Source organism: Liolophura sinensis, chromosome 13 (genome assembly GCF_032854445.1).
Source record: "Liolophura sinensis isolate JHLJ2023 chromosome 13, CUHK_Ljap_v2, whole genome shotgun sequence".
NCBI classification, from domain to species: Eukaryota; Metazoa; Mollusca; class Polyplacophora; order Chitonida; family Chitonidae; genus Liolophura; species Liolophura sinensis.
In genome coordinates, this window is record NC_088307.1 from 28,986,685 (window position 1) to 29,128,020 (window position 141,336).

General features: G+C 42.9%; 2 protein-coding genes and 1 pseudogene across 2 annotated transcripts; 1 reads left to right on the forward strand and 2 right to left on the reverse strand.

The window, feature by feature from the left end:
• The first annotated feature begins 706 nt into the window (after nt 1–706).
• LOC135481047 (deleted in malignant brain tumors 1 protein-like) lies at nt 707–70,863 on the forward strand (annotated as a pseudogene).
• Nucleotides 70,864–74,753: 3,890 nt separating this feature from the next.
• LOC135481048 (deleted in malignant brain tumors 1 protein-like) lies at nt 74,754–135,115 on the reverse strand. Its single transcript, XM_064760978.1, has 50 exons — nt 134,920–135,115; nt 132,432–132,594; nt 131,517–131,686; nt 130,073–130,229; nt 129,256–129,428; nt 128,420–128,576; nt 127,511–127,677; nt 126,556–126,712; nt 125,516–125,685; nt 124,455–124,614; nt 123,199–123,368; nt 122,161–122,323; nt 121,358–121,530; nt 120,976–121,126; nt 120,200–120,384; nt 119,219–119,363; nt 114,334–114,506; nt 112,599–112,758; nt 111,442–111,614; nt 109,190–109,346; nt 108,728–108,900; nt 106,819–106,978; nt 105,724–105,962; nt 104,277–104,433; nt 103,968–104,140; nt 103,017–103,179; nt 102,518–102,687; nt 100,963–101,116; nt 99,784–99,956; nt 98,958–99,129; nt 96,712–96,887; nt 96,220–96,367; nt 94,625–94,797; nt 93,571–93,784; nt 92,530–92,702; nt 91,867–92,103; nt 90,071–90,239; nt 88,776–88,903; nt 88,320–88,479; nt 86,422–86,531; nt 85,529–85,657; nt 85,104–85,298; nt 84,381–84,623; nt 83,449–83,643; nt 80,963–81,148; nt 80,211–80,393; nt 79,569–79,754; nt 78,977–79,162; nt 77,381–77,582; nt 74,754–75,288 (listed from the first exon to the last, which is right to left on the reverse strand). Exons 1-50 carry the CDS (start codon nt 134,981–134,983, stop codon nt 75,183–75,185), a joined length of 8,421 nt encoding a protein of 2,806 aa, XP_064617048.1. The 5' UTR covers nt 134,984–135,115; the 3' UTR covers nt 74,754–75,182.
• Nucleotides 135,116–138,224: 3,109 nt separating this feature from the next.
• Nucleotides 138,225–138,878, reverse strand: LOC135481049 (uncharacterized). The gene has a single exon (XM_064760979.1). The coding sequence runs from the start codon at nt 138,876–138,878 to the stop codon at nt 138,225–138,227; it is 654 nt and encodes a 217-aa protein (XP_064617049.1).
• Between the last annotated feature and the right edge of the window lie 2,458 nt (nt 138,879–141,336).

Consider the following 141,336-nt stretch of genomic DNA (forward strand, 5'->3'; position numbering starts at 1 on the left):
AAGATATGTACAATTTCAGTGAGGCCATACAACAAATTTCAAGTCTGTGATCAACTGTTAAAAAAATAAAAAAATAAAAAGTTCCCTCAAAACCAGTGTGACAGACTGAACGACTGTTTGCAAACCGGGTACTGGTACAATTCAGAAATAACTTAAACAGAACAGGCGTAAACGTCGCAAAAAAGCTCCCCGCTCCCACCAATCAAAAAGAAAAGATCGATGTTATATGCTCGTGCTCCGAGGTTGGTGGTTAAGTAAATAACTAATTAATGATGCTTTAACGTTTAGTTATTAATGTAAATAACTAATTAATGATGCTTGGATTTTTGGAATTACAAAGATCAGATGAAGCGGTAAGTGGGCGGGGACCAGTCATCAGTCATCATTTACTTTTTTTAAGTTTTTACATAAAAATTGTCATTGATGGCGGGAGGAAACTCAAACTGCCAACATGGTAACCCGCAGCGATCTGACATGTACGATGTACAGTGTCCATGACGAACCTTCCCACGGGTAATGCACGCCAAGATTTTCACCGACGCAGTGCGAGTTGAGTAAATAGCTGATCATATACTGCTGAAACTGAAGTGATTCCTAACAAACTTCACGTAAGACCACGTAAACAATGACACGAGCCCACTGGAATTGCCTTTGTTTCATGTACATACGTGTCATCTAACTCTATACGTACATGTACTCTAGTAGTATGGTGGCTGATGGCGGCCATTTTTACCGCGCCTTCCTCCCCCCGTTTTATGAAAACCGCGACCTCCGCGCCCTCCGCGTGTTCCGCGACCTCGGCGAACTTGGCGCCTCCGCGGAAAACGCGGAGGGCATGGTTTTAACAAAAACGAGTTTTAACATTCCGCCAGTTCCGCGGGGGCGACAAGGTCGCGGTAGTCGCGGTTTTAATAAAATCGCGCCCTGCGCGACCCCGCGGACGACGCGGAAGGCACGTTTGGGGCATTCCGCGACCTCCGCGCGGTCAAAAATGGACGCTATCAGCCACCATACAGTAGGCCTATACCTGCGCACATATGCACCATACATGCAGCCACTCACAAAATGTATATTGTAATATTTTTTTGCATGTGGGTTCTCTCGTCTGAACTTCTTTCTTTAATCTAATCAGGGAACTTGTTGACAGGTATGAATTTTATCTGATAATGCCCACCTTAAGTTGATACAGCCGTACCGTCTGTAGGTCCGTGTATGTCGGTGACATGACCACTGTAAGAAACACAGCGTCAAGATCCGCCTGTCACTCTCATCGTTATCGCTTTGCGTGTTGGTAGAGGGCGCTCCGTCCAACGCAAAATAATCTCTGCACTCATGGCGTATGGATATCTTCAAAGAAGAGGGAAAGCAGTGCCCAGTTTTCCCTCGAAAGGAGTAATTTCACACCTGCATCCATGCAATCCTTGAAATAGTAAATCCTCCAAAGATCATTTTCGCTTACAGATTATATACCTCGATGCATGCAGGTATTTGAAGCCTCTTGGAAAAAAATTTAAATGAATTTCTGACAAAATAAAATAGTCCGTTAATTGAACGACACAATCTCATCTAAGCAGTGAGGTGAAAGCTCCACTCTATAGAGATCCGAGTTGATCTCTGTCAGGCATAGATTGGTTATAGATTTGAATCAAAATTTAATGCGGAGAGGAGCACAGGTTATTGCACAAAAGTTTGTGCAACATTTCCTTCTGTTATGGTTTTGGTAAAAAAAGCGTACTTCTAAATCAAGAACTTTTAATGCGTCTTGGAGAACTGATTTCTGTTAACATGAACAGTTTTCTTACTGCGTTTGCTCTGTTGAGCATATATGGAATATATACAGGTAAGATCCATTTAGTTATGTTTTTTGTAATGTCCCAGCACCGGCCAACCCACCCTCCTTCCCCGTATATTTAGCTTCTTTTTTTTGGGGAAAAACGATCACTGCTTCTCTTTTGTTTTCCATAATATCGTTGTTAAAACTTTCTGGTTTGGTCTCAGATTTATGCCGTGGGTGTCATACCGTAGAAGGTGACCTTGGATGGGATAGTTAACTGCCCGTGTATGGTGTATGCCAACCGTTCCTCTGTTTGGCTTCACGCTTACTCATGACATTGTTACAGCTGTACAGCTTTTTGGATTGGTCTCACATTTGTTTGTATATCTAACTTTGATAATAATGTTGGGCATCGCATTAAAATGAATTTTGAAGGGATTTGTGGCAGGTGAATTTTCGGTGCATTCGCCAAAAGCCCTTTTATCGCCGCCATGTACAGATAAAATCTAATCTTCCACCTTATACACAGACATTTAACTATCGATACACATTTCATTAGCTCGAAATTTCTGGCATAGACACCGAAAGTTTCTTTAAAGTGGTTCATTTCTCAGACTTTGTATAGATCTTCCAAGATCTTCCAAGTAGGAAGGTCTTCCAGCAGCCTGTGCATTGTCGCGGGTTCCCCCAGGGCTCTGCCCGGTTTTGTTCCACCATAATGCTGACCGCGGTCGCATAAGTGAAATACTCTTGAGTACTGCGTAAAACACCAATCATAAATAAATAAATAAATAAATAAATAAATAAATAAATAAATAAATAAATAAATAAATAAATAAATAAATCATAAGGCAACAGCCCCATTTTGAACTGGATGTCACGACTAGAATGTTATTATTCCTTGTGATACTGAAAACCATGAATGTTTCTATCTTACATGTTACAGGCTTTATTTACTATATATACATTATTTCTTAATTCAAAACGGAATCGGCATTTCAGGACTCCCGGGGTATTGGCAAATTAATGTAAGTAATATTGTGATTTTACGGTAGTTCGGCATAACACTCATAAACCTGCGTGAACTTCCGAAGCTCCTTAAATGCAGACGGCTTATTCACTTTGAAGCTAGTACTTTAGGTTAACTTGGAATGAATGAATGGGTCTCAACATTATCGTCTTGGATCAGCCGTCCTTCCTTGACGAGTGGTATAGGAATGTCCAACTTGAGGATTGCATTCCATACGATTTTCGTTTGGTTGCAGACTGCGCGTTGCCAGTGCGCCTGCGTGACGGACACGGGCCGCACGAAGGTCGAGTGGAGATTTTCTACAGGAATACCTGGGGCACGATCTGCGACGACGGGTGGATACTGAACGACGCTAAAGTTATCTGTCGAAGCCTGGGATATTCCGGGTAGGGTAAATCATTCATTTACTTTCATAAATAAATAAATAATGAAAGAAAGAAAGACCGAAAACAAATTGTAAACACCTAAAATTATACTTTTGTGTAAAAGAGGCAGATAATGCTAGAAAAACGCCAGACCTGTTTAGGCGCATAGACCTTCACAGATCTGGCGAGTTGTCATGCACACATGCACAGAAATCTGTAGATAATGTAGCGGTTCGTATATACCTTATATAGCAGTTCTGCATGCACACATAAGTGTCTAAGGTGTTTACTATGGCTGTAGACATTGAGGATTACACGGTTATAACATGACATTTTCGAGGTAATTAGGCCAGGTCCGATAGCTCAGTTGGTAGAGCGTCCGCTTCGGGGGCGGCAGTCCGAGGGTCAATCATGGATCGCGTCACCCTTAAGACCTTAAAAATGAAAGTTGTATTTTCCTCGCTGGGCGCTTAGCATTAAGGGGGTAGTGCAACGACAGGTTGAAACGTATCATTATAATGCCTCGCGTGGGCGGCTTACACGCCCTCGGTAAAGTTGTATGAGTGAAGAAACACAAGACAAAAGAGCCATGGAAATCCGTCCTGCAACGAGAAGGCACATTACATGCACTCTGAGGACTCCTTCGTAGTCATGTAACTACGACGTTTAACCCCGAGCACTCACTCGAAGTAATTTTTTGGTCTCATAATGAGCAAAACGGGTTCCGAGAAATTGATCTTGTGTGTAAGCGAGAGATTGTTGCAGTGGGAAAAGAGTCTCCCTGTGGGTAAACAGGCCTTCATGTATATTCTGAAATGGTCTTTGTCTGGGTAAATGTTTTTCTTATTCTCTTGTTTTGAGTAATGTTTCTTAATGTGAAACCATGTTTTAAGGAATAGCGTTTAAGTGAAAACTGAAAATAAGTTATTTCACAAGCCCTTAACACTTTTCGTGGGATACATCGATTGTTTTGTTTAAAATGGTCTCTTACCAGCTTACCACTGTTTTTTGACACTGGGATGTTACGGAATATTAAATCATATGCAATTTCCGAAAATTTGACTGAGTCCGATTGCGCAACATTTCATATCCTCAGCGACTCCTTAAAGTTAGTTCGTCTATCATGAAAATGTCATGTCCACAATGGCGAGGTGTGTACAAGGCGGTTTATAAAGTTGCTTTTCATGAATGCTTTGAATTAAGTCCAAGGTGAGGCCTAACTCCAAGGTGTGGTCTAACTTGTTTATGCGGAGGTTAACCCCGACGTTTAATTACATGTTGCGACCTCAGTGATTCAAAGCCAGCATATAAACTTGATTGCAAATTTCATCAGGTTTATTAGGCAAATCACTCAATCCCTAAATTAGAATCTATTGCATTTAGTTATTTTTGAAAATTGTTAGGTACGATGTATTTATATATTTATCTATGTATTTATTTATTCAATACACTACTCTCGCCCTTTTTACTTACAGTGGCGCAGTGTCTAGGCCAAACCACCGATCGTGCACGGTACGAGCCTAGTCGCTGGGCATCCTGAAGAATTCGTGTGTTTTACAGATAAACGTTGACCATAGTAGAGTAAGGCTTATGCCTTTTTGTTGGAATGTCTTGTGTTTCAGTAATAATGTCCAGTACTTCAGAGGGGGGACATTCAGATCGGGCACGGGAAACATCTGGTTGGATGATGTTTATTGCACCGGGCAAGAAGTCGCCATAGAAGATTGTAGTCACAGACCACTCGGTGAAAATAACTGTCATCACAGTGAAGATGCTGGTGTCAGCTGTCAGTCAAGTGAGCGACCTTACTTGATCTTGTTTTTTTCTTCACACGAAAACACGATGAAATAATCAGAATTCAGTTTGACCTTATTCTCAAAATAAAATTATGATGGTTCTCCGAGAATTGCTTTTGAATTTCACTTTTACTGAATTCAGTCAAGTTCCTGCCGCACATGGCACTTGAAATTTTCTAAACAAAATTGTTGAGTACACACATGTCTGTAATAAGACGACTAATAGAATACGACGCTTTATGCGCCGGCTTGATAGGTCTGTCCGACCATGACCTATGAGGCCGCGTGTTCAAATCCAGCCCTCGCTGCTTAAGCGTATTAAGCCAGAAAGATTTGCAAGTTACCGAAGGTTTATACTATTATTCATGCAGGGGAAAAATTCTCGAGTAAGGTGTTAAAATACCGTGCAAATTAAAGAACAAAAACGAACAATCAATCACATGAAATATGATAAAAAACATGAATTAAAAATGGCTTGTTGCTGTACTTTTGAACACGCAGTGGCCTCTTCAGTCCGACTGGTGGGCGGAAACACGACAGCCTCGGGCAGGGTGGAGGTATATGTGAACCGGACCGCCACCTGGGGGACCGTCTGTGATGACGCCTGGGACGTGAGAGAGGCGGGCGTAGTTTGTAGTCAGCTCGGTTTTAGGAGGTAAGAGGAGGTCTTCATGTCCGTCTGTTCCTTGACCATTAAGGTCACTGGTTCGAAACCAGTTCACTCTGACTTAGCCGTGACGTGGAAGAAGTGGGCGTCGTCTTCACTCACCGCGGCTGACGGCGGTAAGAGCCGTCTTAATGTTCATCTGGCCCCTGTTAAGTAAGGTCGCTGGTTCGAATCCAGTCCTCAGTAGCTTATACTTGTGACGTGATTCCTGGTACATGAAACATGCGAGCATCGGCTATGCTCAGCTCGGCTTAAGGAGTTTACAGTCATCTTAATATTCGTGTTGACAAGTATGGTCAGTGGTTCGAATCCAGCTGTCGCTGGCCATTCTACGAGTTTCTGTTGGGCAAGGAGCGCTGGTTTACTGCAGGTACCCCTATTCTTTCCACCATTAAGCCTAACTGCTCTAATAAGTAACTGTTGAGAAGCTAGTCAAATACTAAGCAAATCTAACAAATTATATCGACTGTCATTCCATGATTGTATTATCAGATGAACAACACATTGTGGAAAACTTTCATTCCGATAAAAGTAGTTAGCTTAATATCAGAAGATTAAGGAATTAATAAAAGGCGTAAAGCATAGACAGTAAAACCAGAGCGGCGACGAAAGTATGATAAATGGCAAATACGGCTTCATTTCAGTTTATCTCAGGCTTTCACTTTAGTGCTTAAATAGTGGCAAATTCCACGCCTCTTGAAGAATCGAATTGTTTATTTTATGTGGTTTTTTATTTGATGTCAGAACCCCAGCTGTCGCTGTCCCTGGGGCGTTTTTTGGCCAGGGTACCGGACCTATAGTGTATGACGACACAATGTGTGTCGGAACTGAGTCAAGTCTGAATCTCTGTCACTCAGTGAGGTTAACATCCGACTGTGATCATATGGAAGATGCTGGTGTCATCTGCTTAACAGGTGAGAGAGAGTTAACGTGGGTCAAGATACAGGTGTTAGATGTCATTCAATTGATGGAGGGGGGGGGGGGGGGGGCGGAGAGGGACATCTGACTGTGTTTACAGAGAAGATGCTGGTGTCATCTGCTTAACAGATGAGAGGGAGTTAAGGTGGGTCAAGACGCCGGTGTCACATGCCATTCAGTGAGGGGAACATCCAACTTGGGCACATAGAAGATGCCGGTGTTATCTGTGTAACAGGGTAGAGAGTAAAGGTGGGTCAAGATACAGGTGTCAACTGCCACTAAGTGAGGGAAACATTCGACTTTGGTTCCAGAGAAGATGCTGGTGTCATCTGCTTAACAGGTGAGAGGGAGTTAAGGTGAGTCAAGATACAGGGGTTAGCCGTCACTCAGTGACGGGAACATCAACCTGTGCTTACAGAAAAAAGAGGTGTTAAGAACATTCGAGTCTGGTTACAGAGAAGATACTGGTGTCACCTGCTTAACATGTGAGAGGGAGTTAAGGTGGGTCAAGTTACAGGTGTCGCCTGTCTCTCAGTGAGGGGAACATCCGACTATGGTCACATAGAAGATGCTGGTGTCATCTGCTTAAAAGGTGAGAGGGAGTTAAAATGGGTCAAGTTACAGGTGTCACCTGTAACTCAGTGAGCGGGAAATCCGACTGTGGTTACAGAGAAGATGCCGGTGTAATCTGTGTAACAGGGTAGAGAGTAAAGGTGGGTCAAAATACAGGTGTTAGCCGTCACTCAATGAGGAGAACATCCGACTGTGGTAACACAATATGCTAGTGTCATCTGCTTAAAAGGTGAAAGGGAGTTAAGGTGGGTCAAGTTACAGGTGTCACTTGTCACTCAGTGAGCGGAAAATCCGACTGTGGTTACAGAAAAGATGCCGGTGTAATCTGTGTAACAGGGTAGAGAGTTAAGGTGAGTCAAGATACAGGTGTTAGCCGTCACTCAGTGAGGAGAACATCAACCTGTGCTAACAGAAAAAACAGGTGTTATGGTGGAGTAGGTACAGTTGTTGATTAGAGTCAGGATCGAAGCCTAAGGCAGTGGACTCTGTAACTTTAAATAACCGTAAAACTTTGAGGATAAAATTATGCCCTTTGATCAGTTTTCGCCGTTTTGATTTTTTTAGAAAACGCAACCTTGTCTTTGGAGGATATTAGGCTGGAGGGTGGGGTTAGTGAGTATGAAGGTCGTTTGGAGGTCAAAGTTGCCGACTACTGGGGTACGGTGTGCGACAGAGGGTTCACGACAAACGCAGCTCACGTAGCCTGCAGGATGATGGGTTGGAGGTATGTCTACAAAGATTAGTGCCACCGCAAACTTCATGAGTATCGCATCCCGGTACACATACACAAAGATTAGTGCCACCCGCAAACTTCATGAGTATCACATCCCGTTACACATACACAAAGATTAGTGCCACCCACAAACTTCATGAGTATCGCATCCCGGTACACATACACAAAGATTAGTGCCACCCACAAACTTCATGAGTATCGCATCCCGGTACACATACACAAAGATTAGTGCCAGCCGCAAACTTCATGAGTATCGCATCCCGGTACAAATACACAAAGATTAGTGCCACCCGCAAACTTCATGAGTATCGCATCCCGGTACACATACACAAAGATTAATGCCAGCCGCAAACTTCATGAGTATCGCATCCCGGTACACATACACAAAAGATTAGTGCCACCCACAAACTTCATGAGTATCGCATCCCGGTACAAAAACACTTAAAACTAACAACTTTTGTGGAGGTGTAATTATTATATGTCAGTTAATGTTGAACACCCTGTAAAGCGTGAGCATATGGCCCAAATTTTCACTAGGTAGCCCATTTAGAATGATTCCTGGTTTGGGTATTTCGGTGAAGATTTAATTTCGTCAAACCTGCATTTCAGTTGTCGGCCATCCTCGATTTCCTGGCCGCCACACAAGGAATGTGATAATTTACAAATGGTGGCACGTAACTGATGACATTCACTCACGTGTCAATTTGCTCCACTTAGTGTTTTATTCCAGCTTTTCTCGTAAAGGCTCACAAAAGTAGTAACTTACATGCTGTCTGAATATGCATATACCTGAAGAAATTCTATACCTTCAAATCTGTTTGATTTTACAGCGGAGGACAATTCCTGCGGAGAAATATGGGGAAAACAAACGGACCAATATGGCTATCAGATGTGAGGTGTTCAGGCTCTGAGAAGTCTCTCATGGACTGTGCACACCGGGACCTGGGGACATCCTCCTGTTCTCACTCACAAGACGTCCTTATTTCCTGTACCTCAGGTGAGTTAGTCTGTCATGGACTGTGGACACATGGACCTGGGGACATCCTCCTGTTCTCACTCACAAAATGTCCTTATTCCCTGTACCAAAGGTGAGTTAGTCTGTCATGGACTGTGGATACAAGGGCCTGGGGACAGTCACCTGTTCTCACTCACAAGACGTCCTTATTTCCTGTACCCCAGGTGAGTTAGTCTGCCATGGTCTGTGGATACAAGGACCTGGGGACATCCTCCTGTTCTCACTCACAAGACGTCCTTATTTCCTGTACCGCAGGTGAGTTAGTCTGTCATGGACTGTGGACACAAGGACCTGGGGACATCCTCCTGTTCTCACTCAAAAGACGTCCTTATTTACTGTACCCCAGGTGAGTTAGTCTGTCATGGACTGTGGACACATGGACCTGGGGACATCCTCCTGTTCTCACTCACAAGACGTCCTTACTTACTGTACCCCAGGTGAGTTAGTCTGTCATGGACTGTGGACACAGGGACCTGGGGACATCCTCCTGTTCTCACTCACAAGATGTCCTTATTTCCTGTACCCCAGGTGAGTTAGTCTGTCATGGTCTGTGGATACAAGGACCTGAGGACATCCTCCTGTTCTCACTCACAAGACGTCCTTATTTCCTGTACCCCAGGTGAGTTAGTCTGTCATGGACTGTGGACACATGGACCTGGGGACATCCTCCTGTTCTCACTCACAAGACGTCCTTACTTACTATACCCCAGGTGAGTTAGTCTGTCATGGACTGTGGACACAGGGACCTGGGGACATCCTCCTGTTCTCACTCACAAGATGTCCTTATTTCCTGTACCCCAGGTGAGTTAGTCTGTCATGGTCTGTGGATACAAGGACCTGAGGACATCCTCCTGTTCTCACTCACAAGACGTCCTTATTTCCTGTACCCCAGGTGAGTTAGTCTGTCATGGACTGTGGACACAAGGACCTGGGAACATCCTCCTGTTCTCACTCACAAGATGTCCTTATTTCCTGTACCCCAGGTGAGTTAGTCTGTCATGGACTGTGGACACAAGGGCCTGGGGACATCCTCCTGTTCTCACTCACAAGACGTCCTTATTTCCTGTACCCCAGGTGAGTTAGTCTGTCATGGACTGTGGACACAAGGACCTGAGGACATCCTCCTGTTCTCACTCACAAGATGTCCTTATTTGCTGTACCCCAGGTGAGTTAGTCTCTCACGGACAGTAGAAACCGGGACCTGGGGACATCCTCTTGTTCTCACTCACAAGACGTCCTTATTTCCTGTACCCCAGGTGAGTTAGCCTGTCATGGACTGTGGACACAAGGACCTGGGGACAGTCACCTGTTCTCACTCACAAGATGTCCTTATTTCCTGCACCCCAGGTGAGTTAGTCTCTCTCGGACTGTAGACACAGGGACCTGGGGACATCCTCCTGTTCTCACTCACAAGACGTCCTTATTTCCTGTAACCAAGGTGAGTTAGCCAGTCATGGACTGTGGACACAAGGACCTTGGGACAGTCACCTGTTCTGACTCACAAGACGTCCTTATTTCCTGTACCCCAGGTGAGTTAGTCTGTCATGGTCTGTGGATACAAGGACCTGGGGACATCCTCCTGTTCTCACTCACAAGACGTCCTTATTTCCTGTACCCCAGGTGAGTTAGTCTGTCATGGACTGTGGACACAAGGACCTGGGAACATCCTCCTGTTCTGACTCACAAGATGTCCTTATTTCCTGTACCCCAGGTGAGTTAGTCTGTCATGGACTGTGGACACAAGGGCCTGGGGACATCCTACTGTTCTCACTCACAAGACGTCCTTATTTCCTGTACCCCAGGTGAGTTAGTCTGTCATGGACTGTGGACACAAGGACCTGAGGACATCCTCCTGTTCTCACTCACAAGATGTCCTTATTTGCTGTACCCCAGGTGAGTTAGTCTCTCACGGACAGTAGAAACCGGGACCTGGGGACATCCTCTTGTTCTCACTCACAAGACGTCCTTATTTCCTGTACCCCAGGTGAGTTAGCCTGTCATGGACTGTGGACACAAGGACCTTGGGACAGTCACCTGTTCTCACTCACAAGATGTCCTTATTTCCTGCACCCCAGGTGAGTTAGTCTCTCTCGGACTGTAGACACAGGGACCTGGGGACATCCTCCTGTTCTCACTCACAAGACGTCCTTATTTCCTGTAACCAAGGTGAGTTAGCCAGTCATGGACTGTGGACACAAGGACCTTGGGACAGTCACCTGTTCTGACTCACAAGACGTCCTTAATTCTTGTACCCCAGATGAGTTATATCTATGCTGTAACGGCTCGTGGGCACGAAGACGTGGGCCATCAAGATTCTCAGCTAGTCATATGACTGTGTTTTATAGTCTACCTATACCCACAGTGCCATACCTTCAGCATGTAACCTATTCCTGGGTAAAAACTACCTACCCCTCAATAACAACGGCATACTCCCATTAAATCGCCCAAACCATCTGAAATTCCTGGCAGGAATAAAGACAAATAGCCATGGGATCGACCCTGTCGGGCTTATCTTCCGTCAATCCGAAGCGACATTGTTCATGTCGTGTGAAATGTGCGACTTCTATGCATTCCATGGATAAATGGATTGATGAAATATAGTTGTGAAACTGTGAAATGAAATTTGTAAAAGCTAAGTCTTCAGGTTTTAAAATGAATGGGAATGTTGCCACCTACAGCATCGATTTAAAGATTCAGATATTAACCTCGCAGCCTGAAATGTGGGATTAAGAAAGTTTAGCTTAGACCTTTCGGCTGCGATACCCAACTCGACATGTCTTTAATGGCTGGTCGGTGTTAGGGTAAATTTTGAGAAATGGCCTTTGAATTGGCTGAGATTAAGACAACATGGAAATTTAGAAAACTGGCACAGCTATTGTGAATTTGCACAGGTTTCTTGTTATATATAAAAAAACTAAAAACCATCCCATGAACCAATCAAGTCCTTGAAATGACTGTAAAACAGGCACTGCCCAGTACATTTGCATGTGTACTAATTATGAGTGTTTCCTTGGTTGAGGTGGTTAGCGAAGCGCAATGACCCAGGAGCCTCTCATGAATTCGGTCGTTGTGGGTTCAAGTCCAGCTCTTGTCAGTTTCCTCTTCAGCCGTATGTGGGAAGGTCTGGCAGTCCGGTCTCCTCCCGTAATGCTGACCGCCGTCGAATAAGTGAAATATTCCAGTATATGTTCAAATCCAGTGTAGAACACCAATCAAATGTAGGCCTACGGTGAACCTGTCACACCAGCGTGTTCTCATGTAGGTCAACGCAGAATCGTTCACACCATTGTGTTTTCATGTAGATTGCGGAGTTTCTGTCACACCAGCCTGTTCTCATGTAGGCCTACAGAGAATGGTTCACACCATCGTGTTCTCATGTAGGCCTAAGCAGAATCTGTCACACCATCGTGTTCTCATGTAGGCCTACGGAGAATATGTCACACCATCGTGTTCTCATGTAGGCCTACAGAGAATGGTTCGCACCATCGTGTTCTCATGTAGGTCAACGCAGAATCTGTCACACCATCGTGTTCTCATGTAGGCCTACAGAGAATGGTTCACACCATCGTGTTCTCATGTAGGCCTAAGCAGAATCTGTCACACCATCGTGTTCTCATGTAGGCCTACGGAGAATATGTCACACCATCGTGTTCTCATGTAGGCCTACAGAGAATGGTTCACACCATCGTGTTCTCATGTAGGCCTAAGCAGAATCTGTCACACCATCGTGTTCTCATGTAGGCCTACGGAGAATATGTCACACCATCGTGTTCTCATGTAGGCCTACAGAGAATGGTTCGCACCATCGTGTTCTCATGTAGGTCAACGCAGAATCTGTCACACCATCGTGTTCTCATGTAGGCCTACGGAGAATATGTCACACCATCGTGTTCTCATGTAGGCCTACAGAGAATGGTTCACACCATCGTGTTCTCATGTAGGCCTAAGCAGAATCTGTCACACCATCGTGTTCTCATGTAGGCCTACGGAGAATATGTCACACCATCGTGTTCTCATGTAGGCCTACGGAGAATATGTCACACCATCGCGTTCTCATGTAGGCCTACGGAGAATATGTCACACCAGCGTGTTCTCATGTAGGCCTACGGAGAATATGTCACACCATCGTGTTCTCATGTAGGCCTAACCAGAATCTGTCACACCATCGTGTTCTCATGTAGGCCTACGCAGAATCTGTCACACCATCGTGTTCTCATGTAGGCCTACGCAGAATCTGTGACACCATCGTGTTCTCATGTAGGCCTACAGAGAACGGTTCACACCATCGTGTTCTCATGTAGGCCTAAGCAGAATCTGTCACACCATCGTGTTCTCATGTAGGCCTACGGAGAATATGTCACACCATCGTGTTCTCATGTAGGCCTACGCAGAATCTGTCACACCATCGTGTTCTCATGCAGGCCTTCGTTACAGGTTCTCACGCTAGTTCAGATTGGACTATTCTAATCAACTATCATCTCTGACCAGTGAGACCATGTGATCGAATCCAGCGTTCGGTTATACGGCATCTGCTGAAGGTCGACGGTTTACTCCGGACATTTCAGCTTCATACGCCCATAAACCTGACCTCATGATAAATCAATAAATCAGTCAATCAATGATGTTTATTACAGCTACTTCCCAAGATCTACCTATTCGCCTGGTTGGAGGTTCGACCGCGTACGAGGGTCGTGTGGAGGTGTCTCACCAGGGAACCTGGGGGACAGTCTGTGACGACTCGTGGGACGCCAGGGACGCAGCCGTTGTCTGCCAGATGCTAAACTATTCCAGGTCAGATTTGTAGCCATCGGGTCAGATTGTGGTCATTTTCTCAGGCACTAAATCAGATTTCTAGTCAGATTTTCTGGTCTCCAATTATAGTAAGTAAGTCGGGTTTGTAGTCGCCTGGTCAGATTTGTAGTCATCAATGTATAGTTGTAATCAGTAAATCAGATTTGTAGTCACTAAATCTGATTTATTGTCACTTAATCAGATTTGTCGCCACTGGGTCATATTTGTAGTCATCAGGGCAATTTTGTTGTCACATGGTTGGATTTATAGTCACCAAGTCAAAATTGCAATCATGAGGTCAGATTTGTAGTCACTATTTTAGATTTGTAGTTACTAGGTCAGAATTGTAGTCAGTAGATCAGATTTGTAGTCACTATGTCAGATTTGTAGTCAGTAGGTCAGATTTGTAGTCAGTAGGTCAGATTTGTAGTCACTAAGTTAGATTTATAGTCACTTTGTCAGATTTGTGGTCACCCGATCAGATTTCCCGTCACAATTTAAACAGATATATAAATTATGAATTACTTTGTGCTATAATCATCTGTGATTTAGTGCAAACTCATTTATAAGCTTTGGTACATGTTACAATGATTGCCCTAGCCTAAGCAGTGTATAAACAATGAGTGCCGTAGTATAAGCATTAATTGTCGTAGTGTAAGCAATGATTTCCGCAGTGTTTTATTCGTTCATTTCATTGGTGTTTTACTCCGTACTCAAAAATTTTTCACTTATACGAAGGCGACCAGCAATATGGTGGGAGGAAACCCGGGGAAATTCAAGACTATCCGCAGGTTGGTGAACGACCTTCCCACGTACCCCCGGAGGGGAAGCCATCATGAGCTGGGCCTCCCATTCGCATTGGTGAGAGACTCAAGTGTCATTATGCTAGGACACTAACCACCTCGGGGACCAAGGTCCTTCGATTGCCGTACTGTAAGCATTGCCTGTCGTACTGTAAGCTGTGATTGCGCTACCATATAGGGCAACTGTCGTAGTGTAAGCACTTATTTTCGTAGAGTAGTCATTGATTGCCGCAGTGTAAGCAGTGATTGCCGTCATGTAACCATTGATTGAAGTAGTTTAAGCAGTGATTGCCATATTGTGATGATTCATTGCCCTATTGTAAGCATTCATTGCCGTAGTGTAAACAATGAATGTCGTTGTGTAAGTATTGATTGATTGGCACAGTGTAAGCAGTGTTTGCCGTAGTATAAGCAGTGATTGGCGTAGTGTAAGCAGTGTTTGCCGTAACCTAAGCAGTGTTTGCCGTGGTGTAATTACTGATTGTCGTAGTATAAGCAGTGATTGGCATAGTGTAAGCAGTGATTGCAGCAGCGTACTTTGTTCTCAGTGACGGAGCGGTGGCTGTATCTAAGCACGGGTTTGGGATGGGACAGGGGCCGATCCTCTTGGATGACGTGGAATGTGAAGGCAGCGAGAGCAGCCTGACCCTGTGTAACATCGACGGACGGTGGAATATAACCAATTGTGACCACTCTGAGGACGCAGGTGTCATTTGTCATCCAGGTAACGGATTACAGGTCACTTCCATGTTGACAAAACAAATATGGGAATTACATGGGGCTGTTTAGTTCCATTGTCACTGTCATCTGGGTTCTGGCCGGTATCCTATCCCATACTGCTGGCCACCGTCGTATAAGTGAAATATTCTTGAGTACAGCGTAAAACACCAACCAAATAAATAAATAAATAAAAATAAATAAATAAATCGATACCCGCCTAAAATAGCACTTTCTGGAAACACAGCATCGACGCATGGGTAAACCAATATTTTAAATGAATAGAAAATATTCACTGGGATTTATTCTCCCTGTGCAACTTTACTCCTAGGTTGCTTGGCTGTTTGGCATCTGATATTATGTTGAATAAAGAAAGACACTGACTGTGTAAAACTCCCAGAACCCTCTGGGTAGCTTGTTGATACAGTGGTAGAATAACACGACCGTTATCAAGGATTATTTTCATACACAGGAATGATTAATTCTCTTTTAAAGTTGTTTGATTGATTGGAGCTTGAAGCCGTGCTCAAGAATGTTTCACTTGAATGACGGGGTCAGGTTTATTGGGGAAGGAAACCGGAGTGCCGGGAGGAAACCGTTGACAAGCCTCTTGACTTATAGCGAGTGTCAATACAGCGACAGCTAGATTCGAGTAGACGACTTCATTGTTCAAGGGCCTGATGATCCCAGTGAACCAGCCATTCAATGACGTGAGCCATCGAGGTCACCCCTTGATTTGAATTTGATTTCTTCTTGATTTGAAGTAAAAAGCTCGGATGTAAGGTTCTTATGTTGTTAAACTCCTTGTAAACCTGTCACCAATGCGGTCACTGTGAGTTCAAGTCCAGCTCATGCTGGCTTCCACTCCAGCCGTACGTGGGGAGGTCTGTCAGCAGCCTACAGTTGGTCGTGGTTTCCCCCGGTCACTGGCCGGTTTCCACTCACCACAATGCTGGCCGTCGTCGTATATGTGAAATATTCTTGAGCACGGCGTAAAACACCAATCAAATAAATCAGTTCACTTTTCACGGTATACTTGTTGATACACAGCAAAACGTACAGGACTAGCCCCTAATTATAAAAATGCAAATATTTAGGAGTAGAAGACCATAAACTTGTTTTGTGTGTCGTTGTAGCGGGCACCGTGTTAACGAATGTCTCAGTCCGACTGGTGGGAGGTCCGGACCCACACACAGGGAGACTTGAGGTGTTTCACAACAACCAGTGGGGTACAGTCTGTGACGACGGCTTCGATCTAAATGCTGCCAAAGTTGTCTGCCGGATGCTTGGATACCTAACGTAAGCTCATATTCATCCACATTTACCTCCTCGTATTCATCCATATTTAACTCCTCATATTCAATCCACATATACTTCCTCATTCATCCACATTGACCTCCTCATATCCATCCATATTTAACTCCTCATATTCATCCACATTTAACTCCTCATATTCATCCACATATACTTCCTCATTCATCCACATTTACCTCATCATATTCATCCACATATACTTCCTCATTCATCCACATTTACCTCCTCATATACATCCATATTTACCTCATCATATTCATCCACATTTAACTCTTCATATTCAATCCACATATATTTCCTCATTCATCCACATTGACCTCATCATATTAATCCACATACATCATTCATCCACATTTACATCCTCATATTCATCCACATTTAAACTCCTCGTGTTCATCTACATTTTAATACTCATACATTATTTCCAAACCTAAGATCAAAATAATTTATTTATTTATTTGATTGGTGTTTTACGCCGTGCTCAAGAATATTTTTCACGTATACGACGGTGGCCAGCATTATGGTGGGTGGAAACCGGGCACAGCCCGGGGAAACCCACGACGATCCGCAGGTTGCTGGGTGTCATTTGAATTGCAATATCCAAACATAACCCACGACGATCCGCAGGTGGCTGGTAGACCTTCTCGCGTACGGCCGGAGAGAAAGCCAGCGTGAGCTGTACTTGAACTCACAGCGACCGCATTGGTGAGACGGTCCTGAGTCATTACGCGGCGCTAGCGCGCTAACCACGGAGGCCTTAACATCAAAATAATAACGATAAGACTACAATGCACTAACAACGGTTCCGTTATCATCCAAATATACAATGCGGATTACCCAGTCTGTTTTATTTTTGTCCAGGTTTAACATGACTGTGTTACGACAGGCTCATTTTGGGGCAGGAACTGGGCCAATTCTCCTGGACGATGTGGTGTGTCAAGGCTCAGAATCCAGCCTAGCCTTGTGCGGCAGCCGGGGTTGGGGGCGGTCAAACTGTGGTCACGCGGAGGATGTGTCCATGTCGTGCGCAGGTAAGGTTGGGGGCGGTCAAACTGTGGTCACGCGGAGGATGTGTCCATGTCGTGCGCAGGTAAGGATGGGGGCGGTCAAACTGTGGTCACGCGGAGGATGTGTCCATGTCGTGCGCAGGTGAGGATGGGGTGGTCAAACTGTGGTCACGCGGAGGATGTGTCCATGTCGTGCGCAGGTAATGATGGGGGCGGTCAAACTGTGTCCACGTCGTGCGCAGGTAAAGGTGGGGGCGTGCGCAGGTGGGAAATGAGGGTGGTCAAACTGTGGACACGCAGAGAATGTGTCCATGTCGTGGCTGGTCGGGGGGTGGGGGGGGGGGGAGGGTGGTCAAACTGCGGGCACGCGGAGGATGTTTCCATGTCGTGTGCTGGTGGGGGCTGGGGAAGGTCAAACTGTGGACACGCGGAGGATGTTCCCATGTCGTGTGCCGGTAGGGGGGTGACGGTGGTCAAACTGTTGACACGAGGAAGATGTGTCCACGTCCTGTGCTCCTGTGCAGGAGGGAGGGGGGTGAGGGTGGTAGGGGGAGGTCAAGCTGTGGACACGCGGAGGATGTGTCCATGTAGATAGGGGAGGGGCGTTAATAATAGGAATATGAATCTGAAATGATGCATAAAGACATTTACAGGCGTCAAGTACAGACGATTTAATACTCAAGTGGAAAAGACCTGTGAGAATTGCGCCGAAAAATCCGTCTAATAAATTGGCCTGATCAGCCGTGTGAACAGATCAGCTTGAAAGTGCACGTCTAAGATTTTATTTTCATACCGGTGCTATTAACTAGCATGAATGTTAGACGTAAATCGGTTGTTCAGTCATTTTCTCAATATATTTGTCTTAATCGTTATTAAGAAAGACACTTTCTGAATAATGATAACATTGTTACAAAAAACCCACTTTCTCCATGACATATCGTCGCCATATGACTGAAAATTGTTAAGTACGACGATGAAACCCTAAGCACTCACACTAAAACGAGATAAAGTATTTCATTTATTTATTTTACTTGTACTTATCGCTGCACTCGAGGATTTTTCACGTCTTTGGAAGTGTTCAATTTTATGGTTGGATGAAACCGGAGTGCCGTTTGCCAGTACAACCTTTAGGATTTGAGTCGCTGCCGAAACAACATGAGCTGACTTCAAAAATGCCAGCTCATTGTTCAAGGGCCTAAAACAGCGAGAACTTATTTCAGAAAGGCGAGTTCATTGTGTAAGGGGTGTAAAGCAGCGGGAGGTGATTTTAGAAACACGAGTTCATGGTGTAAGGAGTGTCAAGCAGCGGGAGCTGGGTTTAGAAACGCGAGCTCAATGTGTAAGGGGCATGAAGCAGCGGGAGCTCGTTTTAGAAACGCGAGCTCATTGTGTAACGGGCATGAAGCAGCGGGAGCTGGTTTTAGGAACGCGAGCTCATTGTGTAAGAGGCATGAAAAGTGAGCGTTGGATTGATATACGCGAAATCGTAGGTCAAAGGGCTAAAACAGCGAGAGCTGAATTGGAAGACGAGTTCATTTTCAAAGCAGCCAATACAGGGAAAACTTTGTTTCAAACACGCGAGCTCATTGATTAAGGGGCTAAATCAACGAGAACTGGTGATCTGGTTTCAAACACGCGAGCTCATTGATTAAGGGGCTAAATCAACGAGAACTGGTGATCTGGTTTCAAATACCCGAGCTCATAAGGCAAGGGGATGGTCGTCTTTTAATTTGTATCCATCATTATTAGCACTGTTATCTCTTTGAAAAACAAATTTTTTATACGAAGGTGTAAAAATTATTGAGATGATCTTTCCATCACTTAAAAAGTAAAATAATGCTTCATCGGGTGATCTGCATATTTAATTATAGGTGGTCCTGCAAGTGTCAATGTCTCAGTACGGCTTGTGGGAGGACAGAGCTCTCATGAGGGGCGAGTGGAGGTATCACTTGGTGACAGTGGAGAATGGGGTACCGTGTGTGACGCCCACTGGGATGCTAACACAGCTGCGGTTGTGTGTCGTATGCTCGGTCTGCCTAGGTAAGTGTCACAACGAACATAGGTATTGTGTCACAACCAACACAGGTATTGTGTCACAACCAACGCAGGTAGTATATGATTTAAAGGCCATCATGTGATTAAAACATTTGAACGTTTCCAGTTAATGTGACCTCAGTCAACTTTACAGTGACGACGGACGGTTCCTAGCCCAGAGGTTGGAGTTTCTTTGAACAGGGGTGAGTTGTATATTCATTGTGACCCCAGTCGATATTACAGTGACGATCGACGGTTTCCAGCCCAGAAATTGGAGTTTCTTTGAACCAGGTGAGGTGCATAACCAGTGTGACCTCAGTTTCTTTTGACGGTGCTCATCCCAGGGACTGGAGTTTCCTCGGGCTGGGATGATGCGCACATTTAATGTTAGCTCAGTTTGTTATCCAGTGACGGTGCTCATCCCAGGAATCGGAGTTTCCTCGGACTGGGATGATGCCCACATTTAATGTTAGCTCAGTTTGTTATCCAGTGACGGTGCTCATCCCAGGAATCGGAGTTTCCTCGGGCTGGGATGATGTCCACATTTAATGTTAGCTCAGTTTGTTATCCAGTGACGGTGCTCAGCCCAGGAATTGGCGTTTCCTCGGGATGGGACATGCCAATATTTAATGTGACCTCACTTTGTTTCGCAGTGACGGTGCTCAGCCCAGGACTGGTAGTTTCTTTGGGCCGGGCTCGGGTCGCGTCGCCTTGGGGATGTGCGGTGTACAGGACAGGAGGGGTCACTGGAGCAGTGTAATCATTCGCCCTGGTGGTCTTCCAGGTGTCACCACAGTCATGACGCAGGAGTCATATGTGGGGGAGGTCAGTGTACAAGGTGTTTCTCGTCTGTCGATGTGTTCCAGAGGATATGTCACGTCACATATATTGCAAAAAATTTGTCTCAAATGACACAGAAGGCAATTTGTAAGAAGGAATCGTCGAACATTGGTTTTTTATTCTGCACTGTGGAGGATTTCACAGGAGGGAAACTGGACAGAGTCTGTAGAATCCCCTCCCCACCCATGCACACCTGGACAAATATCTGGCTGTAAAGGGTGGATGAAATTAGGCAGTGCGTCTGTATAATGGGTGAAGGAAACCAGATAGAACATCAGGTTTATGGGATGGAAGAAACCAGATAGAGCAACATGTTTATGCGGTGGAGGAAACTAGATAAAGGGTCAGGTTTATAGTCTCAGGAAACCAGATGGTCAGGTTCATGGGTGGATGAAACTAGAGAGAGAATGTCAGGTTTATGGGTGGAGGAAAACATAGAGAGAGAGAGACCATCAGGTTCATGGGTGGAGGAAACCAGAGAGAGAACATCAGGTTCATGGGTGGATGAAACCAGAGAGAGAACGTTAGACTCATGGGTGGAGGAAACCAGAGAGAGAACGTCAGACTCATGGGTGGAGAAAAACAGACAGAGGACGTCAGGTTTCTGGGTGGAGAAAACCAGACACAAACTGGAGGAAACCACTGCGCCTCTCCAGATCCATACACTAGACATGTGAAAGCATAGAGAGTACCAGAGCAGAGACGACAGTGTGAAAATTGGAAAATGGCCATACATAACTGTAACATAATTTACGGCAGTTAGGGCCTTAATATAACCGTTTATGGAAATGCATGAATATTAGCAAATTATACGCCCCCTAGCACCATATCTTAAACAGAATTAAGTAAACAAAAATGCCGTGATGTAAATTGCATTTTATTAGATATCATTCATCTAGTCTCAATGTACCTTTGCCTGACTGTACTGAGCCTTGTTTTCTGTTTTCCTTTGCAGTCCCGCGGGTACCCATCCGTCTGGTTGGGGGCGCTGACACATCCCTAGGGCGTGTACAGATCTACCTGAACCACACCTGGGGAACCGTCTGTGATGACGGATTTGGTCAGCCAGAGGCTACCGTCATGTGTAGGACGCTCGGCTTCATCACGTAAGTATTTTAGTTGTGAGCCTACAGCCATGTGTAGGATGCTCGGCTTTGTCATGTAAGTCTGTTAGTTGTGAGGCTCTCGTCGTCTGTAGGATGCCTGGATGTGTAACGTAAGTCTATTAGTTGTGAGGCTACTGTCTCTGCAGGATGCCCGGCATTGTCACATAAGCCTGTTAGTTGTCAGGCTATCATCATCTCAAGTATGCTTGACTTTGCCACGTAAGTCTGTTAGCTGTGAGGCCACCGTCAAATGCAGGATGCTCGGCTTCGTCACGTAAGTCTGTTAGCTGTGAGGCCATCGTCATCTGCAGGATGCTCGGCTTCGTCACGTAAGTCTGTTAGCTGTGAGGCCATCGTCATCTGCAGGATGCTCGGCTTCGTCACGTAAGTCTGTTAGCTGTGAGGCCACCGTCAACTGCAGGATGCTCGGCTTCGTCACGTAAGTCTGGTGAGAGCTGGTTATTAAAATTAAGAATCGAGCAGTTTGCCTTTAAGGTCACAATATTACCCGACAATAAAACAAAGTGAAGTGACGACACTTACAAACAAAAATACATTTACAAAACATAAATGAATCCATTTGATTTGTCATGTTCAACTCAGTTTTCTCAAGAGAGGCAGCTTTGTATTCTTTGTAAACAGCGCAGATAATTTCTGAGTTTCTCCCGGCCCTTAACGTCATTTATCTGTTCTCAAGGTCTTTTCTCTATCTTAAGTCATAAAGGCTATTTCACTCCATGAGGCACTGCAAAGTGGGCAATACTCTTTCTTTAGTTTTTTTAACGTCTGTGAGATCACAGCTTTCAGTTCAGCTCTAGCTGTTTCCACAGGGTTTTGTCACAAGTTCAGAGGTACAAATGTACCTGACCAAGAACGGTAACTCCGTCTGGGCTCTCCGGTTTCCTCACACATAAACCGACATATACTTGAAAACGTGTTCTTGACATTTTCTACAGAGTTATACTACAATCAATGAAATAAATATATAAATGTTGAATAATCGCACAGGAAATTGTTTGATCAGTTTTTTTGTAGAACATTGTCACTTAATGTTTTCGTACGTGTTATGTGTCCCTCCACAGGCCCGGTGGGACACCTGTGCCGGCCTCAAGGTTTGGTCGCGGCTCTGGTCCTATCCACCTTGATGACCTCTCCTGTCTGGGGTCAGAGGTCAACATCCTCCAGTGTGCTGCCAAAGGCATTGGTCAGAATAACTGTGATCACGGAGAAGACGTCGGTGTGATCTGTAATCAAGGTACGAGTCAGTGTGATATGTAATCAAGGACGGAGTCCGCGTCATATGTGGTCAAGGTACGAGTACCTTAGTGTGACTTTCTGGCACCAAACGTATGACGAGCTGAATTTCCAAAAGCTGTGTGAGAGCATATTGTGGCTGATGAAAATGATTCGGTTTTCAGCCACTTGCAGTACGGCCTGTTGCTTCCAAAGTGTATCGAGGAAGTGTAACAAGCTTGTCAAAACATGCATCATATAGCCCGTTATGCATGTGAATAACGTGTGTGAAGCAGTTGCATCGAGGAGATGTGTCAAAGAGCTGTGTTACACAAGTGTGTCAAAGAAGGGTGTCAAAGAGATATGTGGATCAAGCGAAAATCATACATTTAACTTTGTGACATAGAAACTTCCATCTATATTTAGAGAAATGTATCAAGTACATGTAAATGTACAATAAAAGGTAACATCTACACAGACGTTATTTTATACACCTGTTATTTTTATACACCTGTTATTTTATGCACCTGTTATTTTATACACCTGTTATTAAAAATATTCATAGCCTCATCATTTTTCTGTAAAATAACACATGTGAAAACTTTATCATATCAATGTTTTGCAGAGGTAGTTCGCTGGAGATTGGCAAATGGTAATTCTACAAGTGGAAGGCTGGAGGTCTTAATAACAAACCAGTGGGGAACAGTTTGTGACGATTCGTTCGACAGCCGTTCTGCCGTCGTAGCCTGTAGAACACTCGGACTGCCAACGTAAGCAAAAAACTCAGAAGATTTCCGCATTCTTCAATTCTATGCTGTTACAGCATAGTGCAGAATAGAGAACTGCTCACTGGACTAATGGGAACTCAGTCTCAGAATAATGGGAACTCAGTCTCAGAATAATGGGAACTCAGTCTCAGAATAATGGGAACTCCGTCTCAGGATAATGGAGGCTCAATCAAGGTGTTATTGCGATCTCATCACAGAATAACGAGGGCAGAATAATTGTGGCTGCATCACAGAATAATGAAAACTGCATCACAGAATAATGACAACAGGATAATCAGAACTCGATCATAAAGAACTCTATTACAGAATATTGAGAACTCTGTCGTAAAGCAAAGTTAACCCCATAACAGAATAACATAATTAGGGGAACTCTATTGAGCGGTAATGTGAACTCCATGTCAGTATATTAGGAACGCTGTCACAGAATATTGGGACCTCCATAACAAAATAATGGGAACTATATTATAAAGTAATGGGAACTCTTTCAAAGGACAATACGAACAATATGATGGAACTGATATCACCGAATAATAGGAACAGAATTGTGGGAATTCCAGAAGAGAATAAATTGAAAAATATACAATATGAACTGATGGGGACAGAAACATGAGACGTCACTATATATGTATATTAATGGGAAACTCAGGGGGAAACCCACGACCATCCACATGTTGCTGTTAGGCTTTCCCACATGCGATCAGAGAAGAAGCCAGAATGAGCTGGACTTGAACCTACAGCGATTTATGGGAAATCTGGGCCCATCGGTGATTCGGTCTCTAACATAATAGCCGAAAGAATGCTAATGTTAACGTAATTTCATGTTATATTCAAGCGCTGAACATTGATAGTTTAAAACCAAGTTCGACTCTGTTTTGGGGTAAAATTCTGTCATATTAAAATGCTGGAATATTTTGCCTATATCTACGGCAAAACGTGGCCCATTAGCCTGAAGCACTCATCACATAAAAAAATAAATAAACAAATAAATAGAAGTGAAGTTTTGGAATTTACCAAATTCTTGGTGCGTGTTCAGCGGAAATAGCAATCTGTTCGTTTACATGATGTCACTTACGTTGGCTAGTTTGACAACTGATTGTGTTAAAAGCTATTCTGTATTTAATATGCATGGATGATTACAGCCTCAACGCCCACACGGTGCCCACCAGTCAGTTTGGACCAGGGACCGGCACCATCGCGTTGGACGACGTACGGTGTGTGGGTGATGAGAGAAACTTGCTTGACTGTCGACACCGGGGTCTCTTCAGCAGTAACTGTCACCACTCAGAGGATGTGGGCATCGTATGTGGTACAGGTGAGTCATTGTCAACACCTGATGATCAAAACCTAACTGTCGTCACCGGGGTCAGGTCAGCAGTAATTGTCACCACTCAGAGGAAGTGGACATCGTATGTGGTACAGATGAGTCATTGTCAACACCTGATAATCAAAACCTAACTGTCGTCACCGTGGTCAAGTCAGCAGTAATTGTCACCATTCAGAGGATGTGGGCATCGTATGAGGTACGGGTGAGTCATTGTTAACACCTGATGATCAAAACCTAACTGTCGTCTCCGGGGTCAGGTCAGCAGTAATTGTCACCATTCAGAGGATGTGGGCATCGTATGAGGCACGGGTGAGTCATTGTCAACACCTGATGATCAAAACCTAACTGTCGTCTCCGGGGTCAGGTCAGCAGTAACTGTCACCACTCAGAGGATGTGGGCATCGTATGAGGTACGGGTGAGTCATTGTTAACACCTGATGATCAAAACCTAACTGTCGTCTCCGGGATCAGGTCAGCAGTAACTGTCACCATTCAGAGGATGTGGGCATCGTATGTGGTACGGGTGAGTCATTGTCAACAGCTGATGATCAAAACCTAACTGTCGTCACCGGGGTCAGGTCAGCAGTAATTGTCACCATTCAGAGGATGTGAGCATCGTATGTGGTACAGGTGAGTCATTGTCAGCACCTGATGATCAAAACCTAACTGTCGTCATCGGGGTCTCTTCAGCAGTATGTGGGCATCGTAGGAGGCACGGGTGAGTCATTGTCAACAGCTGATGATCAAAACCTAACTGTCGTCTCCGGGGTCAGGTCAGCAGTAATTGTCACCATTCAGAGGATGTGGGCATCGTATGTGGTATGGGTGAGTCATTGTCAACACCTGATGATCAAAACCTAACTGTCGTCTCCGGGGTCAGGTCAGCAGTAACTGTCACCACTCAGAGGATGTGGGCATCGTATGAGGTACGGGTGAGTCATTGTTAACACCTGATGATCAAAACCTAACTGTCGTCTCCGGGATCAGGTCAGCAGTAACTGTCACCATTCAGAGGATGTGGGCATCGTATGTGGTACGGGTGAGTCATTGTCAACAGCTGATGATCAAAACCTAACTGTCGTCACCGGGGTCAGGTCAGCAGTAATTGTCACCATTCAGAGGATGTGAGCATCGTATGTGGTACAGGTGAGTCATTGTCAGCACCTGATGATCAAAACCTAACTGTCGTCATCGGGGTCTCTTCAGCAGTATGTGGGCATCGTAGGAGGCACGGGTGAGTCATTGTCAACAGCTGATGATCAAAACCTAACTGTCGTCTCCGGGGTCAGGTCAGCAGTAATTGTCACCATTCAGAGGATGTGGGCATCGTATGTGGTATGGGTGAATCATTGTCAACAGCTGATGATCAAAACCTAACTGTCGTCATCGTGGTCAAGTCAGCAGTATGTGGGCATCGTATGAGGCACGGGTGAGTCATTGTCAACAGCTGATGATCAAAACCTAACTGTCGTCACCGGGGTCAGGTATGCAGTAACTGTCACCACTCAGAGGATGTGGGCATCGTATGTGGTATGGATGAGTCATTGTGAACACCTGATGATCAAAACCTAACTGTCGTCATCGGGGTGTCTTCAGCAGTATGTGGGCATCGTATGTGGTATGGGTGAGTCATTGTCAACAGCTGATGATCAAAACCTAACTGTCGTCACCGGGGTCAGGTCAGCAGTAATTGTCACCACTCAGAGGAAGTGGGCATCGTATGTGGTACAGATGAGTCATTGTCAACACCTGATGATCAAAACCTAACTGTCGTCACCGGGGTCAGGTCAGCAGTAATTGTCACCACTCAGAGGAAGTGGGCATCGTATGTGGTACAGATGAGTCATTGTCAACACCTGATAATCAAAACCTAACTGTCGTCACCGTGGTCAAGTCAGCAGTAATTGTCACCACTCAGAGGAAGTGGGCATCGTATGTGGTACAGATGAGTCATTGTCAACACCTGATGATCAAAACCTAACTGTCGTCACCGTGGTCAAGTCAGCAGTAATTGTCACCATTCAGAGGATGTGGGCATCGTATGTGGTACAGGTGAGTCATTGTCAACACCTGATGATCAAAACCTAACTGTCGTCATCGTGGTCAAGTCAGCAGTAATTGTCACCATTCAGAGGATGTGAGCATCGTATGTGGTACAGGTGAGTCATTGTCAACACCTGATGATCAAAACCTAACTGTCGTCATCGGGGTGTCTTCAGCAGTATGTGGGCATCGTATGAGGTACGGGTGAGTCATTGTCAACACCTGATGATCAAAACCTAACTGTCGTCATCGGGGTCTCTTCAGCAGTATGTGGGCATCGTATGAGGCACGGGTGAGTCATTGTCAACAGCTGATGATCAAAACCTAACTGTCGTCAACCTGTGTGTGGTCACCGGGATCAGTTCAGAAGTTTCAATTGCCACTGAGAGATTGAATTTTTTTTGACGACCAGGCGGTTTTCTTTCAATTTTGTCGTGAAAATTTTCAACATAATAAAGATTCGGATTTGAATTTAGGTTTGATCAGTATTGTGTTGTTATACATTTTTCTGTCTGAGAAATGGTTTATTTTCTGCTGACTTCATTTGGTCTTGGGATACATTTCAGTACCACAGGAGAACAGCACGACCGTGCGGCTGGTGAACGGTACAACAGCGACGGAGGGTAGGGTAGAGGTGTTATACAATGGCCACTGGGGTAGCGTGTGTGATGACGGCTTTGCTATACAGGCGGCACAGGTCGTCTGCAAATGGCTGGGTGTGGAATTGTGAGTACATTGACTCGTATAGCATTGGTTTATTTGGTTATTTCACTTAGACGACAGCAGCCACCATTATTCTGTGAGTTGCACGTATAATTGAAATTAAGTGTGACTAATATTGAATTAATTTATAATCCAATTTGAGATCTCAACACATGACGGCCATAGAGTTTAAGGTCATGCATAACCTGTCTAACTATTAATCAGTCATTTAACCAAAATTATTAGCATTAACATATATTTGTTCTAAGGTTATGTTTATTTTAAAAAACAAACTCCTAAGTCTTAAATTATATTTCCAGAACCTGATATAAAGTGAGATTATGTAATCGTAATTAAAAAAAAACGACTATGGGCGATTTAATATTTAAACGACAAATGAAAAAGCACTTGTACTTTAAAAGATATTTCATAAAAAAAGAGAAAAAATGAAACTTATTTTATAATTCTTACTAGCCCCTCTATGCTATGCATATTTTCCCTCAATGTCGGAAATATTCGGAAATGACGTCATCGATGAACATTCTGGTAACACGAGGCCAGCGTAGCACACCCGATTCGACCTCTCACCCCAACAAAGTTGTTTTGACAGCTCTCACCGTTGACGTCACTACAGCAGGCTACTTAATTTACGGACTGACCGATGGGGCCTTAGTAAAACTGTTGTGTGGGGCCCTTTTTACGCCCTCACCCCCCCCCCCCCCGCTGAAAAGCTGTTGTATACTTTTATCTGTTATGCCACATTCTAAACTCGATATTAACCTATATAAACGAAGCGTTTCACGTACAGGTACAGGTATACTTGAAGGATTTTTTCATTTTGTCTTTCATGAAGATATTGACCTATTCACATTTTATTTAACCTGTATAAAGCTTGTTGTTGTTGTAGTGTTAAGGCCGTTGTTCAGCCCAGCAGAACCTACGCCCTTGGGACGGGGACGGTCATGCTTGACGACGTGATTTGTGTTGGGAACGAGAGCTCGTTATTTGACTGTCGTCACCGCTCGGTGGGCACGAGCGACTGTGATCACAGGGAAGACGTTGGGGTGAAGTGCCTCACAGGTACGGGTTTTCACTCCGGGTGGGGGCGGGTGGGAAGAGGGATGTGGTTGAGTTCTCACTCGCGTGACGTCAGAATTATTCAAAAGCTAGTGGCTACTCTGACCATTTACTGTAGGAACAGAATAACCTCAGCTGATTTGTGTGGTGAACGCGACCGGCACTCATTCTGGTAGTGTAGTCAAATAGAATTGTAATAGTCTGCTCCAGGTGAGCTTGTAGCGAGCCAGTAGTAGACAATTGAATTATAGGCTACTGTTTAGTGTTTTGTCAGCGGCCCCGACCCAGTCAAAGGTTCGTCTGGTTAACGAGTCTAGCCCTCACTCTGGTCGTGTAGTCAAGTGGAATGGTAATAGTCTACTTCAGGTGAGCTTGTAGCGAGCCAGTAGTAGAATTGTAGTCAAAGATTCACTTTGTGAACGAACCAGCACTCATTCTTGTCCTGTAGAAAAGAAGAATGCTAAAAGTCTGCTATAAGTGTGCTTGAAGTAAACTTATAGTGGGCTACTGAATTGTACTCTGTCTGTGTGTTTTGTCAGCGGCTCAGCTCCAGTCAAAGATTCGTCTGGTGAACGGCTCTAGCCCTCACTCTGGCCGAGTAGAAGTGTACCACGAAGGAAGCTGGGGGACGATCTGTGATGACAGCTGGGGACTTCACGAAGCGGCGGTGGTCTGTAGACAACTCGGCTTCCAGCAGTAGGTCACTTCTGTGCACAAGCTTGAATTATTCTCTTGATTTTGTTAGTCCACATGCAAGCTCAGACATTGTCAAATGAACCCACAGTTAATTCTCTGAAGGGTGCTCCAATGTTAGAATTTCAGTCTGAAATACTCTGGAAAACTTTCCAGGCTTTATGTCAAATCTGTGTTAGAAATGGCGATTAATCAGTTTGTCAGTCAATAAATAGAAATAATAATTTAGAAAATCAAACACCCTAAGCCATCTGTTTACATGCCAAAACTGGGCCTTCCTGTTTTGTTTGCTTGTTTCAATTCATTTTAACTTCGATGATGCCGGACCGGCCCAGATAGCACAGTTGCTGGAGCGTCCATCTCGGGAGTGGTAGATCCAGGATAAACCCTGGATCGAGTCACACTAAGACTTTAAAAGTTTTAACTTCCTCGCTTGGCATTCAGCATGCAGGGAATAGTGCAACGACTGGTTGACCTGTAATGGCTCAGGCAAGGCAGCTTACTTGCCTTCTGTAAGTGGAGCTGAGATAAAAAGAGCGGTGGAAATCCGTCCTACAACAAGGAGGCACATTACACACCCCCTAAAGGATTCCTTTATCGTCATATGACTGAAAAATTGTTGAGCACGAGGTCAAACCTCAAGCACTCATTCACTCGATGCCGGCCAGGTTTATGGGCGACAGTAACCATAGTAACAAGGGTATATCACTTACCTATGCCAGATAGGTTTCAAAACTCCTGACTTAAAGTCGCGGCGAAAACAGCCATAGCTGGATTAGAACATGCGACCTCAATAGGCGAGAGCCTGCTGATAACAGCGAACCAGGCCCCCAGTGTGATATCTTACACTTGAATACAACAAACTGATTATTAACTTCAATACAATGTGCTAAAACTTACAGATTTTTTTTTTTTTTTAAATAGAGATGTCTTAAATTGTCCTACATTGCCCTGACAAAACTGAAAATTGGCGTTTTAAATTCTAATCTAAGTTCAGTGATAATATATCACGTGACGACGAAGCGTGGCCTAAGTCATATGCATCTTTGTGCTCCTGTAGGTCCAGCACACAAACCATTCGAGTTTGGGTATTATGTCTGGAGATAACTTATCATTCAGTCAATCAACCAGCCCGTCACCAACGAGGTGTGTCTGTCTCTCCTTAGCACCACAGGTATTCCCGTCCCCGAGGCGTACTTCGGCCAGGGCACTGAGACTATCCTGCTGGATGAGATGACATGTCGGGGGACGGAGGGACAAATCAGCTATTGTGGTCACGACCCCTGGGGACGTAACGACTGTGACCACAGCGAGGACGCCGGCGTCATCTGTCTCACAGGTACTTATGAGTAGTAATTGTACCTCTTCTAAGGTTGCGAATATTAATGAGGATATGAATATTAATATACTGGGGTGTAAAGTGTCCTCCCACTTCTGATTGAATGCAAACCAAATCACCTGCCGGCAACGACATGACATTCCTCTTGATGTATGTTTACAGGAGAAAACAGGTATAATTGAACTCCTGTTGTCCATTAAACGTTGGACTTCATCTTACAGTTCGGAATTACCATTATACCGTGGACTTGCCATTATACCGTGGACTTAACTTTATACCCTGGACTTACCATTATACCCCGCGCTTAACATTGTACCGTGGAGTTATCATTATACCGTGGACTTATCATTGTACCATGGACTTAACATTGTACCATGGAGTTATCATTATACCGTGGAGTTATCATTATACTGTGGACTTAACATTATACAGACGTCTTATCATTATACCGTGGACTTATCATTATACCCTGGACTTACCATTATACCGTGGGTTTACCATTATACCCTGCACTTAACATTATACCGTGGACTTATCATTATACCGTGGACTTAACATTATACCGTGGACTTATCATTATACCCTGGACTTACCGTTATACCGTGGATTTACCATTATACCCTGCGCTTAACATTATACCGTGGACTTATCGTTATACCGTGGACTTACCATTATGCCGTGGACTTATCATTATACCGTGGACTTAACATTATACCGAGGATTTACCATTATACCCCGCGCTTAACTTTGTACCGTGGGGTTATCATTATACCGTGGACTTATCATTATACTGTGAACTTAACATTATACCGTGGACTTAACATTATACCGAGGACTTACCATTATACCGTGGGCTTACCATTATACCGTGGGCTTACCATTATGCCGTGGTCTTATCATTATACCGTGGACTTAACATTATATCGAGGACTTACCATTATACCGTGGGCTTACCATTATACCCTACGCTTAACATTATACCGAGGACTTATCATTATACCGTGGACTTACCATTATGCCGTGGACTTACCATTATACTGTGGATTTACAATTATACCTTCGATTTACCATCAAACCATGGACTTGCCACTGTGTCTTGGATTTTGCATTATACAGTTGACCTAGCCATTACACCTCAAACTTACAATTATACCTTGAACTTACCACTGTACATTGGACTTACCAATTTACGTTGGACTTACCATTATACGTTGGAATTACCATTATACGTTGGACTTACCATTATACGTTGGATTTACCATTGCACTTTGGACTTAACATTACACTTTGCACTTACCATTATACCTTAGGCTTTTTATATACCATTATACCTTACATTTACCATTATACCTTATGCCTTTATACTTTGGACTTCCCATCATACTGTTGAGATACTATTGTACCTTGGATCTACCAGTATACCGTTGACGTAGGGAAATACCTTGGAAGACCTCGGAGACCGACCGAATCCGGAGACATCACGTGTTAGCTTCATTTTCTGACTTGGTCAGTGAGGAATTCTGGGTAATACGAAGACAAAGTGTTAAATACTGTACATAGATTGTATAAATAAAGTATACAAAGGCGATTCTAAACCTGAAATTTTCTGATATGAAAGGAAAAACATTGGCCATCACATGGGCACATTTTAAGGGCAGGCCATCAAATAAGCTAATGTTCCAGACAACCGTCTCAGGTGAGTCCAATAAACATGAATTGTGCATGATTTTTAGATATACATCACCATTCGGTACATGCTTGATTGGTTGGGCCGCGTCTTTTGTGAGTTTATTGTATATTAAACACGAATAGCGCATGATTTGCAGGTATACCTAACCCTACGGTGCGTGTTCGTTTGGTGGGCGGGCTCTCTGTGAGCCAAGGTCGTGTAGAGGTCATGTACAATGGCATGTGGGGCACGGTCTGTGATGACGACTTCGACAACCATGACGCGGCAGTCATCTGCAGGATGACTGGATACCCCAGGTTTGCCGTCAACGCTTTTGTACAAACTGCTTAAAACCATGTTTGCATGGTGAGATTTATATTTAAATTAAAATACTATTCGGAAAAAAGGCCTTTACTGACCTGTTTGAATTATTATTGTTCAGTAATACTTAGCCTCGCCCTTAGTTTTTAATCAGGCGGTTTGTCAGGTACGTGGAAAAAATCATCGGTTTTCTCCACTAAATATGAACCTGTCCGACATTATACACGTATTCGTACACGTACACATACATGAATTAAAGTAAAAAACCCCACTTAGATCGTGGCGTTAAAGCCTAATGAAATCAATAAAATAGTACGTGTAGAAAAATGTACATGTATGTCCGCAATGTTTCTTGCAAACCATTGAGCTTGAAATAAATGTCTGAAATTTTTGGCACAAAAACACGAATCGGGTCAAAAAAGGAAGCAGAAATGCCAACTGTGACTGGAACATTCTACTTTTCGTGTAGGGGTGGTCGCGTTTTGCGGCAGTCTGTGGTGGGAAGTGGGAGTGGGCCGATCTGGCTGGATGAGCTGGCTTGTTCAGGAAGTGAGGAATCCGTGGCTAACTGTACCAGTGAGGGGTGGGGTGAGAGTGACTGTGATCATAGTGAGGATGCTGGTGTGTTCTGTTATTCTGGTAAGCTATGATGCATGTATATAAATCTATAAACGTGTGGGTGGGAACAGCTAACCCTTCACTCTGATATTCTGATCAGATATTACTGCGTAAGGAGACTCATGCGATATAGTGCACGTACTTCTTTGCCTTTATTTTTATTGATTGGTGTTTTACGCCGTTCTCAAGAATATTTCACTTATACGACAGCGGCCAGCATTACGGTGGGAGAAAACCGGGCAGAGCCCTGGGAAACCCACGACCATCCGCAGGTTGCTGGCAGACGCTCCCACGTACGGCCGAAAAGGAATCCAACACGAGGTGGACTTGAACTCACAGCCACCGTATTGGTGAAAGGCTCCTGGGTCACTACGCTGCGCTAGCGCGCTAACCAATTGAGCCACGGTGTTTGCCTTTAAGACGGACGGCTCAGGTTTTCAGAGACACCACCCTATGCCCAAGTCTAGATGACACCACTCTAGACCTGTGTCTAGCTGACACCTCTGTATACCTGTGTCTAGCTGACACCACTCTAGACCAGTGTCTAGCGGACACCACTCGACCTGTCCCTAGTTGAGACCTGTGTCTGGCTGACACCACTATAGACCAGTGTCTAGCTGACACCACTCTAGACCAGTGTCTAGCGGACACCACTCGACCTGTCCCTAGTTGAGACCTATGTCTAGCTGACATCACTCTAGACCTGTGTCTAGCTGATACCACTCTAGACCTATGTCTAGCTGACACCACTCTAGACCAGTGTCTAGCGGACACCACTCGACCTGTCCCTAGTTGAGACCTGTGTCTAGCTCACACCTCTGTATACCGGTGTCTAGCGGACACTACTCGACCTGTCCCTAGTTCAGACCTGTGTCTGGCTGATAACACTCTAGACCAGTGTCTAACGGACACCACTCGACCTGTTCCTAGTTCAGACCTATGTCTGGCTGACACTACTCTAGACCTGAGTCTAGCTGGCAACACTCTAGGTCTGTGTCACGCTGACACCAATCTAGACCTTTGTCTAGCTGACGCCACTCTAGACCTGTATCTTACTGACACTACTCTTAATCTCTGTCTGGCTTACACCAATCTATACCTGTGTCTGTCTGACACCACTATAGACCTGTGTATAGCTGACACCACCCTAGACTTAAGCCTAGCTGACACAGCTTTAGACCCGTGACTAGCTGCCATCACTTTAGACCTGTGAGTAGCTGGCATTACTTTAGACCTATGACCAGCTGACCCCATTTTAGGCCTGTGACTAGCTGACATATTTATTTATTTTATTTATTTGATTGGTGTTTTACGCCGTACTCAAGAATATTTCACTTATACGACGGCGGCCAGCATTATGGTGGGTGGAAACCGGGCAGAGCCCGGGCGAAACCCACGACCATCCGCAGGTTGTTGACAGACCTTCCCACTTACGGCCGGAGAGGAAGCCAGCATGAGCTGGACTTGAACTCACAGCAACCGCATTGGTGAGAGGCTCCTGGGTCATTACGCTGCGCTAGCGCGCTAACCGACTGAGCCACGGAGGCCCCGACTAGCTGACACCAGTTTAGGCCTGTGTATACCTGACACCAATTTAGGCCTGTGACTAGCTGACACTACTTTAGGCTTGTGACTAGCTGACACCACTTTAAGCCGGAGCCTAGCTGACACCACTTTATGTCTGTCACTAGTTGACATCACTCTAGACCTATACCTGAACATCCTGATCGAACATTTACCTCAGCCATTGTCTAGTTTAGTTTCATAATAGCTTTTTACTCATAACAAATTGAATGTTGGCAGATTGTACATGAAAATCCTAAAGATAATGGGTTTGTATGTATTAATAAAGTAAACAAGTCAGGTGAACAATAAGGACGTCTATTAGTGTCACGGGAAAAAAATGGGCGAAAAATCTCCGGAGTACGAGCAAAATATCTATGCATTGTTGCGATATAGATGTCAAATGTGGCGTTTGCAGAAGGTACAGGAAATCTTGCACTACACTTGGAGATGGGTATGGTACACGAAATTTCTGACGTGGAACAACTTAGTCGGCGATTGACAGTTAGCAGTTGTCTGTTCAAAGGATACCAGTCATTTATTTGTAATAAAAATCTAATGGGCTATATCTTCATTAATACCATAGCTACAGTCCTCATACCTGGTACATTAAAGACCTTAGTTAAATTATTTATGTATTTATTTATTTATTTGATTGGTGTTTTACGCCGTATTCAAGAATATTTCAGTTACATGATAGCGGCAGATAACGTTTTACTACTGCATTTCTGTAATACGTTTTCAGATGTGAGTTTTAACTACACGGCTCGCCTGGTGAACGGCCCTACACCCATGGAAGGAAGGGTGGAGGTTTACTATAGCAACGCCTGGCACTCTGTCTGTGACGATGACTGGTCAGCGGCCGATGCAGCTGTCGTCTGCCGTATGCTTAATTTTGGAAGGTAAGTCGGTAGGAAAGACCTGGCACAGGATCCACAAGGATTCTTGACTTCAGACAGAGTCGGAGGGGGAGAGGGGGGGGGGGGGGGAGATCCACAGCCATTCTTGACTTCAGACAGAGTCGGAGGGGGAGAGGGGGGGGGGGAGATCCACAGCCATTTTGCTGACAGACTCTTCCCACATACGGCCGGAGAAGAAGCCAGCATGACCTCCTGGGTCATTTCGCAGCGCTGGGACACTAACTATCTCATGACGCATAGCTTTTCATACTGGAAATTTAAATTTTGAGGCATTTGTGAAAGATAAACGATTATGGGGTGATATTTATTTCTGGACCCCAAAAGAAGTTCAAAAGTCGTGTTTCAAATTTGACTAATCAAAGATTGCTTTCTTGAATCGGCCCCAGTTGTTTGTCGTCTGTCATACGCTCATTCTCAGAGGGTAAGTCGGTAAAACCAGTCTGTTGTGTGACGGTTCCCCTATGTTTAATCTGGGTAATCGAATGGTCTGTGGTGTGTCGTCTGTCGCAACTTAAATCGGTAAAACAGGACTTTTGTGTGTCGTCTGTCGCATTCTCAGTTTGGGGAGGTAAATCGCTAAAACAGGACTTTTTTGACCATCTGTCGCATTCTGAATTTGGAAAGGTAAATTGCTAAAACACGACTTTTGTTTGCCGTCTGTCGAATTCTCAGTTTGGAAAGGTAAATCGGTAAAACAGGACTTTTTTGTGTCGTCTGTCGCATTCCCACTTTGGGGAAGTAAATTTATAAGACAAGGCTGTGGCCTGTTGTCTGTCGTATGCTCTTTGTTAAGGTAAATCGGTAAAATAGATCTGTGTTGTGCGGCTGTCGCATTCTCAATTTGGAAATGTGTCGGTCAAACATGCATGTGGTGTGTCGTCGGTTGTATATGCTCAATATGGGAGGATAAATCCGTAAAACATGTCTGTGGTGTGTCTTCTGTCGTATGTTTAATTTGGAAAGAGAAGCCTGTAAAACAGGCCCATGGTGGTTTGTCCTGTCGCATTCTCAATTTGGGAAGTTAAAAAGGTAAAATAGGACATAAGTGTGTCGTCTGTCGCATTCTCAATTTGGGATGGTAAATCGGTAAAACAGGACTTAAGTGTGTCGTCTGTCGCATTCTCAGTTTGGGAAGGTAAATGGGTAAAACAGGACATAAGTGTGTCGTCTCTTACATTCTCAATATGGGAAGGTAAATCGGTAAAACAGGACATAAGTGTGCCGTTTGTCGCATTCTCAATTTGGGGGAGGTAAATCGGTAAAACAGGACATAAGTGTGTCGTCTGTCGCATTCTCAGTTTGGGAAGGTAAATAGGTAAAACAGGACATAAGTGTGTCGTCTCTTACATTCTCAATATGGGAAGGTAAATCGGTAAAACAGGACATAAGTGTGCCGTTTGTCGCATTCTCAATTTGGGGGAGGTAAATCGGTAAAACAGGACATAAGTGTGTCGTCTGTCGCATTCTCAGTTTGGGAAGGTAAATAGGTAAAACAGGACATAAGTGTGTCGTCTCTTACATTCTCAATATGGGAAGGTAAATCGGTAAAACAGGACATAAGTGTGCCGTTTGTCGCATTCTCAATTTGGGGGAGGTAAATCGGTAAAACAGGACATAAGTGTGTCGTCTGTCGCATTCTCAGTTTGGGAAGGTTAGTCTAGAAAACAGACCTGTGATGTGTTGTAGGCCACATGCCCTTTGTTAAGGTAAATCGGAAGGTTAATCCGTATAGCAGGCCCATGGTGTGTCGTCTGTGGTATGCTCAGTGTAGGAAGGGAAACCCGTAAAACGGGCCTGTGGTCGTCTTCTCAGTTCGGGATGGTAAATCCATAAATCAGGCATGTGGTGTGTTGTCTGTCGTTTGGGAAAGTTTGTCGGTAAAGCAGGTCGGTGATTTGCCGTCTATCACATGCTCATTTTGGGGAGGTAAATCCGTATGACAGGCCTGTGGTGTGTCGTTTGTCGCTTACTTTATTTTGGAATGTGCAGGTAAGTCGATAAATCAGGCCTGTCGACAATGTAGCCTACATTAAACTTGCTGTAGAACAAAAGCTTTTGTAATGTAACTTTTCAAGTTGTAGTTATGGTTTATAGATTTGCTTGTCTTAAATAGAGACCGTGGCTCTTGATTGTAGTGACGGGGCAGTGGCGGTAGGAAGGGCAGCTTACGGCCAAGGAACGGGAAGCATTCTTCTGGACGACGTGTCGTGCCGCGGGACAGAGTCTAATCTGGCACAGTGCCAGGCTGCTGAGCTCGGTATAAACAACTGCGATCACTCTGAGGATGCTGGCGTAAAGTGCAGTACAGGTGAGGTTTCGTGTGGTATCACAGCTAGACACGAAATACTGCGCCATTCTGGAGATATTTTCTGAGTGGCAGGTCATTAGTTGGCCACTAATTCGCCACTAGTTCACCACTAATTCACCACTAGTTCACCACAGCTTTATCAACAGCTGACCACTCCAACACCATTAAATTACTGCTTGCCCATCACAAGAACACCGCTAGCTCACCGCAAGTTTACGACCAGCCTACCAATAGCCCGCCACAAGTTCGCTTCTAGCTGACCACTAGCTCACCACAAGTTTACCACTGGCTGACAACAATCTGACCACTAACACACACGTAGAAGGCTTCTGGCATTCCACTAGTTATAGTCTCCTTATTGTGCTGACGCTATAATTTCATTCTATGTACTTAAAGGAGAAAGAAATTTAAATATCAAACAAATACCATTGAAAAGAGTATGCATATTCTCGCAGATGCATGCCCTAAAAATTCTAATATGTACCTCAAGGTGATAAATTATAAATAAAGTCAGTGCCAAAATCCGCTGTGGGCGACTCCATTTTGCCTAAGAACTAGTCCTGAAGTCTTCTGTGTTAGGAGAAGAATTGTCGCCGGAAACAAAGTGCAAGCCGTCAGTTTTAACGACTCTCACTAGCGAGGCAACCCCCAGCATAAATGACAGGGTGTTAAAGATGGAGGACGCGATGAACTCAGCGATTTATGCCAGCTTTGCCGTATTCAGACGTATTCTGAAAAATCGCAAAATTATGCAGCAGGCACCACCAGATAGAAAAAAAATGTGCTCTTTTCAGCCTATAGTGTCACTGTTTTAAGTTTTCTTCTCCTTTAAAATAGAGTAAGCAAAGTATGTGATTTTACTACTTGGTGCGATCTGTACATATTGTGACCATTCAACTACAACATATTTTCAGTGTTCCACAACCATTCCAGAAACACACTACACGCAAACTACTAGCTCACTGCATACAGTTAGGTACATGAAAAAAATGCCGTTGTAGTTATTACCTTGCTATGATAGTTATATAAAGGTACCTACAGAAACGTTACACGCGGTTTAATTTATGAAAAGATGCTAAATACCCGTTACTTGTATAATTACATCGTGTGTGAATCAATGGTTGTCTGTTTTTGTAGCAGGTCAGGTGGTATCTGGGGTCAAAGTCCGCTTGGTGAACGGACCGAACTCGAGGTCGGGCAGAGTGGAGGTGTTCTATAACAACGTATGGGGGACGATATGTGATGACTATTGGGACAACAATGACGCAGCAGTGATCTGCCGAATGCTTAACTTTCCGGCGTGAGTATTTACAGCTGAGCATTGGATATACGTAAACCTCGTGCCCTTGTTACCCGAGGCTTTGGGCAGAGCTCTATACCATGAAGACGCATTGCAGTTTGAAAGAAAACGCAACGAGTGATATAGTCTGATATATTTTGGAAGAGGGATAAAAACAGATGTAAACGATCAATGACTTTTGTCAAAGCAGAGTTCGGGTCATTTTAGTGGAAACAGCTACGTCCATTTAGTTACAGAAATAACTCTCGCCTGATCGGATTAAACTGGTAAAATTTCGGCTTTCGCCATTTGAATGTCTCAGTGTGCGCGATTTTGCTTACTTTGAACCGCGATATCTCGGTTGTGCAACATCACAAAAGGCTTTTTAAACATCCGATGGAAGACCTTATCAATGCATATATATATATATATATATATATATTTCGTCTAGCCTTGTCTTCTCTTTCAAGAAAGCATTTTTCCTTACACGTTACACGATGGGTTACACGTTAAAGTCTTTCCTTGCTCTGACACACGAGATGATGTTCAATCTCAGACAGCGTCGACCATTTGCGGAACCCTTATGACAATAACCAGTCTACCGCTCTCTTAATGTCGTTAAAGTTGTCCTTTATGAAGTTTGTCGATTACATCTTGCCTACCACCAGAATATTAAGCTTACTCTGTGGATAAACATTTTTGCTTCACATGGAAGAAGGTTTGCTATTTTTTTGCCAGAAGCGGGCGGTTTTCTCCAGGTACGCCGGTATTCCCCACTCCCAAAATTAACAACTATTATGTATGTGGAATCTTCCTAGGTGCTTCTTTAATCAATCAATCAGCAATCAATCAATGAATCTATCAATCAGATATCAGGTGTGTTTGTACTGTGAGCTGAATTAGGTTTGGTTTCCCCAGTTTTAATATGTTACATTATCATATTGAAAAACTTCGATAAAAATGAATGCATTTCCTTCATCTACACTCTAAACGTGTTCACAATAATACGCCAGGGAAATATGCCTGAGTGTAGTGAAAAATCCTGCTACAATAAATTAATAAATAAACTCAAACTTGAAGACAGTAACACACGTGAAAGCTTGTTAAAGTTGGTATTGATTTATATTCCAAAGCTTTAATGAAACGTTGTTATACTTACTCATAAGAGGATAACTCTAAACCCTCTGATAATGTTTTTCAGCGAGGGCGCTCTAGCACGTAAATCTGCCTTCTTCAGGCCGGGGACGGGGACAATACAACTGGATGATGTGGCCTGTCTGGGCAACGAGACTAGTCTGACGCGCTGCAGACATAGGCCCTGGGGGGTCTCCAACTGTCAGCACCACGAGGATGCTGGGGTCATTTGTCAAGGTCAATCAGGCCACAGTAGCCCTAACTCAGTCTGTTGCTGTTTATAGAGTGTATAGACCTCCGGTACAGACTAAAGACAGATCACACTATAAATGAAGTACGCATCACTGAAACGACATTTCATGCTGATTCCAGATAAGGGTTTCATGATTAGTTTTTGATCTCTTTACAGTGCAAGATACAAGTGATGATTACAGTTCTACGGTGAACTTTTTTGACCATATAGAGCAAGTTATAGCCCGGTGGGGTGCCCGTTAATTGTTTAAATTTTAAGTACCTATTCGGTATGGCCCAAATGGTTCACCCTAGAAACCGCATGGTTTTTATTCTCTGGAAAAATGTGAAATAGTCATGAAATCAACATGTGTAATCTTCATGAAATGTCTTATGTGTGCTTTATTTACAGGTGGTCTTTTGTTTTCAGCAGATCGCGGTTCAATCCCCTTTCTCTTCAAGGTAAAAAAATTCCAAAACTGATAATTTTGCTACCTCCATCTAGAACAAATTTATTCTCTTTAACGGTGAAATTTGACCAGTGGTAAATTTGGGTTTAATTGTCTGTCTTGTCAAATTAAAGGTTTTTCTGATTCAAATACTACTGAACCATACCGAACCGCCCTCATGTAAGTGAGAAATTCTTCAATACGGTGTTAAACACCAATCAATCAATCATTCAATCGGTGCATCAATCAATCAATCTTCTGCAGGTGACCCTCACCATACCTCCGTCCGCCTTGTGGGAGGTCTCCTCCCAAACCAGGGTCGCGTGGAAGTCCTGTTTAACGGAACCTGGGGAACAGTCTGTGATGACTTGTTCGGGGTAGAAGAGGCCAAGGTCATCTGCCGCTCCCTGGGCTATCCCGCGTAAGTATCGAGCTCTAATGTGAAAAGCTACAGAACAGTAGACAAAACCAAAGCGGTGACCACAGAGTGATAGTGGGCATATGGTGTTAAGATATATATTTAAGAAGCCTTGAATAGTTAAATTTGATGGGTGTAGTGTTTTTCTCAAAGTTTGTACTAACCGAGTAGGCGGCAGGATTCAAGTCAATAGCCTTAAAGTACAATCTTTTACGTGTTCAAATCCGGCAATGGGCAGAGTATGTGTTTGTAGATTCAGTCTCTCACACTGCTTGTGGGGCCTTGGTGACAAATAAGAGGTCGACATTCGTATCACAGCTTGCACAGTCCAACGCTCGTTGAAAACAACTTGTCTTCCACCATTATGGTGTATATATCTGTACGCCGCATGTTGAAAAGTTTGTCACACACTTGCCAAAGGTCGGCGGTTTACCCCGGGTACTCCGGGTTTCTTCACCCATAAGACTGTCAGACTTTCGTAAAGTTAACAATTCTTTAACATTACGCTAAGCGACAACAAAGAAATAAATACATTTTACATTCAGCTCTCATTAGCCCTGTGGCTACCGGAAAACAATGGTATCGGTGTCTCATTCAACCACAAAAAAGATTGCTGTTAAATTGTTTTGATTTTCAGTTGTACGCTAATAGAGCAGTTTTACTGTTCCTCGCCCAGAATTGCGATAGGTGATTTGTCGAATTGTCGAAATGGCCTGTTCATCCGTCTGTTGTACACACTCTTATATCCTGAGCGATATTAGCCAAGGGGCCACTTTCACAAAACTTCGTAAGTCACATTTCTCGTAACTTTTTTCGTAAAAGACCTTGTCTAGGTTATAGTGCCATGAGGAAAGGTCATTTTCGAGAAAAGTAACGAAAAATTGATTTACATTTCTTTTTGTGAAAGAGGTCCGAGGTTTACCAAACTTTTAGCACACATACAATTCGACATTGGAAAGAACTTTATGTTTTTTCCATGACCGTGACCTTGTTTTTTCCTTGACATTGGCCATTTGTTAAGGTCGCCGGGTCCATGCCTCCATTACCTTGTAAACACTTCTTTCTTTCGAGCACACGTAGCTTGGTTTAACAATTTACATCTACATGCAAGCTTTTCAAGTTTGATGACACAACACAGTGTCCTTTAAAATATTTCCTCTATCAGCTTGAGGTACGTGTATTTATCGCATTACACAGTAGACCTTTTATAAAGTGTGCTATGGATACGATGTAATCCAATTTGATAGTTGACATCATGTCCTTAAAATAACTTCAATTTATTAATTTTTTGTTTATTTTGTTGGTGTTTCATGTCATGTAAAAGTGGTGAAATGTACTGGTAGTAGGCACTAGAATGCGCAGAGTAATTCCCCGCCCCCCAACACCCCCTTCCCAACCAAAAACCTGTGATGAAAATCTTGTTAATCTTAAATGTTGCTATATTTTGTAAAGTAAAGTTTGACTGCGATGTTCACCTAAATAAAACCGGCCAGTAACACCAAAGAGCATAATCGATAATGAGTTGATATTAATTTGTTACACACGTCCTTATTGTAGAGAAGGGGCACAGTACTTCCCGCAGGCCCATTTCGGTCAAGGCTCCGGCACCATTGTTTACGATGACCTGCGCTGTCGTGGCACTGAGATGACCCTTGACCTCTGCTCTCACAGACAACCAGGCGCCAGCGACTGTTCTCACCGCGAGGACGCAGGCGTACTCTGCCCAGCAGGTACTGTGCACGAAGGATCACTTTCTGGGGCTATTGAAGTGAAACATTGTAGCATATTGGATCGGTACATGTAGATGGTATTTGGAAAATGAGTTTAGTTACAATCTTAATATCTCTACCGAGCAGGTTTTTAGTTTGTTTGTGTGTCTTTTCGTCAATAACTTTATGGAAGAAAAAACCATCATAACTTTTACCCATAATGCCCTAAATACAATTAAACGTATGATTGCATTTGCCTCAGTAAAGCAAAATCTGGAAAAATAATATTATAACATTTTCAAATACAGTCTTCGGTGATCTTTTCTCTGATAGTCACTTTATTTATACTGTTTTTCCCTTTAAATGGTCCTTAATCTGTCTCCACTGAAGTTATATATGTTTCATTTTGAACCACGGACATTCAGCGAATCTACTTCGAACTGTTCTCCATGTGTACAATTGTCCATAAGGCTGTAATGGCTATTCTTTTGCCTGTTCACAGCATCCCTGCCACCAACCCCAATTCGTCTGGTTCACGGCCCTACACCGAGTCAGGGTCGGGTGGAGATACAGATTAACGGGACTTGGGGGACGGTTTGCGACGACCTCTTCTCCAGTAAAGCTGCCAGTGTTGTGTGCGGCATGTTGGGCTTCCAACGGTAGGCCCAATGGTTACACATGACCATTTCGTACAGCTTGGTGCAAGATTTGCCTCAGAATTGAAGAGTGGCGGGGCACTGATTGAATAACACTGCCACAAAGAAATATTAGGCTGACACTATAAATTTCTGCTCTGTTATTTTGTAACGGTTCCTGTGAAAAATACATGTATATGAGAATGTTGTCCGTTTTGGATAGAACTGAAATATGTTGCCCCGTGTTATCCACCCAACTAGAGGTTACCACGGTGACATAATACCACGACTTCCCACCCAACGAGAGGTTACCACGGTGACATAATACCACGACTTCCCACCCAACTAGAGGTTATCACGGTGACATAATACCACGACTACCCACCCAACTAGAAGTTACCACGGTGACATAATACCACGACTTCCCACCCAACTAGAGCTTACCACGGTGACATAATACCACGACTTCCCACCCAACTAGAGCTTACCACGGTGACATAATACCACGACTACCCACCCAACTAGGGGTTACCACGGTGACATAATACCACAACTTCCCACCCAACTAGAAGTTACCACGGTGACATAATACCACGACTTCCCAACCAACTAGGGGTTACCACGGTGACATAATACCACGACTTCCCAACCAACTAGAGGTTACCACGGTGACATAATACCACGACTTCCCACCCAACTAGAAGTTACCACGGTGACATAATACCACGACTTCCCACCCAACTAAAAGTTACCACGGTGACATAATACCACGACTTCCCACCCAACTAGAAGTTACCACGGTGACATAATACCACGACTACCCACCCAACTAGAGGTTACCACGGTGACATAATACCACGACTACTCACCCAACTAGAGCTTACCACGGTGACATAATACCACGACTACCCACCCAACTAGAGGTTACCACGGTGACATAATACCACGACTTCCCACCCAACTAGAGGTTACCACGGTGACATAATACCACGACTTCCCAACCAACTAGGGGTTACCACGGTGACATAATACCACGACTTCCCAACCAACTAGAGGTTACCACGGTGACATAATACCACGACTTCCCACCCAACTAGAAGTTACCACGGTGACATAATACCACGACTTCCCACCCAACTAAAAGTTACCACGGTGACATAATACCACGACTTCCCACCCAACTAGAAGTTACCACGGTGACATAATACCACGACTACCCACCCAACTAGAGGTTACCACGGTGACATAATACCACGACTACTCACCCAACTAGAGCTTACCACGGTGACATAATACCACGACTACCCACCCAACTAGAGGTTACCACGGTGACATAATACCACGACTTCCCACCCAACTAGAGGTTACCACGGTGACATAATACCACGACTTCCCAACCAACTAGAGCTTACCACGGTGACATAATACCACGACTACCCACCCAACTAGGGGTTACCACGGTGACATAATACCACGACTTCCCACCCAACTAGGGGTTACCACGGTGACATAATACCACGACTTCCCACCCAACTAGAAGTTACCACGGTGACATAATACCACGACTACCCACCCAACTAGAGGTTACCACGGTGACATAATACCACGACTACCCACCCAACTAGAGGTTACCACGGTGACATAATACCACGACTACCCACCCAACTAGAGGTTACCACGGTGACATAATACCACGACTACCCACCCAACTAGAGGTTACCACGGTGACATAATACCACGACTACCCACCCAACCAAAGGTTACCACGGTGACATAATACCACGACTACCCACCCAACTAGAGGTTACCACGGTGACATAATACCACGACTACCCACCCAACTAGAGGTTACCACGGTGACATAATACCAGGACTTCCCACCCAACGAGAGGTTACCACGGTGACATAATACCACGACTACCCACCCAACTAGAAGTTACCACGGTGACATAATACCACGACTACCCACCCAACTAGAAGTTACCACGGTGACATAATACCACGACTTCCCACCCAACCAAAGGTTACCACGGTGACATAATACCACGACTTCCCACCCAACTAGAGGTTACCACGGTGACATAATACCACGACTACCCACCCAACTAGAAGTTACCACGGTGACATAATACCACGACTACCCACCCAACTAGAGGTTACCACGGCGACATAATACCACGACTTCCCAACCAACTAGAGCTTACCACGGTGACATAATACCACGACTACCCACCCAACTAGAGGTTACCACGGTGACATAATACCACGACTTCCCACCCAACTAGAAGTTACCACGGTGACATAATACCACGACTTTCCACCCAACCAAAGGTTACCACGGTGACATAATACCACGACTTCCCACCCAACTAGAGGTTACCACGGTGACATAATACCACGACTACCCCCCCAACTAGAAGTTACCACGGTGACATAATACCACGACTACCCACCCAACTATAAGTTACCACGGTGACATAATACCACGACTACCCACCCAACTAGAAGTTACCACGGTGACATAATACCACGACTACCCACCCAACCAAAGGTTACCACGGTGACAATACCACGACTTCCCACCCAACTAGAGGTTACCACGGTGACATAATACCACGACTTCCCATTCATCTAGAGGTTACCACGGTGACATAATACCACGACTACCAACCCAACTAGAGGTTACCACGATGACATAATACCACGACTACCTACCCAACTAGAGGTTACCACGGTGACATAATACCACGACTTCCCACCCAACTAGAGGTTACCACGGTGACATAATACCACAACTTCCCACCCAACAAACTGACGGTCATGCTAGGTTGTAGAGAAAAGTGCAAGCTGCACATGATGGTATGACATGCTACGAAGCTAATGTTACTGTATATTTTTGAGAGATGAAATCGACCAATTTCCTGTCTGAATAGGAAGATTACTGCGCTCATGCAACTATCTCATACATATTATATAAATATAATACATAGAAAGTATAATAAAATATTCTAGCGGCGTCTTGCGCGTGTAGTTGGCAGGGCAATCAGACGAACAGAAAAGAGTCGTTATTTGAAAGGCTCGGGTTTAATCCTAAACTGGTTTCACACCACTAGGAACGATTATAAAGCATATGGTCCATAAAGCGCGCTGTAAAATGACAGAATTTGAGACGAATAGAAAGAATTCTAAAAGACGAGTCTTTCTGTTGACTTCCTTCGCTAAAAGGATGGCCTGGTTACCTCCACCGGTAAACCCAATCACCGTTATATAAGTGAAAAAATCTTGAGCGCTGCGTTAACAAACAAAGTAAAGAAAAAAAAAACTGCCGTTTCTCACCACAGAGCGGGCGCCACGGTCAAATCCCGCGGCTACTTTGGTCGCGGCTCCGGTTCCATTTACCTTGATGACGTGGTGTGTAACGGCGATGAGGCCAGCATTATGGAGTGTAGAGCCAAGCCGATTGGTCAAGAGAATTGTGGTCACGGAGAGGACGTTGGGGTCATTTGTGTCACAGGTGAGTTGTTAGACCAAGCTTTTTGATAATATAATTTTCCTCAAACCATTGTGAACACTGCGTATGATTGCCATGGTCAATCAGATAGAGGGGCCTCCGAGGCTTAGATGGTTAGCGCGCCAGCGCAGCGTAATGACCCAGGAGCCTCTCACCAATGCGGTCGTTGTGAGTTTAAGTCCAGCAAATGCCTCTCCGGCCGTACTTGGGAAGGTCTGACAGCAACCTGCGGATGGTCCTGGGTTTCCCCGCGCTCTGCCCGGTTTCCTCCCACCATAATGCTGGCCGCCGTCGTATAAGTGGCATATTCTTGGGTACGGCGTAAAACACCAATCAAATAAAAAAATAAAAAAATAAACAATTAGATAGAATTAGCTCAGTCTGTCGCTTAGGCGTGACCGATTCCAATGGTTATTGACCCTTTTGTCTCCCTTGTTTTTGGCTGTCATTGCCATTTTTTTTTCTACACACAAAGGTAATTCTCTTCGTAACGCTGTATACGCTGTCAATTTTCAAATTTCTATACACACAAAATTATTTCCCCAGCGGTAGACATTTATTTATATGTTTGATTTAAAGTTTACGCCGTGCTCATGTATATTTCACTTATACGACGTCGTCGATCATTTTGGTGTGAGAAAACCTGGAAGACCCCTGGGGAATCCTACGACCGTCCACAGGTCGCTGAAGACCTTCCCAAGTACGACCGAGGAGGAAGCCACATGGGCTGGAATTAAACTCATACCGGTAGCGTAGGTGAGAGGCTCCTGGATCATGGAGGTCCACCTTGGTCAATGATTCTCGCTGTACAATTTACGATCACTACTTCAGGTATTGGGATTTCACAATATACGACCCCTAAATTTAGCCACAGGTGAGGTTCGCAATGCATGGCCGGTAAACGCAACTACAGGTGGCATAGAAGAGATTCGACGATGTAATACCTCTAAATGTGATATCAGGTACAGGTAGCCTGTATAACAGGCATTTGACAATGCACGGACACTAAATGTAATTACAGGTAGCCTGACACGGGGTTCACAGTGTACGGCCACTAAGTGTAATAACAGGTAGCCTGACACGGGGTTCACAGTGTACGGCCACTAAATGTAATTACAGGTAGCCTGACACGGGGTTTACAGTGTGCGGCCACAAAGAGTAGTTACAGGTACAGGCAGACTAACACGGGGCTTACAGTGTACGGTCACTAAGTGTAGTTACAGGTAGACTAACAGAGATCTGGCACTGCCACTAATTTTAGCCACGGGTAGCTGCGGATTTCACATACGGCCAGAATAGAAAGTTTGCCTACGAGTAGTTCATCCTGATTTCAGACCCTGTCAGTGTGCGGTTAGTGGGGGGTGCCTCAAGATACGACGGGAGATTGGAGATCAGTATCAACGGCACCTGGGGCACAGTCTGCGATGATTCGTTTGGGACTCCTGACGCCATTGTCGCTTGTCGTATGATGGGAATGCCAACGTGAGTTTGCTAATTACGGGTGTTACGCATGTAGGCCTATAACGTTGTTTGGTGGAAAATCAGGGTTTGTCTCAGTGTTTTTAATGAAGATTTATCGACTGATGTTCAAGCTTCCTGTTGTTGACCTACATCCCTCTTGATACCGTCTATCAGTTAAAAGCTGTTTTTTTTACATGATGACTTCACTCCTGACGATACGTGTAGTTTAAATAAAACCAATGAAAATGTACGCTGAAGACAACCGGAAGGTTTAACGGGAGCAGCTGTCCAGCACATCTACCTACATGTGTGCTTACTCTTGCAATGAGAATTTCTCTTTTAGGTCATTTGGCAGTGTCCTGAATGTATGAAGAAGAGATTTTGGCTGAAAACTTGGCGTAAAGCATTGAGTACATTCTTGAAACGTTATCGATTATAATCAGGTCGTTTAGGAATGATTTTGAAACTAGATAGGCCTACAGGATGGTTAATATCCCGGATTAGTGTGTAGTGGAAACACAACCTGGGATCCTACTGTATTCATCAAAACATTCAGTCAAAATACCAGTCTTTCAATGTTTGGAGGTAAATATAACACGTCGCTTACTCCGACATGTGTTATTGCACAGCTAATGCTTTCGTCTTCATATTTAGCACGAGTTGTGTAGATCGGCCAAAGGGAGACAATTAGACCTCGGTATTTGTAATGCTAGGTAGGGGAGATAATCTTTGTCTACTTCTGACAATGGTATATGTTTTTCTCCCGACGGTATATGGAAGAGTGTTTATTTTGTAAATCTGCCCTTAAAAATGATTTACGTACAAGGTGGTAATTCTGACAAGACTAGCTTTGTGCATACAGAACTGGTGCTCGGGTTAGCCGGGTCAGGAGGACTGGCACGGGCCAGATCTGGCTGGACGATCTCGGGTGTACAGGAAGGGAGACTACTCTGCTTCAGTGCCGGCACAGGTCTCCGCTAGGGAGCAACAACTGCGGGCACGGAGAGGACGTTTCTATCACATGCTCTGCCGGTAGGTCTACCTCTGTCACAACGTCTGGTCTGGAATAAATCTCTGTCTTTTTTTCAAAGTTCCTTTCCATTTTGTATCTTTCTGAGGACACTGGTTGATGGCATTTTACTGGTGTGTTTATTTATTTATTTATTTGATTGGTGTTTTACACCGTACTCAAGAATATTTCACTTATACGACGGCGGCCATCATTATTTTTGAAGGAAACCTGGCAGAGCCCCGGTGGGAAACCAATCTCCATCCCCAGCTTGCTGGCAGACCTTCCCACGTACATGAGCTGGACTTGAACTTACAAAGATTTCCGGTAAGCAAATCTCACAATTCGGTGTACTGAAAGATGCTCAAATGTTTTTTTAAAACCTTGTCATAAACACTTTCAATCAGCTGGCTCAGGGGTAAGGGTTAGACAAGACACAGGAGGTGTGGGTTCTATCCGGGATCTAGCGCTGCGGGCAAGTTGTAGATTCCCGGATTCTTATTATTCGTGAAGCCTTGGTGATAATATGTCATCGAATGGCATTTTGTACAGTCTTATCTTCATCAATGAGCATGTGTTTTCTACAAATACGGTGGATATGCATGAAAGTGAAAAATATTGCCACTTTTTGCCCACCAATATGATGAATATTCATGTAAATAAAAAAATGAACAAAATACCCCATAATCCTGAAGCATGGTGTTGGCATCAATTTATCAGGACTTAACCACGGGTCGATAAGTGCTATATTATATGTCATGAATATTCATTTAACCTTTTTAAGCATTCACCCCGACAACAATGTTCACCACACAACGTCCAATACCACACCTGGCCACTCACGATCCTACAGGCGTGTTTGTCCGTCTGTCTGGTGGGACGACTGCCTATGATGGCCGTGTGGAAGTGTACCACGCCAACAAGTACGGGACAATCTGTGCAAATGATTGGACTGTGAACAACTCACAGGTGATCTGTGGCATGCTGGGATACAGCAGGTGAGTCAGTCATTCATCTCGCTAATAATCCCTTTTTGTAGTCAAAACAACAAAAGAAAAGAAAAAAAAAAGAAAAAAAAGAGAAAAATTGCAAGTAAGAACTTCTTAACTTTTTTCTTCTTAAAATGTCATCGAATGTCATTATGAGGCAAATTGAAAACAGGTGATATGGTTACGTGTAACCATTTACCAACTATCACACTGTCAGCCTGGCTTTGCTCTCTGCATACATGCTGCAGTCTTTACTGTGTACATGTATGCTTTAGTCTTTACGCTCCACATGTATGCTGTAGTCTTTACTCTGTACATGTATGCTTTAGTCTTTACGCTCCACATGTATGCTGTAGTCTTTACTCTCTACATGTATCATGTAGTCTTTACTCTGTACATGCATGATGTAGTCTTTACTCTCTATATGTATGATGTAATTTTTACTCTGTACATGTATGATGTAGTCTTTACTCTCTACATGTGTGCTGTATTCTTTACTCTCTACATGTTTGCTGTACTGTTTACTCTCTACATGTATGCTATAATCTTTACTCTCTAGGTGCACGCTGTACTCTTTACCCTCTACATGTATGCTGGAGTCTTTGTTCTCTACATGTATGTTGTAGTCTTTACTCTCTACATGTATGATGTAAGTTTTGCTTGCTATGTGTATGCTGTAGTCTTTACTCTGTACATGTATGCTGTAATCTTTACTCTCCACGTGTACGCTTTACTCTGTACTTGTGTGTTGTAACCTTTACTCTCATGTGTGATGTAGCCTTTACTCTCATGTGTGATGTAGTCTTTACTCTGTACATTTGCGCTGTAGTCTTATATCATATATTCATTTCGTCGTCATATTCATTCATTCATGCATATGTTTTTTTTTCTTTGGGTTTATTCAACGCATAACAGTTTGTCCTTGCATTGTTATTTTGGAAGTCTCCAATGTTAGGAGGTTGAAAAAGTGAGATATCCTGAATTCGCCTGTGATTATTGTCAATAGTCCAATTAACTCCGATGGTTTATGGTAACATTCCTTTCACCACTAGAACGAAAACTGTCTTTAATTTACAATTTTTCCAATATTTGAAACCTAAATCTATGTCAAACATTACAGCATCACAGGTCCTAAACCAGTAACAGATTTAAAACCCCATAGCTAAAATGAACAGCGTGACAGAGGTACATTTAGTGCCTGGTATGCTGTACAGTCCAGGCCTTTAAACATGTTCCTGTTTTCACAAAAACTGTTGAAATTTTCATGACAGGTGTAAAAAAGATTTGTTATGTATTAAATACCACCAAGTATCCTTTGAATGACTGCTTATTTAAGAGCTTATTGGTTTTTCTGACCCACCTGGTACATAAAGATGAACTTAGGTCGATGGGTGAAGCCAGAACTAGCTCAGGTCAAGATGCACTGGTTGTCTTTGGGCTTCATGTGTCCAGTTTCCTGTTCTGATCGGGGTAATAAATGCTAAATATTCTAAAATTGGGGTTTAAATTTCATTAAACCTTAATCAGATAAGAAATAAGCTGATGGTTAACATAACAACCTAAATGTAGACGTCATACCTGTAGATATGCCTTGAAATACAGCTCCTGAAATTTAGAATGCGTGTTTGATCAAGTTATTAGAATGTTAAGATTTTCGGATGTCCTTGGCAGCACAGAGGACACTTGGTTTTTGGCAGCACAGAGGACACTTGGTTTTTGGCAGCACAGAGGACACTTGGTTTTTGGCAGCACAGAGGACACTTGGTTTTTGGCAGCACAGAGGACACTTGATTTTTGGCAGCACAGAGGACACTTGGTTTTTGGCAGCACAGAGGACACTTGGTTTTTGGCAGCACAGAGGACACTCGGTTTTTGGCAGCACAGAGGACACTTGGTTTTTGGATTGGATTTTGATGTGCGGGTTTATGTTACTGTTAAAGCCATGCTTGTTTATTTATTCATTTATTTATTTATTTATTTGCTTGGTATTTTAGGCCGTACTCAACAATATTTCACTTACACGACGGCGCCCGGCATTTTGGCGAGAGAAAGCCGGGCAGAGCCCGGAGGAGACCCACGACCATCCGCATTGTGACACACAGTCTGCTGATGAGGTTGTGTAACATATGTCACACTAACTCCCTAGTGTCACGCTGTCTGTATCTTTACAGGTCCAATGCCGTGACAAAGCTGGGTGTGTACCTGGACCGCGCGCCTACTCTCATCTGGTTAGATTACGTGAACTGCCGTGGATCAGAAAACAACATTGCCCAGTGCCCCAGTTCGCCTTGGGGCGTCAGTTCATGTACCCCTACTCTGGATGTGGGTGTCGTCTGTTCCTCAGGTGTACTATCAATGAATGTATGAATGATTATGTCTTAACGCCACATCAGCAATCTTTCAGCACATCCTGGCTACTCCAGCGATACAACATGCGCCTCACAGAAATAGCAGGCGTAATGTAAATGAATTAAGACGTTGGTGCTAGTTTTTGTGGCTTATTGGCTAGAGCATCTGCCTCGTGTGCAGTAGATCCGGGATTCAAGCGCGGGTAAGACTTTAAAGTCAGTCACCAGAGTCCTGCCTGGCTTGACCTCCGTGGAAGAGGAATAGGCCAAGTAGTGGTCGGTCCGCTGACCTTATAGTGAGACAGCACTAAGGATTTGGATATGTTGTCATTAGGTTCGGCCTTCTACAAGGTCGTGCGCTTGTGATTTAAACGAAAGTAATGATGAAAGCTACGTTAAACCATACCCAAACACATGGACGAACAAGAAATTGCTGTTTTCACAGTTGTTACGAATTTTGATTGGCTGATATCGTCTGATCTTGCTTCTCCTTCGAGTTTTGATTGGCTGAACTCCTCTGACCTTAATCTTCCTCCGATTTTTCATTGGCTGAATTCCTCTGACTTAGCTTCTTCTCCGAGTTTTCATTAGCTGAACTCTTCTGACCTTGCTTCTCTTCTGGGTTTTCATTGGCTGAACTCCTCTGACCTTGCTCCTCTGAACTGCCCATGGCTGCTCCTCTGACCTTGCTCCTCCTCCGAGTTTTCATTGGTTGAACTCCTCTGATCCTGCTCCTCCTCCTTTTCTGCTGTAGATGTAAGGCCAGACAAGTTCTTGTTGTTGGCTGGCAGTAACGGGATCAACCGAATGGACACGCGGAGCTACAGCTATGTCCCCTTGCCACAGGCTCACCACGCCACAGGAACCATCAATCCCGTTGCTATTGACTACGACCCCATAGAAAGCCGAATCTACTGGACAGATGTCAGCAAGAAGCAGATTTTGACTTCCAATCTGGACGGTTCAAATTCGAGAATATTCGTTCAACGAAACTCAAGTGAGTATTGTAGAGGAGTCATTGCGAGATTGTTTTGTCATTTAATGGTATTGACCTTGCGTGAGAAGGCTTTCCAACGTGGGATGATCGTTGGTTTCCACCGGGCTCTGCCCTGATTCATTCCACCATAACATTGGTCGCCGTCTTATAAGTGAAATATCCTTGAGTTCGGCGTAAAATACAAATCGAATAAATGAATAAAATGAAGGCATTGAGAGAGCATCAAAAGACAAAATTGATATTTTTTCGTTGAAAATCTTGGCTAAGACTGTTTACATCACTTTTCAAACGTATCACAAAATCTGTTTTTCAACAGAGAACAAAATCGATAGAGTCAAATGACGTGTCCTGGAGAGAGTAGATTTAGTGGCAGGATGCCACACAGTTGGACATGCATTGTGGGACAATGGCAGTGAGGGCTTCACCGGCATATCAGTTTACATCACATCTCACAACGTTTATATATTCTTCCTGTTTCAGAAGCGGTATTAGACGGTGTAGCCATTGATCCCACCTCCAGGGTTCTATATTTCACGGACAAGGGCAACCAAGAGATCAGTGTTATTACGCTTGATGGATTTGCCGAGAGAACGATCATCGACAATAACCTTCAAAACCCTCGGGCGATCGCACTACACCCTGCTCGTGGGTAAGTCGGACGAGGCGATAAACTGATACAACTTAAACAAACTACTCCTGAGGCAAGGCTCTATGTTATTCACGTTGGCCTGTTGTTCTTGTTGTTGTTGCATAAAACAAATTTTCAAAAATTGGTTTATGCTTGGTTAAGTTGTTATTGTGCTGGGGCTAAAATACAAGTTTCACTGAATTATCTTCTCATTTATGTTCATTCTTGTATCCATGGTAATTTTTAATTTTGAAATGAATTAGCCCATATCTGAGTAGGTGTTATTTATTTTGTTCATATTTGAGTTTAATTAGAATATATCTGTGCTCACCTACCCATATTTGGCTACCCATTTCATCTACAGGATAATGTTTTGGACGGACTGGGGAGACACGGCTAAAATTGAGAGAAGTCAAATGGACGGGATGGACAGGCGGACGATCGTGACAACAGGTTTGAAGTGGCCCAATGGACTGGCTATTGATTATAGAGGTACCACTCTGTTTAGTCTGCAGATTTAGTATTGTATAGTCTTATTTACTCATCACTAAACACTGCTTGGCTGGGTATGAGTGTGACTGGATGTGGTGTCATGTATGGTATCTGTATAGTGTGACTGGATGTGTTGTCATGTCTGGTGTCTGTATAGTGTGACTGGATGTGGTGTCATGTATGGTGTCTGTATAGTGTGACTGGATGTGGTGTCATATCTGGTGTCTGTGTAATGTGATTGAATGGGCGTCACATGTCAGGTGTCAGTATATTCTGGTTGGATGTGGTGTCATACCTCATATCAGTATATTCTGACTGAATTAGGCATCACATGACTAGTGTTAATACACTGTGATTGGAGGCTGCGGCATGTCTGGTGTCAGTACACAGTGATTTGATGTCTGTTGTCTGTATGCTGTTACTGGGTAGGACGTCATAACCACGTATTTATTACGGCGTAAAACACCAGTAGAATACATACGTAAAGTACAACAGTTGCTCTGTAAAGCCTGGTTTCAATGACTGTTGTAAAGTAAACCCCAGGTGTCAAAAAAGACAAAACAAAACATCTGTCAAGTGAAAATTAAATATTAAACTGATGGTTTATATCTTCTAAGTGGGACCGAATCGTGGAAGCGCCTGTGTGCAAAGTTTAAAGTCTGTTGAAGATTGCCTGTCTTCCGCCAATGTGATTTGCATATCGCTACGTCACATGTGGGAATGCTGGTCAGTAGTTTGCTGGAGGTCGGTGGTTTACGCCCAACACTGGAGTTTTCTGTATCCATAAACCTGACCGCTATTGTGTAGGCAACAAACGCTTGAGCATGGTGTTAAACGACAATCAAATGAATGAATGAATGGAACTTGTAGGCAGCCACTTGTATTGGTGTGACGGAGGTACGATGAAGATAGAGTCCACAGATTTTGCGGGCCAAAGTCGGAGAACGATTCTACAGGACCATCATTCTCAGCCATTTGACATCGTCGTAGCCGATTCCTATCTCTACTTCACTGACTGGCAGGCAAAGTGAGTTCAAACCTGAGGCACGCCAGTTATGTGTTTTGTATTCGTACATATGTATGGTTTTTATATGGTTTTTGTATCCTATATGGTTTAATGTGTATTGAAAATATGATACAAAATTGCCGTAATACCTGGAGTGATCACTTGGTTTGCACTGATATGGAAGGTGTTGGTGCGGGGGGAAGGCAATATTTACATCTGGAAATGGAGATGTTCATATACCTGCCAGACGCTGATGCTTTACTTCGCATTAAAGTGGTGTCTTAGAATTGAAATATTCTGGAATACAACGTTAATTAAACCGAAAAATCGTGTCTGTATAAAGTACTTTTTTGGAGTAATTTAATGCCGAGCTGTTTGTATATGTAAATCATATACCTGTTTTGAGATGATTTCAGCGGTATGAAGCACGTCTGAAACGAACAAAACTACTGTACAGCTGCATGGAACGGCTCCGAGATGCAATGTCTAAAGGCATAATCTTTCATTCAGTCGTTCCACCAGTCAATAAAGCTACATTCACCCTAAAACCAGTTAATGTTTTGTCCTAATCACACATACAGCTCTGTAATGAAGGTGAGGACAACCGGTGGAGGTGATCAACCCAAGGTTGCGGTGGGGTCACCCACGTTTGGCAGACTTAACGGACTGGCCTACTACAGAAAAGGTGCAGGAATTAGTGGTAAGTCCTCACTCCAGTGGCCACACGACGGTAGGTTTTTATAGGCCTTAAACATGATAAACTGTTCACATGAAACTTGTTTTATAGGAGCTCATATTTAATTTTCGTGGATGAAATTCTCATCTCTGATCACAAGCGTAAAAAAATAAAAATTGTAAAAAATTCAAAAAAGTTTTTTTTACGAATTCATGTGCAATCATTCTGGTCACTGACAGGTTACATTTGTGTAAAAATATCCAAATGACTTCTGAACCAGACGTTATATTTGACAGATATTCTTCTGAAAATTAAATGTAAATACACGTACTCCATGATGACATCCAAGTTGATATGTTAGGTGTTATATCGTCGTGTAATTGCTGGCATTTTTGCACTAATCATTTGCACTAAAACATTCAGTAACCAGTCAAGAAGACAGTACATGTAAGTTGTATGTTTCTTTTAAATAATCGCGAGTACCCATAGATCGTTTCCAAACAAGTTTAATTGTCTACCTTCAGGTACAACAGGCTGTTCCAACGGCCGAGGTGTCTGTAGTCACCTTTGTATCCCTGGTCCTCGCAGAACAAAGGTGTGTCTGTGTCCAGATAACCTAACACTCCAGCCTGATGGACTCACGTGTGGTACAGGTAAGGCGTTGATCACAATATCAGTTTTGATGATGATGTTTGCTTGTTTGGATGATGTTGGTGTATATTTTCATATATGGTGGCGCAAACAATGTTTGATTAAATAATTGTGCTTAATGTGATGTAGGATATGAATATGTTTGCTTTCAAGATAATGATGAAGATTTTGATAATGAAGTGGTTGTGTTCCAGCTTGTGCCTGGTTGTGTCACAAGTGGTGCCTGGTTGTGTGACAGCTTTTGCCTGGTTGTGTCACAGCCGGTACCTGGTTGTGTGACAGTTGGTGCCTGGTTGTGCCACAGGTGGTGCCTGGTTGTGTAACAGGTGGTGCCTGGTTGTGCCACAGGTGGTGCCTGGTTGTGTCACAACTGGTGCCTGGTTGTGTGACAGCTTTTGCCTGGTTGTGTCACAGCCGGTGCCTGGTTGTGTTGCAGCTGATGCCTGATTGTGTGACAGCTAGTGCCTGGCTGTGTCACAGGTGGTGCCTGGTTGTGTCACAGCTAGTGCCTGGTTGTGTGACAGCTAGTGTCTGGTTGTGCCACAGGTGGTGCCTGGTTGTGTCACAACTGGTGCCTGGTTGTGTGACAGCTTTTGCCTGGTTGTGTCACAGCCTGTGCCTGGTTGTATGACAGCTGGTGCCTGGTTGTGTGACAGCTGGTGCCTGGTTGTGTGACAGCTGGTGCCTGGTTGTGTGACAGCTGGTGCCTGGTTGTGTCACAGGTGGTGCCTGGTTGTGTCACAGGTGGTGCCTGGTTGTGTCACAGGTGGTGCCTGGTTGTGTGACAGCTGGTGCCTGGTTGTGTCACAGGTGGTGCCTGGTTGTGTCACAGGTGGTGCCTGGTTGTGTGACAGCTGGTGCCTGGTTGTGTCACAGGTGGTGCCTGGTTGTGTCACAGGTGGTGCCTTTGCTACTCACACAGCACTGTAAATACCTACGCATTGGAATTCTACACCAACTGGAAACACGATTTTCATATGGCACAAACAGTGCTGACCATGATAGTACACTTTAGAAAGACATTTTAGCCAAATGAATAATGAAATTGTTTGTTTTCTTTCCCTCGTAGATGTACCCTGTCCGCCATTGGAACCCCCTGTTATGGGGGAGTACAACCCAGAAAACTGTACAACGGAAAACTCCACCTCCGGGACGGTTTGTCAAGTGACCTGTAGAGCAGGCTTTTCTCTGACTGGACCTTCGCAGGTCACGTGTCTGGGCAGCGGGCAGTGGAGTCACTTTGGAAGCTCAGTGGTTTGCACAGGTGAACTAGCTCTTGTGGTTTGTCTGTTTTTGAGCGATGACATCATTAACAAGTGACAGACAATTCAGTAAAGCGCCATGGCCTCCCAGACAGATCACAGTTATAGGGTCCTGGGTAGGGTGAGGTCGGAGATAAATATTTTTGATTATCGACAACTTACATACCAGCATGGGACACGATTTGAATACTGATTTCACCCAGTCGCCTAGAACATATTTACAGCATCATTGAAATCTTAACTTCTTCTCTTTGCATGATTCCGTCGTAATTTCGTATTTCATATACTCTTTTTTAGCTCGTTTATGGTTTGTATATAACCTTTTTTTGGGAATTGATCTGGCGATTATTGACCTCGAACGTCCATTTTGGCTGACAGCTGACATACGAACTTCTGTTTCGATGCATAGAGGAGGTTCCAGATTCAGAATCAGATATGGCTGGGTCTGCTGTGGCTCGAAGGGCATGAAGTCTGCCAACTGACTGTCCAAGGGCGGTGGTTTACTCCGACCACTATGGTTTTCACTAACTCTGGCCACTATGGTTTTTATTACTCATAATAATCAAAGACGTACACAACAGAGAGTAAAACCAAAGCAGAGACGACAATCTGTTGTCATACAGATAGTCATACGTAATCAGTGAAATGTGGTCTCTTGTCAGTTTACCTAAGTCACGGTTTTGTTCTAGTTATTCATGTAAACGTCTAAATAGTAGCAAATCACATATCCCTTAGTGCCATGACTGCCCTAGCTTAGGTTAAACTAGAAATACAGTATATATTTACTTTATATATTCTCATGTTTAAGACACTCAGCCTCCAGTGTTAAAGTGTCCAGCAGACATCACGGCTGCAGCGGATAAAGGATCGACCAGCGCAAGAGTGAAATGGACGATCCCCACGGTAAAAGAGAACGGGGACGGTGGGGTACAGATCACACAGAGCATGCACTCTCCCACCAGCCTGACGGAGGGGCGTTACACAGTGTTCGTAACAGCAACGGATGGGCGGGGTTTGTCCGCCTCTTGTACCTTCCGCATCATTGTCACCGGTAAAATGAACTTTCTTGTTCCTCATCGATCATTGTTGTCCTTCAATCATCGTTGTTTTCCTTCAACCATCGTTGTCCTTCAACCATCGTTGTCCTTCAGCCATCATTGTTGTTCTTCAACCATCATTGTTGTCCTTCAACCATCACTGTTGTCCTTCAACCATCATTGTTGTCCTTCAACCATCACTGTTGTCCTTCAACCATCATTGTTGTCCTTCAACCATCATTGTTGTCCTTCAACCATCATTGTTGCTCTTTTACCATCATTGTTGTCCTTCAACCATCACTGTTGTCCTTCAATCATCATTGTAGTCCTTCAACCATCATTGTTGTCCTTCAACCATCACTGTTGTCCTTCAACCATCACTGTTGTCCTTCAACCATCATTGTTGTTCTTCAACCATTATTGTTGTCCTTCAACCATCACTGTTGTCCTTCAACCATCATTGTTCCTCGCTTGGCGTTCAGCATGAAGGGGATAATGCAACGACTGGTTGACCCGTATCAGTATAATGGCTCGGGCGGGGCGGCTTACTTGCCTTCGGTAAGTCGTCTCAGTGATGCAGCACTAAATAAAAGAGCGGTGGAAATCCGTCCTGCAACAAGGAGGCACATTACACGTGCATGCACCCTAATGATTCCTTCGTCGTCATATGACTGAAAAATTGTTGAGTACGACGTTAAACCCCAAGCACTCACTCACTCACTCACTCAACCATCATTGTTGTCCTTCAACCATCACTGTTGTCCTTCAACCATCACTGTTGTCCTTCAACCATCATTGTTGTTCTTCAACCATCATTGTTGTCCTTCAACCATCATTGTTGTTCGTAAACCATCATTGTTGTTCGTAAACCATCATTGTTGTCCTTCAACCATCATTGTTGCCTTCAACCATCACTGTTGTCCTTCAACCATCATTGTTGCCTTCAACCATCACTGTTGTCCTTCAACCATCATTGTTGCTCTTCTACCACCAGTGTTGCCCTTCAACCATCATTGTTGTCCTTCAACCATCATTGTTGTTCTTCAACCATCATTGTTGTTCTTCAACCATCATTGTTGCCCTTCAACCATCATTGTTGCCTTCAACCATCATTGTTGTCCTTCAACCATCACTGTTGTCCTTTAACCATCATTGTTGTCCTTCTACCACCATTGTTGTTCGTCAACCATCATTTTTGTCCTTCAACCATCATTGTTGTCCTTCAAGCATCATTGTTGCCCTTCAACCATCATTGTTGTCCTTCAACCATCACTGTTGTCCTTCAACCATCACTGTTGTCCTTCAACCATCACTGTTGTCCTTCAACCATCACTGTTGTCCTTCAACCATCATTGTTTTCCTTCAACCATCATTGTTGTCCTCCTACCATCATTGTTGTTCGTCAACCATCATTGTTGTCCTTCAACCATCATTGTTGTTCTTCAACCATCACTGTTATCCTTCAACCATCACTGTTGTTCTTCAATCATCATTGTTGTCCTTCAATCATCATTGTTTTTCTTCAACCATCATTGTTGTCCTTCAACCATCATTGTTGCCCTTCAACCATCACTGTTGTCCTTCAACCATCATTGTTGTCCTTCAACCATCACTGTTGCCCTTCAACCATCATTGTTGCTCTTCCACCATCACTGTTGTCCTTTAACCATCACTGTTGTCCTTCAACCCTCTCTGTTTCCCTTCAACCATCACTGTTGCTCTTTTACTATCATTGTTGTCTTTCAAGCATCATTGTTGTCCTTCAACCATCACTGTTATCACAATACAGCTCAAGCAAGTGATTGTTACAAGAAGCTCGGCCAATCTACTTTCTTCGGATAGCCCCCTAGTGGTCTTAGATACCAGCCTCTAACTCCCGGATGATTGCAGGTGTGGAGTCTACAAGCCTTTTTTGTTCAACTCAGCGAGAATGGGATTTCCCCCATTCATATACCCCTAAATAACGTGACATGTTCACTACTGCAACGCCGCCTGGTGGTATTTCGCTACGGAAAGTGGCGTGCCTAATTTACTTCAAAACACATGTATATAAATTATTGTAGTATAATGGAAATAAACCTGACTGACAAGTCACTCACTTATGCTTAATCTTTCGGGATTTCCTTTCAGTAAAACGTTGCCCTCCACTCGCTCTACCAGACAGTGCTAATCTGGCCACACCCATCTGCCCGCTGTATTACGGGTCTACATGCTCTGTCCAGTGTCGCCAAGGTTACAAGCCCGGCGATCAGAAACAACAACAGGTCGTTTGTGACGAATCAGAAGGAGGAGTCATGGGATGGACAACCAATCAGATCTCGTGTACACGTGAGTGACAGATCATAACAGTTGCTTCGTCTATTTTGGGTGAAAGTTTTTTGTGCGCTTCCAAAACGTTAAAAAGTGGGCTTTTAGGTGCAAAAAATCTAGTGACCACAATATGTAGTGACCACAACATCTAGTGACCACAACATCTAGTGACCACAGTAGCTAGTCACCACAACATCTAGTGACCACAGCAATTAGTCACCACAGCAGCTAATCACCACAACAGCTAGTCACCACAACACCTAGTTACCAGAACATCTGGTGACCACAACATCTGGTAAACGCAACAGCTAGTCACCACAGCATCTAGTCACCACAACATCCAGTTACCACAACATCTAGTTACCACAACATCTAGTTACCACAACATCTAGTTACCACAACACCTAGTCACCACAACATCCAGTTACCACAACATCTAGTTACCACAACATCTAGTGACCACAACAGATAGTCACTACACCATCTAATGACCACAACATCTGGTGACCACAGCAGTTAGTCACCACAACATCTAGTGACCACAGCAGATAGACACCACAACATTTAGTGACTACAACATCTGGTGACCGCAACAGCTAATGACCACAACATCTAGTGACTACAACATCTAGCAACCGCAATAGCTAGTCACCACTACATCTATATATCACAACATCTAGTGACCACAGCAGCTAGTCACCACAACATCTAGTTATCACAACATCTGGTTACCACAACACCTAGTGACCACAACAGATAGTCACTACACCATCTAATGACCACAACATCTGGTGACCACAGCAGCTGGTGACCACAACATCTAGTGAACACAAAATCTGGTAACCGCAACAGCTAATGAACACAACATCTAGTGACTACAACATCTAGCAACCGCAACAGCTAGTCACCACAACATCTAGTTATCACAACATCTAGTGACCACAGCAGCTAGTCACCACAACATCTAGTGACTACAGCAGCTGGTGACCACAACATCTAGTGAACACAAAATCTGGTAACCGCAACAGCTAATGAACACAACATCTAGTGACTACAACATCTAGCAACCGCAACAGCTAGTCACCACAACATCTAGTTATCACAACATCTTGTGACCACAGCAGCTAGTCACCACAACATCTGGTGACTACAGCAGCAAGTCATCACAGCAGCTAGTCACCACAACATCTAGTGACTACAGCAGCTAGTGACCACAACATCTAGTGACCACAACATCTGATAATCGCAACAGCTAGTCACCACAACATCTAGTTATCACAACATCTAGTGACCACCGCAGCTAGCCACCACAACATCTAGTGACTACAGCAGCAAGTCACCACAGCAGCTAGTCACCACAACATCTAGTGACTACAACAGCTGGAGACCAGAACATCTAGTGACCACAACATCTGGTAACTGCAACAGCTAATGACCACAACATCTAGTGACTACAACATCTAGCAACCGCAACAGCTAATGACCACAACATCTAGATACCACAACATCTATTGACCTCAGCAGCTAGTCACTACAACATCTAGTCACCACAACATCTAGTGACTACAGCAGCTAATGACCACAACATCTGGTGACCACAGCATCTAGTGACTACAACATCTGGTGACCACAACATTTGGTGATCACAACATCCAGTAACCACAGCAGCTGGTGACTACAACATCTAGTGACCACAACACCTAGTGACCACAACATCTAGTGACCACAGCAGCTAGTGACCACAACATCCATTGACCACAACATCTGGTGACCACAGCATTTAGTGACTACAACATCTAGTGACCACAACATCTAGTGGCCACAGCATCTAGTGACTACAACATCTAGTGACCACAACACCTAATGACCACAACATCTAGTGACCACAGCAGCTAGTGACCACAACATCCATTGACCACAACATCTAATGACCACAATATCTAGTGACCACAACATCTAGTGACCACAGCAGCTAGTGACTACAAAATCTAGTGACTATTACATCTAGTGACCACCACATCTGGTGACCACCAAATCTGGTTACCACTACATCTAGTGGCCACAACATCTAGTGACCACAGCATCTAGTGACCACAACATCTAGTGACCACAACATCTGGTGACTACAACATTTTGTGACCACCGGAGCTAGTGACCACAACATTTAGTGACCACAACATCTAGTGACCACAGCAGCTAGTGACCACAACATCTAGTGACCACAGCAGCTAGTGACTACAAAATCTAGTGACTATTACATCTAGTGACCACCACATCTGGTGACCACCAAATCTGGTTACCACTACATCTAGTGGCCACAACATCTAGTGACCACAGCATCTAGTGACCACAACATCTAGTGACCACAACATCTGGTGACTACAACATTTTGTGACCACCGGAGCTAGTGACCACAACATTTAGTGACCACAACATCTAGTGACCACAGCAGCTAGTGACCACAACATCTAGTGACCACAGCAGCTAGTGACCACAACATCTAGTGACCACAGCAGCTTGTCACCGCAACATCTAGTTTCCACAACAGAAGGCCAGCCTCAGACTGCGAACACCGCATGACTTTCATCAGTAGACAAGCTTCATCTGTGGAGCCCGTAATAAACACGTAGACTTGTTTAGGCTCAGTCTCACTACGTGGTTTTGATTAAAATCATGTACCTAATCTAGATAAAGAGAATGTATGTGTTTAAAGTATTATTAGGGTCAAAAGTCAAGACGGATTGGTTGTGTTTTCCTACATCACTTCCTGCCTCTTCACCGTGACTTCAATGATCTCGGCGTTGTTAAAGATTTTTGTATAAAATTTGCTGTTGGTCAGACCAGTATAGGTATAGACCAACCTTTTTCTGAGGATTAGTCTTTTTTTTTGTTTATTGGTGACGGATGCATAGATTGACTGACCGATGACAGATCGCATATATGGCACATTTGCACCTTATTAGCAAGGCAAACCACAGGCAAACTACAAACCTACCCCAGTCACACCTCTGGCAAACTACAGGTGCATCGCACATCCCTTGCAAACAGCAGGGAAAACACAAGCACACAACAGGCACAGCACAGACACACCACAGGCAAACCAAAAGCACGCCACAGACAAACTAACAGGCAAACAGCAAACACTCCACAGGCATACAACAGGTACACTACAGGCAAACCAGAAACACATCACAGGCAAGCAACGGGCAAAAAACAAGCAAGCCACAGGCAAACCACAGGAAAACCATTGACTTGTGCCACACAGGCAAATAACAGGCTCACCACAGACAAACAACAAGCAAACCACGAGCACATCGCAGGAAAACCACGAGCATGCCACTGGCAAACCTCTAGCACACAACAGACATATCTCTGATTGGATTCCGCTATAGAGCCATAAGCATGATATATTCTAAATAATATGTTACAGCTTAATTAACTTGGATCCACTAGTAAATTCACAGCTGTACGTTTGTGAAACAAAGTCTTCAGTATGATCGTTACATCCATTCAAAACAAGTGACACAAGGAAAATGTCATTACTTTATTGTAATCAGTATTGTTAAGTTACTGAAACACATGCTTCACGTTTCGTGTGACTAATATCAAACTGAAACACTTTAATTAGAATAGAGTTCGATTCTGATTGTGATTGTATCCACTTACAGCGGTTGTTTGCCCTGCGCTGAAAGCCTCTCAGAATGCAGCAGTGACAGGATGTGGCTCACTGCTCATGACAGGAACCGCGTGTATGCAGCAGTGTAACCATGGTTACCGTCAGACAGGCGGGACCGCCTCCCGCATGTGCACCGCGGACGGCTCGTGGACAGGCATCCCCATTGTTTGTGCCATAGGTGAGGTTCACAGACAATGGTTATAAGAAACATTTGGATAGATGTTCCAAGGCTTTTATACAATTCACTTCTCATTATTATATTGTTTCTCAGAACTATTTAGATGGTTTGTATGAATTGGATTTAAGAGTTTTTATGGAAAAGTCGCAAGCCCAGATCCGAAATCGACGTTTAACACAAACCACAAAAGAAGTAAGAATGTAAATAAAGTACGAATTGGGACGGAATAATGCAAAGAGAAACAGTCAGCAGTTTTCATTGTTGACGGAAGTAATGTCCTACGGGAAGGAATGAAATCAATATTCAAGTGGTGTGCTATGCCAGTATTTAAGTTGTCAATAATCCACTGACCGAAGAAATCGGTTTTCTTTGTTTTCTGTATTCCCAGCCCCATCCTGCCCCAGCTTGACCTCACCGGAAAACGGACTGGTATCCTGTCAGGCCCCGTACATTGTCGGGACACTCTGCACTCAGCGATGTAATACCGGCTTCACGGTCGCTAAGGGAACTCTGCTGAGACAGTGTCAGAATGGTGGGACCTGGAGCGGTTCGCCTCTGAGCTGCGCGCAAGGTACGTCTGACTTTAGGCAAGCAGGGAATATTCTGCCACTGAAGTCTTTCATCAGTGACATGGGAAATTGAAAATCCAGATTAATCATTAGGTACACGAACTTGAAGACATGATTTGGTTGCCTTTGAGTCCAGTCACCTGTCTTTCAAAAGTGTGATGCTTTGAATACGTAAAGCTCTTCAAAAAGGGGAACGGCCGGTTCCAAATAGCTCTTTGCTTTGGTTCCTGGTTAGCATATATTGTATCAAATGTGTAACAAAGGATTTTTGCTGACTAGGAAGAATCAAACTCTTAAACTTTGAGGCTTTCTGTGGCCAAGCGCTTTAGATCAGAACAATAACGACAATAATTGACCTCTCAGCAATGAAGTCGCTGTGAGTTAAAGTCAATCTTGTGATGGCTTCCTCGCCAGCCCTACATAGGAAGGTCTGTCAGCAACCTGCGGATTGTGGTGGGTTTTCTCCGAACCCTGCCTGGTTACCTCCCATCATAGCGCTGAGTGAATTATTCTTGAGTATGGCGTATCACTTCAACGGCATAAATAAATAAATAAACCTTGAGAGAGAGAGCGAAAGGATAGGGATCTGACCGGCTCATTCTATTGAAATACTGGCAGCGGGTGTTCAGTAAATGACCAATGGGTTCGCAAGACTTTGCATTTTTCCCTGACTGAGATGCTACTGTTTGTAGCCCCGTAGACATGTGACTTATACATATGGCTGTATTCGTCGTGAACAAATGAACATAGTTTAGTTTACCTCCTTCGCTGTCTATCTTCACCTTGTGTCTATCCGTTTATTAATTGTTATCCTCTTTCAGTGTCCAGTGTCCAGTGTCCAGACCTAAAGCCCCCAGACAATGGACAAATCTCGCGTTGTGTCCCACCATTTAGCTCTGGTGCCCTGTGTGAACAGAGATGTAATGATGGCTTTGTCAAATCAGGGGGCACAACCATCCGTCAGTGTCAGACTGCAGGCTGGAGTGGGTCCCCTTTGGTTTGTGTGAAAGGTTAGTCAGATGAGGGGGCCTCCGTGGCTCCGTCGGTTAACGCGCTAGTGCAGCGTAATGACCCAGGAGCCTCTCATCAATGCGGCCGCTGTGAGCTCAAGTACATCTAATGCTGGCTTCCTCTCCGGACGTACGTGGAAAGGTCTGCCAGCAACCTGCGGATGGTCTTGTCTCAGATGCTCGTATATGAAGTGTAGTCACCTGGTTAAGACCTGCTTTGTGACTACAAATTCATCTTAGGCCTACCGATAGTTATTCTCTGATTTACTCAGTCAACGCGGGGAAAGACCACATAGCTAGCTACATTTCATAGTGACGTATTTAAATTCACTGGCTGGGCTTGACTTGGCTGTAGCATCCTGGGACGAATGGAGTTTTATTAAGCCGGTGATTTATACATGTTAAATTGTTATAGCACACCATTCATTTCTTAGTTCACCATTTCGATGACAGGGCATGGTACTTCATTGAGGCAGCACTCTTAATCAGTCTGCTCTAAGACTGTCTTGCCACAAGGATATCCCGTGCTGATAAGAATGATACTAACTCCGAATAAAGAGTTACACACAAATAAATGTACATGCAGCAGAATTCGCTTTTCAGTCATTTTTTAGCCTATCTGAAGTTGAGAGTATTTCTCGTGCTACTTTACAGCTCCTACTTGCCCACAGTTGCAAGCTCCTGCCAATGGCAGTGTCGTGGGTTGCCCTCTGACCTCTCCAGTGGGCGGGTTCTGTGTCCAGTCCTGTAAACATGGATACAAGATGAGTGGCGGGTCTCCGGTGAGACAGTGTCAGAAAGATGGCAGCTGGAGTGGTCAGATGATCTTCTGCACCTGGTGTAAGTCTTGTAACTTTGGACAAAAATTTTGTAAAAACAAATCACAATTCTGATTTCGGAGTTAAGTTTGAATGTTCGACTTGGAAATACGGTCCAAAATTCAAACGTGAGAAGCGACAACCCAAAAGTGATTTTCAATACGAATTGTCATGTTTTTGAGTTTTCGACCATTGCACTTTAGCCTTTACGCGTTGTCGACCTTATATTTATGACCATAGATTCTGAATTCGTCTTATGATCTACCATACGTCAAGTTCACAAAGCTCCTGAAACTATTATTTCCTCAGATTTTGAAAACTCCTTGAGACAATTGTTACTCTTGTTTTTAACTGACAATTACCTGGTGATTGTTGATCGTGGACTTATTAGAGGAGGGGATGATTTGTAGTATAAACAAGTCTTAACGCCATGCATTGTTTTTTTGTGAAACCCCAAAGTCTAAATTTCCAGACCCATATTTGTCGTCTCCAGATAACACAACCAACACGGCTGGGAAGACTCAGCGTCAGACCGGAAGTCGCCCGACCCCACGGAACGCCGGGACCGGGGGAGGGACAGGGCCAGCCATCATTGTCCTAGGGGTCTTTGTGGGATTCCTTATACTGGCGGCGGTCGTCGTTGGGGTGATAGTGGCGCGCAAGAAAGGGTGAGGACGGTAGTCACTACGCAGAACATGTTTTTGTTTTTCTTTGTACTTTTTTTATGTTTTTGTTAATACTTTTCTCTTTACTTTTCCGATTTTGACTAACCTTTCATACTGTGTTTTGATTGTCATATTTCCTGATAAATAACGATGTATTTTATCATATAGTTATAGTAAAACAGGGCTGGTATCTGAAGATTAAATAAACCAGGTTCCATCTATCAGTCCTTTCGTCCGTCTGTCCGTCCGTTAAACTCTCCGACCGTTCTCCCTCCCTCATTCTCTCCGTTCGTCCATCAACCTCTCCGTCCGTCCGTCCCTCAATCTCTCCTTCCGTACGTCTGTCCCTCAATCTCCATCCATCCGTCAATCTCTCTGTCCGTCCGTCCCCAATCTCTCCGTCCGTATGTCCCTCCGTCACTCAATCGCTCCGTCCATATGTTTGTCCTTCAGTCTCTCCGTCCGTCTCTCAATCTCTCCGTCCGTCCGTCCGTCAATCTCTCTGGTAGTCCATCCCTCATACTGTCCGTCCGTATGTCTTTCAGTCTTCTATCTCTCCGTTCGTATGTCCGTCCGTCTGTCCCTCAATCACGCCGTCTGTTCCTCAACGTCGCCGTCGGTATGTCTGTCCGTCTGTCCGTTCCTCAATCTCTCCCTCCCTATATATGTCCATCCGTCCCTCAGTCTCTCCGTCCGTATGTCCATCCGTCCCTCAATCTCTCCGTCCGTCTGTTTGTCCCTCAATCTCTCCGTGCGTCCGTCAATCTCTCTGTCCGTCCGTCTTTCAATCTCTCCCTCCTTACGTCCTCACATCCGTCCCTCAGTCTCTCCATATGCCCGTCCATCTATCCTTCATCTTCTCTCCTTCCGTATGTCCTTCCGTCCCTCCCTCAGGATCTCCGTATGTGCGTCCGTCCGTCTGTCCCTCAATCTCTCTGCCAATATGTCTGTCCGTCTGTCCCTCAGTCTCTCCGTATGTCCGTTGTGGTTTTACAAGCTGTATCTCCAAAATGGCTTTATTGACTTTTTCAGCAGGTAACTGAAACGTGTTCATAAGGTTTGTCTTTGTCACTATCTTGGTTTGTTTTTCTCATGTCTCATGTTTGGCTAATCGATCTCTATGTTCGGCAGTCTGCTCCTTTGCTCTCTCTTACTCGTGTACTCTATTCCGAGCTGTCTTTCCACAACTGCAGACCATATTAACATGAAACTGGTTTGAATATCTACATGTAGCTTATATATTGTCATGGTTGTCTTATAGGCTACTGTCTGTTATTTTCCACGAAATCGACATGTTCATAGATGTACGTAGGGAAGAAAACCAAATGTGCTTTATTTTCATTTCCTCTTTTGTCTTAAGTGCAACGAATAGCAGTGGACTGGGCGAAAATGATGTGAATACAGTCATGTACTTAAATGTGGAAAAATGAGAGAAAACAGTTAAAGCTTTAATGCATGAATGAATCCGTTTCAGAGCTTTGAATACCGATGTTCCGAGCAGGAGACGAAGGAAAACGTACGAACTGAGACCAACAGAAACTTACGACGACCACAGTGTGCTTGACCAGGGTCCAGGGTTGATCAACCCAATGTATGGGGATGGGGATGGAGACGGGGAGGGGGTGGGGCTGTAACTAAGGGGTTCAACGTGTGGCTATAACTAAGGGGTGGGACTGAAACAAGCTGCCGGAATTAGGCAAAGGCTCAGCGTATTACTGTAATTGTGGGGTGGGATAGATACAGGAGATCTGGGTAGGGTTGATGCTAAGGGTTCAGACTGATAAATGAGTGGAGGAGGTGGCTGTACCTAAAGTACACGACGGTTTGTATTGAATGAAAAAACAAATCTGACCAAGTTTGAGGTGACCATTGCTTTAGTGCGGATAATGTTTCTATAGAACAGGTGGCAATTGTTTTAGTGCGGATAATGTTATATTTTAAAACTTTTTATGTGATGTTTGTTAAGCCATGCATACATTTTCAGAGACCCAGGTTGATAAGGACTGTTAAATTTACCTGCAAGTAATAAACTGCAGATATTGTAGACAAAGTTACGGTGGTGTGTGCAAAAACTTTGAGAATTTAGAGGCGGCTAACACTTGTAGGCCTACTGTGTTTTGGGAATATACAAATTATCGTGAAGATGTTTTTGAACATACATTTGTCCTTTGTTGTAACATCTTGACAAAACACAGGTGTAAATATTTATTTAGGGCTTGCACATACATTTGTTCGTTGTTGTAACATCTTGGCAAAATACAGGTGTAAATATTTATTTAGGGATTGCACATACATTTGTCCCTTGTTGTAACATCTTGACAAAACACAGGTGTAAATATTTATTTAGGGATTGCACATACATTTGTCCCTTGTTGTAAAATCTTGAAAAAAACACAGGTGTAAATATTTATTTAGGGATTGCACATACATTTGTCCCTTGTTGTAACATCTTGTCAAAACACAGGTGTAAATATTTATTTGGGGATTGCACATACAGTTTTGTTGATCAAGACTATTGATAATCTTTTAAATTCTAAACCACCTTTGTCACAGTGTAATGGTGCCCAATAACACTTATTGTTTCTTATTAAAATGTTTGCCTCTCTACATTCATCTGTTGTTGTCATTGTTTCAAAAAATAAAATGTACATTCATATTTACTGCATGCTTTGCAAGACTTGTTGACTTATTTATACCTAGTCACTCTTTAAATAAAAATGGCTGTCTTCCTCTCAGGCCGTACGTAGTGAGGTCCGCAACAACCTGTGGATGGTCATGGGTTTCCCCCGGTCTCTGACCGTTTCCTCTCCCGTTTCCTCGATTTATGATGACTTAGTACGCATGTGAGGGAATAGCGAACCTGATTGATGCCGGACACGGTACAGTGTAATCGCTAACTGAATACCAACAACTTGTACTCTTTCCGTGATGTGCATATTCAAGTCACGCTCTTCTAATTTTGCGTCCGAATTTGAATTTCCTCTTGTGTGAAGTTGTGTGATGAAATGGAGCACAATATCTCGAAGGTATATACTGGAAACCTCATCTGTGAGGAAAGGGAGACTCTAGGTGGTCGGGCAACAATTTGCGTGAATTAAGGCTGTTTTCATTTATATACACAAGGAAAAAAGTGCACCCCCTGCTAAGATCAATTATTAAAAATCCGCATTAATTTCAGCTGTAATGCCAGTTATGATGATGACAAGAATGACGATCCGTAAAACGATTGTAGTCATTTATGTTTGAGAGTCACGTAAGAACTTAATCTTCTGCGACAATTTTTTTAGTGCATTTATGCAAAATTCAGTATGCTTGCCCTTCAAATTTGTGTACTTAAAGTCGGTGTTGTGCAATGTGGATAAATCTTCTGTGAAAATGGAACGAAGCCGTATATCAGAGGAACAAAGATGGAAAATTATCGGTATGCACTCCGCAGGGTTGTCGTTTAAAGCTATCGGGCGTCATTTGGGCTACAATTATACAGCGATAAGCCGATTGGTGAGAAAACACGGTGAATCTAATGCTGTGAAAGACCAACCACGCTTCGTCCGACCACCTGTAACATCACATTGTGAAGACAGGGCACTGATCCGACTGGTGCGACTTCAGCCATTTGCATCAAGTCTATCTTTGAAGCGACAGTGGCTACCCAACAGACGTCTGTCCACAAGAACCGTGAGAAACCGCTTGAAAGCCGGTGTTAGCACGACGAGGTTGCATTTTGAGGACCTGGCGTAGAATCTATTGGTCGGAGGAAAGTCGGTTCGTGCTCAACGTTACAGATGGACGAATGAGGGTTTGGAGGCACAGGAACACAGCGTATACACCCACGAACATCCACCCATATGTTCCTTATGGAGGGGGTTATGTAATGGTTTGGGGGTGCATCTCGTACGACTGCAAACTGGACTTGGTCACTATACGAGGAAACCTCACAGGAGTGGCGACAGTTACACCTCTTCGGCAGACCCGACAACTCACTGGAGGGATGAGACGTAGATTGGAAGCTGTCATCCGGACAAATGGGGGCTATACGCGCTATTAACCTTTGGCTCTAGGGATGTGTTCTGTACACTCAAAGTGACATTTTCACTTGAACATTTACGCCCTATGAAGCCAGATGAACTCTGAAGTTCAATACTTACAAGCCAATTATTTTGTAAAAAAATACATTTTTAATTTGGCTAACGATATCCTGAATAAATTGTAAAGTCTAATGTCATTTATGGTGCTTTCTTATTGACAAAATGTTGTACTTTTTGATCACAACCGTTGCTGCGATATCAGTTTGTCAACTAGTGATATCTCCGAACACCAATGATTTTATGTGTCAGTGCAGACTCTCCAGGGGGTGCTTAACTTTTTTGTTTGTGTATATTTGGGTTTGATTTTGTTGGCAAACTTTGAGAAAAGGACAGAGTGCATCCAGCTGTTCAGCACTATTTCTGGAAACCACAGCTGTTTGTAATATATGAGACTTCAAACATGTGTTTAGGGCGTGGCACCGATCACGTGACCTTGAACCTGTGGCGACGTCCTTTACTTTATTTGATTTACTCAATTCGTGTTTAACGCCATACTAAAAGTTTCTTCACTTTATTTCATTGTTATATTTGATTGTTTTTCAGGCGTCTGACCGCCAGTATGTTATTCAAATATCCTGGGGTATGATACACGACATCACGAAAATGGTACTGATCAGGCACACAGCGTGGAGAACCATACTTGTGTTATAGGCATGTTCTCAGCGAATTCAGGCCGACAGAGTACCCCTTTCACGCTATACATGTACGTATTGTTTGACATCAGAACAACCAATGCCTATTTACGTTCCGATTGCAGTATCGAATTCTAAAGCCCACTTGTTAATCAACCAATATACGGCAATGTGAGAGTCCGCCTCGAAGCCGGGAGAACCTGATCAAAACCGGGCCAGGTGATACCAAAGACTTTAAAAAGGGAATCTGTTGTTGCCTCGCTTCGCGCTCAGCACCGAGAGGTTAGAATAAGCTAATAGAACTAGTTGACCCGGGGTCAGTATGATGTGGCTGGGTGGGTGTCATGTCTGGTGTCTTCGGCATGATACTTCAGTGGGGCAAAATGGATTGGCCAAGGCACACGAAGATACAATATATGTATAGACATCTAACGACTCCTCGTCGTCATATGATTTAAAAATTGCAAGACGTTAAACCCCAAGCATTCATTCGGCGCCATGCAGCTAATATATACATACAATACTAATGAGACAGTAATACGCCCTCAGGTAGCTGACATATTGGTGTTAACCTCACGTGCGACCTCGGTATTCAAGGATTGGAGGTCTTGACGTGGACGCTGTATAGGTCGAAGCATGTCACCTTTACATACGCAATGTGAAAGAAACAATGAATGTATTGAAAATAGCCGATCAATCAAGTAAACAGCCCGAACCAATTCACGAATTGGTCAAACTCGTCAGGTAAAGAACTGTTTCAAGGAGGCAGCAGAAAAACAAAACACAAGTTAAAGCCATAATTTAATTTTCCCTTTGATGCAACAAATACAAAATACAAAAATGTCCAACAAAATCAACTGGAACCTAGATATGGTACAACATAAAGGCAAAACTCTTGTACCTGTACCCTGGCTGGCATTTATGTTCTTTATCACCAGAATAAACCTGATATTAACAGATTTGAATATATATTAACCATAAGTAAATAATGCTTAACACACAAGGAAAAGAGATCAATTTTGTAGATACTGTGATCTGTTCTTGTGGTGTTGTTGCTTGCGGGCTCGAGCTTGGAAGAAATATAGTTAAGAGCATCCAAGCTTATATTTCGTCACTGTGTATAAACTAGGTCTTTTCGTGGGAAAAAAGTTGATTTCAGTACAAATATATTTTAAATAAGACTTTGAAGTATAGTAACATTTCATCCAGTGTTATTGCATGTAAGACTTGAGTTGTTCATCTGAAGGTCGGATTGTACAGCCCACCGCCTGGCTCCATCTCGAAGGCCCGAGACCCGCTGGACTGGCTGATGCTAGCACTGCTGATCGCTTTCATGGTTGATCTGTCAACATCAAACGTCACGTGATGGATCAGGGTCCTGTGTTACGAAGCATCCGTTGGCTAAGGTAACTGTAACTACCACGGGGAATTTATGTACGTATCCGTAGCATATGCTGTTATTGGGAAATATATGTATGTGTCTGTAGCATGTGTTGTTAATGGGGAAATATACGTATGTATCTTTAGCATATGTGAGTATCTGTAGCATATGTGAGTATCTGTAGCACATGTATATATATCTGTAGCATATGCATGTATCTGTAGCATATTTACGTATCTGTAGCATATTTACGTATCTGTGCATATGTATGTATCTGTGCATATGTATGTATCTGTAGCATATGTACGTATCTGTGGCATATGTACGTATCTGTAGCATATGTATGTATCTGTGGCATATGCATGTATCGGTAGCATATTTACGTATCTGTAGCATATGTACGTATCTGTAGCATATGTACGTATCTGTAGCATATGCATGTATCTGTAGCATATTTACGTATCTATATTATATGTACGTATCTGTAGCATATGCATGTACCTGTAGCATATTTACGTATCTATATCATATGTACGTATCTGTAGCATATGCATGTACCTGTAGCATATTTACGTATCTATATCATATGTACGTATCTGTAGCATATGTATATATCTGTAGCATACGCATGTATCTGTAGCATATGTTTTTATGGTAATTACAATCAATTCAGCTTATAACAGATGCTTAGAACATATCCTAATGTTGTAAGTTGCATTTGGAAGGTAGCTTTGACCTTTCCGCAGGTGTCGTTGCAGACTAATGACACCCAGCTTCTGCTATGGTTAAACATTTATTTATTTATTTGATTGGTGTTTTACGCCGTACTCAAGAATATTTCATTCACACGACGGCGGCAAGCATTATGGTGAAAGGAAACGAGCCAAAGCCCGGCGGAAACTCACGACCATCCGTAGGTTGCTGAAGACCCTCCCAACGTATAGCCGGAGCAGCAGCCAGAATGAGCTGGATTTGAACTCTCAGCGACCGCATTGGTGAGAGGCTTCTGAGCCATTACGCTTCGCTAGAGCGCTAACCAACTGAGCCACGGAGGACCCCAAGTAGTGTTAAATATTTAGTAAATATCAATAATATATAGTAACATATGCGTCCTAAACAGATATACTAGTATAATAGCCGTCAACGTCAAAGTTGCGTTACATAATAAGCAATAATCACAAAGCCATTTCCTAAGACAACATTCAACGCAAATCATCAAAGAATTAAGAAAGAAAATAAAATAATTAAAAACGTACTGCATAAGAAGTAAAAACAGAGCAGCGACGACAGTGTGAGAGGACGTACGGCATAAAGAGTAAAACCAGGGCAGCGAAGACAGCGTGATAGACATACAGCATAGAGAGTAAATTTAGATCAGCGACGGCAGTGTAATAGAATGAATAAATGACTATGGCTTAACGCCACATCGGCAGTGAGATAGAAGTACAGCACAGATAGTAAAATCAGAGCAGCAACGACAGTGTGACAGACGTACAGCACAGAGAGTAAAACCAGAGCAGCGACGACAGTGTGATAGCTGACAAATGGCCACTCGTCACCCGTGAAATACGGTCTCTTGTCAAGTTTTTTCCCCTAACTATTCATGGCAAGGCTTAAAACGTGGTGAATCACAATTATTGTAAGTAATTATTGTAGACGTCACTGGTCTAGAATGCCTCAAAATGCTGTGTTGTCAGTTAAAAAGGATTCATGCAAAGAGAAGCCGTCCACATTTTTCACTGATGTTGAAAAAACGCAAAGTATGTTCTAGGCGAATGAATGAAACCAGTTCTAAAATCATGCACCGTGTAGATAATAAATTAAATGTCTCATTTGCGCTTTGATTGCAACTGTTCATATAGCCACAGTGACGATCTAATTCAACACGATGATCATAAAGCCCCGGGTTTAGGGGAATTAGACACGACTATGAAATAGAGTGTCAGATATTCTGGAAATAGGTTTGTATCACTTCCAAGATCTTTATAAATGACAGACTAAACGCCTTTCAACTTTAGACTCAAAATTAGAAATCATTCCTTTTCTTGCTTACTTCCGTTTAAAGTAGTACAATCCGGCGATGACGCTGGCGACAATGAGGAGAGAGACGAGGACGGCAAGGATGATGACGGCTGGCGTGTTGTCACTACCGCCCGCGGGGCCTGTTGGTTTACCGCCCGCGGGGCCTGTTGGTTTACCGTCCGTCTGAGCGCTCGTCCGGGACTGGTTCGTGGAGGCACCTCTGTTGGATACAAACTGTAATGAAGGAATATAATTTTTAAGCAAAGCGTGAAACATCATGACTTTAAAGGAATGAAACAAGAAGAAATGTGAACAGTACGCCTACTATATGAAGGGCCAACTTAACTGTCTGTAAAAAGGCCAATTTGGGGAAGCGAGAATGGCTGATCTTACAGGTACATAGAGATGAATATAGGCGACATTTAAAAGAAACAGCTTATAGGAAATAAGATTCGCTGATTTAAGTGCCGTTGTTGATATTCCAGTACTGTTATGAAAACAAATGTTTATGAGATATACTTATCGTCTAGTTTGGAGATATAAAAAGCAGAAAGATTCCGACCATGGCGTGCATTAAATCAACGCTTTTACACGCTGTCAGCAGGCTACTAAGATAGTAGTGTCTGACATGCAAAGTTATATGTGCAGTTGTAAGACAGCGTGTGATTTCAAGGCGACAGCGGAACAGACCTTGAAATAGCTGGTCACGACGAATTAAAAAATTGGTTATTCAAAAGCTTTTGAAAATTTTGAAAAGATTTCAAGAGATACCTTGTTTGCGTGCCCTTCACAAAATATTGGTGAAATGTAGTAGATGACCTTGAAAATATTCGCCAAGGTCGCCTAGAATAAAAAAGCGTTCTTCCCAGTGTCTAAATTTGCATGTTGTAAGAGTTTAATAAACCTGACAGTAAACATCCTAGACATAGCGTGTTCCTAAAGCATTTAAAGGAAAATATAACACTTTATAAACATAGTATATCAAGTTCATTGAGGACATATGCACGGAAGGCACAAGTTTGAAGAATCCAAAGTTAACTAAAAAGTTACCAAAAATATATAATAATTTCAATAACCTGTCATCAAATATAAATTAAATGACCCATTTGAGGTTAAACAAAAACTGACCAAGATCAACGAAAACGCACAATGTTCTTTCCAATGTCAAACGTTTGGTTAGCCTGGCTATAAGCGCTCAAGGGGCAGAGTTTTCACAATGCAGTGGACAGACGGATACATTTATGCACGTCCGCACAGACGGCCGCCGACCGCTACTACGATACCAATGGGGAAATTTTGCCCGAAGGATAAAATCCATTCATGCAGATGCATAGAACACAAACTAAAGGAATGACACCAGACTAGATACGCCTTGTGTTGGCCATTCTGTTGGCCTATACTGTGCGCCAAATTACATCTTGTGACGTGATCCCACAATAACGGCCTCTCCGGCCGTAAGTGGAAAGCTCCGCAAGCGACTTGCTGATGGTCGTGGGTTTATTCTGGTCTTTGCCCTGTTTCTTCTCACCATTTCGTATATGTGAAATATTTTTGAGTGCGGCGTAAAGCACCAATCAAATCAATAAATAAATACAATAACTGCTAACTTCTGTGACCGCAAACTTACTTTTGGTACAGTTGAGTCTCTGGCCATTCCAAGTTCCACCAGGTGTACACTGCCTGATAGGGGTGCCAGAGACAACCTCAAATCCCTTCTTACACATTTGCAGGCAGGTCGCCTTAACAGCAGATCCCGCCCCACAGCCCCACAGCTTGCCATTGATTGGTGAATCCGCCAGTGGGCAAGTGGTGGCTGAAACATGAATGGCATCTGTCACTTTTTGAAATGGTGTGAATAATATAACTAACATTTAATTTGTATTTATTATTTATTTGATCGCTCTTTAACATCAGCCTCAAGAGATATTCCTCAGTTTTATGGGCGGAGAGGCGTTTAATTATTTCCCGACTGGAGGAAGAAAAACCACACGACAGCGTTCTTCCGTTTATAGCACCAATCCGTACGCATACAGAGTTTAACTTGATGTAATTTCAGTTAATTTTAGATGAAGAAGCAAGGCATTTCTTATGTCTCCATGGAAAGCTACCTGCCAATGCCACAGCATATATGCATTTGGTAACATCATGCATTGCTAAAACTGGATTAGGTTGCTAGGAACAACCTGGATTTGATCTCATGACCGTTGCGTCCTCGTTACCTTTACTGCAGCTAAGTGGTTTTCCACTCCATGTGCCGTCCGCTAGACACTGACGGGTGAGGGTACCACCGTTCATGACAAATCCGCCCAAGCATTCTTGGGAACAGGTCGCACCCACGGTAAACGGTGCTTTGCATCCACTCACGTGACCATTGGCGATGGCAGGCAGGGCAGGGCACGCCTTTCCTGAAGTGGCGCAACAAAACTTGCTCTAAGAAAATTGATTTCTCGTCAGAAATGGTTTAAGAAATGGAGCATATCAAGTTGTGCAGCATGACAAATATTGGCAGACAGTAGGCAGTGAATGATCGATTTCACGTTTTGCACTCGACGAAGATACCGATCAAAAGGTCATAAAGGTTGACAACTTCAACGTAAGAATTTATTTTCAAGTTTGGTGTCATGTCTCATGTGATTTCACAAAACCCTTTCTGATTTGAGTGAAAAATTTAAAATGCAATTTACTGATTTATTTTACCGCCCCAGATTAAAAAAATTCCAGAACCCCAAAAACTAATCAACAGTCAGCAAGGCTGAATGTTGAATAGGCCCATGGCTCCATTTTTTCTCGCCTGCATGAATATCTAACCTTACATCATTTCGATTGTCTGCAAATCTAAGGCAGGTTAACAACCGACTAACCTTTAACACAGCTGATGGCGTTCCCGCTCCATTGACCGGAAGTCAGACACTGGCGAACAGGATGCCCTCCTTTGGCGGCAAATCCGGCATTGCAGGTCTGTGTGCAGATATTTCCCACGTTGTAGGGAGGCTGACAGAGAAGTCCCCCGTTTTGAGGGGCGGACAGACCACTGCAGGTCACAGCTGGTGAGAAACATAGAAAAACTTATTCTTAATTTAAATTTATCACATTTGCTTGGTTTACTTGGAACTATGTTGGTTACACAACAACATACTAATTTTTCCTGTTTTCTGTGTATAGATTACAGCCTTGTCCATAATAAATCCTACTCTGTGAAAAAGGAAAAAATGAGTTATGTCTCAAAATACTGCTCTTTGGTTTCAGACAATCTTTTATCCGGTATAAACATTGCTGTGTGTACAATGTCATGTCCCTTCTATAACCTACTCTGTGTACAGACAATCTCTTGCCCCCTCTATAACCTACCCTTTGTACAGACAATGTCTTGTCCCCTCTATAACCTACCCTTTGTACAGACGATGTCTTGCCCACTTTATAACCTACTCCGTGTACAATGTCTTGTCCAATCTTTAACCTACTCCGTGTACAGATTATGTCTTGTCCCCTTGATAACCTTCCATGTGTACAATGTCTTGTCCCCTCTATAACCTACAGCGTGCACAAACAATGTCTTGGCCACTCTATATCCTACTTTCTGTACAGACAATGTCTTGGCCACTCTATAACATACTTTCTGTACAGACAATGTCTTGTCCGCTCCAGCTGCCATCCTGTAGACACTGTCGAGACAATGATCCGGCCGTCTGTGTGTATCCGTTGGTACAGACCTGTGAACACACGGACCCAACCTTGTATGGGCTGGTACATCCGGATATGGAGGCGTGTGCAGAGGCAGTTAAGGCGGAACAAGTCACGGCTATAAGAGAAACAAACGAGAGTTGTTAGGCGTTTTCAAGGAAAAACAGGAACTTCTCAAAGCTATGTGTGTACGTCAAGCGCATTTAACGTGCTGACGTGATCTTCACAATACGTTGAAATGGAAAGTTGCGACAGGCGTAAGTTGTTTCGTAAGACAGTCCCAAGAGTCTGCGCGAAGCGAAAATGACAAAAATGCAGACTGACTTCACGCACAAAAAAACTAACTGGATAACCAGAGGGTGTTAACGTTTCTTCGATATGCTACCTGTACACAGACGTTTTGAATGACGGGCGTTTTTGTTCTTAATCTAAAGAATATCAATGTAATAAATTCTTATTATACGGTTTCAGATATAATATACATGATGTATTTTTTAGCTCTGTTTGTTTTAACGCCGTTTACCTTGGTTTACTTGTTCCCTTTATTGTTTGACATGTTAATGCATGTAAATGTGATATTATTTCATCAGTTTGTGTCAAATCACGCAAGACGTTGACTGCATGTAATAAACTGACGGCCTAAAGAAATTTTACGACTCCTTGAGTTAAATTTAACCAGCCTTTTCAGCCAGTTAATACCAAATTATTGTAGGAAAACATTATACGAACCATATTCCCATGTGCGACAAGCGTCATGTACGCCCACACGAATTTGTTGTGAGAAAACGAAGAAAGTTAAAAAATCACGTGACCCATAGATGGCCGCAACTGCACATGTTATAAGTGTATAAAAACGTTACACATAGTGTCCTGGACTTCCACACTGACTAAAACCCACAAAAGTAATCCCTCGATTGACTCCAGAAAAACGCGAGAGGGCCCTGGGTATGGTATCCATGGGAGCCATCCATGCCCACATTGCAAAAACATTCGGCTGCTCTCGTGTAACTGTTACAGACGGACAGGGCAGACATCGGAAAGGCCAAGAACAGGCAGGCCTAGGGTAACTACGCCCAGAGAAGACGGATACCTGCGCACCTTACACCTGAGGAACCGCTTCCTGACTGACGTAATCGTCAGTTAATGCCTTAGGTCGCCGGGTCAGTCGGCAGACCGTGTGCAGGAGACTCATGGCTCACGAAATTAGGGCCTATCGACCATTCAGAGGGCAGTTGTTGACAGCCGAACATCGTCGCCAGAGGTTGTGATGGGGCTCGAATTGTACGCCGTTGGCAGTGATGTGATTGGCAACGTATTGTTTTCACGGATAAAATCCGCTTCTGCCTGTTCCGAGCCGATGACAGACAGCGAGTTTACCGTGGAAGAGGCGAACGAACGGCTGCATCATGCGTCTAGGAGGTGGTACCATTGGGTGGCGGCAGCGTGAAGGTGTGGGATTTGTGAAGAGGAACAGACACCACTGGTCATCATCTACGGGAACCTAAGAGCTCAACGTTACGTGGATGAAATTCTACGTCCTGTTGTCCTGCCATTCATTCAACGGCAGCCACGTGGTGTCCTGTACCAGCATGACAACGCCAGGCCCCATACAGTTCGAGTTCTTCCTTCACGCCAACGACGTCAACGTCTTGCCGTGGCCTGAACGTTCCCCAGATATGTCCCCCACAGAACACCTATCATGGGATATCATGGGTCGTCGAGAAAGACAAGAACTGGCGTTCGCTCTCCAAGATGAATGGCAACGAATCCCACATCATCTTCTCAGACGACTGACTGTTTCTATGCGTCGGAGAGTTTTTGCATGCATTGAAGCAAAGGGGTGGCCACACGCGATATTGATTGGTTTTGATACTGACTGATTTTAAAAATAATCAAATTTTTGTATGCTTTGCCCATTGTTAACCAAGGTGGAATGGCTATATTTCTACCCCTGCTCTGTTCGTTCACTTTGAGGGTTGCTTTATCCGTTCTTACTCAAGACTTTCAATATCTAAAGTCATTGGTCTTTTCAATATACTAAACTTCAGACATCCTGTTTTTTGCTTTGGCAAAATAAGTTGATTTCGACTCTTCGTAAAGTTTCTTTTGGCCGTCATTTTATTTACGGAGTCACGTAGGTCTACATGCGTACAGGCGTATTGTTTATTTATTTATTTAAATACTGCCTATTGCGTCCTAATGCAATATCGTTCGTGTTAGATACCTATTCTTCCATTACACGTAAGGAACCAAGGCGATTTATCTTATGCAAGACCACACAAAATATCTGCCAGTGTTGGAATTGTCTTTGACAAGTGACAATGACTGCAGCGAATCACTTTATAATGAATTTGGCCACAACTGCTTGGTGCAGGAGTTTAGAGTATAAGATTAAGATCCAGTGAAAAGACATCAGACCTTGGCAGTTGATAGACACAGTCCATTTTGGATTGTTGTCATTGGTGAGGTCACATGACGCCTGTAACGGTCCTGATTGGCTGGCTGCTCTGTAACCGTCCTGGCACTGCAGAGGGCAGGTAGCGCCATAATTATTCGGACAGGACGTGGTCAAGTAGGCATGTGCGGGGAGCGTTAACTGAGGGCATCTTATTACTGTGTGAAAAAAGAGAAAATACGTAAGAGATGAATTCAATATGGAACTAATTGAATTCGCGCATTTCATTTTTGTTTTACTCCTTTCATCCGGAAGAAATCAATACCGAGAAAGGAATTCTTACAAAAAACGGAAAAAGATGTAAATTTTAAAAATAAAATGGTCATAACCAAGCTCATAAATCTAAACTTCACACCATATATTCTTCCATCACTTGTCAATCCAATCAAGGGACATCAGACCGATCTCCAACGTTAATCATTAGGAAGAAATCTCAACTCGAAAGCACAACGTGAAAGGCCCAAAGAAACCACAGCGTGGTAGGAAAGGGAGAGACATGTGAAGGCTGTAAGCTTAGAAACTTGCGGAACGTTTTGTGGAGAAAACAACCTTCTATGTGCACGCTACATATAACCATCTTCATTAAATTCGGTGGGCAAAATTTGTGTACTCAGCGGTAAATTTCCACTCCTTTTTGCGCAGTAAGGTAAGACAACCTAAATTAACCATTCTTATTAAATCTTATATTAAAAAAAAATTCAAGATCAGTATATAAAGTTTACATTCAGTGTGTGTTGACGTGAAATGGTCAAAATGGGGTTAACAGTGCGTCTACGGCCCATTATATTCCGGCACGGCCCCGGGCCCTGGTCTTGTGGGCCTCCAACAACAGCACCCCTACAAGCCTATTTTAAAAATTCTGTCGCTTCCATTCCTAAACACACTAGACCTGTACCTCGGGCTTTGATGGTAAAGCTACAGGAGCTAGTATGGCCGCTGGTGTCCGTGGCTGTGACAAACACCGTGTGCGGACCCTCTGGTAGCGTCGCCGGAGACTGCTGGCTCTGGACAACTTTCACTGCTGTCCCTGAGTTGTCCGTAACTGTGGGGTCACTCCAGCGGGCAATGGCTAGGAGCGAACCCCTGTCAGCCGTGACAGTCATGTCCCCAGGACAGGTCACCGTTGGGGGCTGGGTGTCTGAAAAACAACATTGTTTACTGATACAAAGAGGGAGGGTGCTAAGGCATTGCTACGGTGCTGTTCAGCATGTTTCGAATTCTCTGTGAGAGTCACAACCAGATGAAATGGAGATATATATTTATTCAGAAAATCTACCTCCATTTGTAATGAAAAACAATGTCAGCAATTCTTGACCTCTCTTTGAAAGTGTATATAATGCAGAATGGCAGTGTGTATATTGAGAAAAAGCGTCTTCACTTTCAACACTTACCAAGCTCTTTATGAAAGTCAAAATAAAATGAAATGTACATGTGTATTTATTCAGATTCTTTTGTTTCAAACAAATGTGTCAGTGCAGAGCTTAATGTCTGTGCACTACAATCTATTTATGCATTTCATTGGCGTATGGATTTTTCCTTTATTCGGCAGCGACCAGTGAGAACATTTTGGATCCTTGGATTAAACAACCAAAATACAAACCGTATAGTACAAAGTTACCTGCACAGGTAAGAGAACTGCCATAGGTGCTCCACTGACCGTTGTCCAGACACGTGACTTTGTTGTGACCATTTAGCGTGAAACCTGTGTCACATGAAGCCGAGCAGACGGTGCCAAGTGCGGCCCGCCGTGTGGTACAGTTTGCTGGAGACAAATGGCCGTGGGTAGGAGCGGCTAGCGGAGAGCACGGGACATCTGAAATGAAAGAACATGATAAATATATAAAGCCCCTTACGTTTAGAACTCTGGCATTGACACCACGATATTCCCTGAGGAGGCTGTAGAAGGCTTTATAACGAAACTGTTATAGTAAAGATGCTGTTTTAATCTCTGAACATTTCATCATTATATGAAAAGTATTCTTGACAAGTCACTGCTTTAGTTGTCAGAACATAGGGCACAAGCATAAGATTGTAAGATTTTACTTTTGCTGCAGGAAACCCCATCCGCTTGTAGAGTCAGTCCGTCGGGACACAAGCACATCTTGCCGTTCCCGGGGGTCGGGACACAGAGAAACGCACAGCCGCCTTTCCCCTGTGAACACGCGTTTGTTCCTGGAAACAAAAAAGATTGGTTTTATGTTGATGCATGTATGCGATATTGTCTATCTCGTCAAGTTTAGATCTACTTACCGCTGTCTGACTTGTCACTTGCAAGATCCAAGGATACATTAACTTTTAACCCGCATGCTCCTGGTTCAGTTAAACTCATGCTCTAGTAATTTGTAAAGTTGATTCGGATCATTCACTCGTTGTAATAGAACGAAGGTAATAGAACAACAGAACAATCTGTAACGTCTATTTTTGTTGACCTGTGGTATACGAATGTTCACTAGATTGGTAAAAGTGGTCGTTACTTCGGACCTAGATCTAGTAGGCGATAAGTAAATTTAGGGATCCACTACGATATCTGACCTCCGAATAGTGAGCGCAAGCATTATACGGTTTTCATATCAATACACAATACACAGGAGCTCAAGTGAAAGATGCTGCTTTCGTTTCATTAGTATACTTTGCGGCAATCGAGAATATTTTACATGGCAGCTTCGGTTGTGGGAGAAACTGGGTTAGAGCGAAACCGACAGCCCTCGTGACAAAAACTCTCAGTCAAGTCACCGAGAGCTGGATACGAACAAACGACCTAGTTGGTGAAAGACCACATGCCTCTGCAGAGACAACACATCGTTAGGGTGTGTTAGCGAACACAGCTTCATAGACGTTACCAATCAGAACTGGGGCGCACACACATCAGGTTGAATCAGCACAACCACTTTGGGTGGGAGGGTATACTTTGGTGCACTCCGCACCCCTGGACTTACCTGAAGGATCAAAACCAGATTTGTGTAGCGCTATTCCGGCAAGTCGAACAAAAGTGGCGGGTCCGATAGGCGTGGGACGTCCCCCTGACTTAGACAGCTTCATTATGTTTCTGTGAACATAGCAGATGGCAGAGACAATAAACAAAACAACATTTAGTGGTGATAATCGCTTCTATTTCAATATTATGACCAGTCTGTTGTCCCTAAGGGAGTTGTCAAAGTTTTCGTGCATACTTCTGTCTAGCTCCACCTAACCGCTTTTGTTCTGGTTCACCGTTTTTTTTTTCCTACATGTGTCTCTGTCGAGCTGCACCTAACTTCTTTTGTTCTGGTTTTGCGTTTTTTGCATACATGTACCTTTGTCCAGGTACACCAAATCGCTTTTATTCTGGTTGTGCGTTTATTGCATACTTCTCTCACCTAGCCGCCTTTATTCTGTTTTGTTTTTTCAGAACAAAGTTCTTGGCTACGGCTTCAAGGCCTACAGCATCTGCTGAAATTCTAAACACGTGAATCGTTCTAAAGTCGTTTTCCTGTGCGCATTCACACCGCAATCGCACTTTGTGCTTACGGCCTTCTTCACACCTGCATGCACTTTGAACACGAGGTGGCGCTTGTGTTTCAAACAGATTTTTCTGTTGGACGAGATAGTACACCAATACTGTGAATAATACTGATATCCGACAAACCCCTAACGTCAGTGGATGTTAAACTAGTAGGAATATTATATCTCTTTGCATGATTCCGTTATATTTTCGTACTTTATATACTTCTTCTTAGTTCTTTACCGGCTTTATTTCTTATTTGTATAATTTCTTACATGCCTTGTCTTTGGGAACTAGTTTTAAACGTTGTTTTGGAAATGGATCATGCGATTATCGACTTGGAACGCCTTTTACGGACTACGAATGATATATGAATGTCAGACATGACGCTTATATTTGGTGGTTTGTGTTATATGTTGTTTTGGGAAATGGCCTTGCGGTTACTGACCTGGGACGTCATTATTGGTTGACGGCTAGTATACGAATGTCTGTTTCGACGCACAGATTTTTCAGTGTTAATGTTAGCTATAAACCCGAGGTCGAACCCGTGAGACTGGAGCCAACTTATTATTAGTCACTCATCAATCGTCGTCGGAGGTACTTGTCAGTTTAGAATTATTATAATCTAATATAGTTGCGGGACGTAAGGCATAATTTAATTCTGGACAAGTTATATACTAGCATGGTACACATTTTGGATACTGATTTTATTCACATACCTTGTGTCTGCCCGTCATCTTAGCTCGACTTCTTCTCTTTACTGACTTAACTTATTACTTCATATACTTTTTAGTTCATTGGTGGATTCTGTTGAACGTTTGTAAATTTGGTCTTGCGATTATTAACCTGGATCGTTCATTATGGTCGACGATTGGTATACGTATAGATATGTCTGCTTCAACGCCTAGATACACATTTTCTACATATTTCATGCATTCGCTGCTTCTGTGTATATGTCACAGTCCTAGGTTTAACGTTATATATTTTCGTAGTTCATTCGTGGTTTGTGTGGAACGCTGATTCGGAAAGAGATCGTGTGACTATTGACACATCATGTCCATTATTGTTGATCACTGTGAGTTCAAGTCCAGCTCATGCTGGCTTCCTCTCCGGCCGTACGTGGGAAGGTCTGGCACCAACCTGCGGATGATGGTGGGTTTCCCCAGTGGTCTGCCCGGTTTTCACCCACTATAATGCTGGCTGCTGTCGTATAAGTCAAATATTCTTGAGTACGGCGCAAAACACCAATCAAATAAATAAAAAAATAAATCCATTACTGTTGATGACTGGTGTACGAATATATGTTGCGCCGCATAGATTCGAAATGTATGGTTTACTATGGGCGTCCCTCACCTAAGGTTACTGTCAGTATAGTACAGGTACTGTCTGTCCAATGCCAGGCCCAGATAGGAGGCTGTCCTGCTCTCGGTTAGCAATATATGACGGTTCCTGCCATCAAAATCCGCGGACTCTATACGCCTCATTCCAGCATCGCACCAGTAGATCTTGCGTTCTAAAATACAAGACGTAAATCGTACAAAACAAACACAACGACATTAGGTACAATCATTTGCGCCCCAGTCGGTTTGCAATTATTGCGTGACTGGCAAATAGCTTAAACCGAGTCGGGCGGTCTAACCACTCAGCCGTAGTGGTGCTGTCATATTCAAACGGACGGAATGCAAAATTTACAAATCTGATTTAAACTATTACCGTTGTGTCCAAGTTTACAGACCTGTATACGGCAAATTTCACTTTCTTCACTAAAAATACCTAATTTGCACTGCTGGGTAAATAAAACAAACTGACCTTGGTAGCCAATGGTAATATCATTTGGCCATCTCAGACTAGACGACACAATGGACAGGCGATCTGTTCCGTCCATGTTACTTGTCTCAATTTTGGGATGGTAACCCCAGTCTGTCCAAAACATAATTCTGCACAACATGTGAGAAAACATATTGTACTATCACAAATGGCTGTAATGACAAGAAAAACTTTATGCTATCAAGACCTGCTCTTCTAACAAAATTGTTTGCTAACAAAGAAAATCTGTGGACAAAAAAACTTTTGGTTACTAGGAAAAACATTAAAAAGGGTATTCCCCGACTTGTTGGGTCCTGATTTCCGTAAAAGATGATAGGCGAAGTACTAGTCATGCCGGTGTTAAGGTGTCAGAATGTCAGTGGTTGGGGGAGGGGGATAGGAATCGCTCTGCTAATACCTTTTCTCACATGAAAGGTTATATTGACAGGAATGTTTTGCTACGAAGAGACGTTCTTGTATCACAATACACCCCGAAATTAAACACGAAGGTTTACTAACAACCTCTCTACACCCTTTAAATTTCAAACTTCCTACCCATAATTGTTCTAAAATTTGAGACCGATATTAGTAGTGTTGAAAGTAAAATACTACTTTACCAGTGTTTTGCAAAAGTAAAGGTATAAGTATGTTGTTCATTAAATGGTCTAGCCAAGTGAGAAAAACGAAACTCAATATTTCTACTAGAATTACATATATATTACCTAAAATGAGCAGACCAGGTGTCCCAAATAAGAGAAGAAATACGGTAAGTGAAAGAACCTCTTGACATAACCACATACAGTAAACTTTGTCAGGATTATTGCGATTGATATTAATTTTACGCTGCAGAAAATTTGGTTTATTTGAAAAGCATCACAAACCCACAGTTAACCAGCGCAAATTGGCCAATTATCTGACAGTTTCCCTGACGTCACGGCACAGTCTGAACACCGGAAACAGGACTTGAACAGGTCAGTTACATTGGTCACTGCCTCAGCTTGGAGTTATGAACAAGAGAGTTGTATAGAAAGTCTCTCTGAGAAACTGGTCTACCAGCAATCTGTAGATGGTCGTGAATTTCCCCAGGGTTCTGTCCGGTTTTCTCTCATGATAATGCTGGCCATCATGAAATATTCTTCAACATTTCGTAAGCACCAGTTCAATGAATCAATGAGAAACTGACGAGAAAAGAATCAATGAGAAAAGCCTGCGTGGAATGTTATCATGACATGACGACAGTGCTTTATATTACAAGTATTCTGTACGCACTAATTGTGGATACCCTACACAGCTGTTACCCTTGTTGAGGGTGGACGGCAATCCCCCGTGGGTCCCGAAGCCCGCTAGTTATCAGAGATTTGTGAACTTGACCATCGAGTGTCATTAACCCAATCAGATTACGGCTTCTGTCCGTGTAGTACAGAGTCCGAGAAAATGAGTCCACGGCTATCCCTTCCGGTTGAGCACCTAAGGAAGAGAAAACAAGGAAAATGAATCCGTGGTTCATTGATTAGTCCACGCCTATCCCTTCCGGACGAAGACATGAGTGACGAGAAACCAAACCGTCAAGCCAAATGAATCAGTGGTTTATTGGTGAGTCGACCGCTGTTCCTTTCGGTTGAAAACCTGGGTGATGAAAAGACCGACAAGCGAAGTGAATCAGTGGTTTACTGATGAGAACACGGCTATCCGTTCTGGTTTTGAACATAGACGAAACACTATGGTTCATTGACGAGACTGTTCGTTCTGGATGCGAGAAAGACATGGGAAATGCTGAATTAAGAGTGCATCTTTGTGGTTGTGAACCTTGGGAAGACAATCAGGCAGAAGGATTCAGCGGTTTACCACTGAATTAAGAGTGCTTTATTGTGTTTGTGAACCTTTGGAAGACAATCAGCTAGACAGAATCAGCGGTTTACCACTGAATTAAGAGTGCTTTATTGTGCCTGTGAACCTTTGGAAGACAATCAGGCAGAAAGAATCAGCGGTTTACCACTGAATTAAGAGTGCTTTATTGTGCCTGTGAACCTTTGGAAGACAATCAAGCAGAAAGAATCAGCGGTTTACCACTGAATTAAGAGTGCTTCTTTTGTGGTTGTGAACCTTTGGAAGACAATCAGGCAGAAAGAATCAGCAGTTTACCACTGAATTAAGAGTGCTTCTTTTGTGGTTGTGAACCTTTGGAAGACAATCAGGCAGAAAGAATCGGCGGTTTACCACTGAATTAAGAGTGCTTCTTTTGTGTTTGTGAACCTTTGGAAGACAAGCAGCTAGAAAGAATCAGCGGTTTACCACTGAATTAAGAGTGCTTTATTGTGCCTGTGAACCGTTGGAAGACAATCAGGCAGAAGCAGTCAGTGTGATCGAGTCATCGGCTTTTTCAATTGTTAAAAAGTTTAGAAAGAAAGCGACAGAAAAGATGTGGCTGTGATGTAAACCGATGGTACCATTACAGACTTGTCTACGTCCTATTCTCGTAGATCGTTTAAAAAGATTTATTAGCGTTCACTGGTCAGGAGCACATGGCAGTTAGATATATGCATCTTTCACAGAGACATGATTTTGTTAAGCTCTTTTCATTGTTTCATAGAAGGACTTTATTTATTGGATCAGGATTCACGTTGTACTCAAGAATATCTCACTTACATAACAGCGATCAGTGTCTGTTGTGCAGGGACCTGGGGTGACCATGGCAAGAAGCCAGTCTTGGAGGGACCTGGAGTGACCTTAGCAAGAAACCAGCCATGGAGGGACCTGGAGTCACCATAGTCAGAAAACAGCCATGGAGGGACCCGGAGTGATCATAGTAAGAAACCAGTCATTGACATCTAACCTACGAAGTGTTTAACACGGCGTTCACAGTGTACAAAAATGTCATATTAATGAATGGCACTAACAGGCCATCTTATCCAGGAACTTGACTGCTTACGTTGTCATAGATAGTGGAGCTAAGGATCTCTAAAATGCTCTGCCCTACCGTCCAGAAGGCAAAGAGTCTTCTGGAGGCACCCCGCCGTGTCACTATTGGACCTATAGCTGTAGCTGTACCAGCCTTAGCTCCATCCCCAAACACCTGGGTAAGGCCTGACTATACCTGTGCCCAGCTGTGTAACCGTCTTCTTCTCTGTCCCGTCCAGGTTCGAGCTCCTGATCTGGCGTACGCCGACGTCCGTCCAGAACACCCGCGCCTCAATTGGGTCGTAGGCGATGCCGAACGGGTTGCTATGGGCGTCATGTGGGATGGTCACGTAGCTGTACGTTGTTAGATCCATGCGGATGATTGACGGATTGGTACGTGTAATCACCACGATAAAGTTGTCTGGACGTACATCTGCCAGCATGACGAAAAGAAGTGAAGCTGTTAAGTTGATCTGGGTCAATAAAATTGTTTAGGTACACGAATATTTAAGATTTCTGTTTGTGGGTTAAATAAGTTAAGTATTTTTTCGACTTGAAATGTATTCGGTGCACCGAGTGGCATCTTTGATCCGTCTGTACGAGATGGTATTAACTCCAACAGTACATTAGAAACAGTAGGTTGGTTTGAAATTTATTTCGAGAACATCACTCAGTAAAATTATTTTGCGAGAAGAGAGTTCACACAAAAATTATGCATGTACAAAAGTTTAAACGCAAATATCGCAAACAGACTCTCTTCCTTCAAATTTGCGAGGATAAACTGTTCCACCTTTTGACCTTTATTGGCATAAATCATTAGCAGCAGTGATCTCCTCTGACGAAAGCCACTCTATCTTACCAGAGGTGCATTTGACTCCAGCGTCGTTTTGATGACCACAGTTGTGAACATGCCAGCCAGTAGAGCGACACCGTGCCACATGATTCTCGTTACCGTTACACTGGACGTTGTCCAGCCATATGCGACCGGTCCCCTGACCGTACCCCGCACCAGTGATGGCCACGGCGCTCGTCCTGCAATGACCAAAAACACAACGTCGATACAGTAAAGTCGAGCAGTCTAAAGTCTCGATGTTCGAAAATTTCAATTTTTGCAGTACTTTTGCAGTTTTGCAGTTTTTATTCAGTACCGCTGCGAGGAAAGCCTGTGGAAAAGCCGCTTAAATCAGAGTTGGGGGCCTCCGTGGTCAAGGGATTTATAACACGCCAGAGCGGCGCAAGGACCCAGGACCATCTCACCAATGCGGTCGCAGTGAGTTCAAGCTCACCTCTTGCTGGCTTCCTCTCCAGTCGTACATGAGGAGGCCTGCAAGCAAACCTGCGGACGGTTGTGGGTTTCTCCCGGGCTCCGTGCGGTTTCCTCTTACCGTCATTGTGCCTTCATGCTGGCCGCCGTCGTATAAGTGAAATATTCTTTTCGGCGTAAAACACCAATAAAGTAAATAAAAAAATAAATCAAAGTAGTGACGGCAATGTGATAATCGATACCTGGCCACACATCATCCACGAGATATGGCTACTTAAGAAAAAAAAATGTTTAATTATTATTGCGCAGAACGGACGTGTTCACTTTTCGAGGACCGCAGGTCTGTTTATTTATCTGATACGTGTTCAGCTAATATACTGAACTTTTTGATGTTATTGTTTCCATTTTTGCCCTCATTTCATGATATCTGAAGAAGATTTTCTTATTTGTTCAAGTGTCGCAGGGAAAACTCTTTTATCTGTATTGTAACGTTTACAAGTCCATGTCAAACATACATCAGCATGTTTCATACACTGGAATTCGTCAGCTCCTTATGGCATTATGTGAGAAAGGCTAGAAAGCTGATCAGTGATGATCTTGTGATCGCTAAATCGGTTGACTTTACCACATACTCACCGGTCGTATCCCAGCATCCCACAGACGACGTTGGCATCACCAGTGCTCCAGGAGTGGTCACAGATTGTACCGAACACGCCTCCGTAGTACACCTCGACACGTCCCTCATAGGCCGTGGGCCCGCCTGTTAGACGCACAAAGACGCGGGTAGGGTCTGGGGTAGGGATGGCCGTGGTAAAGGTGCGACGTGTGGGTTCCAGGGTGGTGACTCCGTCTGTGGAGATAACGCAGGTCGGTCATGAAAGTGTGACGTCGTGGCAGGCAGGGTCAGTGCAATCATGCTGATGAGACATGTTTCACTTCAGTGAAACGCAACTGACATACAAACGCCCATAATTGTTGATGGCTGGTATACGAATGTCTGTTTCGACGCATAATTTCAAAAACAAAGGAGAGGACACAATGCCGCACCTGTTAACGAGCGCCGTTAACAGTTTAAACAATGAGAGCGGGGACTTTCACAAACTCCATGTCTCAGGTTGGGTGTGATTCCACACCTCGTGTATTCTAGCATGTGTGTAAGGAAAATGATTTGATATGATTTATTGATTTGATTGGTGTTTTACGCCGTATTCAAGAATATTTCACTTATACGACGGCGGCCAGCATTATTGTGGGAGGAAACAGGGTAGAGCCAGGTGGAAAGCCACCATCATCCGCAGGTTGCTGCCAGACCTTCCCACGTACGACTGGAGAGGAAGCCAGCATGACTAGGACTTGAACTCACAGCGACCGCATTGGTGAGAGGCTACTGGTTTGTGGCTAGCGCGCTAACCAAATGAGCCACGTAGGCCCCTAAAGGAAATGAAACATGGCACCGCACTTAAATGCAGTTAGGCCTACAGTATATGGAAACCCATCCAAACTGGACAGACTCTGTAACGTTAATGTGACAGGCAAAGAAGAGGTAACAATGTTTCAAAGCTTTTGCGGTTTGAACCCATGCAGGACTGAGCTCATGTCATACTGATATCATTAAAAAGCATATTTTCTAAACTGGTGTCACCGGTCGTTGGTTAAAATCATGGTTTAAAACCCTGCGGGAAGAACTCACTGTCTGTGCACAAGACCCCTACGTCCTCGGTGTGATGACAGTTGTGGTGCCCAAGTCCTCGACTGCCACAATCCAATAGAGTTGTCTCCCTCCCTACACACCTCAGGTCATCCAACCAGATCGGCCCAGTTCCCATTCCGTAACGAGCCTTCCCGAAAAACCTCGCTCCAAGACTTTGGGTAGAAAGGGGAGGGGAGAGAGAGAGAACAAACGCTTACAACGTTTTGTGTCTTTGTTTCTCTAGTGGTCTTTTATCACAGCTTTAAAACCTTATTTGCAATGTTCTTCAATGCGGCGTAAAACACCAGTCCAATAATAAATCAACCTTATGCAACCAGTTCCAATGCCGAAATATTTGTGTAGAATACCGTTTTAAACGAACGGCTGATTCGTAATGGTCTAACCATTCACAGTATTTGTACTGATACCGAACTGGGCTTCCCTTCCAATCGTACGTAGGATGGTCCTTCCAGTAACCTGCGGCTGGTTGTAAGTTTTGTCCCACATCACTGTGGGTCTTAACTCTCCACACTGGTAGGCTTACGCAAACGCTCACAAATGATCACACCAGTTTGACCTCGTTGGGTGGGCAAAGCAATAAGGAGGTACGTCAGTTCAAGTGAACATTTGACAGAGATTTGATAACAATAATGCTCACTACGGGACGCCCATCCATCTACAGACCACATGAGCACTCAGTACAAAGGGAGACCCATCATTCTACAGAGCACCTAAGCACCCAATACTCACCAAGGTCGGCCCATCATTCTACAGGCCACCTGGGCGCCCAATACTCACAAAGGGAAACCCAGCATTCTACATGCAACTTGGGCGCCTAATACTCACCTAGGGAGGCCCATCATTCTACACGCCACATAAGCCGCCAGTACTCACTATGGGAGGTCCATCACTCTACAGGCCACAATGAACTGGCAGTACTCATTATGGGAGGTCCATCACTCTACAGGCCACAATGAACTGCCAGTGCTCATTATGGGAGGTCCATCACTCTACAGGCCACAATGAACTGCCAGTACTCATTATGGGAGGTCCATCACTCTACAGGCCACAATGAACTGCTAGTGCTCATTATGGGAGGTCCATCACTCTACAGGCCACAATGAACTGCCAGTACTCACTATGGGAGGTCCATCACTCTACAGGCCACAATGAACTGCTAATGCTCAATATGGGAGGTCCATCACTCTACAGGCCACAATGAACTGCTAGTGCTCATTATGGGAGGTCCATCACTCTACAGGCCACAATGAACTGCCAGTACTCACTATGGGAGGTCCATCACTCTACAGGCCACAATGAACTGCCAGTACTCATTATGGGAGGTCCATCACTCTACAGGCCACAATGAACTGCTAGTGCTCATTATGGGAGGTCCATCACTCTACAGGCCACAATGAACTGCCAGTACTCACTATGGGAGGTCCATCACTCTACAGGCCACAATGAACTGCTAATGCTCAATATGGGAGGTCCATCATTCTACAGGCAACCTGAGCCGCCAATATTCATTAATACCCAATACTCACTAAGGGAGGCTCATCATTCTACAGGCCACTTGAGCACCCAATACTCACTAGGGAAAACCCATCATTCTACAGGCCACCTGGGCGTCCGTTGTACCGAAGCTGTCATCACAGATCGTCCCCCACGTGCCGTTCACTTGCAGTTCTAACCGCCCTTCATTCTGATTGGGTCCACCAGCGAGTCGTAGACTAACGCCACCTAGTGGAAAAGCGCAAAATGAGTCTATCGCGGATTTGTTCTGCGGAAGCAGAGAAGCTTGTACTTCTGCAAGTACCGCAGAGATTTTCCTGTCTTTAGGTTTCAGACCTTATCCTTTGTTGAATTTAAATTTGTTCCATAAAGCACTGAATGCCATAAGCGAGATTTATGACAATTCACGTTACTGGGCCATAGAAAACCAAATAAAAACGCTGTTGTATTATGATCTACTACATGTGCGCCACATCAAAAACGAATAATGCTTTCCACACAGAACACACAATCAACTATATTTTTGTACTTGATGTGTTTTCTCCATTTCCTCACTGCAACGCCATACTCACCTGACACACAGACGACGCCAACATCTTCGCCATGATCACAGTTGGACTGCCCTAGGGGTTTGAATTGACACTCGAATATGCTACTCTCCCGTCCGGTACAGCTTGTGTCGTCTATCCAGATGGGACCCGACCCTCTACCGAACGGACGGGCTACAGGTTTGGCCACCGCTCCATCTCTAATAAATAAATGAGACGACATAACACGACAAATATTTCCAAACAACTACACTGCTGAACAGTTTTCAGTGAGTCATTTCCATCGAAATATGGCTAAATCCAGTTAATACTTTTCTGCTCAATGCAAAAAGGCAAAATATGTGATAAAAGGCGTAGTGGATCACAAGATGTAATTGTTACATTAGTTATAGCTACGCACGCCAGCACGGCGCCATGACCCAAGAATCACGCACAAACGCGGTCGCTGTGGTTCAAGTCCAGCTCAGGTTGGCTGCCTCTTCGGCCGTACGTGGGAAGATCTTGCCTGCGAATGGTCGTGGGTTTTCCTCAGGCTCTTCCGGACTTTCCCCATCATAATGCTGGCACCGCCGTGTAAGTGAAATATTCTTGAGTACGGCGTAAATCACAAAGCCGTAAATAAATAAATGTTAGGGCTACATTGTGTAATGCTGGAATCAGGTCATACCAAAGGTTTCAGCAAAACCCAGCAGCCAGTGCAGATGTCCAGATTACATGTAGTACAACAGCAGATCTAGTTAACATATTGGTATAGAATTCTTTTTGAACTCAGTAGGAGATCAAATCAATGCATCGAAACAGACATTCCGATATAGTAGCCGTCAAGCAATAAGGACGTTCCGAGTCAATAATCACAAATTCGCAGAACGACGTTTAACACAACCACCAAAAAAAAAAGAAGCAAAAAAAAAAAAGCAACCCCCCCCCCTCCCACTCAAAATACAAAATTAGAACGGAATCATGCAAAGAGAAGCGGTCAACAGTTTTCAATGATGTTGGAGAGACGGAAGGTATGTTCTAGGAGAAAGAATGAAACCAGTGTGCAACTCGTATACGATGTTACAATATAGGTTTCAATAACAAAATATGTATCTCAGCTGAGGTTTGACTGCAACTGTCCATAGATCCAACAAGGCTTTGTAATTCAACGCAATAAATGTATGATTCCTAGTCCTGGACTGAACGGAATTTGACACAATTGTGAACCAGTGTAGGAGATTCTGTCCATATTTACTTACATCAGAATTATGATCATTGTAAAACTTTAAAAAAGACTTAGAGTGAAGGCATTTCATAGAATAACTTTGAAACACGAGTTTTTGCAGTAAAAACTAGTGACGTTGATTAAAATCGTCACACAAAACCCGCATGATCTAACAAATACTAGTGGGCGAGATATGTACACGTCATATGCAGGACCCTTACGTACGTTGCTGTCCAGGTACAATTTAAAATGTCAAAACTGAAAATATCCATCATAATTCTCATTGTCATAAAGCCTGTGAGAGAAGAGACCGGTTTGGTCTGTGCGGAAATACAGGCCCAGGTAAGATGTGCCATCTGTGCGTAGTTTCCTTTAAACCCATCAAAGATGGACATAGACATGTATAACATTTAGAGCCTTTGCCAAGTATAGGTACGGCGTTAAAAAAAACCTGGTCAGACAAATCTGATACATATGGATTGTTTAATGTTAGCAGATCAGCAATATACCGTTTAGTGATAGAGAAAGATCGGACCTGGTGAGGGTTACCCTTTACTCCATTTCTGGGTATAGTCGTATTCATACGAGAAAAACTATAGGCCAGCTAAAATGGTGGGCACAATTCGTACCCAGTATAATAACTGTACACTGTTGACATATGACTTTCCCAAATGTCACATACGCGTTATAATTTAGAACTTCAAGCAACATCCTATTAATGGTAACACTTGAATGTAGTGGAAGTGAAGAGAACTTTGTTGCCTATGGTGGAAATGTAGCTGTGACCAGCTTTTTTAAACAGCCAAACAATTCGTGATGACATTCTATGAATTAAAGACGCGTGTTAACCATTCTTAAAAAGGCAGACGATGAGCTACTAACGTAGCTCTAAAGGAAACAGTATATATGTGCATTCAAGAGAGCTAGTTGAACAGCATGGTTGTATTGAGCCTTCAGATGGCCAAGATGATATCTTTGGGCGGAAATTACTATTTCAGATTTGTCTGTAACATGCATTGCTTGGGATAACATCGTCCAATTAGAAAAACTTAGAGCGTTATCTTACCTCTGGAAACCCAACATGACGCATACAACGCCCGCGTCCACGGAGGTGAAAAGGTCATCGCAGACGGTGCCCCACCTCCCACTGACCTTGACTTCCACACGACCTTGATTCGGGGTGGGACCATTTACAAGTCTCACAAGTGTCTCGTTAGAACTGGTTGTGTTTGAGGCACCTGATGTTAAATATGAAAGAAAAAGCAACATCTGTAAGCGTTTCTATATATACATATTTTTGACAACTGACAACTAATAGCAGTGAAAACATCATTCCAACCTCCAACCTTTCGTTAAGCAGTCGTATAAAACAACCAAATTCAGAGTTAAACTTTTCTTGTAAAGTCCATTGATATATCAGATTGATCGACACAATAAAACCCACGCCAACCAGAGGTGGTCCCAGTTAAACTTGTTTGATTGACGTTTTAACTGAACTGATGGCTTCAACGAATAGCAAAGATTCTCATTGGTCGACTTAGTATTTCGACAGGCAGTTCCATGCTTTTTTGCCGTTTTACTCGCGCCAACACGCTTACTCGCCTACACACGGCGGTGAAAACCTTGTTTAAACAACATGGGAGTTAACATAAAACTCTGCTTCACGGCCTCAAAAGTCCAAGTCCAGGTTATGTTGATGTTCACAATTTATATATGCTGTGCACATTGTTCCGTTGAAGAATTGCTGATTATTATCAGCCCCATTCCTGAAAACATCGTCCAATTATTTCCCCATGCCTTCCCATGTTATCTTTCATCTCGTCGTCTGCTTGTCACTGCCTTTTACAAATAAAGTGCCCGAATATCCGCTGTGACGTGTAGCTGATACTTACCCGCTGGGCAAACCACGCCCACGTCCTCGTTATGGTTACAGTTGTTAGTGCCGAAATGGCTGTGGCGACAAAGCTCAATGTGCGTCTCCGTGCCACGACATACCACGTCATCGAGAAGGATAGTGCCAGAGCCAGCGCCGTAATAGGCCTTGGGTCGAGCGTAGGCTCCCGACCTGTTCAGCAATCAGACAGATTCATAATCACACATCTACTTGTTGTCAAACCATTCTGATCCCCATTTACATTGTAATACTGCCTTCATTTACTTTACTTTGGTGTTGTGCAAGTTTTTTTGTTGTTAACTTTAACTGTTGTGACAGTGACATCTACCTATTGCCAAAGGGTTTATATACGCTTCTATATACGCTGCCATATATTTAGGCAGATCAGTTTGTATAACTCTATAGAAAATTCGTTGATTCCAGAACGTTCGCCGTCTTTCAAAGATTTCAGGCTATTACGTATCTCTTTAACAAAATGTTATTAGTCCCTCGAAATATCTGGCTTGACATTCTGTGGGTGTACTCATCTTTTTACGTAATGTAGTTCTAGAAACAACACAAAATTTGCGTCTAATTTTTTGTCAGACTTTTTGCAACTAATATTTGCGATGATTTTAAGATTTCATATCTGTTGGCCGTTCTACAAAGCTGTCGCCACGCTGCCTCCAGCACAGTTACTATGGCAACATATGTCATCATTACATCATTGAGATAAAATGAATGTTGTGGTAGAAGTTACGCCGTGCGCAGTTTGCGACTACTTTACAGAACGTGCCTCTGGTATCAAGTATTAGTCTTGAAATAACATTGTTTGTGTCTTTTTCTTCTGTGCTTTTCTGACTCTTCAAATGATTTGCCAGCACATGTAGGAAGCTAACAAGGAGTTTACTGTAATCACTTGTGTTTTGTTTGTTAGATGTCCAATACTACGGTATTCAACATTTTTAACTTTTTTTTATTTTCTGCACTCATTCTTTTACAAACAAACGGTTCACGCCCAAATAATGTTTCATGAAAACAATGCGCATTTAAAAGCCTTTGTGTTCTTTTTTTTTTTCATCGTTGTTCTCTTCACTAACCGGTATTTCATATGCTTAAAACATGCTTAAACATTAAATAAGATAAATATAAGAAAACAACCACGGCAAAGATACTACGTTAGAACACCGAGCCTTACACGGCGTATCCCAGAGATCGACAAACGACGGCAGCCTCTTCTGTGCCGAAACTGTCATCACATACCGTCCCCCATCTGTTCTGGTAGAAAATCTCCAATCGACCTTCCCACGGTGTTCTGCCAACCAGTCTCACTGTTTGTGAGGCCACTGCACCTGCAACCACAACAACATCAACATGTTCACGTTTAAATTTTGACCCAAGTAACGGTGGAATCATTTTACTAACTGTGTCATTCACATGCGGTGGGTGGCGGTGTGGGGGGTGGTGGGGGGAACAGTCGTCAGTTTGTTCGTTTAACTCACAAAAAAAATTAAAAGTCCTCAAGGTGTAAGCAAAAACTCTGCCCTGAAAAATATTCCACCGAAGAAGAAATTGCAAAAGTTGCGAGATACAGCTGTAATGCTGTTTTCCCTCTAACTCATACTGTAAGGTCATATCATCACTAAGTACAGCGCGAGATCCTAACATTTACCTACATAGGCTAACTCCATTCTATGCACTGAAGCATTTACAGCCAGACATATTCCCATTCTTTTTAAGAAATTATCTTGAGATGTTTACAAAATCAGCACAAAGAGCTCAGCACAAAACAATGTCGAAAATAACGTGTTACTATTAACTTGTCTGCATTAACTTGTCGCCTATATTTCAACTCTCTGCATGATCACTCATACTAGTAACATTTCTCACTACCGAAACTGTCTTTAGTTCAGTCTACACATTGACATGTAGGACATCCATTTTCGTGCAAGGGAAATGCAGTTGTGAGTATGACTGATTTTACAGGTAACTGAATAGGTAAAGCATGACTGACATTACAGGTAACTGAATAGGCTAAGAATGGCTGACATTACAAGTAACTGAATAGGCTATGTATGACTGACATTGCAGGTAACTGAACTGGCGAAGTATGGCTGACATTACAGGTAACTGAATAGGCTATGTATGACTGACATTACAGGTAACTGAATTTTTTAAGCATGTCTGACTTTACAGGTAACTGAACAGGCTAAGTATGGCTGACATTACAGGTAACTGAATAGGCTAAGTATGGCTGACATTACAGGTAACTGAATAGGCTAAGTATGGTTGACATTATAGGTAACCGAATAGGCTATGTATGACTGACATTACAGGTAACTGAATAGGCTATGTATGACTGACATTACAGGTAATTGAATTTTTTAAGCATGGCTGACACTACAGGTAATTGAATAGGTTATGTATGACTGACATTACAGGTAACTGAATAGACTAAGTATGGATGACATTACAGGTAACTGAATAGGCTATGTATGACTGACATTACAGGTAACTGAATAGGATATGTATGACTGACTTTATAGGGAACTGATTTTTTTAAGCATGGCTGACTTTACAGGTAACTGAATAGGCTATGTATGACTGACATTACAGGTAACTGAATAGGCTATGTATGACTGACATTACAGGTAACTGAATAGGCTAAGTATGGCTGACATTACAGGTACTTGAATAGGCCATGTATGACTGACATTACAGGTAACTGAATAGGCTATGTAAGGTCACCCTACCTGCGCAGATCACTCCCGCGTCCTCCTGATGCCCGCAATTGTTCCTCCCCCAGGGGGAATGAGGGCACAGGGTTAGACTGGCCTCCGTGCCCGCACAGTGTACATCGTCCAACCAGATCTGACCAGTGCCCCGACCAAATGCTGCGTTTACCCGGGCTATAGCTCCAGCACTGTTCAGATTAGAGACTACCTTCTTCAGTTCATCGTCGTTGGTCTTACGTTAACCATGTTCATACATGTTCATTAGGTTTTACATTTTTCTTAAATTTAATGCTATTTATTACTTAATTGTGGTTTTACCTCATGTCCAAGAATCTTGCATTTATGCTATGATGTAAAAGGCTAAGGGCATTGAGAGTATAACCAAAGCAGCCACGACATTGTGATGGCTGGCAAACGGCCATTTACATCCGTGAGGCTGGGCATTCACTGAGGAAAACAACCGTGCTTGCCTGAGCAACACCAAAACCAACCGTTAGGCTATCACGCCACATCTCACCTGGGTTTATTCAGCATTCGGCAGACGACCTGAGCATCGAGACTTGACCAAGAATCATCGCAGATCGTTCCCCAAGTATTGTTATAGGAGACCTCCACACGACCAGAGTTGCTGTCAGGACCGTTCGACAGTCGAATCTTGATGTTTGTCTCTATACGATTCGCTAGGGAAAATCAGAATATCAGTGTTTATGCATTAGAAAATGCTTCTGTAAAGCGTCCAATCTCGGGAAGAGTGAGTAACGTCGTACTTAGTAAGTTTTCAGTCATATGACGACGGTGGGATCTTTAGAGTGCATGTTCGTGCATGTTCGGGTGTTACACACTATGACGATATACGGGCAAATGTTCTTTTCCGGGCAAATCGGTAACGGTGTGCCGTTAAAATGTTTTCAATGAATTTCGGCCGATCACAGTTTCCATTAGTAAGAGCTAGGAGACGACTCAGTTTATGAACAACTGTATTGTGCTGGGATAGCTCACTAGAAAATACATATTTTACATAATGGCTACAGGGTTGAGCCAGTGCGTAGCAGGGGTAAATGACGCATTAAAAGAGAGAGTTTACTTACAAGATATATGTTTTAGTTATATTTTAAACACCAAGTGTCCCATCTGGGTCACTCTTATATTCATTCTTTTATTTACATACAAAAAAAAATACAAAAAAACACAAAAACAATCAAGATTACTTGGTAGGTGTTGAATAATTTTATTTCATACTGTATATGATGACCAGGATAGTCAAGAATATTGCATGTTAACGATGATTGCGTTTGAAAACTCAGGCACTTCGTCAGATACTTGACAAACGTTCTGACAAAACAGCAAGTGTGAGATTAGAACTCGCGACCAAACTGGTCGAGACACTTTCATCTGCAGCAAGACTGACCCGTTGACCACAAAGTCAGTAGGGTCTCCATTAGGCTAAGGTAGCGATATAGTGGATTACCTGGGTTACACCTGACTCCGGCGTCCTCCGTGTGGTCACAATCATGATCACCCAAGGGATTAGACCGGCACGCCGCTAGGTTAGCTTCCGTCCCCACACACTGCACCTGGTCCAGAAGGATTGACCCGTTACCTTGACCGTATATGGTTCCCTGTATAGCCGTGGCACCGTCCCTACAAGACAACAAAGCTGTCAGCCGGATCCAGCATTAACGTTAAGATATTCCAAAGCTTTTTGTTTGATGGTAGAAGGTTTTAAGCTATCTAAACTATACAGATGAATGGAATGTGATTCAAATGATAAACAAACGTTCCAAATCCAAGCATGCTGCACACGACGGCGGCGTCCGCATTGTCCCACGCATCGTCACACACAGTTCCTGATTGGTTCGAGTAGGACAATTCCACGCGACCTTCGTACTGCGACGGACCGTTCACGAGACGAACTGTGAAGTTGAACTGTAAATCTGAAAGTGTAAGTCAATAAATGTATTTCTTTGTATACTTATATAAGATATCAAAGTAGACGAAGGACGGGGGAACCACTGACAATGAGCCGCCATGTCGAAGACGCCAGACACGATGCCCCATCCTGACACACTGACACTGGTTCGACCAGTACATGGTCATATTGTATTGCTCTGACGTTGCGCCCCAAGCGAGGTGGTACCAAGACGGCAGATGAACAGCGGACTGAGAGTGGACTGCGTATCCACCGATTACCACCAGGCAGACGCGAAAGAGTTCTGGTGAACAAACGTGTTCGGTAATTAGTATAAATGGTACGTGTATGTGCGATATCTAAAGGTATGCCCATTCTCAATGTGAACTTTATGAACGTTTGTCTTCTTTCGCTATGAAAATGTATAAAAACTACGCCTTTACATTCTGCTGAGTATAAACGTGAGCTATTTCTTGCTATAAAATGTGTACGTGAATATAGAGGGATACATTTGCTTGTTGGTTTAATACTGAGTGAAATTTTCTGTCATTGGTGCTATCTCCATAGTGCCAATGAACATACATGTACATAACACCTAAATGAAAGTATTCCATATCGCATACTGCTACGCTGAAAAATAAATGATTTACAACATAGAAAATAAATTTAGACCAACGACCAGTAAATTGTGATGCCTAACCGGTAAAATCTGGCCGGTTGTCAAGTTACCTCAGCTAAGGATTATTCTAACTGTTCATGTAAATCCCCGCAAAAACCATGGCTTAAACAGTAACAAATAACGTGGCCTGCAAGAACTATGGCTTAAACAGTAACAAATAACGTGGCCTGCAAGAACCATGGCTTAAACAGTAACAAATAACGTGGCCTGCAAGAACCATGGCTTAAACAGTAACAAATAACGTGGCCTGCAAGAACCATGGCTTAAACAGTAACAAATAACGTGGCCTGCAAGAACCATGGCTTAAACAGTAACAAATAACGTGGCCTGCAAGAACCATGGCTTAAACAGTAACAAATAACGTGGCCTGCAAGAACCATGGCTTAAACAGTAACAAATAACGTGGCCTGCAAGAACCATGGCTTAAACAGTAACAAATAACGTGGCCTGCAAGAACCATGGCTTAAAGTAACAAATTACGTGCCCCGTAATAACCATGGCTTATACCGTACCGTACAAAAGCATATTATCTGTGGAAAGGAAGTGTATTCATATTATACTTGACTTTACTGATAAGTACAAATATAGATACATTGACTGTAAGTATCACTGAGTATCCACATATTCACCGCTTACCTTTGTTGCACCGCACCCCAACGTCCTCGTTGTGACCTCGCGACACGTCTGTTTCGCCCCACTCCTGTTTCCGCCGACAGTCACTGATGTTTGTTTCGTTGCCGACACAGTAGAGGTCATCCAGCCAGATAGGACCACGCCCACTGCCCACGCTAGACCCGCGCAATACATAGAGGTCATCCAGCCAGATAGGACCACGCCCACTGCCCACGCTAGACCCGCGCAATACAGTCCCTCCTCTACAAGTTGATTTCATCAGGGATTTATTTTCCGGTTTTCTGATTCCCACAAGCAGTTCTATAAGTGACTATGTCTGGCCGTCCGTCTCTCTGTCGGACGGTTGTTCTGTCTGTCTGTTTGTTTGCCTGTTTGTCGGACTGTCGTTCTGTCCTCTGCCTGTCGGACGGTTGTTCTGTCTGTCTGTCTGTCTGCCTGCCAGTCGGACAGTTGTTCTGTCTGTCTGTCTGTCGGACAGTTGCTCTGTCTGTCTGTCTGTTTGTCTCTCTATCTATGTGTCAGTGGTTCGGTTGTCAGGTCTGTCTATGTGTTGGTATGTCGGTCGGTACGGCACTCTCATACACAAGAAATGACAAACGACTCACGGGATTTCAACATCTTGTTCATATTTTAACTTGGAATCTACAAAAGACATGATTGTATTCGTATTTCGGCACAAACAAATCAACATTTGTTGCACTGGTGACTCTAGACGGATTGTATGCAATTTTCCACATTCCTGCTGTAAAAGAACAAACCAACCAATGTCGATGTTACCAGTTCCACAGTAGAGAATATTCACCTTCCTTCGATACTTCATTCTCTAGAACTTTGTTACGGGTATGTTTGTCGGGCTACACCTTTATGTCCGACAAGTCGCGCTTCTTGACAGACTAAGAATGATGTGGAAGCGTGGTTCCTGACAGACTAAGGATGATGTGGGAGCGTGGTTCCTGACAGACTAAGTATGATGTGGTAGCGCGGTTCCCGACAGACTAAGGATGAGCCATTGGTGTTTCTCCCCATGCTAAACAACTTTATCATTCGATGTCGAAGTCTAATAAACCCAAACCAATTTTCTAGACAGTATATCGTTACCTATGATATCCAAGCATTCTACAGATGACCTCGGCCTCTCGGTTGTCGAAGCTGTCGTCACTGATAGTCCCCCAGATGCCGTTATAGAGCACTTCGACCCTCCCCTGGTTGTAAGACAGCCCACCGGCTAGCCGCACCTTTACCGTGGAGCTTCCAGCCCCTGGGAACACACCGGTTAATTACTAATTAAACATGGCTATGATGAAAATGGATTCACTTTTTTGTACTCTCCAATTCGCACTGTTTTGTTCATAATTCTTTTTGTTTTTCCTTTCTTTAATTACATGATTTCAGTGGAGTGGATGATTTTAAAAGGTGAGTTAATTACAAATGGAATTTCTCATTATTAACGCGGGCTGTGTACTAGTGTTACACAAGTAGTAAGGGGGGGGGGAGAAAATGCATTCTTTACTTCGCCTGAAATATAGTTTAAAGTTCTTTTCTCTTTTCAGTCTGAGAACACTTTGTCTGACAATGGTTTGGGGTGTTTCTGTTTTGATTACCTCACCTCACCTCACCTCACCTATACACCAGTCTCTGGGATTACGAAGCGATCTTAGACTTAAGTGAAACTTTCATTCATTAAAACTGATATGTTCCTTTCCGTTATTTTAGCTGAAATTTGTTTTTGCAGCAACTTGCCCAGAAATTATGTTGCTAAAGGAGAAGAAAGTTTAAATATGAAACAAATACCACTGAAAAGGGTATGCTTTTCCTCGCAGGTGCATTCCATAAAAAATTACAATATGTACCTCAAGCGATAAATTATAAATAAATTCAGCCCCAAAATCTGCTGTGAGCGATTCCATTTTGCGTAAGAACGAGCCCTGAAGTCTTTATTTCCGGTAGAACTCTTTCTTTGCTCTTGACGATCGGGAAGCCGGAATCTTGGGTGCAGGTTCCGAGTTTACACGGACAAGCCGGCAGTTTTAACGACTCTCATTGGCTGAGAGGCAGCACACCCCCAGAATAAATTACAGGGTGCTAAAGATGGAGGACGCAATGGATTCAGCGATTTATGCCAGCTTTGCCGTTTTTAGGCTTTACTTGTCTGGCGAGGAAAAAGTCGCAAAATTATGCAGCAGGCCGACCAGATAGAAAAAATGTGCTCTTTTCAGCTTATAGTGCGATGTTTAAAATTTTCTTCTCCTTTAAGCAATATTTTGACTTTGTTACTTAAGAAATAACAAATTTAAAATGATTTGAAATTTTGATTTAGGTCTAAGATCGCATCGTGATCCCGGGGACGTAGTTATCAAGCAACTTAAGATTTAATTCATAAATTCCAAGTGCTCAAAAAACCAGACCCAGAGCAGGAAAGGACTCAAATCGCGCCTAGTACATTGTTCTGTAGTACAAATTTTACGCATCCTAGAGCAAAATATGCTGAATCCTGTCTTTGAATTCTTGACAGAAGACGATTGATAAATATTGGTGCAACCTTTCATCCCGTGTTCTTTCTAGACTCCCCGGTCCCAGGGGCACTACATTACGAGTATACTTGAATACTGATTCGATCTCTCCTAATCTTGACCAAGTTATTTGCGTTCAATCTTTCCTAATCTTGACTAAGTATACGCAGTAAATTTTGCATGCCTCTTATTCACGGGTGGGACATAAAGTGACGGTAAATTGTATGTTGTGGTAAAGACTTGTTTTCTCTCATAATCTTGATTTATATATTTGAGAGACTTTCTTGCAGACTGTTCTACAGACTATTTTTCTTGCATAACATTTCTTGCAGGAAAAGAAGCTTCAAGGGAATGCCAGTATATTCGCTATAAAGTGAAAATGAAATGAAATTTGTGTATTAGTATTTGACCTAGTTAAAAGTTTATTGTTCAGAAGGTTTTATGCCGCTTCTCAGTGAGGATCAGGTTTTCACGTGGTACATGTAAGTCTGACTCACCGGCTAGACAGAGGACGCCAGCATCTTCGTAGTGCTCGCAGTCCGACGTTCCCATCCGCTTGTGATCACAGTAAGTAACAGAGGCTTCCGTACCGTTACATTCCACGTCATCCAACACGATTTGACCCCGACCCTGTCCGAAATACGCATTCGGGATGGGAACAGCAAAGCGTCTGTTAAACAAAACCCCAAGTTCAGAAATGGCATCATCTGGTTACAGTTGGAGATCACTTATTTTATCCTTTACGGCCAGGGCAGGTTACTAGCCTACTCTTAAACAAAAGAAGGCGTACACTGTACAGGTAATGTAAAATGTAAGTGCCAGCAGTTTAATAATGGGTTTCGTAATGATCATTTTCACGTTGTAGCACAATTTGGGATTACAAGGAGCCTGTATTATTAATTTCCTTGAAGTAACGATATACCAGAACATAATAGGCAGATAGATAAAGATAAATTTACGTTTCCAGTCCAAGTTTTCTGCAGACCGTTTTGGCCTCATTGGTACCCCAGTTGTCGTCACATACTGTCCCCCAGCTGTTGTTGTAGAACACCTCAACGCGGCCTGAATGTGAGTCAGTACCGTTGACTAGGCGGACTGGTATGTTCAACATCTCAGCTGAAATGTCAGATAAAGCTTTTACATTATACAATTTCTCACATATTCCTTCTGGTGTTTTTCGTGTTTTGCCTTGTTTTGAAAATATACTAATGTTCGATATGGAACATTATGGAACGTGAAAAAAGTCAGAAAACTGGTTGTGTTCGTTACATGATTTCGTCCTTACGTCCATGAACGTATATTTGGTTGACGGTTGGTATACGAATATCTGTTTTGACGCATAGATTTGTTTACCCACTTGGGACGCCCCTTTCGTGTTTACGAGTGGCGCATGGATGTCGGAGTTGACGCTTACATTCATCCATAAACTACTTAAGGGCCATTCCCTTTACCGTGAGACGTGAGAAAGGTGTTTGTAGTCTGTATGCATGCTGCTAAACTGAGATGGATTTGTTGAGACGTCGACACGTGACATTGTACATGGTCATCTTCATTCTACATACAAGGTGTTTCATTCTTCATAGAAGACATCTTCATTCTTCAATAAGAGCGTGTTTATTCTTCATACAAGGCGTCTTTACTCTTCATACACGGCGCCTTCATTCTTCATGCAAGGCGTCTTTATTCTTTATACATGGCGTCTTCATTCTTCATGCAAGGCGTCTGCATTCTTCATACAAGGCGTCTTCATACTTCATACGGGGCCTCCGTGGCTAGCGCAGCGTAATGACCCAGGAGCCTCTCACCAATACGGTCGTTGTGAGTTCAAGTCCAGTTCATGCTGATTTCCTCCCCGCCCGTACGTGGGAAGGTCTCTCAGCAACCTGCGGATGGTCGTGGGTTTCCCCGGGGTCTGCCTGGTTTCCTCCCACAATAATGTCGTATAGGTGAAATGGTCTTGAGTACGGCGTAAAACACCAAACAAATAAAAAAATAAATCATAGGCTACTTCACAGAAGACGTCTGCAATTTTTATATAAGACGTCTTCATTATTCATGCATGACGTCTCCAATCTTCATACAAGACGCCTTCATTATTCAAATGGGGCGTCTTCATTCTTCATCCAACGCGTCTTCAATCTTCATATAACGCGTCTTTTGGAAAGCAGGCCTCAGGCATTTAGCGTTTTCCAAGCAGATTACCTTGCCCTTTAATTCGATTGGTCGGATGGAGTATAAAGACAGCATTTCTAATAAAACTGGCGCTTTACCGTTGATTCATCGATTCGTGGATTTTTGTTTTTGTACGCCATATTATTGAATTTGTGCACTCTGAATCGACTTTGAGGTTAAAGGCGGTGAACGTTTAAAGCAACAGAAGGTGTGGACAATGAAGATGGACCACAGCATCCCTATCCTTACCCCGATCTGGGATCAGAAGCTAGATTTAATGGTCACGAATAGTTTGCATGTGGTGTAGAAGTCACACAGCCTGGCGGCGGAATTGTTAAATTACAATGGCATTGTTTAAATGTATGACCACATTGTTTTCGTTTTATAATGTATGTTGCTCTTGCAAGGGAGCAGGAAGACATGGGTGCACGGGTCACGTGACAATAAGCCAGTCGCTGGCATCGTTCCGAAGTTAAGTTTCTGTATGTTGAGTTTCTACTTTATAGCCATTTAAGTTCGTATCTTTCCGCTAAGTAATGCAACAATTCAGTGCATATGGTACAGATGTCAGAATGTTGAGATTGGCAGAAGTGGTTGAGTTTTAGACATTTACATGCTTGGGATTTAACGCCGTGCTTAGCAATTTTTCAGTCATATGACAACGAGTAGTCATTAGATGTGTTTACATATAGGCTGCCTTCTTATAGCAGGGCGAGCTCATACCGTCAAAGTGCTGCCGCCACTGAATTTATTTGTTTATTTGACTGGTGTTTTACGCTGAACTCAAGAATATTTCATTCATACAATGGCGGCCAGCATTGTGGATGGAGGAAACCGGGCAGAATCCGGGGGAAGTCAACGACCATCCGACGGCTGCTAGCAGAAATCCCACTTTTGATCTGAGGCCGCCACTGAAGTATCATGCCGAAGACACCATACTTGAAATGACGTTAGACCCCCAGACAGCCACAAACAAGTATACAGTATTTCGATGCCCCTCACCCCTAGATCCCACTGGACCCCACCCTCACCTACGTACCTGTCAAGCACCTAACCCCCGCGTCTTCCGAGTGACCACAGTTGTTGACATAGGGAGGTGGGTGACGACAATGAAACAAATCCGTCTCGTTTCCAGAGCACCTGACATCGTCTAGAATGATGCTTCCTGATCCTCGACCGAACAGAGCCTTCCCCTCAGCCACCGACTTCACTCTGATGCAACAGACAGGTGAAGAATACAAGGGAATTAATCTTTGATTCACCTCCTCTTCTCCACTAACGACTTGAATGTAAAACACTGCCGATGTGGCGGTCCACTTCAATTTGCAACAAATCTTTGCATTAAAACATTTTAGTTGTTAACCTGAGCGTATACATGGCAAAGTGTTAAGCAGAGTGTTAAAAACTAGTCAGGTAAATAAATAAATAATTTAAATTAATGGCTTCATGGGTAGTTCACACATTTATGTTCATTTCATCTTTTCAACTGATTTTCTCTTCCGATTTCCACAACATTTAGCAATGTACTCGACGAAAACCTTTGAAATATACTTCATACTTAAGCCAGTTAACACTGGAATACATACGCTTTAATGTTAAGTCAGTTAGCACTGGAATACTTACGTTTCAATGCGAGGTCAGTTAAAACTTGAATACTTACGTTTTAATATCAGGTCAATTAACACTGGAATACTTACGTTTCAATGTGAGGTCAGTTGACATTGGAACACTTACGTTTTACTATCAGGTCAGTTTACACTGGAATACTTACTCTTTAATAGGGGCCTCCGTGGCTCAGTTGGTTAGCGCGCTATTGCAGCATACTGACCCAGAAGCTTTTCACCAATGCGGTCGCTGTGAGTCCACCTCATGCTGGCTTCCTCTCCGGCCCTACTTGGGAAGGTCTCCCAGCAACCTCCGGATGGTCGTGGATTTTCACCGGGTTCTGCTCGGTTTCCTACCACCATAATGCTGGCCGCCGTCGTATAAGTGAAATTTTCTTGAGTACGGCATAAAACAGCAATCAAATAAACAAATATATAAAGTATGCTTTGATGTCAAGTCAGTTAACAGTGGAATACTTACGTTTTAGTGTTAGGTGAGTTAAGACAGGAATACTTACCCTTTAATGTTAGGTCATTTAGCACGAGAATACTTACCCTTTAATGTTAAGCCAGTTAACACTGGAATACTTACGTTTTAATGTTAAGCCAGTTACAGACGACCTTGGCATTGAGATCGGTGAAGGAATCGTCACACACTGTCCCCCAGGTGTTGTTGTAAAAGATTTCCACACGGCCTTCGTTAGGATTTGTTCCACCCACCAGACGCACTTTGGAGTTGGTGGTTTGTGGGCCTACCGAAATAATGAGGTGGAAAACTATAAGATCACTATATCGGCTTAGGACAGTCGTTTTAGAATACTATTATTATTGGTACATGAACAGCCTAGGCCTATTTGAAATCACACAAAACCGTACTACACAGGGATCTACAGCACGACATGAACAACCTAGGCCTATCTGAAATCACACAAAACCGTACTACACAGGGATCTACAGCACGGCATGAACAACCTAGGCCTATCTGAAATCACACAAAACCGTACTACACAGGGATCTACAGCACGACATGAACAACCTAGGCCTATCTGAAATCACACAAAACCGTACTACACAGGGATCTACAGCACGGCATGAACAACCTAGGCCTATCTGAAATCACACAAAACCGTACTACACAGGGATCTACAGCACGACATGAACAACCTAGGCCTATCTGAAATCACACAAAACCGTACTACACAGGGATCTACAGCACGACATGAACAACCTAGGCCTATTTGAAATCACACAAAACCGTACTACACAGGGATCTACAGCACGACATGAACAACCTAGGCCTATCTGAAATCACACAAAACCGTACTACACAGGGATCTACAGCACGACATGAACAACCTAGGCCTATCTGAAATCACACAAAACCGTACTACACAGGGATCTACAGCACGACATGAACAACCTAGGCCTATCTGAAATCACACAAAACCGTACTACACAGGGTTATCTACAGCACGGGATTTACTTCAACTTAATTTTTGGGAGATGATCTTTTGGGCGTGTTTGAGGGAAACATTTTTCAGAAAAATATTTATCGAAAAAAACATGTTTGATATGGTTTTGTTTGAACATTTTTTTTGTGAAATATATTAAATGTAAAATAAAGCTCTATGAAAACCAACTTGATAAAAACGTAGTGAATTAAAACTCACTCAATGAAAACCTGCTGTATGAACACCTAGTGAATGAACACTTACTGACTGAACACCTACTAAATGAAAACCTGCTGTATGAACACCTACTGAATGAAAACCTGCTGTATGAACACCTCCTGGATGAAAACATACTTAAAGAAAACCTGCTGTATGAACACCTACTGAATGAAAACCTACTTTATGAAAACCTACTTTATGAAAATATACCTAATGAATACCTACTTAAATAAATTAGGACGTTCTTTAAAAAGCGCCATTGCAAAAACACGTGCTTATGAACAAGTTCCCGAAGAAAGCGTTTACGATGACCACCCCCTTGATGAGGTGTTAGGCGAGAACGTGCCACATGAACACATATTTACGTCCATATGTAAATATGGAAAATCTCGTATAGTGAGACCCCAGACATAAGTGGGCAGTGTCAAAGTACAACTTTATCCCAGTCGATTTTTTTTAAAATTCAGATTCATTTAGCAATATTTTGAAATCTACATGTAATTTTGCGCAATTTCTTTGTCAAACATTCCATGATCACGGATCCTACTCTTTTATGACTGCCATATTGAATGAGGTATGTCCCTGGAAACCTCGGTATAATTGTTACCAAAAGGCGATGTCATTGTCTTCATTATGCGTTAAGGATGTGATGCTTACCCGGGCCGCAGACCACGCCCACATCTTCTGAGTGTCCACAGTTATGTACGTAGAGCGTGGCGTGGCTGCAGTCAAACAAGGACGTCTCGTTACCACGGCAATGCACGTCATCTAGCGTTATCTTGCCTGTACCGCGCCCAAAGAAACCCCCTCTCTTAGCAGTGGCTCCCACTCTGTACAACAACGACAGCATGAACGTGATTTCAGAAAATTGATCTTATCTTTATCTCTTATTTTTACTTAGCTTCATGGAAACGTGCAGTAAATAAGCAATGCAAGCAAGACCCAAGAAAATATGAAATTGCTGGAAACAAAGACTGACGCATATATTAACACCATGGAGTTGAAACCCAAATAAACACAATAACATACTCTAACGTGAGAAAATCTTGTTATTACTAACATAGTTAAACTGTTTGCGAGCGCTGTTTTGAGGGCAGCTAGTCTTCAAAGTACAGTATACACGGCTGAAGGTAAAACTTTGGATATTCCGATCGGTGAATGAAATGCGCTCAAACACACCGCACTGTTAAAGACTGATGTCGGTTTCTAAGCGTGTACAGAGAGTCGTCACAAAGGACGGCTTCAATATTGATGGTAGCTATTTCAAATATATATACGTTAATCTTAGCTTCAGTATTGATGGTAGCTAATTCAGGTATTTATAGGTTAATCTTACCTTCAGAGTTGATGGTAGCTATTTCAGGTTTATATAGGTTAATCTTAGCTTCAATATTGATGGTAGCTATTTCAGGTTTATATAGATTAATCTTAGCTTCAATATTGATGGTAGCTATTTCAGGTTTATATAGGTTAATCTTACCTTCAGAGTTGATGGTAGCTATTTCAGGTTTATATAAATTAATCTTAGCTTCAATATTGATGGTAGCTATTTCAGGTTTATATAGGTTAATCTTAGCTTCAGTATTGATGGTAGCTATTTCAGGTTTATATAGGTTAATCTTAGCTTCAATATTGATGGTAGCTATTTCAGGTTTATATAGGTTAATCTTAGCTTCAGAGTTGATTGTAGCTATTTCAGGTTTATATAGGTTAACCTTAGCGTCAGAATTGATGGTAGCTATTTCAGGTATATATAGGTTAATCTTAGCTACAGAATTGATGGTAGCTATTTCAGGTTTATATAGGTTAATCTTAGCTTCAGTATTGATGTTAGCTATTTCAGGTTTATATAGGTTAATCTTAGCTTCAATATTGATGGTAGCTATTTCAAGTTTATATAGGTTAATCTTAGCTTCAGTATTGATGGTAGCTATTTCAGGTTTATATAGGTTAATCTTAGCTTCAATATTGATGGTAGCTATTTCAGGTTTATATTGGTTAATCTTAGCTTCAGAATTGATGGTAGCTATTTCAGGTTTATATAGGTTAATCTTAGCTTCAATATTGATGGTAGCTATTTCAGGTTTATATTGGTTAATCTTAGCTTCAATATTGATGGTAGCTATTTCAAGTATATATAGGTTAATCTTAGCTTCAATATTGACGGTAGCTATTTCAAGTTTATATAGGTAAATCTTAGCTTCAGAGTTGATGGTAGCTATTTCAGGTATATACAGATTAATCTTAGGTAAAAGTATTGATGGTAGCTATTTCAGGTATATATAGGTTCATCTTAGCTTCAGAATTGATGGTAGCTATTTCAGATTTATATAGGTTAACCTTAGCTTCAATATTGATGGTAGCTATTTCAAGTTTATATAGGTTAATCTTAGCTTCAGAGTTGATGGTAGCTATTTCAGGTTTATATAGGTAAATCTTAGCTTCAGAGTTGATGGTAGCTATTTCAGGTATATACAGATTAATCTTAGGTAAAAGTATTGATGGTAGCTATTTCAGGTTTATATAGGTTAATCTTAGCTTAAGAATTGATGGTAGCTATTTCAGGTTTATATAGGTTAACCTTAGCGTCAGAATTGATGGTAGCTATTTCAGGTTTATATAGGTTAACCTTAGCGTCAGAATTGATGGTAGCTATTTCAGGTTTATATAGGTTAATCTTAGCTTCAATATTGATGGTAGCTATTTCAGGTTTATATAGGTTAATCTTACCTTCAGAGTTGATGGTAGCTATTTCAGGTTTATATAGATTAATCTTAGCTTCAATATTGATGGTAGCTATTTCAGGTTTATATTGGTTAATCTTAGCTTCAGAGTTGATGGTAGCTATTTCAGGTTTATATAGGTTAACCTTAGCGTCAGAGTTGATGGTAGCTATTTCAGGTTTATATAGGTTAACCTTAGCGTCAGAATTGATGGTAGCTATTTCAGGTTTATATAGGTTAATCTTAGCTTCAGAGTTGATGGTAGCTATTTCAGGTTTATATAGGTAAATCTTAGCTTCAGAGTTGATGGTAGCTATTTCAGGTATATACAGATTAATCTTAGGTAAAAGTATTGATGGTAGCTATTTCAGGTTTATATAGGTTAATCTTAGCTTCAGAATTGATGGTAGCTATTTCAGGTTTATATAGGTTAACCTTAGCGTCAGAATTGATGGTAGCTATTTCAGGTTTATATAGTTTAACCTTAGCGTCAGAATTGATGGTAGCTATTTCAGATTTATATAGGTTAATCTTAGCTTCAGAGTTGATGGTAGCTATCTCATGTATATATAGGTTAGAGGATTTTGACGCTTATCATTTCATATCTCTGGGGTTTTCAGGTTACGTATATTCTAACAGATATAATTGGGACCAAAATTATTCTGAAAGTACTTTTCACATTTTTAAGCTTGCGTTTATTAAAAATCTAGACAATGTCTTTTTCATCCTTATTGGTTATAGATATGGCCATGGGCTTCTGACATATTCCATGCTTATTTGATAGGACAAGGTCATAGGCTTTTTGGTTTAACGGTTTAGGTAAAGTGAAAGCAGTTATGATAATTCGTGCATTCTTATTTCAAGATAAGGCTACGTGATCATGAAAATTACAGGCCGAGGGATTATGGTAGATGAAGGCTTATTGGTTAAGGTTAACAGTAAGAGATTATGGTAGGTGAAGACTTATTGGTTAAGATTAACGGTAAGCGATTATGGAAGATAAAGGCTTATTGGTTAAGGTTAACGGTAAGAGATCATGGTAGATGAAGGCTTATTGGTTAAGGTTAACAGTAAGAAATTATGGTAGATGAAGACTTATTGGTTAAGATTAACGGTAAGGGATCATGATAGATGACGGCTTAACGGTAATAGATCATGGTAGATGAGGGCTTATTGGTTAGGGTTAACAGAAAGAGATCATGGTAGGTGAAGACTTATTAGTTAAGATTAACGGTAAGGGATCATGATAGATGAAGGCTTAACGGTAAGGCATTATGGTAGATGAAGACTTTTTAGTGAAGATTAACGGTAAGGGATCATGATAGATGAAGGCTTAACGGTAAGGCATTATGGTAGATGAAGACTTTTTAGTTAAGATTAACGGTAAGGGATCATGATAGATGAAGGCTTAACGGTAAGCGATTATGGAAGATGAAGGCTCATTGGTTAAGGTTAACCGTAAGGGGTTATGGTAGATGAAGGCTTATTGGTTAAGGTTAACAGTAAGAGATTAAGGTAGTTGAAGACTTATTAGTTAAGATTAACGGTAAGGACTATTGCAGATGAAGGCTTATTGGTTAATTTTAAGGGTAAGGGGTTATGGTAGATGAAGGCTTATTGGTTAAGGTTAACAGTAAGAGATTATGGTAGATGAAGACTTATTAGTTAAGTTTAACGGTAAGGGACTATGATAGATGAAGGCCTATTGGTTAATTGTAAGGGTAAGGGATTATGGTAGATGAAGGCTTATTGGTTAAGGTTAACAGTAAGGGATTATGGTTGATGAAGGCTCATTGGTTAAGGTTAACAGTAAGGGATTATGGTAGATGAAGGCTCATTGGTTAAGGTTAACGGTAAGGGATTATGATAGATGAAGACTTATTAGTTAAGGTTAACGGTAAGGGACTATGGTAGATGAAGGCTTATTGGTTAATTTTAAGGGTAAGGGATTATGGTAGATAAAGGCTTATTGGTTAAGGTTAACGGTAAGAGATTATGGTAGATGAAGACTTATTAGTTAAGGTTAACGGTAAGCGATTATGGAAGATGAAGGCTCATTGGTTAAGGTTAACGGCAAGGGATTATGGTAGATGAAGGCTTATTGGTTGAGGTTAACGGTAAGCGATTATGGTAGATGAAGACTCATTAGTTAAGGTTAACGGTAAGGGACTATGGTAGATGAAGGCTTATTGGTTAAGGTTAACAGCAAGATATTACGGTAGATGAAGACTCATTATTTAAGGTTAACGGTAAGGGACTATGGTAGATGAAGGCTTATTGGTTAATTTTAAGGGTAAGGGATTTTGGGAGATGAAGGTTTGTTGGTTAAGGTTAACGGTAAGCGATTATGGTAGATGAAGACTTATTGATTAAGGTTAACAGTAAGAGATTATGGTAGATGAAGACCTATTATTTAAGGTTAACGGTAAGGGACTATGGTAGATGAAGGCTTATTGGTTAATTTTAAGGGTAAGGGACTGTAGTAGATGAAGGTTTGTTGGTTAAGTTTAACGGTACGGATTATATCGAATCCATTGGTTTATGATACAAGGGATTATGGCATACAAAGACTTCGTGCTTTAGGATAAGGTAAAGGTGTCGTTACAACTGTAGGCTTAATATTTAAGACGGAGGGATTATGGTAAACTAAGGCTTATTGGCTAGGGATGAGGCCAAGGACTTGTGGAAAATCCAGACTTTTCAATTACGGATAAGGCTTAGGGGTTATAAGAGATTAAAGTTTAACATTTAAATGTAAAGTCAAATGTGTTTTTTTTTCTTTGGTGGAATAAAAAGGGTATCTGTTTAGCCTGACATACGGGTTTAGGTTTAGCATCCGGCAGACTACAGACGCCGCCCCAGATGTAAAGCCATCGTCACACACAGTGCCCCAGCTCCCCACTACGTTCAATTCAACTCTTCCACTCCTGTTGTTACCGTTCTGAAGGCGAATCTGGACAGCCGCTGAAAAATTAAAGGTCAGATCTCATTAAGTCGTGATATAGGCCCTATTTCACGAAATGTATGAGTATCAAGGAAGGTAAAGTGACGAACACTTATGTCATGATTTCTGCGTCACAAACATATATTGAATTTCATCAGTACATTTAATTACCAGCAAAATTTATTTATGTATCTCGTGCGCCGTTTTATAATTAAGAAATCTATTGCGTTTTTCTGATACGTCGATTACGTTGCTGTAAGATGTTTACTGCGTTTTGGTGAGACGTATACTCCGGTTTGGTGAGACGTCTACTGCATTTTGGGGGAGACGTCCACTGCGCTTTGGTGAAACTTCTACTGCGTTTTGGTGAGACGTCTTCTTCGTTTTGATGAGACGTCTATTACGTTTTGCAGGGTCTATTGCTTTTTCTTCTAATGGGCTTTATTGAGACGTAAGTTGCTTTTCATTCAGAGGTCAATTGAGTTTTATTGAATGTTTATTGTATTCTGTGGAGTTGTGGACACATTACTGAAAAAAAGCCTCATTCCCAGCTTAGGCCTGCTTGTAGCACGCGTACATTTAGTATAGTCAGCTAACTATATTACGGCAGGTCCTTGAATTGCACAATATATATAGTCTGCACTTCTGGTTAGTTTACAATGTTGTTATCGGCACTGATAATTATCGCAATAATTTCCACATAGACATTACAAAGAGCATCCGGTTAGGTTTCAGACGACAGACCCACGGTTTGGGCTTCATTACAGAGCATATTTCGTGTATTAAAACATAGCGGAGCGTTCAGACAGACCGGAGGTAATTCACAACTTTAATTAGTCAATATGACCTCACTGACCTGGGTTACACTGAACTCCAGCGTCTCGCGCATGACTGCGGCACGCTGAGTTGGTGACCGTGCCAAGGCCCTTGTGAGCACACTGTAGAATGTTCCTCTCATCGCCCGTACATTGTACGTCCTCAAAGAATACCGGTCCTGAGCCTCGCCCGTGGTACGACTTGGCCAAAGGAAGGGCCCCCGGTCTGCACAACAACAATAACAATAATAAAGGTAACAAAAGTATACACCTGATTGTCAAACTTGGATTGAACACATATAAAATGTGATGTAATATATGATGACCCGTTGTTTTCCTTCCTATTTGTTTATTTTTATTACTTTTTTTGTCCAGCTTCCAGTGACAGCTATTTTGGACCACACTGAGAGTCGTTCCGCCGTCCACACTTTTGGCGAATTTCTCTACATTGATTTGTTTTAATCTCATTGTTTGTTTTTGCCATTCTGATTAGCCAACGTTCAACAAGATGACAAACAGAAACTGTTTTAGACTTTTGTATGAAAATTAAATGAGTTAAAAAAGTTTGATCAATAATGTTTTCAAAAATTCTCCTGAAGGTAAAAGTGATGTGAGGTCGAGTGCTGTCCATTTAGAAGTATAATTCCTCTTTAGAACTCAAACATTTAAATGCATTTAATTCCTTTTAAAACGTATCAAACTATGAGAACTCCCTAGATATAGTTCTCAGCTGTCTGGTGATGTTTCCATCATCTTGGAGCATTTTGTTAAAGATTTAGGATGCACGTTATGGCGAGAATAGCTGATGGGATCTCACTGATAAAATCCGAGCATGCGACAAATGACGGCGGCCTCCTCGTTACCAAAGCCCGTGTCGCAGATCGTCCCCCAGGTGGCGTTGTAGTAGATCTCCACGCGACCCTGAGACGTGGTTGAGCCCGCCGACAAACGCACGCGCACACGCTGCACTGCAAACAGAAAGGCCAAAAAACATCCTTCACAACTTTTAACTACTGACTTTAACTTCTTGTTGACGATGTTTCTATTTGATTTTCTTTACATATAGACACAATTCAGCTTCACGGAGCAGTATATCTTTGCATAGCTGTTTAACTTATTACCATTTTTTAGGGAAAAAAAATGAAATCTTTGTCGTTTTTTTAAATAACATAATTATCCGAACGCTGATTACAACATACGTGCTTGACAAACCACGCCCACATCCTCCGAGTGGTCACAGTCGTTGTGTCCCCAGCTAGCATGGCTGCAGTCCGTCAAGCTGGTCTCGTTTCCGGTACAAGACACTTGATCCAACAGAATCTGACCCGTACCTTGCCCGAAGAAGGATTCAAACCGCGGCTCAGCTCCAGCCCTAAAACGTCACAACCAGAAACACATCTAGCTAATGTGTAAAAGGTCAAGTTACTATCGAATCGATGGACACCACTGCCGTGGCCGAGCGCTTAGAATGTACTACTCAAATGTCGTTTTTGAAACACCAAACGAGTCTCTTCCACTTACTTGAGCCAACCAACTTATGTTGCCCTGTGGGAGATTGGAAATAGCCTTCCGGTCTAGAGTAATTCGGCGCTAAGCTGTGCAGACTACAGTTTAGTCCTGCCCGGGTGATGACGTTTTAAGAGCATATTAGTAACGTACGATTCGTGCAATTTAAGAAAACAATGTTTAATCCAGCTTGGACCCGAATCGCCCTTTAAAACACACCGCATTGGGGCAATATGATTGATTTTAAAAATAGACATCGTCATCGTCATGGCCACCTACACACCGCCAACATATACACACAGAGTCCAAAATTTACTGGGATTTTAATTCTGGTCGTGGCAGCAAGTGAAGTGTGATGCCGGAGAAATACTTAGACGAAACTCTTAAATTTTTTTTTTAAGTTTTTCAAATTCAAAACTAAGTCAGCGCTACCTGAAGATGGTGGACGGTAACAAGTGGTAAGTTAATGTGTTCCCTACTAGTTATCAGTGCTCACCAGGGGAGACCTAACATCCTACAGACGACCTGAGCGTTCCTCGTTGTCCATAGGTCGTCACAAATTGTTCCCCATGAACCGCCATGCTGGATCTCAAGTCTCCCCTCGGCTCGAGTCGATCCCCCCACGAGGCGAACACCGATAGGGGGCTGCACTGTCCCACCTGTAAAGACAGACGGACAGTCATATGTGTGTACCACCAGTATGCGCAGAAAATTAGAAGAAAAACATACATCTAAATTTCTATAAAATAATAATAATAATAAAAAAAGGAGTCAGACGTTTAAAAAGAAAAACCGAAAAATCAGAATAACTTAAACCGCTTGACTCCTTGGTTATGAAGTCTCCGGTACAGTCTTAAATGTTTGATGCACTTTTGTCTCTAATGAACTAAGAGTATCAGAAGTAGCGTCCACAGTTTGCATAGATGGTCAAAAAAGTTTACGAAATAGTTTACGATAAGAAATGTAAAACAGTTCAGTATTAAATGCATGTCATAAAAAGAGGCTGGGCGGGCGATGGCAGTGCAATGACAGGCGGACAGTGCAATGACGGACGATGGCAGTGCAATGACGGGCGATGGCAGTGAAATGACAGGCGATGGCAGTGCAACGAAAACTGATGGATGAATCAAACGTTCATCTGTAAGTCTTTAAATTACAAAACCTTCTCTAGGGTTTAGTAGCGCTTGCCTTTCAATGTTCGGGAAACACGAGGAGGTGGTTCAAAACCAGACTTGAACAAGAGCTTTGTAGACCATATTGGGGAATGGTGACAATAGTAGGCAAACAACTCTCGTAAAACCTTTTGCGCTGTTCAACGTTCGTTGAAGACCAATTTTCCTCCAAAATGTAGGTTGTACATATCTCTACATCGAATGCTGGAAAGGTTGTCATTGAATTGTCAAAGGTGCGTGGTTCACGCCGGGCACTGTGGTTTCTCCCACCCATTACATCAGTATCATAAAATTAAACAACAATCAAATAAATAAATGAGTTACATTACGGAGACTTCAAGTAGACAAGTGTGTCTACTGACCTGGGCACCTGACGGAGACGTCCTCCGAGTGATCACAGTTATTATGTCCCCAGGAGGCGTGCCGACACAAGTCTAGGGAGAGCTCCGCCCCATTACAAGCCATATCATCCAGGAGAATGGGTCCAGTCCCTCGGCCGTACCGTGACTTGGAGAACGCCTCAGCTCCGAACCTAGTGGACCGCAGGTAAAAACGGGGATGGCAGTACAAATACGACAAATGATTGTGTAGTCAAAGACACGACAAAAAGGATGGCGACAAAGACACGAGAAACAGGAATGGCGGTAAAGAAACCACAAACGGGGATGCAAACCAGGACATGGCAAACAGGAAGGGAGTTACTTTGTTTATTTTTATCTGATTTTTGATATCTGCAAGCCCACTTTGAAGACCATGCTATACTGGTATAGTGTTTAGCTTATTAATTCTGGTAACCGGTTAGCTATCCCACGTGAACTAACACTTCGTAAGGCTTTCTTCGTATAGCTCGTATAGCTTCGTACAGTGAATTTCCAGTACCATGGAGTTAGCCTTAATACGAGGAATCGAAAATGATTTTCAACAATTGGACCCAGAACCCCGTCTTGCACCGATTGCACCAAGTCAGTTCTGGCTTAAGCTAAACTGTAAAGCTGGTCACAATGCTTATTTTTTGGTAATGGGATTTTAATACATTTGTCTTAAGACAATATTGATGAGTTAGTCAAAATGTTCATTTTCGCAGGCTTTAAAGTCGTACATGTATTTGAAATGACCACAATGTAATCACACAAAACGATCCTGTTTTCCTACCGACAAGTCTCATGACGTGTTTACAGCTAAAGAAAACGTTGTTATTCTTAATGCTCTGCCTTGAACATCTTTAAATAATGGCTGAATGAGACGACAGCGCCATTTACGTAGTCTTGGAACAGCCTGTCACCGGTATTTAGCGCGCTATTTGATTTATTGATTTATTTATATGATTGGTGTTTTACGCCGTACTCAAGAATATTTCACTTATACGACGGCGGCAATTATGGTGGGAGGAAACCGGGCAGAACCCGGGGGGAACCAGGGGGAAACCCACGACCATCCGCAGGGTCATTACGCTGTGCTAGCGCGCTAACCGACTGAGCCACGGAGGCCCCTACGCGCTATTTGAAAAACATAGCGTCATTAATTTGGTGGTTGATTAATAATTATCTGTGGTTGACGTTGTTGAGTCTAGGTTTACTTTCCATGCTGTAGTCTTGAATAGAAACACCCTTATACTTACGTTGGAAAGCCGAGCATTCTGCAGACGACCTGCGCGTCCTTCACGTCAAAGTAATCATCACAAACAGTGCCCCAAACGTTGTTATGTAACACCTCAACACGTCCCACATGAGAGTCCCCGCCCACTAGACGCACACTGACGTTAGCGGTGACAATGCCAGCTGAAAAAAAGCAAATTCAGATTAAAATTATATATATTTATTGGATTGGTGTTTTAAAGCTACACCAACAAAAGCTCTGTCTATTTTTTTTATATATGTGCAAAGTGACGTTATCCGTGTTAGCAAATGAACACTCGCTCAAGACAAATTCCTTGACAAACGAGGACATGGTTACACTAGTCGAAGTGGAGATGTAATTTATTCACAACTGATGTATATAACCCTTTAAATACGGGTCGGCACCCAGCTTTGCAGATCGTGAATACATGTACTGATTAACCAGCGAGGTCCGGGCTCCAACCCGCGACAGTCCTTATCAAGGCCTTGAAGTCTTTCTGCAGGACACACTACAAAAGTCAGCCATTTTTAAGCCAGCCTTTTTTGTGTATGTTTTATGCACTGATAACATCATTTCAAATCATATTTTCATCCATTTTTACCAAGGTTTTTTCCCCCTGGAATGCTTCATGGACTTCAAACACGAGCTAATATCCGTGTAGTCTATTGGGGTTGCACAAGGTGTACATGCATGTTTCCCACCACGCAACCGAGACCAAACTTTTGTGCGCTCTTTTGTCTTGTTTTGTGGAACAAATGTTATAAAGTTCCCGACCACGTTTGTTGAGGAGAAGAAAGGAAAAAACTATCTTGTGAAGAGTGGCGATGACTCCCTAATAAAGGTACGCATTACTTATTACCTCATACAGCTATTTTAACCAGTTATATGACTATCTTGTGAAGAGTGGCGATGACTCCCTAATAAAGGTGTGCGTTACTTATTACCTCATACAGCTATTTTAACCAGTTATATGAAAACTTGAAAAGCCACAATGTTGGAAATCTACACAAACATAGACACATTCTTTTATCAGAATAGTGGTCTGCAGGAACCCAGGCATACCTCCTTGACAGCGTACCCCAGCATCCTCCGAGTGGTCACAGTCGTGGGTTCCCCAACCCGGGAACGGGCACTCCCCCAGGGATGTTTCCGTCCCTAAACACTTCATGTCGTCTAGCCAGATCTGTCCACTACCCCCCGGGAAACCGTTCTTCAGGGCAATAGCTCCGGACCTGGAAAACAAGGGACATGGGTCTGCAGTCGCAGATTGGAAAGATCAGTATTGATGGTTTAACAGGGATGTAGTTGTATTTATTTCTTTATTTCTTTCTTTCTTTCTTTCTTTCTTTCTTTCTTTCTTTCTTTATTTATTTCTTTATTTCTTTATTTATTTATTTATTTATTTCTTTATTTATTTATTTATTTATTTACCAGACTGGTGTTAGGAATACATCACCAATCACACAAACAACTCAATGAGAACTATTTATCTTATATGACGATAATGACATATATGTATTAATGAGGAAAGTGGATGGCCATTTTCTCAGATACCTAACAAGCTCTCTGACAGTCGTCCGAATATGAGCTGCATTCAGGCCTACTATCTCAACACTTTGGGCACGATGTGCTGCAGCGAACCAAACCTACAGCTCGATACAGCCTGGAAGGGCTTAAGAAGTAACCAAACTCAAGTGGTCGTACGGAGTTGGTTCCTGTCGTCGGTGGACACACGTCTTTTAGACTGAACAATGTTGAGTTGCTTCGTTATTTTTCGCGTAAACTAGCGGTTACGACCCCACGCAATGTGTATCCTTAATCAATCTGAAAATGCTTATCTAAGTTCTGGCTTGCCTTGATACGTATCGAAAAAACGGAATATCGTAACTGATGGCATAGACAGATGATAGTTCTTTTGGGTGGATGTTGGTATATAGTAGAGTTTTCCCCTTGGTTTCTGCCTGCCTTCCTCCCAAAATAATATTGGCGGCCGTCGTATAAGTGACAAATTCGTGACACCAATCAAATAAATAAATGTAGAAGAATTTATCACCAGGACAATGTGTTCACGAAGTTAGTTGTTCCCAGGCCCGTGCACATACGTCGATAGATGGAGCATCCTGCAGACCACGGTGGCGTCCTCCACACTCCAGAGGTCGTCACACACAGTACCCCACGTGCCGTTATGTAAAACCTCAACACGACCCTCAAAACTGTTCTGACCCCCGGCAAGTCGCACCTGGATGGACGTCGGCTGAGCTAAGACAGACAGAGAGAAGCTGTCAGTTAGATAAAAAGACGTATGTAAGTGAAATAGCTGTTAGTAAATAGCACAAGGGAAATGCGGAAGGTGATGTATTATAGTGCACCTTCAGGCATGTTTTCGGACACCGTCAAGACATTCACAACATGAATAACACAAAAACAAAAAAGAAGGAATGAATGAAAAGAAGGCCTCGATTTCTACTAACTGGTTTCTAGTGGCAACCGGGGTAAAATAGGAGAAATATATCTTTTAGCTAAAATGAGGGAAAACGTGCAGGTACGACAATGATTATTGTGGTGCTCGGTAAAGTGTTTATCGATTTATGAAGTTTTTTGTACTAATACCATGGCGGGTCCGTGTATGGATGTAGAAAACCCGAATAAACAGCCGCCTTTCACCAGTTGCCTTAAAAACATTCTTATCTAAGTTTAAATCTGTATTTGAACAGCGCTGAAGCTTGATACAAATGGTCAATACGCTTCAGATGTAGAAAAAACGATGGGGTGAAGTAATAAACTTAATGTAACAAAAAAGGGCTCAGAGCAGAGCCTTGGCGCAGTTCTGCGTTAACACTAGAAATGAAACTCGTTATTTGTGAGTGATCGCATGTATAATGCAATATATGCGGTAAAATAGGTCGCAAGAAATGAATAAACCACGGGAATTAGCACTGTGACTTCAGAATCGGAGCTTTGCTCGCAGCAAACTTTAAGCGGTAGTCAGTAAATCTTTGTACTCCTGCCTGGTGTATTGGAGACAGCCGCTGTTGAACCTGACTGACTTGTGCTTACCGGGCTCACAACGTATGGATACATCCTCTCTGTGGTCACAGTTCGCGGTTAGCCATGGTTTGTGAACACAGTCAACCAATGATGTTTCATTTCCGGTGCATTCCACATCGTCTAACCAGATCGGTATGCTTGGACCTGCTAATCGATGACTCAGTATCTCTCCGCCACTGTCAAGAAGTAAAAATGGTTTCGCTAATAGTTTTGTGAAACCATAGGAGACATTTAACAAAAATGTCCGTAAGACTTGGAGCTAGTGTCTTCTGTCGCTCCTTTGTCAATGTCCACGACCAAGGTGGGTGTACAGCTTACCCTACAACCCACGCGTTGGGCTGGTGTTATTCAGTAAAATATAATAATAAATAATAATAATAATAATAATAATATAAAAAAAACATAATACAAAGAAATAAAAGTAGCTTCAGAGACAGATCTTAATGATCTTTCTGCGGATTTGTTTATTTCACTTTTATAATATTTTTTCCTTTAAATGTTTTTTTCCAAGGCGAAAATTCCAGCAATTAGACTATTATCCTTCCAGATGCTATCAAGGGTATCTTTACAACAGCAATAATCTGTTACAGCCTGCCGTCAACAGATAGTATACGGTCATCACCATTTATTTATTTTGAGTTTTACGCCGTACTCAAGGATATTTCACCTATACGACGGCGGTCACGCAGCATTATGGCAGCATTATCCCAGAGCGCGGGGGTAACTCAAGACGATCCGCAGGACAGTGAAAACCAGCATGAGCCAACACAAGCTGGACTTGAACTCGCAGAGACCGCATTGTTGATAGGCTTCCGGGTCATTTCGCAGCGCTAACACGCTAATCTCCTCGGCCATGGAGGCCCCTAGACAGTACAAGGAGCTGGCACTAGATGTGACTCCAGTGAGATTACGACCTACGTTAATCCTGCCATTCTACAGGCTACAGATGCTTCCGGTACGCCGAAGCCGTCATCACAAACAGTGCCCCAAACACCGCTGTAAAAAATCTCCACGCGGCCTTCGTACTGGGTAATGCCAGCAGCCAATCGGATTTTAACGTCAGCTTCGCTGCTGGCTGAAATAAACAAAACAGAAACAGACATCAGTTTTGGGGTAATAGCGTAAGTTCAAGCCCAGTTCATTTTGGCCTCCTCTCGGGCTCTGGTGGGAACGCCTGCCAGCAACCAGTAAATGGTCGTGGGTTTCTTTCATTCATAATGCTGGCCGCTGTTGTTTAAGTGAAATATGCTTGAGTACGTCTTAAAACACATATGAATGAAACAAATAAATAAATATTTGATTTATTTGTTTATTTATCTGATTGGTGTTTTACGCCGTATTCAAGAATATTTCACTTATACGACAGGGGGTGAGCATTATGATGGAAGGAAACCGGGCAAACCCACGATCATCCGCAGGTTGCTGGAAGACCTTCCCCGTACGGCCGGAGAGGTAGACAGTATTAGTGGGGGGCTTCTGGGTCACAAATAAATAAATAAATAAATAAATCAATTGTCATCACAATCACCACTTCAAAAGACGGAATGTACCGTACTTAACAAAAGAACCCTTGGAACCACATCGCTCTCACCAATGAAACTCCAAATGAACGCTCAAAAATTTCATCCGTACCAGAATAAAAAGTACTCTTCCCACATCCCTAAGCCCGACATAGTTATAAGACTCACAAACAAGAAATCAAATGTCTGCACCAAATACTCCAAAAGTGAAAGGAGAAAGCATCACTTGCTTACGTTGCTGACATGCCACCCCGACATCCTCGGTGTGATCACAGTTGCTGTGGGCCCACTTCCTGGCTCGGCAAATCCCGAGGCCGGCCTCGTTACCCTTACACGCGACGTCATCCAACCATATTGGCCCGGTGCTTGGCCCGTAACGTCCGTCCGTAATGGGAATGGCAATAGAGCTACAAATGGCAATAAACATATATGAGACAATGCTGTAAACGACAATAAAATAGATGTGCAATAATGCAATAAATGAAGATGTCATATTTATTTATTTAATGGATAGGTGTTTTACGCCTTGCTCAAGAATATTTCATTTATACGACGGCAGACAGTATTATGGTGGGAGGAAACCGGGCGAAACCGGGGAAACCCACGACCATCTGCAGGCTGTTGGAAGGCCTTCCCACGCACGGAAGACGTAATAGATGCGCAACGGAGATGTAGAGTTACAAATGAGAATGAAACAGTTGCGATGTAGAGCTATGACAGGGAATGGAAATTGCATTAGTACTTTTATACATGGGAACAGATGTGCAATAGTGCTGTAAATAACAATAAAACACATATGTAATAGTCCTGTAAATAAAAATAAAATACATATGTAATAGTGCTGTAAATGACCATAAAACACATATGTAATAGTGCTGTAAATGACAAAAATGCGGACTTCAGTAGTTCTTTGCATGATAATAACAGGCCTGCAATACTGCTGTGAGAGCCGTACTTTACATCTCACATAGCACTCCCGAAATGGTTTGTGACGTCATTTCCCCGATGGGGTTATTGAATATTTAGCAGAATTACGCAAAACCAAGCCTACTCGTTGAAGTTAAGTTGGTTACAGACAACAGCAGCGTCCCTCAGATCGAAGCTGTCGTCACAGACGCTCCCCCAGGTGTTGTTAAACTGAATCTCCACGCGACCCTCGTTTGTGTGATTACCCCCAACGAGACGAACCGGAAGCTTCGCCAACGCATCTAAACATAAAAGTTCACGTTAGCACATGTCAACTGATACGGGGACTTACAGACTTTAGGGCTAAAATATTCCATAAAACTTCTAAGAGAACTGATCAACGTATAATTATTATTATGTTATTTTAACACGTGTGTTAGAAGAGTGTAGTTGGAAATCGCCCAAAGACGTGTTGGCCAAAAAATTCATCAGATAATAATGAGATAAACATTCATCAGATAATAATGAGATAAACATTCATCAGAAAATAATGAGATAAACATTCATCAGATAATATTGCGATAAACATTAATCAGATAATAATAGGGGATTATTGTATTATTATTATTATTATTAACAATAATAATAGATTATTGTACCGACTATAAAGATGACAAAATAATAACTGTTTACTCTTATAAGGCTCCATTCACCCATCCATGCATTCATCACCCAGTCAATTCGTGCAGCACCTGCTACTCTACTCTAATTACTCTATATTGATATTTCTCTGTCAACATGCAAAGTCCATGGTGGTTCAGTACGTGAAGTTACAGTATCACATTTGTATGGTCAAACTTGCCGCTGTTAATTGGAACATAAAGGTCACGCTAGAGTTAACGACTACCGACGACCTCTGCGAATGGCCACGATCTAACATGATCTAAACCGAGAAATTATTTTGCGGTCAAAAAGCTCGGAAGACAAAGCTTTGCTGAAAATGATAAGCCAGGACTGAGGTGTAGCCACCCACGATAACCAACGACAATGTTTACTCGCAGATGGTTTTGTGCCTGCACTCTGCTGATAACATCGCCATATTTATAAATATTTACCAAGATCCCTACGATATCAATTCAATATTTACGAGGATTACCCACGTCTGAACTAGTCATAAGGCCTTCAGAGAACGACCAGCAAGCCGAATGAAGACTGAACAGGCGCTGGCAATCGCCCACGTGACCAAACTCCGTCTACCTAACTGTAAAACAGCATCACATAGCTTTATGTACTTTCCGGTCACCAAACTGTAAACTCGAATATCTCGGTCACCACATATTAAGCCATCAAACGATATTATCAATCGATTCATCATGCCACGCACCTGTCCATCAATGTATAGGATATATTTATTTGCAGTTTTATGTCATACTCAAAATTATGTCATTTATTTTGGGAGGAAACGGGACAGAGCCCGGGGAAACCCGTAACCATTGGCTGGTGCACTCATGTATATATATCACCCAACCCTCTATGCTCCCACGACCCCATCCCCCTCCTCGTCTTAATCCAGCCAGTGAATTGCGCACCTGTGTCACAGTCGACCCCTGCGTCCTCGGAGTGATGGCAGTTACTCGTGCCCCACATTCGATGTCCACAGTGGGCTATTGTCGGCTCCCGCCCGGTACACACCACGTCGTCAAGCCAGATTGGACCGCCCCCGACGCCGTAGAAGCCTTGACCGTGAGCTGCCACATTGCTGTGTCGTGGAGAATAATTCGAAACAATGCGTTTGTGAGTGAAATACTACTTACAACGTTTTTTCCATACAGAATGGAGAATAAATCGTGTAACGTTGATGTGCACCTGTTGGGTACAATGTGGAACGTTGAGGTGCACTTATTGTGTACAATGGGGAACGCTGATGTGCACATAGTCTGTACAATGGGGAATATTGAGGTGAACCTGTTGTGTACAATGAGAACGTTGAGATGCACCTATTGTGCACAATGGGGAATTTTGAGGTGAACCTGTTGTGTACAATGGAGAACATTGAGGTGAACCTGTTGTGTACAATGGAGAACATTGAGGTGCACCTATTGTGTACAATGGGGAATATTGAGGTGAACCTGTTGTGCACAATGGCGAATATAAGAATGTACCTATGGTGTAAAATGGGGAACGTTGAGATGCACCTATTGTGTACAGTGGGGAATATTGAGGTGAACCTGTTGTGTACAATGGGGAACATTGAGGTGAACCTAGTGTGTACAATGGGGAACATGGAAGTGCGCCTATTGTAGGCAATGAGGAACATTGAGCTCCTGTTGTACCAAATGGCGAGCAGTTAGGTGCACTTTGTGATCTATTTTTCACCCTCACCCTGTGCTCTATTATTCACCTATATCATGCGTGTGGCAAGATTATCCTATCAGTGTCTCAGAACTCTACAATTAGGAGGCAACTTTTAGAATTGCGCATGCGTCCCGCATAAATCCACCTACCCTGTGTGGAGCAGCATTCTGCAGATAACTATCGCGTCAGACTGACCCCAGCTATCGTCACAGATCGTACCCCACGTGTCGTTGTAGAACACCTCCACGCGCCCTTCCGTGTCCCGACTCCCGCCGACAAGCCTGACAGAGACGGATGTGGCCTGACCGATCGCTGTGGATAGGAAGGATGTGATATACAGAGCGCTATGACATACGGAGCAATATTTAAACAACACCCAATCACACATACAATCAGGTGCCCCCTGTGTCAGTTCGTGAGGACTTGGTGACAATAGTTGTGCCTTCTTACAGCGGTGTGTGTAACTATACGTCACTCGTGAGAGAGGCGGTCAGTCAAATAAATAAATAAATAAATTAATTAATTTAAATAAATCAATTTATAAATCAATTAAGCGCAACCAGGTACTACACAGTGCTATTTTACAACACATTGGTGCAAAGATATTTATTTAACTGCCTGTGTCTTTTTCATTTGGTTTGGTACCGTCACACCCAACTATTTTGCCTCGGTGAAAGGGGAAACCGGACAGTCCAGGGTGACAAAATGCTGCTGTACTTTACCGCGTGTTACATACAGATATGCAAGCAGTTTTGGCTTCCGCCAAGTGGCATTAAGTGAGCGTTAGACTGAGTAATCAGTTAGAAGAGCACCAAGGCTGACGACCAATAAGTCGTATTCAGGCCCCGTGCCGGAAATCTAGCGAAAACCGCGGGATTTTACGAGACTGTAGTAAGACTTGTCGCTACATTGTCCTCATAACTTGTTATAAACTGATGTCAGAAGAACCCCCAGCCCCCACCCCAAGCCTTCCTTCCCTTCCCTATGTGTCTACAAAATACTCGATGAAGTTTTGTACCAGAATGGGTTCTCTTACAAGCCACAAAGAAACAATAACCAAGAGGTAGAACTGATGCCCACACAGATCTAATGTAAAGTGATGTGTCTCCCCGCATTCCATGACCCTTATTGCGCAAAACATATTTCCGTGGGACTCGCACAGGGCTTATTATAACAGAGGGATCTAGAAAAATCTGTTTTCAAGGTCGAGACTGAAAGGCGGCATAATCTGTTTATTTGTCAATGTTTTTATCAACCTTTATTACTCTTCCTTTCTATAAGGCGTTTTTAATTCCGGCATTACTCGTTACGATAGTTTAGTGTCAAGGATACACCACCATGACAGTGCGATAACTCACATGTTAGTGCCCAATAAACCATTACTCATTGCGATAAAGCATAGTTTAGTGACAAGAATACACTACCATGACAGTACGATAACTCACATTTTAGTACCCAATAAACAGCACCATTACTCATTGCGATAAAGCATAGTTTAGTGCCAAGAATACACTACCACAACTCAGTACGATAACTCACATGTTAGTACCAATAAACAGCACCATTACTCATTGCGATAAACCATAGTTTAGTGACAAGAATACACTACCATGACAGTACGATAACTCACATTGTAGTGCCCAATAAACAGCACCATTACTCATTGCGATAAAGCATAGTTTAGTGACAAGAATACACTACCATGACAGTGCGATAACTCACATGTTAGTGCCCAATAAACCATTACTCATTGCGATAAACCATAGTTTAGTGACAAGAATACACTACCATGACAGTGCGATAACTCACATTTTAGTACCCAATAAACAGCACCATTACTCATTGCGATAAAGCATAGTTTAGTGCCAAGAATACACTACCACAACTCAGTACGATAACTCACATGTTAGTACCCAATAAACAGCACCATTACTCATTGCGATAAATCATAGTTTAGTGACAAGAATACACTACCATGACAGTACGATAACTCACATTTTAGTGCCCAATAAACAGCACCATTACTCATTGCGATAAACCATAGTTTAGTGCCAAGGATACGCTACCACGACTCAGTACGATAACTCACATTCTAGTACCCAATAAACAGCACCATTACTCATTACGATACATGTAAACCTCATTTTATTGCCAACGATACATTGCCGTTATTCGTTAGGGCAAACCATGCCTTGATGCCAAGGGTACCATGCCATTACTTATTAACAGTATTTATTTATTTATTTAGTGTTTTATGCCGTACTCAGGAATATTTCACTAATACAACGGCGGTCATCATTATGATGGGAGGAAACCGGAGAGAGCTCGGTTGGAATCGGCCGCAGATAGAGCTGGACTTAAACTCACAGCGACCGCTCTGGTGGGAGGCTCCTGGGTCATTGCGTCGCGCTGGCACACTACTCCTCTCGGCCACAGAGGCCCTCTTGTTACAGTTAACCACATCATAGTGCTAAGGACACATTGGATTACCGTGACTCATAGCGAAATATGTAAACCCCACTTCAGTGGCAAGTATACATTACCATTACTCATTAACAGATCCAAACACTCAACGTCATTGTTCATTAAAAATGTTGAATGTAGGTGTATTAGATCATTTTTTTATCCCATTCTTACCTGTTGAAGTAAAGGCAACAAGAAGAAGACATGAGGCGACCGTAATAATATTCTGAACGCCCATTCTTCTGAACTAAAATGTCTCTCCCGTGTCCCGTGTTTTTCAACAGCCTGTGACGGCTGATATTGGCCTCTCTCCTGTATCCCTTGTTTTTCGACAGCCTGTAATGGCTGATATTGGTCTCTCTCGTGCCACTAATTCTGTTACCCAAGCTGCCCAACGGAAATTAAAACCACAAACTTTTTGCCCTTCAACAGAAGTTATGAATTAATCCAAAGAACCTTCTGACTATTCTGTGCTGATCCCGAGGTTGATATTAAAGATATCAAAATCAGAAGCGAGACTTTCTTCAGTTACCGTCACAAAAGGCGACTGATTCTCTACGCTCTGTATAGTATATGTGCTTTCAATCACTTGAGATAGTGTCTTGATAAGATTGTGTCCGGTATATTTGCTGATTTCTGTGATCATCCGCGATCTACCGGCTACATACCTGGTACACACATGCGCAACGAGAAGGATAAAACGTCTTAAGTCCGCACTGTTTTTACTTACCAAACGAACTCTAAAGAATCCGCTTTACGTAGAAAAGAACATGTCAAAAGTGTTTGTTATCTCTGATGTTCATAAACCCCAGATTTGTTCTCCTAACGATAGGAAAATAAAGTGACGAAATTTAGAGACAAAATGAGTCTTTTTTTTCTCGGAGTTTCATTACGCGTGTATTATGTTAAAATGTCCGGAGACATAGAAGGTTTCTATTACACTCTCCGAACCACTGAATCACTGAACCACTGAACAACTGAATCACTGAACCACTGAATCACTGAACCACTGAACAAGTGAATCACTGAACCACTGAATCACTGAACCACTCCAACTTTATAAACCATTAAGCGTATTCTTCACCTTCGCAGGAGTCACATTTAAATGACATTCTTGAGAGCGACCTAAAACACCAATCAAATAAATAAACCTTCGCGGGAAACTGAACCAGGTATGGACAAATCTTGGTGTAGTAAAGGAAAGCAAGTTGTCTAAACGTTGTAATATGACACGGGCACACTTTTCTGTTAGTGCTTATTGTAGCTGTGTGTGTATACAACAGTGTAATATTTATAGTTGTCATGCATCTACATGCTGACACGTACCTTTAAAGCGCAGTAACGTATTGTCCTTCATTTAGGACCGTTAATTATTAGTTTTGTGTCTAATTCTATCCAGCAGTGGTGAAAGATGGCGTGTATCAACGAGAAATTTAAAAACTTAATAAATTTGAAATTCCAGGTATCTAAAACTCCATTCATAACTTAATCAATCTACTAATTTGCTGGGATTTCTGAAAATCTATTGGTAAAGTGTGACAACAAATAAATAAATAAATATGAGTAACTTATTTGGTACTCTATATCTGAGTGTTATCTTAAGATGTAAGGTGAAGACATCGGCGACAGGCGTTGATTACCTGTAATCAGATAACGACCCTCATCATCTGAACCGTTAGTACAGGTGTGACGAGGCTGTCAGATCACCTCATTTTGCATGTCCCCAATACTTTAACATAAACCCCAGTCGTTGATGACGACTAGAAATCATCTGATGTGCTGTGAGCATGCTCTTTTTGAACAGATTCCGGCGAATCACCGCTATGTTCCAATTACAGATAAGTTTGTTGAATGAACCTGATTCTGTCAGACTCGCGTATATAATTTGGTTGATACACTAATGTAGAGGTGTCTCACTCTACGTGTCCCAGTCGTTGTTCAAACGCTCCAGAAGCTGATTGTTACAGGTCTGGCGTGGATGAAATGTCATAAACATTACATGCCGTGGCTCTGACTTTTAAAAGGATCTCGCAAGGACTGAACACTTCAGTTTCCAGGGGGTTAGGAGTGGGTAGGTGGGCTCAGGATGCTGGCAACGAATGGCTTGGGAATCCTTGGGGTAGGGGTGATTAGGTGGGGTCAGGGGATGGTACGGCAACCAATGGCTTGAGGATCCTGGGGGAGGAGATATCTGTAGAAGGAACTGGAGGGTTATATCTTAACCTGAAAAGCTTCAATATACTGGAGGGTTATATCGGATCTTAACCTGAAAAGCTCCAATATACTGAGGGGAGTGAGAGTGGTATTAGTGAAATGAATTCTTCAGGGGTTAGGGGATAGGACCTGTTAAATTATGGATAATTTGTATTTCAGATATTTTAAATGGGAAGCATTTTTTGTATGGAGCACTTATAAACTAGACTTGAGTTCCATTTTTCTTTTATACAGGTAACTTGGAGGAACCAGCAAATATACACCACAAACTGATCTGTCTGGCCACTGTATTTGAAAGTAAAAAAACTCTAGAGTATGGAATAAAACCAATACAATGTAAATCTTCTGTAAAAGATACGTACTCTCGAGTAGAGGGTGTTTAAGGGTGGGTGTGTGTGTGTGGGGGGGGGGGGGGGGGGGTCCATTGAAGTCCACGCACTAAACCAAGTGTTATATATCTGTTCTGAATTAGAATATTGAATGGTAATTGGTCATAAAATAGATTTCTTTGAACACTTTTTAGTCTTTAAAGAACTTGTGCTACTTTCCTGTCTCATCTTCCAATAAAACAGAAAACAGAACGCTGTAGATTTCCTGCGAAGCTCGGAACAAACATAAGTCCTGTGATTCAGGAATTTAAATAGTAAAGCGACGTATGCAAATCACAGTTAAAGCCTTCAACAGGTAAAACAATAACCAATGTCAAACTAAAACATACCAGGTACATTAATAAAATCAGCATCTCTTAAAATTTTATATGTACTTGTAACGTAAGATAGCTTCCTGGGTGTTCATTTTTATTACATTATACTATGGTTGTTAAAGGCAAAGGCCACTCTAAAATGAAGTATGTATCAGATGAAATATGATTAAATACTGTCCAGGGAGATAGTATATTTGACCTTGATCAAGTAATGTTAAGTTGCAGAGAATACAAGAGGAAGTAATGTGATATTAAAGGGATTGCATCATAAGGTAATGTGGCGTCACAGGATTACATCACGCGGTATTGTGACGTCACAGGAATACCCGAGGAAAAAATGTGATACAACAGGGATTGCATCATGAGGTAATGTGACGTGACATGATTAAATGACGAGGTAATGTGCCGACGACGTAAAGTCAAAAGGATTACATGATGATTACAAGAATCACTTCAGGTGTCCAAAACCTGTCGTCCATTTGGGGCAGTTCAAGTTTGCGCTCGATGTTAACTTTTTCCCGGAATCCGTCTTTATGTCAGCTTTCAGTAAAATTCTTAAGAACTAAAGCTCTTTTACATAAAGCGAGAAACAGTAATGATATTTCATGTCGTCTGTCATTTTCATGGATTCTCCATCCAGCACCATTGTGTCATATGGATGCTCTACCAATTTCTCAAATCCCAACTTCTCAAAAACCCGAGCGGAATATCGGCTACTCGTTTCCACCGTGGCCACACGGAAGTTCTGTTTTCGGCTCAGGTCTAGGGCCATTGCCACCATTTTGACCGCAATTCCTTGTCGTCCGTATTTCTGAGCCACACACAGACCTGTCATATTCACGTATTTGTCCACACCGTATCTTGTGAAAATATCTAAATCTTTATAAAGGCCAAAGACAGCCTCATAGGTCAGAGCCAAGCTTCGGGTGTTCGGGTCGGATTTGGAAAAATTGAAGTGTTGCGGGTTGTCCTTGTAAACAGACATCACACATCTAAAACCGACCACATCTCCGAAGACAGAATCCACAGCAACCACTGAGAGCCCTTCCTTCAGACAGGCCGGAAATACCATGTCGAACCATGCGTTTCCGTCCCGAACCGGCTCCATCTCCAGGTTCCGCTGCAGAGGTTCTCGTACCATGTACTCCTCACACACCAGCTTTCTCACCGCTTCCTCGTCGTCCAGCCTCATTGGTCGAATCTCAATCTCCGCCATTACTCTGCTTTTGTGTCAGAGGTGTGGTACTGTAAAAACTAAGGTAAAAATCAAATTTATTATTTACATGCATGCATTAAATTGATTAAGATTTTATGAATATTCAATAATATTGTACATGACGATCTGTGACCAGTTTCACGAAGCTCTCTGAATGTTACGAGCTCGCATCTACCACGACGACGTAATGCCTACAGCGATGCCTACTTCGATTTCTGGAGGTATTATTATAAATACAATGACTTATAAATATTTATGCCCTGCCTGGATTCTTCCCACCGTATTGCTGGCTGCTGTGGAAATGAAATATTTTTGAGTACGTCGTAAAACACCAATCAAATAGATTCATACGTCACATTCACGTTTCTCAGCTATCTATGCTTCGGACCTCTCACAATGCACATTTCGAAGATTTTCATTTTTACACTATTAGTGTTACCGGCCATGACATGTTTACATAGATGGTATGTAAAGTTTTAAGATACAAAGTTATAGCTCATGTCTACATGTACCAGACGTGTATCAAGTCACATCTGTGTATACATGTACCAGACGTGTACCAAGTCACAGCTGTGTTTACATGTGTCACACGTGTATCAAGTCACAGCTGTGTCTACATGTACAAAATGTGTACCAGCCATTGCAAAATCTGTATCTGCTTTCTAGTAATTAAATATCTTCGAAGCCATTGGATTAATATATTCCTAGGCGAATATATGAGGGCTCTCGAATGTTGAAATAATTCGGAACAACATTGCAAACATCTCCGTCATTCAAAATTCGTTGCATATTGACTAAGTCAAGACCGCCATCAAGGCACATTAATTTTAGTAACATTCTAATTTTAGCTGGTTGATATGCTATGGGGTGGTGCAGAAAGCGTGGACGTCGATGTGACATCTGTAACCACATTACTTGGTTTTTACATTACATTATTTTACAAGGATGTGCTTATAAAAGTATCCTTAGAACGTGTATTCTCTTTGTTGTTTTAGATGGTACAACGATGGTATTAACCGGCTTCCATATTAAAGCGTAATTTACTTAATGGCCTTGGGCTTTAACACCATTTGACCTGTTAAAGCCCAAGGCCTGACTGTATATAGGCCTGCATGCTCACGGTAAAATACGTATGACCTAGACTTCACGACGTACAGTGCTAGTCTTCTCCGCGAGGCAAAGTGCGAAAAGTAAACTAGGTCACATGGATGAACGCTGATTCCAATCTAACTGTGCTCCCCACCGTCGGGTGTGTACACATATATCGCGGTAATGAATATTTACTCTCAAAAAATATTGTGTTAATTTGAACAGAACATCTGTTGTATGAGTGATGCTGGAACGTATTCTGTTAGGGTAACACAATATTCTGTCACATTCCACATCGTACCCTGTTAGTCTAATAGAGTCATTATGTTGAATCAACACAATGGACTTAGCATACCTCGGACAACAGACTTTCTGTTAAAATTAACAGAATTTTTTTTGAGTGCACAAGGTGTCAACATATGGACGTTTTGGATGATCGTAAAATGGTCGACAAGAGTTCTTAACTGGGATTAGGAAACAAAGACTACATTAAAACGGAACTTTTTGGAATTTAGTGGCGTAGTAATGATTCTATTTTCGGCTTAGTGGAGAGATGCGGAGACTTCCTCGTTATACACAAAACTCTCACCCGTGGGAAAATCACAGCCTTCAGATATGTGCCACATTCTTAAGTTAAGCGTTGAATTACCCGATCACAAATTAAGCAGGACGACCCTTGACAAAGCACTTACGAGCTTATCTTCAGGGCAGGACAATCTGACGAAAGCTGTGTAGCAAACAAGGTCTGTCCGTGGGTTTCTACAGCAGCTGGTTCAAGTTGAAGATTCTTCCACATGAAACGTTGCGGCAATCACGGGCTTAAGATCACTATACCTACTACCATTCCGCCAGGCTGACGACTACCTGAGGCATTATTAGTATTTGTACATACACTGCATATACACTACGATATTGCTCCAGCCCCTGTGACCCAACGACAGTAGAGTTCATTCGGTCAGCGTATCAGTCGTCAATCCGCAGTTCTTTTTCCACTTGCCCCTGGCATAATATTTTAACATCGGGTGCTCGGGAGCGCCACCTACCGAGAATTTCGGAGATCTAAACATCCTTAAATTCATCCAACAAGCTTTAAGTATACAAGTCAATCTTTACTCAAATATCATTTGACCCATTACCCTTATTGTGTGTTTTTTGTTTGTTTTTCCTAAACGTTACTGCTTTAATTTGTTGAAACTTAGCAAACGTTTCCGAATATATCAACCACCCCATGTACTCTTATCTGATACCAGTTAATCCCGACAAAGTCGACAAAATCGTCCTGCAGTGAAGTGGAAACTGGCATCATGGGAAATAGCACTGTAAACCATAACAACATAAGTCATTTCGCGGCTTAGGCACACTTGAGAAT

Bases quoted from the DNA above. Each gene is read 5' to 3' on its own strand.
- LOC135481049 (XM_064760979.1), bottom strand. From the start codon at position 138,878: ATGGCGGAGATTGAGATTCGACCAATGAGGCTGGACGACGAGGAAGCG.
- LOC135481048 (XM_064760978.1), bottom strand. From the start codon at position 134,983: ATGGGCGTTCAGAATATTATTACGGTCGCCTCATGTCTTCTTCTTGTT. The intron at 122,324-123,198 runs GTCAGTAGACAC...CTGTCTTTACAG, and splicing joins CGTCTCCGTCAGGTGCCCAG to GTGGGACAGTGCAGCCCCCT. The intron at 119,364-120,199 runs GTCAGTGAGGTC...TTAATTTTTCAG, and splicing joins TGGAGTTCAGTGTAACCCAG to CGGCTGTCCAGATTCGCCTT.